A 144,179-nucleotide genomic window follows, 5' to 3' on the forward strand; every position below is an offset into this window, starting at 1 on the left:
ATTATACCTATATCGGGTCGATATAGTCGTGCTGGCTGGGTAATAAATAGATCCTATTTTTCACCCATTTTTCGCGCATTTGCGCGTAAATCAGGGGCCAAATGGGCATTATTTCACTCGTGGAATGAATTTTACATAAAATAAGACACTTTTCATGCTAACATTTGCATGTTTTCGAGTTGTTAACATGAAAACGAAAGTAGGGTGCTTTCAGAAATGCAGCAATATGAAGGTACCTGACCTGTATTTCACCGCATACTATTCAACACCCCTTTTTCTTTTCGTTAACTTGAAGCAAATGTATGGATATCTTGTTGAAAATAGGTCTATGATGGAGTGAAAATCTAGAAACTGTATCAGAATTATTCTGAAGTATGAAACAAAGAACAATTTCTTTTCTATAGCCTTTAACACACCTAAAAACCATGCGCATTGAAATGGCCCGAGGTCCACATATGCCACACAATTCATCAAATACCCGGTATCTGCTTTGAATCTATATCAAGCCTAATGCGGTATTTAATATAGCTACGAATTTCAGTCTTTTCGTCCATTTTACAATGTGACAAGTAAATTGGTCAGTGTATATCACTGCATGTATTTTAATTTGAAATAACTCGGTCATTTGAAACGCAATTTGCACGAAATAAACGGATATCATTAGCTATTGGGCACTCCATTCAAGTGCAAAGAAGCGTTTTAAAAATACATGGGGATAAAGCTACGGAAGCCCATTTGTGACAGAACGTTTTGCAGGACTTTCGTATACATGTGATACATGTATAGGAATGCATAGAGGGTACCCAACGATGAAAACCACGACGGATATAGGACAGTTCCAGATCACAGCAAAACTGTTAACAGATAAATGTGGAAAACATGACGATAAGCATAATGAAACATTATGTATTTCTGTTGGGTTTATTTTTAACTGTTTAACATCGCACCGACACAGTCATAGGTCATATGGCGACTTTCCAGCTTCGATGGTGGAGGAAGACCCCAGGTACCCCTTTATGCAGTATTTCATCACGGCACCGAGCGAGTATTCTGTGAAACTCGAACCAACATTGGTGATGGGCAAGTGATTTGAAGTCAGCGACTTAAACCACTCGACCAAGGAGGCCACTGAAACATTATGTAAAACTCATGGATGAACTATACTGCAGTGTTTGCATATCCATCAAACATAGAACATGTGATTGACAGGTATATCTCTGTGAATCTACCAAAATGCAGAAATGGAGGAAGTTCAACAAATGTAGAAGACCTAAGAACAGAATATATGCTGAAAAGTTTAATATGATGGTTAGGAGTGTACCCATAATTACTGATCTTTTGAATGCGCAATTTCAGTATTTACATTATGAGTATAATATGGTTAAGGGAGTCAGAAAATTGTTCTAGGTTTTCCAGGTTAATAATGATGTTACGCTGCCACTTCTGATTAATGTGCGAAACTACCATAAGACATGCAAAGGTCACACTAGCTTTAATAGTATTCCCTATTATATTCTACATAAAATTGAAAATTTTCAAAGAGCTACCACGCATAGTTTGACCAATTTCTGAGAACAAATCCTAACCCCATTTTGAACCATTTCGATACAACTGACATAAATGAAGAGAAAAGTAGAGGTCATGCATCTTCTAGGAGAGATTTCTCTTGTCACATTTGCTTACTGTTAAGTCACTTGAAATCACACTGCCTGTGACCTGGTAGTATTACTCATACTAAAACTGACTTTCACTTCACAAAATACAACCTTCTGTCACATTTTTTCTACCAAAATGTCAAAAACACATCCACAATGAAATGTTAACTAAACGCAGACCTCTATGGCTATGCCAAGTGAAATCGTAGTGTTGAACTAGAAGATGCTTTCGTAGAAAAGCGCATGTCTCCCCCACTGCATAGTCATATAGGTAAGAAGTCAACAGAGGACAGGACTGAAAGTCAAAGAGACACTGATGGTTGGCTGCAATAGGGATCATCTACTTGGCATGTCCAATCATCCCACTATGTTTCAACATTCTGGGCCTATTGTGGTTCACAAGTTATGAATTGGAAACGAGTTTTCCATGTTCAGGCCCCTGTGACCTTGACATTTGATCCAGTGACCCCAAAATCAATAGGGGTCGTCTACTCCCCACTAAGTTTGGTCAAGTGGTTCTCCAGTTACAGACTGGAAATGGTTTTCCATGTTGAGGCCCCTGCGACCTTGACCTTTAACAGAGTGAACCTAAAATCAATAGGGGTCATCTACTCTGCATTTCCAATCATCCTATGAAGTTTCAACGTTATGGGTCAAGTAGTTCTAAAGTCATTGACCGGAAATGGTTTTCCATGTTCAGGACCCTGTGACCTTGACCTTTAACAGAGTGACTGCTAAATCAATAGGGGTCATCTACTCTGCATGACCAATCATTCCATGAAGTTTCAACATTTTGGGTCAAGTGGTTCTCAAGTTATTGATTGGAAATGGTTTTCAATGTTCAGGCCCCTGTGACCTTGACCTTTGACCGAGTGACCCCAAAAACAATAGGGGTCATCTACTCCATAAGCCCTGCCATCCTATGAAGTTTGAAGATTCTAGGTCAAATGGGTCTCCAGTTATTGATGGGAAATGAAGTGTGACGGACAAACGGAATGACGGACAGACAGGGCAAAAACAATATGTCTCCCCAAGTATGGGGGGATGGGGGGGGGGGGACAAAATAACCAGTCAGCCATTATGCAAATAGGCCAGATGGCTCCCACGCTTGTTCCTTTGTACAGTTAGGCCAAAAGATAATTTGTATAGCGCTAATTTTAACCCTTGCCATGCTGGACACAACTGATTCTGCCTTTGCGACCTGTGTAGATCATGATCAGCCTGCACATCTGTGCAGTCTGATCATGATCTGCACTGTTCGCTATTCAGTCAGTATCTTTTTGGTAAGCACCCATTTTAACAGTTAATGGTACTGTCTAAATTGGAAGATGGACAAGTTCATTATAGAAATTCAGCAGGGTAAGGGTTAAAGCTATTAGTAGCCATTCAGTTAGCAAATCTGTCTATCTGTAACTGACTTCTTTTACTTCTCTATAGGTCAGTCCAAAGGGCTATAAAAAGAAATAGATCGGCAACTTGAAAGGCATATAGAGCAAATCTCGCCAACATCACGTGGGAACTGAATGAGATCTCGTGTTACCAGTGTATGAAACAAGACAGCAGAAGGATTAAAATTTGCGTCGTGAAAAACTTTTTATCAGATTGTTTGTTTATAACGATAATGGTGTCTTTTTAATGTAATTAGTATTTTCTACACAGGTTAGGAATGAATTTATGATTGGAAGTCTGAGAAAACGACAACTGCCATTTGAAAATTGGACCCCATTAGGTGTTATTACATGCCAGCTGTATCACCAGTGTAATACGTTAATAAGCGCCTGTTGATTTGATCACGAATGAGCAAGTCAACGAATGCTTCAATAAGATAGCGCGTTGACTCGAGCTAATGCTAGATTATCTCCTGTTGCCATTCTGTGTATTTTATACTTCTTTGGTCAGTCCATTTGGATAGCATACCTCACTATAAGAGACATTTTTACATTATACAGAGTTTGAAGCCACCAGTCAATAGAATTGAACAATACAAACAAAAATATTCCAGTATAAATTTATAAAATGCATCCGTACTATTCGTTGTAACAAAGCACAAATATTACATTGATTATTATTAAAACTATCATTTTAAAACTGTTACTAAATACACATATTCTACAAAAATACAGAAAATTTGGCAAATATTCGTTCTAATAAAAAAAGGATTAATTTGCATTTCAGAGATCAATAATAAACAAAAATTCCTAATCTCAGTTTGTTGGATTTCACTGAAGTTCGGATAATTCTGAACAAAATCCTCTTAGACATAAACTGCACTTGCTTTTAAAATAGGAATACTCCGTAGATCTGTGCTCTTCCTACTGAGCTAAGCACTCAGGCCAAAATATTATCTTAATTTAACTTACGTTTTATATTAAACTTTATAAATCATGTAAGAGAAATAAACATACATGAAACAGTAACATCAAATCTCAAAGAAAAAAAACAAAATAAATATTGGAGATTCTACAATAAAGATAAGAAAAAGTATGGGCAAATAAAATATAATTACATTTATGAGATCAAATATAAACACTAAGTTAAAATTGCACTTATAGGTTCAAGTGGTTGTGATGATTTTGGAGAATGAAAGATGGTCAGATTTGATCAAAGCGAATCTTTTGTCTAAGGCTGAAAAAAAAAATATATCAGAAATACACCTGCTTTGACATGTAATGTATTTTTTTCTAAACTTCTGATCAATCTCACTGTTTTAACAATGGTAACAAAACAAGAGGGCCAAGATGGCCCTACGTCGCTCACCTGAGAAACACACCATAACAGTGTAAACATGTATCACCTAGTGATTTCATAGAAACAAATATTGTGACCAATTTTCATTAAGATTGGACCAAAAATGTGGTCTCTTAAGTGTAAACAAGTATTTTCTTCCATTTGACCTAGTGACCTAGTTTTGAGCCAAGATGACCTACATTCGAAATTGATCTAGATTTGATCAAGGCAATCATTCTGACCAAATTTCATGAACCTCAGTTGAAAAATATAGCCTCTATCACATACAAAACATTTTTTTTATTTGTCCTAGCGAACTAGTTTTTTATCCAAAATGACCAATATTCGAATCTGAACTTAATTTCATCAAGGCTATCATTCTGACCAAATTTCATGAAGATCAATTGAAAAATACAGTCTCTATCGCATACACAATTTTTCTTTGATTTGACCTAGTGACCTAGTTTTTGACCACAGATGACCCATATTCTTACTTAACCTAGAATTCATCAAGGCAATCATTCTGACTAAATTTTATGAATATCCAGTGTAAAATGCAGCCCCTATTGCATACACAAAGTTGTTCTTTAATTTGACCAGGTGACCTAGCTTTTGATCCTAAATGACCCATATTCAAACTCAACCTAGATTTCATCAAGACAAACATTCTGATCAAATTTCATGAAGATCTGGTATAAAATGCAGCCCCTATTGCATACACAAGGTTTTTCTTTGATTTGACCTAGTGACCTTGTTTTTAATCCCAGATGACCCATATTTGAATTTGACCTAGATTTTATCAAGGCAATCATTCTGACCAAAATTCATAAAGATCTTTGAAAAATACAGCCTCTATTGCATACACATGGTTTTTCTTTGATTTGACCTAGTGACCTAGTTGTTGACCCCAGATGACCCATTTTCAAACATGGCCTAGATTTCATCAAGGCAATTATTCTGACAAAATTTCATGCAGATCAGTTGAAAAATACAGCCTCTATCGCATACACAAGCTAAATGTTGGCAGACGACAGACAGACAAGACGCCGGATGCCGGACATCGTGCGATCACAAAAACTCACCTGAGCATTGCTCAGGTGAGCTAAAAAGAAAAGGCTAATACTAAAAATAAAAAATACAATGCAATGTAAAAAAGACAGAATTTCTATGGAAGAAAAAACTGAAGACAAAATAAATATGGTTAAAATAACAAGTACTTGACTGTGAATAAAATACTGTCTGTAGGCAAGACTAAAACATTAGATATCAGTGGTTTATTGTAAAGTATATTATTGCACCTGTTGACTAATTATACTCCCTGCATTATATGAGCCGCGCCATGGGAAAACCAACATAGTGGGTATGCGACCAGCATGGATCCAGACCAGCCTGCGCATCCGCGCAGTCTGGTCAGGATCCATGCTGTTCCCTAACAGTTTCTCCAATTCCAATAGGCTTTAAAAGCGAACAGCATGGAGCCTGACCAGACTGCGCGGATGCGCAGGCTGGGCTGGATCCATGCTGGTCGCAAACCCACTATGTTGGTTTTCTCATGGCACGGCTCATATATCAAAAGGTGAACTGAATTCCATAATCACATAAATAAACAATTAAGATAAAATGTTTAAGAAAATATGTAATATCATAGATCAATGCCCTGTTTAGAACCATAATAAATGGGATAAAAAATAATTTAAAAAAATTAAAATGACTAGCATTCATCCAAACACTAATACAGCCTTGGTGTGCTTAACTTTAAGAAAACATAATTATACATACAAAACCTGATGAGTTTTAAACCATCATATAAGATTTTTACCATCATAAAAGTAAATAATTTCAGCACAAAATCAGAATCATGGTAATCATTACAGATCAACAAATGCACGAGTCTAATGAAAACAAGAGCTCGTCAAACACGAAATGCCCCCCTTGATGCATTTAGTAATTGCACAAGGAACAGAAATTATATGCACACTGTAAATAAGTATATGTAAACCATGTGACCCACAGGGCGGAGCCATATTTGACCCTTGGGGAATAATTTGAATAATCTTAGTAGAGGATCACTAGATGATGTCATATACAAAATATCAAAGCCCTAGGCCCTGTGGTTTTGGACAAGAGGTTTTTTCAAAGTTTTTTCCTATATAAGGCTATATAAACCATGTGACCCTAGGGGTGGGGCCATATTTGACCCCAGGGAAATAATCTGTACAATCTTGGTAGAGGACCACTAGATTTTGCTACATACCAAATATCAAAGCCCTAGGCCCTATGGTTTTGGACAAGAAGATCAGAAACCATTTAACTGTTCCTGGCCAATGTGACCTTGACCTTTGACCTAATGACCTCAAAAACGATAGGGGTCACCAGCTGGTCATGACCAACCTCCCTATCACCTTTCGTGATCCTAACCTAAGCGTTCTTGAGTTATCATCCGGAAACTGTTTTACTGTTCAGGGTCACTGTGACCTTGACCTTTAACATATTGACCTCAAAATCAATAGGGGTCATCTGTGGTCATGGCCAACCTAATATTAATTCCTGTCACTAGGCCCAATGCGTTCTTGGAGTATTGCTGGAAACCATTTAACTTTCCTGGTCAATGTGACCTTGACCTTTGATATATGACCTCAAAACAATAGGGGTCATCGCTGGTCATGACCAACCTAACTATCATTTCCTGTCACTAGCCAAAGCGTTCTTGAGTTATTGCCTGGAAACCATTTTACTGTTCCTGGTCACTGTGACCTTGACCTTTGAATACTGACCTCAAAATCAATAGGGGTCACTGCTGGTCATGACCAACCTACCTATTCAACTTTTCGTGTCCTAGGCCAAGCGTTCTTGAGTTATATCCGGAAACAGTTTTACTGTTCATGGTCACTGTGACCTTGACCTTTACATACTGACCTCAACATCAATAGGGGTCATCTGCTGGTCATGACCAACCTCCTATCAACTTTCATGATCCTAGGCCCAAGTGTTCTTGAGTATATCCGGAAACCGTTTTACTATTCAGGGTCACTGTGACCTTGACCTTTGACATACAGACCTCAAAATCAATAGGGGTCATCTACTGGTGATGACCAACCTCCCTATCAACTTTCATGATCCTAGGCCCAAGCGTTCTTGAGTTATCATCCGGAAACGGATAGGTCTACATTCCGACCGACCGACCGACCGACAGACCGACCGACATCTGCAAAACAATATACCCCTCCTTTTTCAAAGGGGGGCATAATAACTGGGGTCGAAATCTGTACATCAAAAATATGTAAATATATTGAAATATTTTAAATGAGTAACTCCTACACCACATGTTCATTCTGGGGGATGAATTAAATGACAATTAAAAGCATTATGACACTTTGGCCAATTCATAAAAAGGAACATCATTCTAAATATATGTAAATAAATTGGGCAAATACAAATACTAAAGACTATAAAAATGAATAGATATACAAAAAGACCTGTATAAACCACAACCCTGACTAAAAAAATAAAATAAGTATAAATAAAACAAGAGCTGTCACAGGAGACAGTCCGCTTGACTATTTTGATGAGGGATAGTGAAATCTGGCACATCTAAGGAAGCTGGAGCTGTCACTGGAGTAGTTAATGACTCCAATGTGGATGAAGATATTAGACAATAGCTTAATGCAGAGTCAAATGTATTTAGTAATAACAGAGATTGAGATAAAGTGTAAAATATTAAATAAGTATCAAAGGGACATAATTCATGGACAATTTCTGTAAGAGTAATGCATCATGATTCATATCATGTGGCTAATAATGTGGAACAACTATTTTAAGTTTGAGACAAATATGTTTAGTATTAACTGAGACGGGGCAAAAGTGCATCACAACTTGAACCTGCAATTCTAAGTAAAAAGGAGGCATAACTCGTAACATATTGGTGCCAGTGTTACAGACCTTGTGTTATATGATGTGGTTGATGATGTGGAACAACCCTTCTAAGTTAGAATCAAATCTATTTAGTAACACCGAAGAGATGGTGAAAAAGCACAAAAATTAAACTGAAATTCTAAGTAAAAAGGGGACATAATTCATGAAATATTTGCATCAGAGTTATGGATCTTGTGTCATATGATGTGGACAATGATGTGGAAGAAATATTTTAAATCTGAATCAAATTCATGAAGAAATAACAAAGATATAGTGAAATTGCACCAAAATTAATTATTATTATACCAGATTTATTCTAAGTAAAAAAGGGGGCATAATTCATGAAATGTTGTTGCAAGAGTTATGGCCCTTGTGTCAAATGATGTGGGTGATGATATGGAACAATTATTTTAAGTTTGCATCAAATCTCTTCTGCTACAACAGAGGTATAGTGAAAATGTATAAAAATTAACCTAAAACTTTAAGTATAAAGGGGGCATAATTCATATAAAACTGGTGCCAGAGTTATGGACCTTGTGTCATGTGGTGTGGGTGATGAGGTGGAACAACTACTTTAAGTTTGAGTAATAACTGAGATAGAGTGAAATTGATCCAAAACATTAACCTGAAATTCTAAGTAAAAAGGGGGGATAATTCATGAAATACTGGTTCAAGAGAGCTATGAACCTTGTGCCATATGATGTGGGTGCTGATGAGGAATAACTATTTTAAGTTTTGAACCAAATCCGTTAAGAGAAAAATAGAGAGTGCATCAAAACTTAAACCAGGGTGTGGACGCAGAAGGACACCGACGCTGGATCAAGTAGGAAAGCTCTTCGTATACTTTGTATAGCCGAGCTAAATAAGCATGTATAATAATTCCATCACACAGTATGTGATGGTACGAGTTAAGAGAAAAGTTAAAGCAATATGATATTGAAGCTATCCAACAAATATGGTAAGATACAGAATCAGTTTGGTAATAAAGGCATTTACAGTTTTAACATCAGATAAAATCTATAAACATCTCAAAAGTAGTGAACTACATTACTATGGTTACCATTGGTCATATTGCTACAACAGCTTGCTTTGTGTCCATGCTATTTCATAATTCTTGGTATTCAGTCTTGATCAGCATTTTTCTACCTACTTTTTTCCAAGCTTTAATTTGATATTTTATGAGCAAAGGCATTAACTTAATGTTTATTCAAACCATCAGTTCCTATTATGTCAGTGTCAGACTTATAGTTGGTAGTATCAGTATTGTATGTGCATAAAGGTAACATACTGGTTTGCAAGAAATCTTACAATATCATTAATTTGTGTGAAACTGAACAGAAATTTCACTTGTTTTGCTGGCCAGGGTTTCAGTAAGTTGTTATTTTTTCAGCAGTTCTGTCAGCAAATGAACACACTATTGATACTGTCAAAAAAAGCTAAGGTTATAAACAGCAGCAGTAATAACAATAGCTAATTATTATGGAAACAGACATAGATAAAGCAAAACAATATTGATGCCTGGAACACAAACTACATCTTTGGTATCTATTGTCTAAAAGCATTCAAACAGCAAATCTTTTTTCAGAAGAATGACTTCAAAATAGTATTTCTGTTTCAAATGACTTCTATGAGCATCAAGATGGTATCCGAATATTAACAGCTTGATTCACAAAGTCTGACATAGCCGTCTGTATAGAGTTGGCCGCCCGCAACATATCATCGTCACTCCCTCCCAGTCTCGACTTTGGCTGCCCTGGAAAATATCAACAGCATTGCTATAAGATGGATATATGTCAAAATATTGTTACTTTTCTATGAAATAAGGAGGAGAACAATATAATTATCAAAGAACCATTCTTCACTGCAGCTCAGCAAATTAACCATAGCATGACCGGAATATAGTTTTTACACACCTACGCAATTGATCAAAAAACAATTAAACAACAAGAGGGCCATGATGGCCCTATATCGCTGTTATCATTGCACTTGAGGACAAGAAGGTCCTCAGTAAAATATCAATGTCCAAAGGACAAGAACAAAAAAGGGAAGAAATTTAACAAAAAAGAAAAAAAAATTCTAACACGGTATAGATATGTCAAAATACACCTAAAAATTGGAGGTACCATCCATGTTGTACCACAGAAAAGTGGTCTCGGTTTTTCCCTACGGCCAATAATAAAAAAGTTACTAAAAATAAGCTATTTATAGTAACGTAAAAGGGAAGTAATTAAACAAGAGGACCATGATGGTCCTGAATCGCTCACCTCTTCCCACATAATCCAGTTTTGAGTATGACGTCATTTTTTCTATTATTTGACATAGTGACCTAGTTTTTGAGCTCATGTGACCCAGTTTTGAACTTGACCTAGATATTATGAAGATAAAAATTCTGACCACTTTTCATGAAGATCCATTGAAAAATATGGTCTCTAGAGAGGTCACAAGGTTTTTCTATTATTTGACCTATTGACCTAGTTTTTTAAGGCACGTGACCCAGTTTCAAACCTGACCTAGATATCATCAAGGTGAACATTCTGACCAATTTTCATGAAGATCCATTCAAGGGTATGGCCTCTAGAGAGGTCACAAGGTTTTTCTATTTTTAGATCTACTGACCTAGTTTTTGATCGCAGTTGACCCAGTTTCAAACGTGACCTAGATATCATCAAAATAAACACTCAGACCAACTTTCATACAGATCCCATGAAAAATATGGCCTCTAGAGAGGTCACAACGTTTTTTCATTATCTGACCTACTGACCTACTTTTTGAAGGCACGTGACCAACTTTTGAACTTGACCTAGATATCATCAAGATGAACATTCTGACCAATTTTTATGGAGATCCATTCACAAGTATGGCCTCTAGAGAGGTCACAAGGTTTTTCTATTTTTAGACCTACTGACCTAGTTTTTGACCGCACATGACCCTGTTTCGAACTTGACCTAGATATCATCAAGATGAATATTCAGACCAACTTTCATGAAGATCCATTGAAAAATATGGCCTTTAGAGAGGTCACAAGGTTTTTCTATTATTTGACCTACTGACCTAGTTTTTGATGGCACGTGACCCACTTTCAAACTTGACCTAGATATCATCAAGATAAACATTCAGACCAACTCTCATACAGATCCCATGGAAAATATGGCCTCTAGAAATGTCACAAGGTTTTTCTATTATTTGACCTACTGACCTAGTTTTTGACCGCACGTGACCCACTTTTGAACTTGACTTAGATATCATCAAGGTGAACATTCTGACCAATTTTCATGAAGATTTCATGAAATATATGGCATCTAGAGAGGTCACAAGGTTTTTCTATTTTTAGATCTACTGACCTAGTTTTTGACCACACGTGACCCAGTTTCGAACCTGACCTAGATATCATCAAGATGAACATTCTGACCAATTTTCATACAGATCCCATGAAAAATGTGGCCTTTAGAGAGGTCACAAGGTTTTTCTATTATTTGACCTACTGACCTAGTTTTTGATGGCACGTGACCCAGTTTCGAACTTGACCTAGATATCATCAAGGTGAACGTTCTGACCAATTTTCATGAAGATCTTTGAAATATATGGCCTCTAGAAAGGTCACAAGGTTTTTCTATTTTTAGATCTATTGACCTAGTTTTTGACCACACGTGACCCAGTTTTGAACTTGTCCTAGATATCATCAAGATGAACATTCAGACCAACTTTCATACAGATCCCATGAAAAATATGGCCTTTAGAGAGGTCACAAGGTTTTCCTATTATTTGACCTTCTGACCTAGTTTTTGATGGCACGTGACCCAGTTTCGAACTTGACCTAGATATCATCAAGGTGAACGTTCTGACCAACTTTCATGAAGATCTTTGAATTATATGGCCTCTAGAGGGGTCACAAGGTTTTTCTATTTTTAGACCTACTGACCTAGTTTTTGAAGGCACGTGACCCAGTTTCGAACCTGACCTAGATATCATCAAGGTGAACATTCTGACCAATTTTCATGAAGATCCATTGAAAATTATGGCCTCTAGAGAGGTCACAAGGTTTTTCTATTTTTAGACCTACTGACCTAGTTTTGGAAGGCACGTGACCCAGTTTCGAACCCAGTTTCAGATCAGTATCTTCATTAGTTATGGAGATATACCAATTTTAATTTGAAATAAAGGGAGGTAATTTGACATAAAACCAGTCCATAGTTATCTACCCTGATTGTCTCTGTCCAACTAATAACAATAATGAAATTTCAAATAAGTCCTATAAGTACTTACTGATATAAATCCATTTTGATTACAATCAGGGGAGGTAATCAGATAAAAAATAACTCTGGAACCTACAATTGGATCTGATTTGTCATGGAATCCAAGATTTATTGTTTTTGAAGATATTTTGGAAGTTTGTTTCAAACAAGAGCTGTCCATAAGACAGCCAAGCTCGACTATTCGAAATATTGTCACAGAAGCAGGAAATTATTACCCAAAATGTTAAATATCAAAAGAGTTTTAAGTTCGAAAGGGGACATAATTTGACCAAAATACATATCAGAGTTATGGGACTTGGTGCTATCAACTAGTTTTATAACCCCGAAGAAACATATTAAGTTTCAATTCAATATCTGCATTAGTTTTGGGGATAGTAACTTGCATGTAAAACTTTAACCAGAATTTTCTAAGTCCAAAAGGGGGCATAATTTGCTCAAAATACATGTTAAGAGTTATGGAACTTGACCCAGTGAGGTTGGTAATTGACCTAGAAAAAGAATAAATAAGTTTCAAAACTATATGCCTTTTGGTAATAGCTGTATGTACTTGCACGCAAAACTTTAACCAGGATTTCCAAAAAGGGGCATAATTTGCCCAAAATACATGTCAGAGTTATAGGACTTGGTGCTATCAACTAGTTTTATAACCCAGAAGACACATGTGAAGTTTCAATTTAATATCTGTAGTAGTTTTGGAGATAGTTACTTGCATGTAAAACTTTAACCAGGATTTTCTAAGTCCAAAAGGGGGCATAATTTGCTCAAAATACATGTTAGAGTTATGGAACTTGACCCAGTGAGGTTGGTAATTGACCTAGAAAAAGAATAAATAAGTTTCAAAGCTATATGCCTTTAAATGATAGCTGTATGTACTTTAATGCAAAAACTTAACCAAGGTGTGACGCCGACGCTGACGCCAGGGTGAGTAGAATAGCTAGACTATTCTTCGAATAGTCGAGCTAATAAAACCATAAATGAAGTCTCTATATGGCTGCAAAAGCCAAAATAGCCAATTTTGGACCTTTAAGGGGCCAGAACTCTGGAACCCATGATGGAATCTGGCCAGTTGAAGAAAGGAAGCAAGATCTCGTGGTGATACAAGTTGTGTGCAAGTTTGGTTAAAATCAAATCATAAATGAAGCTGCTATTGTGCAGACAAGGTCAAAATAGCTAATTTTGGCCCTTTCAGAGGCCATAACTCTGGAACCCATTGTGGGATCTGGCCGGATCAAGAAAGGAACCGGGATCTTATGGTGACACAAGTTTTGTGCAAGTTTGATTAAATTCAAATCATAAATGAAGCTGCTATTGTGCAGACAAGGTTAAAATAGCTAATTTTGGCCCTTTAAGGGGCCATAACTCTGGAACCCATAATGGGATCTGGCCGGATCAAGAAAGGAACCGGGATCTTATGGTGACACAAGTTTTGTGCAAGTTTGATTAAATTCAAATCATAAATGAAGCTGCTATTGTGCAGACAAGGTTAAAATAGCTAATTTTGGCCCTTTAAGGGGCCATCACTCTGGAACCCATAATGGAATCTCGCCAGTTCAAGAAAGGAACCAAGATTTTATGGTGATACAAGTTGTGTGCAAGTTTGGTTAAATTCAAATCATAAATGAAGCTGCTATTGTGCAGACAAGGTCAAAATAGCTAATTCTGGCCCTTTTAAGGGGCCATAACTCTGGAACCCATAAAGGAATCTGGCCAGTTCAAGAAAGGAACCAAGATCTCGTGGTGATACAAGTTGTGTGCCAGTTTGGTAAAAATCAAATCATAAATAAAGCTGCTATTGTGCAGACAAGGTCAAAATAGCTAATTTTGGCCCTTTCAGGGGCCATAACTTTGGAACCCATAATGGGATCTGGCCAGTTCAAGAAAGGAACCGTGATCTTATGGTGATACAAGTTGTGTGCAAGTTTGGTTAAAATAAAATCATAAATGAAACCACTATTGTGCAGACAAGGAATTGTTGACGCACGGATGACTGACGAAGAGTGATCACAAAAGCTCACCTTGTCACTATGTGACAGGTGAGCTAAAAAGTCAAGGTTGTAACAGGTTTGTTATCTTGCAAAAGTTAAATAAATGGACTTAGTACAACATGCTAAAGCTAAATAAACAGACTTAGTGTAACATGCTAAAGCTAAATAAACAGACTTAGTTTTACTTGCATATCAAACCTGTATTAAGCAGCTATTAGAGTGACACAATCTGTCTGCTTAAGGCAGGTGACTACTTAAAACAAGGTGAAATTAGAACAAATGAGCCATGCCATGAGAAAACCAACATAGTGGCTTTGTGACCAGCATGGATCCAGACCAGCATGCGCATCCGCCCAATCTGGTCTGGATCCATGCTGTTCACTAACAGTTTCTCTAATTGCAATAGGCTCTAAAAACAAACAGCATGGATCCTGACCAGACTGCGTGGATGCGCAGGCTGGTCTGGACCCATGCTTGTCGCAAAGCCACTATGTTGGTTTTCTCATGGTGCAGCTCAAATTGATTTGTGAAGTTGACTGAGAAGCAGTTTAATGCAAGTGGCTGCTTAAGAGAGGTGGCTGCTGAGGCAGGCTCCACAGTATGAGACATTACTGAGTATCATTTTAACACACCATATGACAAATCTTGTGGAAACATTTGGTCAGCTTCGTTGACAAGTGCACGTAACTCTGCCTCTTCACTGTTGAACTCGTCGTAACTCTTTGATGGTGAAGGAAGACTAAACCTGGCTGGGCTAGTATCTAGGACATCTAAACTATCAGCAAGAGTGAGTCCCCTTGGAGGAGAGTTTGGTGGAGTGAAGTCCCTTTGCAATTTAAGGGTTGGGTAAGGCGAGGAGCTGGAATCTGTTGGAGAAAAATCTGGCTGCTGAATTGATGGAGCTGAAAGTAGTAACACAAGAATTTAACAAAACACATGTACTTACTATTACAATGACTGTCATCATGGTCAGGGTCAGATGCAAGCTAGTAGGGAAATATATCCCAAATTTGAGAAGACATATAAAAGGCTGTCCAATGCAGAAACAACTACAGTCAAACCTGTCTATAAAGACCACCCTTGGGAGAGCCAAAATGTGGCCTTTATTGGGAGGTGGTCTTTATTCACAGGTTGAAATACACTGTAAATGTTAAAATGGGAAACAAAACATGTGGTCTTTAGAGCCAGGTGGTCTCTGTTCAGAGGTGGTCTTTAACACAGGTTTGACTGTATGTTGTTTGTCAACAATGATTGAAATGTTGGCAGCTGATATGACAACTAAAATAGAAGCATTTGTGAAAACTTAATGTATCAAGTTATAATATGACTGCTGTATATACTATTATTTGATCTATCCAATTAGTATATCCAATGCTGAAATCAATTAAGGGCAAACTCAAAAACTGACAGAGGTTGTGAGTTCATAAATGTACATGCAAGTTCAATAAACATTTGGGTGTCAAAATTCAGAATACTCTGTAATTTTAACACAATTTGCCCAAACATTCAAGATGTAATTGTAAAACCTTGATATGAAGTTTTAAATGTGTAAATTTATGTGTAGCAAACAATTTGAATAAACTCATCTGACATTATGTTAGATATTTATCATTATAAATAGAGATTTACTACAAATACATATATGTTTACAAGTATGAAATTGTACCCTCTCTAGGGATTCAAATTTTGTTATTATTCCTTAATATTTTACTACAATCTTTCTACATACTTTTGTTATTTTACTTTAATATTCTGAGCATAAAACAGGCACAAAAACACTAACCGTAGTAAATAGAAGACTTTGGACTGATGGAGAAACTGTCACTTTGGTAACCATTCACATTTATGATTGGCACACTGAGAAAAATAGGCGTGGCTTCTATGGGTAATGGTTCTCGTACTGGAAGATTCTGGGTCTCCTGAAAACAAAAGGGTTATATAGCCTTTATGACAACAGCTTACCTGCATTTTACTTTTTAGACATTGAATGCATAAAAGGTATGCAATGAGATACTGTTGAGAAAAGTGCTGTAGAATTTTAATATTCAGTGATTACCATTCTTGTAATAAATAAAACTGACATTTCTCCTCAGATTTATTTCTTTTCTTTTTTTAAAAAGAACAAAAGATGTCTAATGATAGCATGCTTGGCTATTTGAGACCCTTCCACATAACAATAGGCTACATACAAAAGCTTTACCAAAATTGTCTTCATAAAAAAAAAAGAGCATACTGGTAGTTCTGTAAACTGCAAATCAGAGATATGGTTCAGAATGATCATTTTATGATGCCAAAGAATTATGAGGAGTATGTAAGCATTCAGTTCAGCAGTTGTGTAGAAACCTGCTTACATACAGAATTTTTAAGATGCTAATGCTAATGAAAAGGTGACAACAACAGCTCCGCTTTTTTAAATATTTCAAACAGTCAAGCTAAAAAATATATACAGTTAATATAATTCCTCCAAACACTTGAGCTTTTGTAAATTTCTGGTTATCAATTTTGATAAACCATTTTTATATGTGAACTAGGTTTCGTAGATCTAAATGACTAATAAATTGCCCTTTATTCTAAAATCTGAAGTCCACATATTCTATCCTAACAAGTTGTTCTTTAGTTGAAACCATAGAATTTTATGGAGAAAAATAAATGATTTGAGTGTAGCTATGTGGTCATTTCACTTACTCTTAATATTCTATGCATGATACTGGAGGTCGGAGTTTTATGTCCAGAATGATGGCAGTTGCTGTCTGATGTAAGGCTTTCTGTATCACTGGTCTGTTGTAAGGCAGACATCTGTTCATATAACATCCTGAAAATCATATATATATCATATATGTCCTTTTACTGAGAAAAGAGAGTATCTGTTTAAAATTTTAAGACATATAACTAACTGTATTCATGGTATGGTGTTAAGTAGGCCTTTGTTTAAATGGATATTAACATAGCTACCGGTACTCTTTTGTTCTCTCTGCTGTTCTTTCTAGCTTCATAAAACTGAATTTAGAGATTTATGCTACCTGTTGTTCAAGTTTCTACCTAAGCATCCATTATTTAGGTCAATGAGATACAGGGAGGGACAGAAAGATGGAAAAAACAGATTCTCAAATAGCCATACATTGTGAAGAAGGTAACAGAACATAACTATTTGTTTTACCTCCCATAAGACACTAGCATTTTCATAGGATAAAAGGTGGTCCTGTGGTCACCCGCTATATTTATGTAGTGGGTCAATAGATTTTCATGTCGTTTTAGGTAAAAAATAAGGGGTCAATAAAACAAATCAATTATAAGGTTTGTTAGTGACCCTCCATGGAAATATGTGGAGTGTATGATAAATATGGGGACTTGGCTAACACCTCACCAACTGCCCCTGTCCCCCCTCCATTTATCATACTGACCCCACATATTTCCATGAGGGTCACTAACAAACCTAATAAATAATAGTAAACAATAGATAAGAGAATAGTATATGGGGCAGCATGTTATCCCCTTGGCTACCATTAAAGTTTCTGCTAAGTAACAATATTTTCTGTTTTACAAAAGTTAACACTTTAAGCAGGGAGACATAACCAGATTTGTTCCTTTTTAAATGAAACTGATTGTACAGATTACAGAGATGGAAACTCATATTGCCTGTTGATTACATGTGATGCCAAATAAAGCTTACCCGTATCTTTAACCTGAAAGCAACACTGACACTAGAATGCCATGCCTGACTCCAGGGTGACTTCAACAGTCCAATATTCTTCAGCTAAAAATGTTTCAATTAATTTTAACGTGATATTGTGTGTAAAGAATTTACCTGTTTTCTTCTTCAAGATGTCTAATTATTGCATTCAACTCATCTCTTTCTTTCTGTAAGCCATCATCTTTTGGTGAAAAGTTCTCCTGAAATTGTTGTCAGATTTTTTTAAAATTGTGAGTAAAACCTTATCATGAATCTGGAAAGGACATTTACACAAGATGGCCATGGTGGCCCTATTTCACACACCTGTGTTGATGTTCATGGACACTTTATAAGTCAGTTTAGAAACATTCCTTTTTTTAAATTAGACCAACATTTTTTATTTTCAGTTACTCTATTGCAGAAATGTTATTCAAATATTTTGGAAAACAAGCCCTGCCCAGAGCAGCCACATTTTATGACAACTCAATATTGTTGGCATAGTCTGAAATACTATTCCTCTGAATGACATTAAATCATTAAATATTATAGCATCTTTATCAATCAATTCTTTATCAGCAATGACTTTAATAATTACAATTTTTATCAACCTAAAACATGTAATATTATAGCACAATCAGTCAATTCTTGATTTTATCAGTCATTTCCCATTTTTCCAGCATTCAATCTGCAAAATACATATATACAATAGTTTTCATCAGTGTAAGTTTTTATTTTTATTTTTAACTTTCTGAACTAACATTAAACTCAATCAATTGTTGTTCATTTTGTATTGAAGTACACATACTTCTGATCATTTTGATTTCACTCGGTTTTTCCCATTTAGTAAACGGTAACAATTTCCTTTCCATGTTCAAATTGATATTAAAAGAGCTTCCCTATGTTTATATTAATTTTCATTGTGATTTTATTTATTGTATTACTTCCATTGATATAAGTTGCTATTTTAGTGTTATTCAATATAAAACATCTTCACACTGTCTCTGCTGCTAACTTCTATTCCATTTCAACTCTGATGAATTTATTACTACATGTATATCCAGTATGTTCACAAGCTGCCATCAAAAATGAAAAGCATAACCTGAAGATAAGGTAATGAATTACTTCATTTTATTTGTATGATAAATTAATTTTATATCTATTTTGTTAATTTCCATGGCAATGTTTTTTGACATATAGGAAGGTTTTAAACTTCCCACTATATACACCCTCTGGTGGCCTTGTTTTTTGACAAATGGCAATAATTTGAACAATCTTGGTTGAGGTCAATCAAGAAACATTTGGGTGAAATTATTTCAAAATCGAGCTAGCAGTTTGTGATCAGAGCCAGCGGTTCAACATCAGATGCTGTTTGAAGATTTTTTTTTCGTATTTTTAGCTTGCAGCCAAGTATTGAAAACAAGAGCTGTCTCCATAGGATGACACATGCCCCCGATGGCACTTTAAATGAATAGTTATGGCCGATGTTAGAGTTTAGGACCTTTGAGCTACGGACCTGGTTCTTGCACGCGACACATCATCTTACTGTGGTACACATTCATGCCAAGTTATTTGAAAATCCATCCATGGATGACAAAGATATGGACCGGACACGCCCATCAATGCACTATCCTTTAACGTCTAAGTGTGACCTTGACCTTTGAGCTACGGACCTGGGTCTTGCGCAAGACACGTCGTCTTACTGTGGTACACATTCATGCCAAGTTATTTGAAAATCCATCCATGGATGACAAAGATGTGGACCGGACACGCCCATCAATGCACTATCCTTTAACGTCTAAGTGTGACCTTGACCTTTGAGCTACGGACCTGGGTCTTGCGCGCGACACGTCGTCTTACTGTGGTACACATTCATGCCAAGTTAGTTGAAAATCCATCCATCGATGACAAAGATATGGACCGAACACGCCCATCAATGCACTATCCTTTAACGTCTATGTGTGACCTTGACCTTTGAGCTACGGACCTGGGTCTTGCGCGCGACACGTCGTCTTACTGTGGTACAAATTCATGCCAAGTTATTTGAAAATCCATCCATCGATGACAAAGATATGGACCGGACACGAAAATTGCGGACAGACTGACAGACTGACAGACCGACAGACTGACAGACCGACAGATTGACAGACGGACAGACGGTTCAAAAACTATATGCCTCCCTTCGGGGGCATAAAAAAAAAATTCTAAGAGTTACTAAAGAAACATTTGGGCAAAATTATTTCAAAATCAATTCAGCAGTTTCTGATAAGATTTTCGTAAAGTTCCCAGAAAGGGAAAAGTGAAACAGGGAAACATTTGCATGCAGTTCCCACTACAAACATATAGGAAAAAGTGGACATGCCCCCTGACCTTCATCAAATGGTTTCAGAGGATATGTCACTTGAATGAACAGACAGAAGTCAGTGAGTGATCACAACAGCTCATCCAAAGCACTTCCTGCTCAGTTAAGCTAAAAAATTAACTAAATTGAAGTCAGAATTTTATTAGAGCACCGGTAATACTTGAAAACTGATTTATTATACCTGCATAAGTGATTCTAACATTGGAAAGAAAGTAAATTCTGGTACCAGTATTTTGATGACAATAATGAAAAATTCCCTTAAAATCACTGACTTAAAGATTTTTGAAACTAATTAAGTTAATGAGGATGAAAATTACCTTATTAGTGAAGAGGCTGGCAGGATGTGGTATTCTGGGACTACTTTGTTGCTCTGGAATATTTTCAGGACTACTTTGTGGCTCAGGAATATTTTCTGTATTGTCTTCGACCTCTAACTCTGCAAGTTTCTTGGCTGTCTCTGAAATCTCTGTATGAATATCTCTGTCTCTCTCTTCCTTTCCTGGTGACCTGAAATAATACATGTTTCTTGCAAACCAGAGATATTTCACCATGTCTTCACCAGTGCTAGAAACCAGAGGATATAAGACAATTCTCGTGCTGTAAATGACATCATAACAAATTACATTTATACAGTAGATTTGTGTATTACTTTAAGTTCTTTATGTAAAACAAACAAGTCAAATACCAAATAGTTGCTCTTTGCTCCTTAAATTAAGTTATTATATGAGAAATAGATGATGTTATGCAGTGATTCATTTGCTGTGCATCCTGCGGCAAAGACGCATATACGCATATTTTTCAAGGGGGACGCGTTAATTTGAAATGTGTGCAGGCCGCGGGATGCAAACAATTTCACTGACATACAGTGTACATTTGTTTAATTCCCCCTGATCCATAGATCTGTGCTCTCCATACTGAGCAATGCTACATACCAAAATATGGCCTAGGTCTTGTGGTTTTAGACAGGAAGAGTTTTAAAGTTTTTCCTATATAAGTCTATGCAAAACTTGGGACCCCTGGGGCAGGGTCTCTTTTCACCCCAGGGGCACAAATTGAAAACTTTCATAAAGGACCATTAGATGATGTCACATGCCAAATATCAAGGCTCTAGGCCTTGCGGTTTTGGACAAGAAGATTTTTTAAAGTTTTTCCTTTCGGTTGCTATGGCAATGAGTTCTGCATGGAGTTCAATTCTTTGAACAATTTTGAAAGGGGACCACCCAAGGATCATTCCTGTGAAGTTTGGTGTAATTCTGCCCAGTGGTTTTCAAGAAGAAGATTTTTTTAGAAAATGTTGACAGATGGACGACGGACATTGACTGGTCACAAAAGCTCACTATGAGCCTTTGGCTCAGGTGAGCTAAAAATATACAAAAAATAATGAAAATACAAGCAAATTCGATGAATTGGAATCCCCCGCCGAAAGGGTCAGAGTTGAGGAACTGCATAAAAATATATCCTGCAAAAAGTTAAGAATGTTACCAAGAAGCAAATAATTTCATTAGTCAAATCAAATTAAAAGAAAATGAATGGTTTGTTTGGGTGGGGGGGGGGGGGGTGAGGATACAACAGTTTACATGTTGATTATAAATATTGGTAGAAAAAAAAAAAAAAAAAAAAAAAAAATGGGGGGGGGGGGGGGGAGGGAGGGGGGTGACCAATGTAAGGTGGTGACCAGGTGTAGGTACACAACATCACATGTTTATAATAAATGTGCATGGAAAAGAATGGAAGAAGTTTAATGAAATTCTTCCAATTGGTTGGTTTGTTATGTACAGATCTGTGGATTTTTAAACAATTAAAGGGCAATAACTAAATGGAAAATTGACCAATCGAAAAAAAACTTGAAGGGCATCGTCGCAGTATCTTGGTTCATGTCTATTTCAAGTTTGATGAAATTCTACCTGCTAGTAACTGAGAAATGGCTGCAGACGGACATTTTTCATTAAATCAAGGGCAATAACTCTGAGGGAAATTGACCTATCAAAAAAAAAACTTGACGGGCATCAGCGCAGTATCTTGGTTCATGTCTATTTCAAATTTGATGAAATTCTACCTGTTAGTTACTGAGAAATGGCTGCAGACAGACATTTTTTATTAGATCAAGGGCAATAACTCTGAGGGAAATTGACCAATCAAAAAAAAAACTTGACGGGCATCATCGCAGTATGTTGGTTCATGTTTATTGCAAGTTTCATGAAATTCTACCAAGTAGTTACTGAGAAATGGCTGCGGACGGACGGACGGACGGACGGACGGACTGACTGACGGACGGACAACGCCATTTCAATACCCCCCTCCCGATTTCATCGGCGGGGGATAATAAGAATATTCAGTTTGCAAACACTATTCATAAAAAAACTGTGAAAAACATTTGGTCTTCACAACAACTTATTTTATCTGAAATCAAAGAAGTAAGTTCTATATTTACCAAGCTAGATTTGTGTATTGGCTATCAGCTTCTATTGGCAGGTACTTGATGCGTGACTTTCTTCTGTGCTTACGACTCAAATTATTTTTCAAAGTTTTCATGAATGCAGCTGCTTCATCTTTGGCCGTAGACTGAAAATGATATTGAAGAGAATGGTAAAATTTAGTGATAAACTTAGTGCGACTTACTTCAACACTGATGTTAAAGGTACAGACCTGACTCTTGCATCTTATACAAATGCTTTAACATGTAATTTCATTGCAATCTCTTAATTCAATTAAACATATAACACAGACAAGGTACAGTAAAACCTGACTTAAGCAGCCAGCTAAGGAAGTGGGAAAAAGTGGCTGCTTACAGCAGGTGGTTGCTTAATGCAGGTAATTTATAGAATAAATGACCATTTTGGGAAATGAGACACTGGCTACTTAACAGAGGTGACTGCTAAAGCAGGTTTTACTGTATTTCATGTACTTATTAAAGGAGAGATAACTATATTCCTCCCTTAAGAAGAAAAAAAGAGCTCACTATTGTTTTAATTATTTGCCACCGTGTCTCCCTTCAGTGGCAAATAAAGCTCAATGTATGTTACACTCATCTCCCATATTTCTTATTTTCACTAGCAACAAAAAGAGCTCAGTTTTATTACACTCATTTACCATCCCCTCTCATGTCAGTGGCACTTGTCACAACAACGATAATCCCATAAACAAGAGCACCGCCTTGCGGGTGCAGATGATCATCTGATTTTTTTTGTCTCTGTATACTGTCTTACCATGATTTTCGAAGTCCAAAAAGGGCCATAATTCTTGCAAAAAAGCAATGTAGAGTTATGGTACTTCTTGTACAGTCAGCTTTTAATGGCGAATAACTGCTCCAAGTTTTAAAGCAATAGCTTTGACCGTTAAGGAGAAAAGCTGACCTAAACATAAAACTTAACCAAGAAATCCGATATTTTCTACGTCCAAAAGGGGCCATAATTCTTGCAAAAAGGAGAATGGAGTTATGTTTCTTGCTGTACAGAGTCAGATATTGATGGTGAACAAGAGGTGTCAGTGGACAGCGCGCTCGACTATTCTCAGTGCTTGATAATATAATATAAGCAATGAGTAAAACTTTAACATTACAATATAAAGCATATTCTAAGTCGAAAAGGGGCCATAATTCAGTCAAAATGCTTGATAGAGTTGCCTCCTCCTTTTTACAGACTGGGATCATGATGGTAAACAAGTATGCAAAATATGAAAGCAATATCTCAATGGACTTTGAAAATATATGGGGTGGTACACAAACTTTAACGTTTATTCTAAGTCGAAAAGGAGCCATAATTTAGTCAAAATGCTTGATAGAGTTGCCTCCTCCTTTTTACAGACTGGGGTCATGATGGAAAAAAAGTATGCAAAATATGAAAGCAATATCTCAATGGACTTTGAAAATATTTGGGGTGGTACGCAAACTTTAACATTTATTCTAAGTCGAAAAGGGGCCATAATTCAGTCAAAATGCTTGAAAGAGTTGCCTCCTCCTTTTTACAGCCTGGGGTCATGATGGTAAACAAGTATGCAAAATATGAAAGCAATGTCTCAATGGACTTTGAAAATATTTGGGGTGGTATGCAAACTTTAACATTTATTCTAAGTCGAAAAGGGGCCATAATTCAGTCAAAATGCTCGATAGAGTTGCCTCCTCCTTTTTACAGACTGGGGTCATGATGGTAAACAAGTATGCAAAATATCAAAGCAATGTCTCAATGGACTTTGAAAATATTTGGGGTGGTACGCAAACTTTAACATTTATTCTAAGTCGAAAAGGGGCCATAATTCAGTTAAAATACTTGATAGAGTTACCTCCTTCTTTTTACAGACTGGGGTCATGATGGTAAACAAGTATGCAAAATATGAAAGCAATATCTCAATGGGCTTAGAAAATATTTAGGGTGGTACGCAAACTTTAACATTTGTGTGACGCTCACGCTAACACTCACACACACGCTCACGTCGACGCCAGGGCGAGTAGGATAGCTCCCCCATTCTTTGAATAGTCGAGCTAACAAGTGTTGCAAGTTATAAAAAGCAATAGCGATAGATAGATAGAGAGATAGATAGAGAGATAGAGATAGATAGATTCAGGTATAAGATCATATATACAATTTAAAATTATAAATATCGCATTAATAAGATAAGTTTTGTAAGATATTTAAAACTAAGCGAACAATTTCTAAAACTAACATGTGACTTACATTCACATAATATTGCTTAAACATAGATAATAAATATGAATAGATAGTTTTATAAAAGTCATAAAAAAGACAATGATTTAATAAAAATAAAAAGCATAAGAGTTATTTCAAGTTTAGTCGTGCTTCCTAAATTATTCTCCACTGATCTTATACCAAGGATAACCCATGAAAGTAGCCTGAAGCGCACTTATTTCCAATGGGGTCCTCGACTCATTATGGCACCGATTTAGTTACATGTTAAGTAAAAAGAAAAAAAAACATCAATGAAAAACTAATATGCAAAAGAAGAATAAAACAAGAGGGCCATCATGGCCCTATATCGCTCACCTGTTATCATTGCACTTGAGGACACGAAGGTCCTCATAAAAAAAAAGTACAAGGAACAACAAAGGGAAGAAATTTAACCAAAAAGAAAAAAAAAATCTAACAAGGTATAGATATGTTAAAATACACCTAAAAATTGGAGGTACCATCCATGTTGTACCACAGAAAACTGGTCTCGTGTTTTCCCTACGGCCAATAATAAAAAAGTTACTTAAAATAAGCTATTTATAGTAACGTAAAAGGGAAGTAATCAAAAAAAAAATATTGTAAGTGGACAAAAGAAGGATCTACCAAATAAATCTGTTGACATAAATGAAATCTCAGATCAGTATCTTCATTAGTTATGGAGATATAACAATTTTAATTTGAAATAAAGGGAGGTAATATGACATAAAACTAATAACAATAATGAAATTTTAGGTAAGTCCTGTAAGTACTTACTGATATAAATCCATTTTGATTACAATCTGGGGAGGTAATCAGATATAAAATAACTCTGGAACCTATGACTGGATCTGATTTGTCATGGAATCCAAGATTTATTGTTGTTGAAGATATTTTGGAAGTTTGTATCAAATCAAACCATAAATGAAGTCTCTATACGGCTGCAAAAGCCAAAATAGCCAATTTTGGACCTTTAAGGGGCCATAACTCTGGAACCCATGATGGAATATGGCCAGTTGAAGAAAGGAAGCAAGATCTTGTGGTGATACAAGTTGTGTGCAAGTTTGGTTAAAATCAAATCATAAATGAAGCTGCTATTGTGCAGACAAGGTCAAAATAGCTAACTTTGGCCCTTTCAGGGGCCATAACTCTGGAACCAATTATGGGATCTGGCCGGTTCAAGAAAGGAACCGAGATCTTATGGTGACACAAGTTTTGTGCAAGTTTGATTAAATTCAAATCATAAATGAAGCTGCTATTGTGCAGACAAGGTCAAAATAGCTAATTTTGGCCCTTTCAGGGGCCATAACTCTGGAACCGATAATGGGATCTGGCCAGTTCAAGAAAGGAGTCGAGATCTTATGGTGATACAAGTTGTGTGCAAGTTTGGTTAAAATAAAGTCATAAATGAAGCTGCTATTGTGCAGACAAGGTCAAAATAGCTAAGTCTGGCCCTTTCAGGGGCCACAACTCTGGAACCCATTAAGGAATCTGGCCAGTTCAAGAAAGGAACCGTGATCTTATGGTGATACAAGTTGTGTGCAAGTTTGGTAAAAATCAAATCAAAAATAAAGCTGCTATTGTGCAGACAAGGTCAAAATAGCTAATTTTGGCCCTTTCAGGGGCCATAACTCTGGAACCCATAATGGGATCTGGCCAGTTCAAGAAAGGAACCGTGATCTTACGGTGATACAAGTTGTGTGCAAGTTTGGTTAAAATAAAATTATAAATGAAACCACTATCGTGCAGACAAGAAATTGTTGATGCACGGACGGACGGACTGACGATGGACGACGGACGAAGGGTGATCACAAAAGCTCACCTTGTCACTATGTGACAGGTGAGCTAATAAAAAGGAAGTACTAAAGAGAATGTATTTTAGTGAGTACCTCAGTAGCAACAACTAAAGTTTAAATAACAACTGAATTTAAAAACTAAATAATTATATCTTATAGCTTTGCTTTCCTCAAGTAATTTACCTTCTTTAAACAGATGTGCTTTTAAAGCAGATTTAAAACTTGACTTATTTTTTATATCTTTCAGGCTGCTTGGCAGAGCATTCCAATCAGAAATTGCCTGACAAAGAATGTCCTTGACTCAAAGGATGAAATTTTAGGAACTACAAAATTGTTTTTACTAAATCTTGTCTTTGTATATATCTCAGACACTTTAGTAAAGTTTTGTTTCAAATAGTTTGGGCATTTATCGTGAAAAATATTGAATGCATGATTCAGACCGAGTTGCTTCGCTCTGTCACATGCTTTGAGGATACTGATATTTTCTAAAACATCATAATTAATACTGGTTCTAGTACTGAAAGATGAAGTATCCATAGCCAGTTTACAAAAAACAATGAAAATGTAAAGTCACTGTGGTACTAGCAATTTATTTTCTTGTTTTCTTCTTAGCATTATGTTAACTCAGGTGTTTTCTTCTTTCAGGTGAACTTACTTTCCTTTTCTAACTTGTAAGTGCATCACCAAAAACACTGTCTTCTACTTAAAACATTTTTTGCTTTTTTGAAAATTATCCTTTTCTTTTAAGAAAACTATGTGTGCCTTGCTATGTCCTCAATTTCAGAAGTCTGAAAGAGAACAACTGTCTCACAGTATTCATCACTGGCACTTAAGGATTTAGTATTTTCTTTCACACTTACCTTATATGTATTGAGTTTGTGTTGCTGCAAAATTACACAATTCCAGTCAGATGATTCATTTAAGGATGGTTGCACTTATCCAAGAAAGCAACACATTGTGGTAACATTAGCAAACATCAACTGCAAAAAATACTTATCTAAGGGCATTATCTTATTGTCAGCAAATGGTACATGACTTGCATAGCAACACATAAAATAATGCTGCAAACCATTTTTCAAACAATATTGGAAAAATATAGGAATACTGGAGGTTTCAAAACACAGAAAATTACCTCAAAATATAGGAAAAATATAGGAATACAGGAATAGCTGACAACCTGCATATGCCTTGCAGAACATAACAACTCTTTTATTCAAATAATAATAGTAACAGAAATTTAACTTACATTTGTACAGTATTCTTGTGTCGGGTGTTTCACTGTGTGCCTCTTGCTTGTTTTACCAGTGAAGAAACAGTTCTGACATATGTTAAAGTTAAAACACTTCAGGCACTTGTATCTGTAACAAGAGATGTTTGTGATACATACATGCCTCCATGATTGCCTACAAGAGGCAACCAGGTATGTAATTTTGTATGCTATAACTTTTGAACTCAAAATCACCAGAAATCATCTAGTAACTATGAAGTTTGAAAGCAATAAGCCTTAGCATTCTCAAGTAACTGATCAGAAAAAATTTTCAATCTCAAGGTCACTGTGACCTTGACCCTTGAGGTTCTCACAAAAAAAGTAAAACTGATCATTCCTGTTCACTGGCAATCATCCAATGAAATTTTACAGCCTTATAAGTCCAAAAGTTCTCAAGATATTGATCAGAAACTGCTGTCAGTTTCAAGGTCACTGTTTTCACTTGACCTTAACCTTTTGGCCTAAAATCATTGCGGGTCATCTGTTGACCACAGGCAATAATCCTATGAAGTTGAAAAGCAGTAGGCACAAGTGCCCTATATTTATTAAGCAAAAGCTGTTTCATCTGGACAGACAATGCCAAATCTATATCCGTCCACCTTCAGCAGGGGATAATATACAAAACAACATACAAGCAACATGTTATCAACAAATAAAGAAAATATAAACAACATACAAACAGGAACTGGTAAAAGATGAGCAATCTCAAATGTTCTGGAATTTTCTACCATAAAACATTATACACAGGTAATCTTTTTCAAACCTCTTTTCTTTTTGACATTCTATTCAGAGATTCTAACTGCAATATTCTACTGCATACAGAATACATCCATGACAGTTACAGACCAGATACAATATCTTGAATGGATGAGCAGTTACTGCCATTTCCTTCTAAAGCATAAAACGTTTCATTTTTGTGATTAAAGACTGAACTGTTCCATATCTAATCTGAAATGTTCCATATTTAATCTGAAATGTTCCATATTTAATTTGAAATGTTCCATATTTAACAAGAGCACCGCCTTGCGGGTGCTGACGCTAGTCTGATTTTTGTTTTTATAATAGAAAAATTGTCCTACCCATGATTTTCTAAGTCCAAAAAGGGCCATAATTCTTGCAAAAAGCAGGGTGGAGTTATGTTTCTTGGTATACATAGTCAGCTTATGATGGTGAACAACTGTTGCAAGTTTCAAAGCAATAGCTTGAATAGTTTAGGAGAAAAGCTGACCTAAACATGAAACTTAACCAATAAATCTGATATTTTCTAAGTCCAAAAGGGGCCATAAGTCTTGCAAAAAGCAGGACAAAGTTATGTTTCTTGCAGTACAGGGTCAGCTTATGATGGTGAACAAGTGCTGCAAGTTTCAAAACAATAGCTTTGATAGTTTAAGAGAAAAAGTTGACCTAAACATAAAACTTAACCAAGAAATCTGATATTTTCTAAGTCCAAAAGGGGCCATAAATCTTGCAAAAAGCAGGATGGAGTTATGTTTCTTGCTGTACAGGGTCAACTTATGATGGTGAACAAGTGTTGCAAGTTTTAAAGCAATAGCTTTGATAGTTTAGGAGAAAAGCTGACCTAAACATAAAACTTAACCAGGCAACGCGGACGCCGACACCGATCAAGTGATGACAATAGCTCATCATTTTTTTTCTCAAAAAATCAGATGAGCTAAAAATCACTCTTACCTCAGTCCTGTAATAGGATATACTTTACAAATATTGCACTTTGCGTCATGGCTCACTGAAATATAGGAAACAATACAGAATGAATTTATATATATAATTCCATACATCTAACTGTCTGACAATGGGGGTAGATCATAATTTGACTCCTAGATTATAAAACTGGGTTTTAATATCAGCATCAGCATACAACCTTGCCATTGGTCAGTTTCAAAATTGAGCTTAAAAAGTACATAGTATAAACTCACATCTGCAAATTAATATAATTTGAATTAAAAAAAAATGCTGACAGTACAATATAAGGCCTGTTACAATCATTTATCTGAAATACAGCTTTTCAAAAGTCTTTGCACATTGTTCATAGTTTGAAATGTGTCTGTGGTTCTCTAACCTGTTTCACATGAGATGAGTCTATGTAGTGTAGGTAACCAGATTATTGTCTGAGGTCCTTTCTGTAACCATTTATAGAACACATCTTCTGTTATACCACAACTTGTCTTGCCCTACATAACAACAACATACAGAGTAAGTTTTATAGTGAAATATTTACAATACACTACATCATCAGATTGCTCCCTTAACCTTTAGCCTGCTGGCGGCGAGTGAATTTGGCTTTGCTACCAGTGCAGACCAAGATCAGCCTGCACATCTGTGCAGTCTGATCATGGTCTGCACTGTTTGCTATTCAGTCAGTAAATTTTCAGAGAACACACCTCTGAGTAATAAGTGGTACTGCCCAAACTGAATGATGGACCAGTCCATTTTAGAAATATGGCAGGGTAATGGTTAACAGGTAAGTTAAAGCATACTGACAACATATTTGTTCATGCTATATACAACTGTTGCATTCTAATTCCAATGAAATCTACTGACATTCTGAAGATTATAATGCTTGACAGGCTAGGATTGTGTATACATGTCACAAAGTCATATGAGAACTTTTGCTATTCCAACATTCATTATTAGTCATTGATTTTGTCAACATTAAATCAGTTACATAAATGTGATGGAAAGAGAAAACATATTAACTGCCAATATAAGATATGGTATAAATTGTTACATAACTTCTATCTGGGTATGAAGTGCCATACACTTTTAACACAGAAGTGTATTTCACACCCAAATAGAAACTACATATCAGCAATACAGTATAACCTCACAAAACAGCACCTCCTCATAGCAACAGCTTTATTCCCCCCCTGTTCATTTTTAGTTCCTTTTAACCTCTGATAAGCAGTTACTCTCCACAATGGTAAACAGCAGTCAAAAAGTGTTACCTCTGAGAAGCGACAATCGAAATCCAGCCGGCTTTATTTAGAACAGCTAAACTGACTTATGCCACGTCAAAAAATAACATTTACATGCATAGGACTGTTTCTCGACAGGACACGGGGACTTGATTTCATGTACATACAATAATTACATTAGGATGGAGGATAAAAGATTAGCGAGAGATAATTATATCGAAAACATTACACTTTCAAGAGAAATTTAAGCAAACAGAGGATTAATTTGTTTGTTAACATCGGTGATTGTTTTTTCTTTTGATTTATTCCAATGATTTCATAATTATGCAAGTTGTTGAAAATTCAGCTCAATTGAAAGATTACAGAAATAAAGCTTATATTTGCTAACATATTGTTTTTTTCTATTTGTTACACATGTATTAGAATAAAATTACTGTCTAAGTACCTCTGGCCGACAACCTTCTAACAACAACACCTCTCCAGAGCAACCAAACTAGCCGTCTCCGTCTGATGTTGCTCTGCAGAGGTAATATTGTATATTATTGGCACTGCAACACACAATACTTCAGGATATAGACAATGCATGGGCAAACCTATATGTAACCATATTCCTAATTAAACAGGTATAAAATCTTAAAATAAATACCATTTGCTGGCAGCTTGCTACAGCAGGCTCACTGGTTCTTCCAAATGCTAAACTCTCATGTAGAAAATCTGGTAACTAAAAGATAAATGACAAATTAGAATTTTTATTCGACATTGAACTTACACATTTTCGCTGTATTTAAACAGATAAATGCAATACAGTGGAAACTCTCTAAAACTGAACCTCTAAAAGGTAGAAACCTCTCTTAACTGAATGACTGCCTTGGTCCTTAAAAAAAATTTCTCTTGAAAAAAAAACAAAACCCTCTGTATCAGAAACTCTTAAGCTGTTGTTGCTTTCCATGCAGAGACTATGAATTCTGTAAACAGTATATTTTGTATTGCAGTTATAAACTGTGGTCAGTTAATCTGTGTTCCCTGGAATTTTAATAAGCTCTACCTTGCCCCCTCCCTCCTTACAACTCCTCAACATAAACCAGAGAAGGAGGACAATTGACTTGAGATGTACAGTATTTAATGAAATGAGAGGGGAAGAAATGTATTCAAGCATATACATATGTAATATGAACTTACTTTCATAACTGCCTGTAGAAATGCTGTAAGTGCATGTGTACCTATGTAAGTACTTGGGTCATGCAGTTCTTGGTAGAAATCTGTAAATCAACAGAAATTAATAATAAGCTGAGTAAGAGAACAACAGTTTTGTTTCTTTTCCACTTTTAAACTACTTTCCACCTTCATATTCATGGTTTCTGCATATGTAAGATCAAAAATGTAAGGAATAGGAAGTAAGTAAGCACATAGTTGTTGGACAAGCTTTTTTACAATCATCGCCAAACTGAGTTTGATCAAGATTTCAGACTTACACATATATATTAGGTACAAAAAGATTATTTTTAATTTCAACAAGGCAGTCTGAAAGACAGCTATATCCCCCGCCGCTATTTTGGATAGTGAAAAGGTTGATGGTATTGGGTGGAAGCATTAAATATTTGAGTTATGACCTTGATCTTGAGCTGGCATGGATGAATTTTAAGTTCTGCACATCGTCTTGATAAGTGGAATATTACAGCCAAGACATATTAAAATCCTTCAAGGGGTTTAGGAGATAAAGAGCGGACACAAAATGGAAGGCTCAAACCTTTGACCTTGAGCCGACATGGCTGACTCATGAGTTCTGCACATCATCTTGATGAAGTGATCATTTGACCCAAGTTTCATGAAAATCCTTCAAGGGGTTTAGGAGATACAGAGCAGACACAAAATGGAAGGCTCAAAGCTTTGACCTTGAGTTGTGACCTTTACCTTGAGCCAACAAGGCAGACTCATAAGTTCTGCACATTGTCGTGATGAGGTGATCATTTGACCCAAGTTTCATGAAAGTCCTTCAATGGGTTTAAGAGATACAGAGTGGACACAAAATGGAAGGCTCAAACCTTTGACCTCGAGTTGTGACCTTGACATTGAGCCGACATGGCTGATTCATGAGTTCTGCACATCATCTTGATGAGGTGATCATTTGACCCATGTTTCATGAAAATCCTTCAAGGGGTTTAGGAGATACAGAGCAGACACAAAATGGAAGGCTCAAACCATTACCTTGAGTTGTGACCTTGACCTTGAGCTGACATGGCTGACTCACGAGTTCTGCACATCGTCTTGATGAGGTGATCATTTGACCCAAGTTTCATGAAAATCCTTCAAGGGGTTTAAGAGATACAGAGCAGACGCAAATTGTTACGGATGGACGGAAGGACAGAGATCATTCCTATAACCTCCCACCACTCATGGCAAGGGATGGAGTCAACAATCAAAATGTTAGCATTCAACAGAGTCATGAACCAGTATTAAATATAATGCTTCATAGATACATTAACCTTGTTCAGGGACTGAACACTTTGTTTTACAGTATCTCTGAGTTCAGCAGGTATAAAAGATTTGATTCCAAAAAGTACAATGTAAATGAAATGTGAAACCAAAATCTTTAGTCCTATTTTGTGCCATATTACCTGTACTTTTTGGTGTGACGTAGCACTCAAATTAAATCAAAACCAGATCTCTGTACAAATAAAATCATTATAATCTTCATGTATGCAAACTGTTGTAAAATACTTATGCACCAAAAATGTTACTGAAAGGTCTCTAAAACAAGGTAAATACTTACATCTGTATTTTTCTGTGAGATTTGCAGAGGACAGAATGACTAGAACAAGTTTGACAGCCATGACCGACAGACCTCCTGACTTGTCCCTGAAATAAGTTGTCTGTACTAAAAAGCCTGCTTATTAGATGCAATAAAGAAGTAACAAGAGAACTCCTGACTTGTCTTTGAAATAAGTTGCCCGTATTGAAGTGCCTGCTTGTTAGATGTAATACAGTAGTTACGACAGCACTCCTGACTTGTCCCTGAAATAAGTTGTCTGTACTAAAAAGCCTACTTGTTAGAAGTACAGAAGACACAACAGAATTCCAGACTCGTCCCTGAAATAAGTAGTCAGACTTAAAAAGCTTCTTTGTTAGATGTATAGCAGATACCACAGAATTCCAGACTTGTCCCTGAAATAAGTAGTCAGACTTAAAAAGCTTCTTTATTAGATGTACAGCAGATACCACAGAATTCCAGACTTCAATGTCCCTGAAATAAATAGTCAGTATTAAAAATACTTGCTTGTTAGATGTATAGCAGATACCACAGAATTCCAGACTTGTCCCTGAAATAAGTAGTCAGACTTTAAAAGCTTCTTTGTTAGATGTACAGCAGATACCACAGAATTCTAGACTTGTCCCTGAAATATGTAGTCAGACTTAAAAAGCTTCTTTGTTAGATGTACAGCAGATACCACAGAATTCCAGACTTGTCCCTGAAATATGTAGTCAGTATTAAAGACCCTATTTGTTAGATGTACAGAAGATACAACAGAATTCCACATTTGTCTCTGAAATACTAGTATGCAGTCAGTATTAACATGCCTGCTTGTTAGATGTAGAGTACATATGACAGAACTCCACACCTGTCCCTGAAATAAGTAGTCAGTTTTAAAGTCCCTGCTTGTTAAATGTACGGTAGATACAAAAGAAAGTGGGGTAAAGCAAGAATCAGTGTGTCCCCTATCTGTTTGAACACCATAAATTCAAGAACCAAAAATGATAATTAACTATTCAGCTTTTGATTTTCTAGCGACTGTTTTGAAATTTTACTATACTTAACAGATATATCAAAAAGACAAAGGAAATGGACTGTTTTGCTTTGACCTCAATGCGTTACCTTGACATCACAGCTAGTTTTATAGCTACAAGACAAAGGAAAGGGATTATATCGCTTTGACCTCAATGTGTTACCTTGACATCACAGCTAGTTTTATAGCTACAAGACAAAGGAAAGGGATTATATCGCTTTGACCTCAATGCATTACCTTGACATCACAGCTAAAGTTTTAAAGCTGTAAAATAAAGAACGAGGACTGTATTGCTTTGATCTTAATGCATTACCATGGCAACACAGCTTAAACTTAAAAGCAGTCTCAAAAGGCTGATCTGACATTAATCAATTTTGAGCTTAGAATCAACCAATCAGTTGCTAGAGATTTGAGACTGGTCTCCAAACTCAAATCTTTGGTCTGCTCTTGTCTGCCAAATACCATTTTTAACACTTATCCAGTGATCTCAAAAAATCTAATTAATTCAATGAATGTCACATCTGTACCTTGATCTTACAGTTTTAGCTTTGGAATTAGCTTACACCTACATACTGTGAAATCATTATTTGTGGTTCAGCAGGAGACTAAGTTTTGTTGCTTTTATGGTTCTACCAATTCACAAAATTACACCAAACTGACCAGATACCAGGGGTTTTAGGGGGTATTTTTGTAAGTGGAGGGTGGTGGTGGTGGTGGTGGTGTGTGTGTGGGGGGGGGTGGGGGGGGGGGGGCAAGGAGACAAGCTAGCCACCTGTATTTTCTAAAATACCCATGGGTAGATCCCTGACACCCGCCTAACTTTCCATACATATCCCCAGAGGTTGAACAGCACTGTGTGTTCTACCAAGATAATATCTGCAATGATGTTGTTTTATGCCTTGGTCACTTCCTGCATTCAGACTAATGATTTTTAGATCAAAAAATGCAACAGAAGCCACCATTCCATATCTATATATCTAAAATATCAAATGGGAGACCCCCCTGACACCCCTACAAGTGGGGATATCACCCTCCCCTACGTACCTAATCCCCACTTGACACTTAGCCAGTGAGACTTGTGGCTCCCTGTCATAAAATTCTGGATCCTGACCTGTTTAATATGCAATTTACATTAAAAAATGTAATATTATATCTTTAAAATTAAAATACAACAAATTAAGTCCAACTAAATAATAGTTTTTGTCAAAACCACAAAATTTCATGCCAACAAACTCAAATGATTTCACAGTATAATTTTGTTGTAGTGTTTGTTTGTGCAAAGTTACAAACTTATCTGACAATCTTTTCATGCACAGAGTTATAGACAAGACATCACAAAGCATTTGCATTACATTTACTCTTGAGCTTGACCTATATGCTTCTGGCTCGGGGCTTGGTACATCACAGTATTAACTTGGTGCATCACCATACTTATCATTTAAACAAAGTAATTACAATATACTGATTATAAGATTGTAAATATCTCAAATTATGGAGAAAGTAATTTTAAATTCAAAGCTACACACCAAATGGGAGAAGTAACCAATATCTCTACTTACACTGATTACTTTTACAAAGCAAAAAGTAATCAGATTTTGAAGATATGGTATTTTGTTCATGATTTTTCAACTACATATTTTCACAACATTTTATTTTCTATACTTTTAAACTTTGCAAAATCTTACAAACATATCAATGACATTGACCTATTTCATGAAAACTTATCAGTATATACTGATAATACTAAAGTAAAATTTGGAAAGTTACCAAAGTTTATTTAATTGCTTACTCATTGTTAAGTATCATACCATCAATCTGTTAATGGAATAAAACACAGATAGGAGTATAGTGGACGCAACTTGACCCCGATGGTTGACCTTTGTATTATAATACATAATGAGACACAACCTATTATTGAAAAGGAGTGTACGTAAAACACGAGCTGCACGAGAAAAAGGAAATATTAATTTATGTAAATAAAAATTAGTGTATTTGAAAGTTTTAATTGATCAAATGTAAGTATATTTACTTTGATACTGCAATGTATACAAACTTATTCAATATAAATATACATGGCTGCCCTAAGCACCCTTGATTACTATAATGAAATAATCGATATGAATAATCAGCCTAAGGTCAACCATCGCGGTCAAGTTGCGTCTACTATAAAAGAGTTGTAACTAATTATAACAAAAATCAGGTGGGTCAATAACTATTAAATTAAATATTATTACTGACAGTTATATTAAGCTTAACTTGATGAAACATGCTGTTGTGTAAAAACATTGTTTACAAAAACTGTATCCATTGAAAAGACTGTGTTTCATACTTCACACTTACAGACATGAAAATGACTTTTGAAGTTGTTAATCAGATTTTGGTCAACTAATGGATTTGTTCAAAACTTGAACAACTAATCATCTAACACTGTGTGTTCATTGAGTTCTTAATACATGTTGGATTTTCATTGGAAGTATTTTTAAAATCTGATTTTCCTATCCATGTTACCCAACCAGGATAGTGTTATTTTGGCATTAGTATAAATCTAACAAACATATTTTGCCTAAGGAATGAAGAATAATTGTAATGAATATTTCAAAGATTTACATTGACATATACATGTACATAAAATTATCATTACCCCCCTTTGTCTGTCTCGGTTGAGCAACAATCAAAAAAGATTGAAAATAGATGAATTCTGAAGCTACACACAGTTTTAAAACTTGACTTTTATTTCTGGTAGTTGAAATATCCCATTACTTATCAAATTCAAATGTAAAACAAGAGCTCATAGAACATGAAATGCTCCCCTTGATGCATTCAGTAACTGCACAAGGAACAGAAATTTTTTGGTCACTGTGCAATGGATGTTGATGTACCAACCTCAAAATCAATAGGGGTCACCTGCTGGTCATGATCAACCTCCCTATTAAGTTTCATGATCCTTGGCTCAAGCATTCTCAAGTTATCGTCCCGTAACGGTTTAACTGTTCTGGGTCACTATGAATTTAACCTTTGACCTACTAATTTCAAAATCAATAAGTGTCATCTGCTGGTCATGATCAACCTCCAGTTTCGTGATTCTAGGCCCAAGCATTCTTAAGTTATCATCTGTAAACAAGTTAACTGTAGCGGGTCACTGTGACCTTGACCTTTGACTTACTAATCTCAATAGGGGTCATCCGCTGGTCATGACCAACCTCTCTATAAAGTTTTATGATCCTAGGACCAAGTGTTCTCAAGTTATTGTCTGGAAACTGGTTAACTGTTCCCGGTCACTGTGACCTTGACCTTTGACCTACTGATTTGAAAATCAATAGGGGTTATCTGCTGGTCATGACCAACCTTCCTGTAAACTTTCATGACTCTAGGCCCAAGCGTTCTCGAGTAATCATCCGGAAACCGATTGGTCTACATACCAACCGATCGACATCTGCAAAACAATATACCCCTCCTTCTTCAAATGGGGGCATAACAAGAAATAATATCGAATTTTAAAGAAATTACTTTTATATTAAAGGGGATACCATGGTAGTTACAAAATTTCACAAAAAGTAATAAAATATATATAGTTTAGTGGTTACAGTGTCTGCCGCTCAACCCAAGAGTCCTGGGTTCAAAAACCCACTGGGATCATGTCCACGCCCAGTACTAGTTTTTCCATTGCCCCGATGAGTGAAAGCATAATTGCCTTTGTTCATGGTCACCTTAGCCAGGGTCACCAGACTGCTTAGCATAGCAGCTATGATGAACCAGACAAGATTCCTCCCTTTTGCCGCTTGAAGGAACTTTATCAAAGCATTTTGGTAGCTGTCTTTATTCCCTAATATAAAAAGTGACAGAGGGTTAAACCCCTCTAACCAAGCAAAAACAGTCTAACAAATTGAACAACTTTTTTCTAACAAGAGGGTCATTGACCCTAAAGCACTCACCTGTGTACAAGGCTTCAAGTGTGTTTATATAAGTACAGAGTTAGGTTTCTTATGTGTTAGCCTATATTATATACAAGTAACACACATTTTTAAACCTAGGGCAATAATTTGAATAATTATGGTAGACATTACAAATCTGATATCACATGCCAAATATCAAGGCTCTAGCTATTATTGATTCAGAGAAGAAGATGTTCAAAGTTTCTTATATATAAGCCTATAGAAAGTACATTTCAGACACAGGGCCATTTTATTGAACTTAGGGCAATAATTTGGACAATTATAGTAGAGAATCAAACCCTTATATCATATGCCAAATATCAAAGCTCTAGAGAAAAGGATTTTTGAAGTCTGATAGCTGAAAACCTATTTTTACCAAAAAAGACCTGTATGTTCAATGAACTGGAACCATTTAACAACTTTGAAAGAGGGCTACCCAGAAATTATTTGTGTAAAGTTTCCTCAAAATACATTCGGTACTTTTGGAGGAGATGTTGTTTAGGCCACACCAAATTGAAAAGTTGTTCATCGGATTTTTTTCTGAAAAAATTGAGGCGGTGAGCGAAAAAATAATTTAAATATTTGTTTTTGTTTTTGAGAAAATCAGGAGCGAGTGAAGAGCGAAGAAATACATTTGTCTTGTTTTGGCTCTCGATTAACTAATAAAAACCTTAAAATAGAATGTATAGCCCTTTTACATTAGAAATAATTCACCTGGGATTTGATAAAACATGGGTACATTTTCATTTGGGTACATTTTCATTTGGGTACATTTTGACCTGCAGACGCACAACAAAGCGAACTCATGGAAAAAGGTAATAACATTGGCATACAGTACAATGTAATCAAATAATGTATGCGTTTGAAAATGCTGTTAGAAAATATGTAATATACAACAATGCATAAGTCTACACCAGGAGAAACAATCCCGATAACTGTGATTTGAATTAAGACAGAGTTATGCCACATTTTAACTTAGATTTTTTTGGTTAAAGTTTCATATAACATCCAATATCTCTGTTACTTTCAAAGCTATTGACTGTTATGCCCCTTTTACTGGCAAATCTCTAATTCAGAGTCTAGCACTGAGAAAGTCGAGCATGCTGTCTTACGGCCAGCTCCCTATTGTTCTAACTTTAAAATTTCTTTACAGATTAAATTTGTTGAAACAAAGTTTCAATTAAGGTCTGAAATGGTGATTAACGTGCATTAACATTATTCTACTCGAGGACTGAAAAATTTGAAGCTTTAAACTTGTCTGAACACAACTCGTAATGTAAATTCCATACCCCACCCACTTTCGTATAAAAATGCTGATCATTTTGACAGGAAAAACAGAAAACAAAAAAGTGACATGCATCAACATGTATTTACACTTACCAAAATAATGTACATTGATGTTTTCAAACGAATTAGTATGTGTTGTCATCGAATTTTCAATGAAATAAGTCTGATTTTAGTATCAATTTGGTAAACATTAGAAGAAAATGACGCAACTTTGAAGTTTCATTGAAATATTATATTGATTTAGTACCTTTATTTTAGTTAAAAGTTTTAGATTTTACACAGGGAGTCTATGATAATGTCCGAGTAAAATGTAATCATTACCCAAGTGAAATTAGTATCATTCCGCAATGTTTTGGACTTGTTAAAATTATGAATAAGGGGAAATAACTTTAATGCAACTAAATAGAAGTGTCCTGATATATTATAGACAAAATGTATTAATTGTGAATAAATTACATTTTAGAACAATCTGGGACTGGAATTATAAGCATTTGTACACTGTTACGTCCGTAAAAAGAAGCGCACCAAAAAATTTTGCCTTGAATTTTATCAATGGCCCCACAAGTGCAAGTCAAAAACAAAACAGAAATTTTGATGAACAACTTTTTAATTTGGTGTGGCCTTAAAGAAATTGTTGATGAAAAGTGACCACGCCCTCTGGCGGCCATGTTTTTTGATGAATCAGAAAAATTTGAACAGTACTTGTAAAAGGTCACACAAGGACAATTTGTGTGAAATTATTCTAAAATCAGACTAACGTTTTATACAAGAAGATTTTCTAAATTTCTACTATATACAGAAAGGGAAAAGTGACCACGCCCCCTGGCAGCCATGTTTTTTGACGAATCAAAATATTTTGAACAATGTTGGTAGACAGTCACACAAGAACCATTTGTGTGAAATTATTTTAAAATCAGGCTAGCAGTTTCACACAAGAAGATTTTTAAAGTTTCCACTATATACATATAAGGAAAAGTGACCACGCCCTCTGGCGGCCATGCTTTTTGACAAATCGTAGTAATCTGAACAATCTTGGTAGAGGGTCACACAAGGACCATTTGGGTAAAATTATTCTAAAATCAGGCCAGCAGTTTCACACAAGATTTTCAAAGTTTCCACTATATACATACAGGGAAAAGCGACCACGCTCCCTGGCAGTCATGTTTTTTGATGAATCAAAATAATTTGAACAATCTTGGTAGAGGGTGACATAAGGACCATTTGTGTGAAATTATTTCAAAATCGGACAATCTGTTGACGACGGACGGACACACGACGGACTCCGGACACAGCGTGATCACAAAAGCTCACCATGAACATTGCTCAGGTGAGCTAAAAATATGTGAGCAAGACAATATACCTTCTTGTCTTCACATGTTTTACTTCTTTGAATTTCATTACTGCTTTCTGGGAAAAACTGCAATATATACACTGTGAAATAATTTAATTTCATCGTCACTAAATTTCATGGTTTTAACCAAAATAGCTATTTCTTGGGCATATTAATCTATGGATTTAAATTTTTGAAGATAATATGAACTGGAATTTTAAATGCTGATTAATGCTACCATGAAATCCACAATGATTAGTCCCCCAAGAGTAATACTGATTTCACTGTATCCATTTAGCATTTCCTTTCCTGGCTGACAGTTAGTTTCTCTTTCAGAATGTTCAAGATTCCTGATTACTACGACAATGTCTCATTACGACTGTCAGAAGTATTTGATGATATTGGTGTCAATGAGAAAACAGTGCTTATGAGAAGACATGATGCAATGCTAAAAGAGTCATTGATGACCATCTCTTCCGAATTAACAAACAGTGCTATGTCTTCATATATATTTGGAAGTCAAATAGAAGGCACTACAACACGAGCTTTAAACTCTGATGAAGATATTCTTAACTGTTTTTCCCGATTCAATGTCATAGATGACTTAACTCGATGGATACCTGGTCTTCAAAATATGCTTGCAGTAAAATTTGATAATACTTGTCCAGGATATTGCCTTCTACAACCTTTGAGAGTTGATGCTCCTCTACCATTGAGATCTTTATCAGATGAACCATTGTTGTACAAACACCTTTCTATGGATAATTTTCAAAGAGTAATTTTCAAAAACACATGGTTGAATGATTTAATTCCTGAAGGTGAGGAACGAAATGGCCCCTCAATCACCAGCAAACTGGATTCAGACTTTCATACTCAGGATATAGTTGCAGCATATCCATATCATCCTTCCCCTGCTGAAGCTGGCAGCTGGTTCAAAAGTAAAAGATCGAAAAGATGGCCTATTATAGATATGGAAGAAGCTGTTAAAACTAATGGATGTTTTGTTGTTCCAGTTGGGAAAAAGGGAAGTGAGAATGAGGAGTCTGAATGGAGAATTTCTACTTCATTTGTAGAAAGATCTCTAATGTTCAGCTGGAATATTCACAAATGAGGTGCTATATTTTGATGAAAATGATTTTAAAAATCATAAATACCACTGAGGAATGTCACATTACCAGTTATATGTGTAAAACTATTCTGTTTTACATCGTACAAAATTCGCACCCTGATTTCTGGCACAAGTGTACTTTGTTATCAAATTTTGCATACTGTATTTCAATTTTAAATGAATGTATACAGTGCGAGAACTGCCCGCATTTCCTTATCCGTGGAAACAATCTGATGGCAGGTAAATTCTCATCTGAAGTCAAGGTACAATTACTTGAAAAAATTAAAAACTTACGCCAAAACAAAGGACTCATATTGCTTGGTATTCAAACAGATGACTTGAGTCAAAGACTTCAACTTAAATTAAGCATGATACCGCAGCTTGCAGAAGGTACCATTTCCTCAAAGGAAATATGTCTTGTTGTTTCTTCATTGTTAAAAAGACAAAAAGCCCAGACTATCAGTCAAAGCTATAACGTATGTCTACCAAAACTGCCAGTAAACAATGAAGAAATGGTGGCAGGGATTTTATTACAATACCTTTACCGTTTGGCAAGGTACTTCTTGGTGGGAACTACAGTGGAGCAGACCACATGCAAACTGCTAGCACCCCTCTCTTTTCATCATTTGCATCTGTTCTAGCATCTCTGGACATTGCAAACGACAACTCTGTATCACCAGAAGCTTTTGAATTGCTTTGTATAGGTTTTAACTCAGATAATTCATCTGGTAAATTGAAGATAGCATCTGCTTTATATTGTTCAGGACAGGCTCAAATAAGTATTGCAATTCTAAGGTTTATAGCTGAACACTATAACAGGGATGTTATTGAGCCTGTTTGTGGATGCTATCAAAACCATAAAAGACTATTACGAGAAAAGTTCTGCAAAAGTCCAGATACAAAATGTGAGCAGTTACTGAAACAAAATATTGCAATGTGTGTTGTATTTTTGCCTCAAGAAAGGAACTGTGTACCAAAAGAATTGCAATATGAAATATATCGAAATACTGCAGATGAAGAATTTAATAAAAAAGATATTGATGATAACTGGATGAATAGGGCTGTTGTTGATTCTCTACCATATCTTACTTCCTGCAATACAAAGCATACTGCTGCCTTTCGAGATATGAAGATCAAGAATTGGCGTTGAAAAAACTTCTCTGGTCAATCTGCATAGAAGAAAACCTTTCTCACAAAGAAACAGCTTTAAACCTGTTAGGCCAGTGCATGGAACAGGAAAACAGAACAAATGATGCCTTGATTTGCTATATAAAATCATATAACTTAAGGCCAAGCAATAACGCAGCAAGATTTCATATCTGCAAGTTATTGGCCAAACATGTCAGTTAAAATGGTAACAGAAATACATGAAAATTACCTTACATTTGTGCAAATTTGTGTCATCAACTGATATGACATGACAACAATGTGTTAGTTCCTAGAAGTTGCTTTAAAAAATAATTCCATTGCAGATACTTTCAAAATGACAATTATTTAATAAATGACTTTTTCTTACTAAAGTTTTTTGTTACATTTTTTTATCTTCTCAAAAAAGATTCTTATATATACAAAACACGTATGCCCCATTGACAGTCTGTCAGAGGCAACTTTTTATGTGATTTTGTATGAAGTGACCTTGACTTTGACCTAATGACCTAAAGACTATCTACTGACTGAAGTTTGAAAGCTATAAGCCCAAGCATTCTCAATTAATAAATCAGAAACCATTTTCAATGTCAAGGTCACTTGGCCTTGAGGTAATGATCAAAACAAAGTCAGTGGTTATTGCTCAACCACAAACAATCATCCTATGAAATTTGATGGTTGTAAACTGGAAAGTACTTTAGATATGGATCAGAAACTGTTCTAAGTTTCAATGTCACTGTGATATTTGACCTACTGACCTCTAAAATAATAGGATCATCTACTGACTGCTGGCTATCATCCTATGAAGTTGATAACTGTAGGCCAAAATTTGTTTTATCTTTTGAGCGGAAACCGTTTTCAGTATCAAGGTCATTTTTACCTTGAAATTTATCATACTGACCCCCAAAACCATAGAGGTCATCTACTCACCACAGGCAATCATCCTATGACCACTGACCACTGTATGCTCAAGTGTTCTCTAGGTATTGGTCAGTAACAAAATAGTACTGACTGACTGACCAACCAATTGAAAATGAACAAAATCTTCTTTGAAAAGGGCATAATAAAAACACATAAAAGACCCCAAAAATATCAATCAAAGGAATCTGCACGTGTATCCAAAACACTTCTAAACCATAAAGCTGATGTGCTTAGAAAGAAGGGTATATTTATAAAACATTTAGTTTGCAACTTACTTGTCAAAGATATTCAGCAGTAAGTTCAGCGTAAGATCAGCCAACATTCCTGCTACTTCTGCTGTCTGATTTCTACCTTGTGAACTATGGTATATGTTAATGAGCAAGGTCAACAGGTCATCACATCGAATGACCCCCTCTGACCCTGACATATATCCCAGGTCTTCAAACTCTTGCTGTATAGTGTACAAGTCGACCTGGTTCACTGAAAATTGAAATTTTTTGTTCATCCGACTCTTCTACAAGTACATGAAAAGTGTCTTTTTTTATTTGAAGTAGAAGATACTCTGTAAATAAATTTTGTCAAAGAAAAACAAACTCATACCAAATGTGAAATACTAAAAATTGGTAACTTGTGGAAATGAGGAGCCTTTATGTATGAAATATGCCTATGTGGCTGAACATTTATGACAAAAAGAGTCAAAAACTTATGACAAACCTCATTTAATTTGGACTTAAACACAACCACAGACAAATTAAAGTGATCACATCCATGCGGGCAAAACTATATGGTATGTAAATACATTAACAGCAAAACAACTTACTGTAGTCACTCAATAAACAAAGAAATAAAAATTTCAGGTTAACTGTGCAACCATAAGTATATACCTCTTCATTTGCCGAAAATGCAGAATTCAATATATAGGTCAAACAGGAAATATAATGAGAGAATGACTTCACTGACACACGGCGGACAAACCAATTTCCTGGCATTACACCTTGATCAACCATAACGTTAACTATATCAACATCACAGTACTAAGGGAGATCAGCAAAGATATCAACATAAGATTAAGAATGGAAGAAGCTTACATTTCAAAACTAAACATAAAGAATCCACAAACTCTGAACATCATCCAATAGCGACAAACATTAAAATGACAAAATATAATGTAACTAGAATGGGACCAATTTTTACCTACAAGAACCAACAAAGAAACCAAAAAGAAATAACACAGGTGTAACGTGCAACAAAATTGTCAAAGGAAGCCTCAGCAATCTCAACAGACATAAAGAAAAAAACCAACAAAATTTGAATCAAATTCCTCCTCAAGATATGTAACAAAACCTTCTGCCAAAAAAAACAACTCTGAAAGCCTAGAATTCATCAAACTTAAAAGCACTGACTTCCAGATCGTATGACAACAAAAAATAATTTATTTAGATATCAGAAAATTGCAATATTTCTTAAGATGGCCTTGAAACTCAGTTAATGACAGATTATAATTATGGAAACACATAAGGATTATTGTCCATTCAAAATTGAAAAGCGCTTGTAACTGGATACTGGCGGTAAACTGTGTTAATAGATTGAAACAATAGAAACTAGAGCTATCACTAAAGGTGATGAATGTACCCCCCACATGCACTGACACAGTACATTGCAATTTGACGCACACAAGATTGCATAATTATGTGGACTGTATGTATATAGACTGTATGTATACAGTATAGTAACAAAAAACAAAGTCCCATAACTATGCAGAATATTTATCTAAAAGAATGTAACATGCACCATGCACAACTAGGGTTGGTACTGATCACTTGTGTGAAGTTTCATTAAATTGTGTGTAAGGGTTTGGTAGATTAGGCATGCACAAGATTGCATATGCAGACTGCATGTACATAGTATGTTAACAAGAAACAAAGTCCCATAACTCTGCAATTTTTGTCGCTGAAAGAACCTAACATGCCCCATACACAACTACTGTTGTTACTGATCACTTGTGTGAAGTTTCATTAAATTGTGTCAAGGGGATGAGGAGAGATGGTGCGCACAAGATTGTGTCTATGTATATAGTATAGTAACAAAAAAAACAAAGTCCCATAACTCTGCAAATTTTTTTTCTGAAAGAACCTTATATGCCCCATGCACAACTACTGTTGTTACTGATCACTTGTGTGAAGTTTCATTAAATTGTGTCAAGGGGATGAGGAGAGATGGTGCGCACAAGATTGTGTCTATGTATATAGTATAGTAACAAAAAAACAAAGTCCCATAACTCTGCAAATTTTTTTTCTAAAAGAACCTAACATGCCCCATGCACAACTACTGTTGGTACTGATCACTTGTGTGATGTTTCATTAAATTGTGTCAAGGGGATGAGGAGAGATGGTGCGCACAAGATTGTGTCGTGTGTATGTATATAGTATAGTAACAAAAAAAACAAAGTCCCATAACTCTGCAAATTTTTTTTTTCTAAAAGAACCTAACATGCCCCATGTACAACTACTGTTGGTACTGATCACTTGTGTGATGTTTCATTAAATTGTGTCAAGGGGATGAGGAGAGATGGTGCGCACAAGATTGTGTCTATGTATATAGTATAGCAACAAAAAAACAAAGTCCCATAACTCTGCAATTTTTTTTTCTAAAAGAACCTAACATGCCCCATGCACAACTACTGTTGGTACTGATCACTTGTGTGAAGTTTCATTAAATTCTGTCAAGGGGATAAGGAGAGATGGTGCGCACAAGATTGCGTCTACGGACAGACGGACAGACAGACAGACAGACAGACAGACAACCTAAAACCAGTATACCCCCCCTTACAACTTTGTTGTCGGGGGTACAACTAGGAGGATAACACATACACAACTTGAAATAACACCAGTAAAACCACGGGTGCCCCTGTTTGACGGCATCCCTAACATACATAGTGCCAGGACAATCCAAATACACACCAGCCACTGACACGAAAACAACAAAGAAACCAATATCAACAGAAACCATGCTTGATGGCACTGATCTCCAGATTGGATAACAACAATAAAAGAGGTTTTTTAGATATCAGGATTTTTTTTCTATTTTTCTTAAGAATGCTTTGAAACTTAGTTACTGACAGATTATATGTTATTGAAACACATAAGAATGAGTTGGTTTTACTTTTTATTCTATTCAAATTTGAACAGTGCTTGTAACGGAACACCCTAGGTAAACACTGCCTTAATTATAACGTTTTATACTTATCTGTTGTTAAGTTTAAATTCCCCCATGGTGTATTATTAAGACACTAGGAAAGTTTTATTGCCGAGGCGGACCTGGGTGCAATTCCCAATTCGAACATAATTTTTTTCTTTATTTTGCATTTTTTAACATAGTTTTGAAAACAAAACTAATTAATGTTCATTATATTGCCAAACTTCAATCTTAAAGAATAATCAATTTGTGCCAAAATCTGGAGCCAAGTCCCTTTAAAAGGGTGATAATTAGACCAGCAATAAGCCCCCTTCACAACACATCAACAGCATCATGCAGCAGCACCTACGACACACTATCTGTAAGTTCCAGTAAGGAAACTATTTTAGAAGTCGAAAAAGAACACTACATAAGTAAGAGGGTATTTATACAATTTACCGGTATATTTATACCTACAATGACAATAGAATAAGAACTGAAATCTAATAACTAGTAACAGTAATACGTACTTTACCCTGGAAATTCTGGACTTCCTTTTAGTTTTCATGACAAATTTTAGAAGTATGTACAGAATATGACACTTGCTCTGTTTTATTATGTACTTCAGTCAAATAATTTGCTGTATTTTACACTCCTGATGAAGTTCTTTTGAAGATCGAAACTAGCAGAGTCTAGTGGTAATAAAATCTATAAAACATCTGGTGTTGGCAATGTGCATCCACTCTTCAAACCTCCATTTATTACACAAGTTTAAATGACATTTTAAACTATTCAATAAATGTGCCTTTTTATATATATCAGTAACAGGATTATCAGCTTCAATGTTTAAATCTAACCATGTATGTGAACACATACCAGGTACACTAAAACAGTGAAGCATATAGCTAATTCTAGCCTTTTTTACTAGGGATGGGAACGAATATTCGAATATTCGAATATTCGGAAATCGGACGAATATTCGAATATGAAAATCAAATTCGAATATTCGTAAATTATTGTTGTTTTTTTTTTGTTTTTATCAAAATAAGTATCATTGATTTTGGGCAATATGAACATGCTAATTCTACAGAATAAAACCATGTCATGTTTGTTTATCGCGTATCAATAGATGTCCAATTAACAAGAAAATAGCAATGCATAATTGGCAGGGGCCATCGCTACGGATTAACAGTTTGCAACAGGCGTCAATGTGTCAGATACATGTCAAAAGATGTCCAATTAACAAGAAAATTGCAATGCATAATTACCTGGGGTCATCGCTACGGATTAACAGTTTGTATTAGGCGTAAATGTGATATCTTTTTATCTTTTGTTCATTTTTATTGGCGCCTGTTTTATGTAACAAGTTGTAGAATTTTTTTTTTTCGAAAACAATACCAAACTTGTAGATATTGTCGATCTTTTCACAATATTTTGTACGACGTTTTAGACCATCCGCAGAATCGGTTTTCATCCGCAATCGGCCGTATTTGAATTAAATTTTGAAGTACTTTATATTAAAATCAAGAAATAACATATGATTGGTGCATAAGTTCATGTTGAAGGAGGTTTAAATCTGCCTTATTTGCTTTTTACACGACGATTTTTACACGCCGATTGAAAATTTTCAGAATGGCGGCGGTAATACAACAGCGCGTCACGTTAACTGGGACGACATGCTATCTTTAGATAAAATTGCGACTGTCTAAATTATAATCGTTTTGATTTTTTGTATCATTTTGAAGCTAAAACACTGAATTAGTTTAATATGTTCATGATTATACTGACAGAATCGTGAAATAAAATGCTAGGATCGGCGGGTTTTGCTAGCCTAAGGTAGGATCGGGTTACCTGAATCAAACATTTTTTGGCCATTTTACGTACGATGATCCACACTTTAAACAAATGAATACGTTGTGTATATGCCAATCACTTAATAAGTATGTAAAGCTTCCATTAAAATAAACCGAATATTCGAATATATTCGAATATGGCAAACCGAATATTCGAATATTGATTTCAGTATTCGTTCCCATCCCTATTTTTTACCTTTAGTCTGCTGGCAGCAAATGATTATGCCTTTGCGACCACTGATCTTAGTCTGCACTGTTCGCTATTCAGTCAGCAAATTTTCATTGAATACCCCTCGCATAATAAATGGTACTGCCCAAATTGATAGACAAGTCCATTTTAGAAGTTTAGCATGGTAAATGTCAACTACATCAATCATACAATTTTGTGATAAATCACTTACACTGAAGTTGTGTCTGGATGTGTCGTATCTTTAGAGCAGTTCTGTAGGCCGCATACTTCACACTGTTGTAGTCCTCTAAAAGTAAACAGCACAGAATTTGATTGTTACAACTGATTAAAGAAGTACAGCTTCTGAGAGGAGAGGTGAATGTACAAAAGTTCCATAATTTCTAATGACCAAGGGGTATTGAAAACATTTTTATTTGTCAGAAGTCCCGAGACAAACTTCTGATTTGTTCACTTATTTTTTTGGTGATTATGCACACAATCCATTACTGCCAGACCGGGTTTCTTATGAAAAAAGGCCAAAATGGTCCACAATATTGAAATACTGAAACCAAATAAAGGCTGTGAACAGAGTGCTAATATTTTAAAAAGACATATTCATTACATTATTACAAAAAATTGGCACTTTATCACAGAATTACAAAATATTGGCACTTTTTCTTACTTTTCTGCCTTAGCAGCACTGTTGACATGCACATAAATTTAGTATTTTTTTCTGTACTGTATTTCTGTACCAATATTTCTTTTACTGACAAGGTTCAATTACACACTGCTATGAATGCATACAAGAGGGAACTGATCTAGATGTTACTATATAATACAATGTTTTTACAATGACCTATTAAGGAGGTAGGTTACCTTGGTACAAGGGTAAATTCAAATTAGTTGAACTGCAGCATTTTTTTGTATTTCGTGTACTATGAAGTTTTAACTGCTACAATCTCAATTTCGTTTGTCTCTGTCCCTTCAAGTTCAATTTTTATCCAGGTTTGAAGAAACTGACCCTCCAAACGTATTTCATATTGAAAGAAGAAGGAAAATACGGAAATTTAACACTTTTCAGAGTATTTTAGTTTCATTGATATCTGTAGAAGTCTGCATAATTGATAATTTTACTAATATGCACGTTAGCTTTCTAATATAAGCTTAAAATGTATATGTCGCGGGGCTCGTGTTTCCATGGTAACGCATTTTCTCTCATTTTTAAACAACTATGTATAAAAATAGGGGTTTTCGACGGCTTCAGTGCCATTCTGTTAATGACCATCATGGAATATTTGGGTAATATTATTAGCAAAATACCATGCACTTTACATGGTACCCTATTTTTCTTAAAGTTTAAAGTAACCATGGCAACAGAGATGTTTAAAGTAGCTTTTATCATGCTTTTTGTCGCAATATCTTATAAAAAAATATTGAATAAGATTATCTTTTTAGTTAATGTGGCTTTAAAACATAATTTCTAAAGTAAGTTACATTTTCATGTTATCTGCATTTATTCAAACACATTTCACAGGTTAGAATACTTACAACAGTACCCCTCGTATGGTATTTTTCATGGAAAAATCGTTCAACTTGCTGCTACTATTCTTATGGATATTGTTGAAATGAAAATAAAAAGCCGAAGCTGTGTTTCTTAAATAGATCAGTGTCGACGCTTTTGAATTTTACATTTAGATACATAGGTCACGGGCTTCGTTTCCATGGTAACATCAATTCAATTTAAGAAACCACTATTTTCTACTGAAATTTGAACAATTTTAGATCTTAGTTTTAGTATATAAGCAACAAATTATCAACGGACCCTGAAAAAAAGGTATTACAAATCAAACTGCTAGATTTTTTATTTGAAAGAAGCCGTAAAAAGTAACCTTTCACCCAACTATATTCCAAATAACATTGGTTACCATCATCCATTTTCTTACATTCCGCATAACATTTCAATATAACTACATAAAAGAAGCAAAATATTGATTATTATTCTGAGCAAAAGAGTCATAAGAAATATTTTAGCAAATAATGGTTATTTGAAAATAGTTAAAATAAAGGAAATGCACAGAATTACGAACTTTCAAGATAAAAGCTATTAATTTTACGCGGTAACTGACACGTAACGTCATGACGTCAATGACGTCATTTAAAGGCAACATTGTTTTGAAGCGTTTCTGCGGCAATTTATTCATTATTTCTACATTATTAAACCATAAAGCATCAGCTCGAAGACAGGTTCATGATTTGTTTTCAGAAAAATGAATATACAAACACATTTAGTTTGTCGTAAACGTCGTCGTAAATCGTCACGTTAGCTTCCGGTTGGACATGCGCGCTTATAAATATGAAGGTAACCTACCTCCTTAAAAAAAAGAAATGCGAAGTTCAACATAAACAAGAGCTGTCACAGGAGACAGCGCACTCGACTATTTCTATGCTGGATAGTGAAAATGGGCACATCTGAGGAAGTTGGAGCAGTCACTGGAGTGTTTAATGACTCCAATGCGGATAAAGGTATTGGACAATAGCTTATGTTTGTGTCAAAAGAATTAAGTAATAAGAGAGATAAAGATAAAGTTATCAAAACATTAAACAATTATAATTCTAAGCAAAAAGGGGGCATAATTCATGAAATATTGGTGCAAGAGTGATTCCCCTTAAGTCATATGATGTGGGTGATGATGTGGAACAATTATTTTAAGTTTGAATCAAATCCATTTAGTAATAACGGAGATAAAGTGAAAGTGCACCAAAACTTTAACCTGAAATTCTTAGTAAAAAGGGTGAATAAGTCATGAAATACTGGTGCTAGAGTTATGGTCCTTATGTTATATGATGTGAATGATGATGCCAAATAACTATTTAAAGTTTGAATAAAATCCTCTCTGTAATAACAGAGATACAGTGAAAATGCATCAAAATTAACCTTGAATTCTAAGTAAAAGTGGGCATTATTCATGAAAAATTGGTGCCAGAGTTATGGACCTTGTGTCATATGATGTGGGTGATAAGGTGGAACAACTATTTTAAGTTTGAATCAAATCCATTTAGCAATAACTGAGATAGCAGGAAACTGCACCAATTCTAAGTACAAGAGGGCCATGATGGCCCTATATCACTCACCTGAGTACAGTTGCTTGCTTGAACAAATTTCTTAGCTAAAGCTTTAAGATCTAGGCCTTCTAGTTTATTTTCAGCAAATTTATGAAGATTTCCCTATGCACAATCAAGTAACCCTGGGGCTGGGTCAATTTGACCCTGGAGGGTCAAGATTTGAACAAATTTTGTAGAGGTCCACTAGGCAATGCTACATGTCAAATATCTAAGCTCTAGGCCTTCTGGGTATTTTTTTTTTAGAAAATTTTGAAGATTTTTCTATGTACAATCAAGTAACCCCATGGGACGGGGTCAATTTGACCCCGGGGGTCATGATTTGAACACGTTTTGTAGAAGTCTACTAGGCAATGCTACATGTCAAATATCTAAGATCTAGGCCTTCTGGTTTATTTTTAGAAATTTTTTGAAGATTTTCATATGTAAATCAAGTGACCCCTGGGGTGGGGTCATGATTTGAACAAATGTTGTAGAGGTCCACTAGGCCATGCTACAAGTGAAATATCTAAGCTCTAGGCCCTCTGGTTTATTTTTAGAAAATTTTTGAAGATATATTAAAACATATGTAAAATCAAGTGGGCACCCCACCTGGGTGCAGGGAGTCATATGTTTGACCCCAGGGTCATGATTTGAACAACTTTAGTAGAGGTCCACTAGGCAATGCTTCACACCATATATCTAAGCTCCAGGGCTTATGCTTTTTGAGAAGAAGATTTTTTAAGATTTTCCTATGTAAAATCAAGTGAACCCTGGGGCGGGGTCAATTTTGACCCCGGGGTCATGATTTGAACAACTTTAGTAGAGGTCCACTAGGCAATGCTACATGTCAAATATCTAAGCTCCAGGGCTTATGCTTTTTGAGAAGAAGATTTTTTAAGATTTTCCTACGTACAATCAAGTAACCCCTGGGGCGGGGTCAATTTTGACCCCGGGGTCATGATTTGAACAAACTTGTAGAGGTCCACTAGGCAATGCTACAGCAAAATCTAAGCTCTAGGCTTCTGGTTTTTGAGAAGAAGAAATTTTAAGATTTTCCTATGTAAATTCAAGTGACCCCTGGGGCGGGGTCAATTTTGACCCTGGAGGTCATGATTTAAACAAATTTTGTAGAGGTCCACTAGGCAATGCTACATGTCAAATATCTAAGCTCTAGGCCTTCTGGTTTATTTTTAGAAATTTTTTGAAGATTTTCATATGTAAAATCAAGTGACCCCCCGGGTCAATTTGAGGTCATGATTTGAACAACTTTAATAGAGGTCCACTAGGCAATGCTACATGTCAAATATCTAAGCTCTAGGCCTTCTGCTTTTTGAGAAGAAGATTTTTTAAGATTTTCCTATGTAAAATCAATTTTGACCCCGGGGTCATGATTTGAACAAACTTGGTAGAGGTCCACTAGGCAATGCTTCACACCAAATATCTAAGCTCTAGGGCTTCTGGTTTTTGAGAAGAAGATTTTTAAAGTTTTTCCTTTCGGTTGCCATGGCAACCAGAGTTCTCTATGGAATTCAATTCTTGGAACAATTTTGAAAGGGGGCCACCCAAGGATCATTCCTGTGAAGTTTGGTGTAATTCTGCCCAGTGGTTTTCAAGAAGAAGATTTTTTTACAAATTGTTGACGCACGACGGACATCAAGCGGTCACAATAGCTCACCTTGTCACTTAGTGACAGGTGAGCTAAAAAAGGGGGATAATTTATGAAATAGTTTTGCAAGAGTTATGGCCCTTGTGCCATATGATGTGAGTGATGATGTGGAACAATTATTTTAAGTTTGAATAAAATCCATTAAGTAATAACAGAGATAGAGTGAAAGTGCACCAAAACTTTAACCTGAAATTCTAAGTAAAAAGGGAGCATAATGTAGGGATAATACACGTTTTTTTGTGTATTAATGTCTGCAGAAGCCCGCGGGATTGTATCCCAAGGGCTTCTGCAGATGTTTATACACAAAACAAACGTGTATTGTAGCTATTCTTGCATAAAAAACATTACACGACGACTAAATGCTTTGTTTTCATATGTGATGACTTAACGATTCCAGTACATTTTTTAATTACCATTCTGTTGTTCTTGGAAATGGTAAACATGTTTTAAATATCCATAACCAGGGCCCAGAAATCAACAACACTTCCAAAAGCATGTAATGAAGGTTTTTAACCAATTTTTTTAATCTGTCATTATTACAAACATAAAATTACCCGTATTTTTACACATCACTTAAAAATTTGGTAAACTGGAACACAATTTCAAAAGTAATAACTTTACATTTGAATTATTTTGAGTACGAACACATTTAGTGTACGGATGAATACGAACGTAGTGACAAGCTTTCAAATGTTTTATCTGAATTCTTTAAGAAATTAGACAAGAGGGTCATGATGACCCTGGATCGCTCACCAGAGTAATATGAGCTACATGTTTCAAATGTCAAACTGATGATTTTTATAAATTATTTGGAAGATTTTCCAATGTACAATCAAGTAACCCCTGGGGCGGGGCCAATTTTACCCCAGGGGTCATGATTTGAACAAAGTTTGTAGAAGTCTACTAGGCAATGTTACATATCAAATATCTAAGATCTAGGCCTTCTGGTTTATTTTTAGCAAATTTATGAAGATTTCCTTATGTACAATCAAGTAACCCCTGGGCCTGGGTCAATTTGACCATTGTGGGGGGGGGGGGGGGGGGGAAGATTTGAACAAATTTTGTAGAGGTCCACTAGGCAATGCTACATTTGACATATCTAAGCTCTAGGCCTTCTGGTTTATTTTTAGAAAATTTTGAAGATTTTTCTATGTACAATCAAGTAACCCTATTGGGCGGAGTCAATTTGACCCCAGGGGTCATGATTTGAACCAATTTTGTATAAGTCTACTAGGCAATGCTACATGTCAAATATCTAAGATCTAGGCCTTCTGGTTTATTTTTAGAAAAATTTTGAAGATTTTCCTATGTAAAAAACAAGTGACCCCAGAGGCGGGGCCAATTTTGACCCCGGGGGTCATGAATTTAACAAATTTTGTAGAGGTCCACTAGGCAATGCTACATGTCAAATATCTAAGCTCTAGGCCTTCTGGTTTATTTTTAGAAAATTTTGAAGATTTTCCTATGTAAAATCAAGTGACCCCTGAGGCGGGGCCAATTTTGACCCCGGGGGTCATGAATTTAACACATTTTGTAGAGGTCTACTAGGCAATGCTACATGTCATATATCTAAGCTCTAGGCCTTCTGGTTTATTTTTTAAAAAATTTTGAAGATTTTCCTATAGAAATCTATGTAAAATCAAGTGACCCCTGGGGCGGGGTCAATTTTGACCCCAGGGTCATGATTTGAACAACTTTAGTAGAGGTCCACTAGGCAATGCTACATGTCAAATATCTAAGCTCTAGGGCTTCTGGTTTTTGAGAAGAAGATTTTTAAAGATTTTCCTATGTAAAATCAAGTGACCCCTGGGGCGGGGTCAATTTTGACCCTGGGGTCATGATTTGAACAAATTTGGTAGAGGTCCACTAGGCAATGCTTCACACCAAATATCTAAGCTCTAGGGCTTCTGGTTTTTGAGAAGAAGATTTTTAAAGTTTTTCGTTTCGGTTGCCATGGCAACCAGAGTTCTGCATGGAATTCAATTCTTTGAATAATTTTTGTAGAGCTTCACCCAAGGAACATTCCTGTGAAGTTTGGATGAAATTGGCCTAGCGGTTTATGAGGAGATGTCGTTTAAAGTAAAAGTTTACGGACGACGGACGCCGGACAGTGAGTGATCCTAATAGCTCACCCTGAGCCTTTGGCTCTGGTGAGCTAATAAAAACAATCCAATCCTTACAAAAACCATTAAAATGATTCCTAAAAACAAACAATTGCGCAAGTTACACGCAGTTCTTATACATTCACGGTTTAATATCAACAAAAAATGAATTGACTCCGACTTCCAAAAGGGGTGTAAACAAGGGTGGAGCGAGTACGTACATTTTTGGGGGTAGTGTGTTTGGTTTTGGTAACTGATACAGCAAAACGTCCTATGGATTAGATTGCATTGAACAGAATATTATGGAAGAATCAAGACGCAGATACCAGATGTCAATCTGCGCAGAAATACATATATACATCCATGACAAAGCATTTCAAAAATTAAAATCATGTATTAACAGCACATGAATTGCCTTGTTTGCACACGATTTTTCTCCCTTTAATACATGGGCGGATCAAGTAAAAAAAGTAGTTTTTATGCAAGAATTCATGGAAAATTGGTTTCAGAGTTATGGACCTTGTGTCATATGATGTTGGAACTTGGTGATGATGTGAAACTAATTTAAATCTGAATCAAATCCATTTAGTAATAACTGAGATAGAGTGAAAGAGCACCAAAACTTTAACCTGAACTTCTAAGTCAAAAGGGGCGATAATTCATGAAATATTGGTGCAAGAGTTATGGCCCTTGTGCCATTTGATGTGGGTGATGATGAGGAGTAACTATTTTAAGTTTGAAACAAATCCATCAAGTAATTACAGAGATAAAGAGAAAGTGCATCAAAACTTTAACCAAAGTGCAGACGCGGAAGGACGCCGACACCAGGTTGAGTAGGACAGCTCTCCATACTTTGTATAGTCAAGCTAAAAATTAAGAGCTGCATTTTATGAATTTATTTGTGGGAAAATAGTTAAAGATAAAGTAATATGAAATAGAAGAACAAAATAAAGGCTGTAGTATGAACTACATACAACTATAAACTTACTAAGTCCCTCTAGAATCTTCAACGAGTATGAACTACATCCAACTAAAAACTTACTCAGTCCCTCTAGAATCTTCAACCAGTATGGACTACATTCAACTATAAACTTACTCAGTCTCTCTAGAATCTTCAACCAGTATGGACTACGTCCAACTATAAACTTACTCAGTCCCTCTAGAATCTTCAACCAGTATGAACTACGTCCAACTATAAACTTACTCAGTCCCTCTAGAATCTTCAACCAGTATGAACTACGTCCAACTAAAAACTTACTCAGTCCCTCTAGAATCTTCAACCAGTATGAACTACGTCCAACTATAAACTTACTAAGTCCCTCCAGAACCTTCAACCAGTACGAACTACATTCAACTATAAACTTACTCAGTCCCTCTAGAATCTTCAACCAGTATGGGTGATCCCATGATGTACTTTCTGTGATATGACTGAAAATTGAAAGTGAAATACAATGACAATAGAACAATTCAATTTAATACATGTTTTGCAATGAATTATTGGGAATATCAGAGTGAAATATATATTTTCCGTGAAAATGGGTAAAATTAAGCTGAAATATGAAATAACAGGGGCTGTCCATAAGACAGCACACTCGACTTTTCTCAGTGCTTGACTCTGAATTAGAACTTTAACCAAAAAATTCTAATTTAAAAAGGGGCATAACTCTGTCAAAATTCAAACCAGAGTTATGGGGATTGTTTCTCCTGGTGTAGATTTTGATAGTAAAGAAGTATTTTAAGTTTCAAATCAAAAGCTTTGATAGTAACAGAAATATTTGAATTTATAGAAAACTTTAACCAAAAATTCTAAGTTAAAAAGGGGAATACCTCTGTAAAAATTCAAATCAGAGTTATGGGACTTGTTTCTCCTGGTGTAGACTTTGATAGCAAAAAACTATTTTAAGTTTCAAGTCAATAGCTTTGATAGTAACAGTAAACAGAGATATCTGACTTTATCAAAACTTTAACCAACGGCAACGGGGACGCCGGGGCAAGTGCAATAGCTCTACTTTTTATTCAAAAAGTCAAGTTAAAAAGAAATTCTGTTTGTTTTTACATGTTAAGATCTAACTATCTTTCATTTGTGAACACCTTATCTTATACCTTTACTCATGGTTATGCTACTCATGAAAATACTGCATCGTGAACTCACAGTGAAAAGTATTTTGATCTTACACTAAAACCAGAGCTGTCCGTAAGACAGCCAATGCTCGACTATTCAAATTGGTGTCCCAGAAGCAAAAATATTACCCTAAATATTTTAAAAATATCTTAAGAGTTTCAGTCCAGTATCCGCATTAGTTTTGGAGAAACTTTAACCAGAAGTTTTAAGTTAAAAGGGGCCACAGTTTGGCCAAAATTCATGTCAAGAGTTATGAGACTTGATGCTATCTCCTAGTTTCATATCCCCAAAGACACAATCATGTGTATTGTGAAATTTAATTCAATATCTGCATTAGTTTTAGAGATAGTAACTTGCATGTAAAACTTTAACCAGGATTTTGACGTAGATAAAGAAAAAATAAGTTTCAAAGCTATATGCCTTTAAATGATAGCCATATGTCCTTGCAGGCAAAACTTTAAGCAAGGTGTAACACCGACACCGATGCCAGGGTGAGTAGAATACTTCGAATAGTCAAGCTAATAAACAAATATCCTGTATGTCTTTTTTAAAAATTAGTAAGTCTAACTTGTATCAAGTATGGATGAAGGGATAAACGAACAGTACAGTGAGTATGTGCACTGATCTAGATCCTTGCTGGCAGTCACGACCTAATGTTGGTTTTCCCTCACATGCAAATGTGGCAATTGAAAAATGACAGCACTAGTAGCAAGTCTCAGTACCATAGCCTACATTTTATAATGACATTTCTAGCCAATTGTATACCAATTCAAAATATTTATGTAGTATGCATTCCAAACATATTTGTAACCATTCATTTCCTCCATGATGAAACAAGCTTGCAGAACAATCTTTTATAATTTAACATGTCTGAATTACTTTTTGACATACTTACAAGTAATCCATTGAATTTGGGTCGCAGTTAACTTACATAAATGTATTTGACATAGTTAGGAACACAGATAACTTACTTCACATAGTAAGGCACACAGTTTTCTGTTTCTGTCCTTTCCCAGCCATCAACTATCTTCTCTAAAATATAAATCATAGTAGCCTGTTGAGAAAACTGAGTAACTTTTCATATACAGTGAAACACCCCTCGCTCGAGCATCGATGGCTCGAGCACCCGGGCTCGCTCGAGCAATTCATGTGGTCCCAACCGATTTCCTACTATTTTCTATGTGAAATTACCATGGCTGGGTCGAGCATCGATAACTCGATCGCTCGAGCATGACACCTGGTCCCTGTCTATTAATTTACACTTTGTTGCTTATGGCAAACTCGAGCAGAGGTGTCAAAATGTTTCACACCTTCGGCGGTCAGATTGTTTCGGTTAATTTAAAATTTTCGCACGCCGTGAGAAGTGCATGGTCTATTCCCCGACTATCTTAAATGTTAGTTTGTCGGTATATTTGATCTGATAATGAGATTAATTATTGATGAAAGGTGGAAGAAAAATTTTATTGATCAAAATTGTTATTAATTATTACTTTTTTCTGCGGGATCGAGAAGATAATTATGAGATCTTAATATTTTAATCAACAGTTGTTTGCATGCAAATAAAAGAAATAAGATAGCCTTTTCATAAAATTGAGACGATAATTATGAGATCTTAATTTGGAGAAGAAAATTGCAAATTCGATAACAATATTTCAAATAAAAAATATAAAAAATATAAAATGTGTTAGCTGTTTTTTTCACTTGTGCCATTTACGATCTATCATAAATAACGTTTGTAATATTATTAAGTTTTTTTTTTTAAATGTCACGAGTGTGTTATTATTACGCATCACCGTTTCCTCTGCAAATGGTTTCGATGACAATTTGTAAAACAAACTTCAATTTTCTTCGTATGTTGGTCAATGTTTGGATCGCTCGAAACCATGGATAACTCGAGCATTTTGCTCATCCCCTTGCGACCTCGAGCGAGTGGTGTTTTACTGTAACGTAAAACCCCTCTACAGTGACTTTTTGTGGATTTTTAAAACCTGTGTCTTTCTGTAGGGGAAAATATAGCACTATAAATGCCATATTACAGAAATCCAAATTTGAAATCTAAGACATTAGAATTCATGGTAACAAGCGCAGTACCAATTGGCTAGAACTGAGGCTAACGCACTTTCAAACTTTGGCACCTGATGAGAAGTTTACACAGTTAGAGACTGAGTGATTTATTAATCAGCTGATAACAGCTGCGCCAGTCGTGCATTTGAAACATGGGGGTAATTGTGGTTGAAAAATAATTAAACACTGACTTAAGTAATATTATTTACTATCATATTATGTAACATTTTCTTTGAATTCCAAGAGGAAAATATGACCTTCATTAGAGGAATTAAAATATAACAATTCTATGGGGAAATAGCTATACCGGTATATACTTTTAGCTATGGGAAACAGCCTATATTCAACTAAAAATAGCAAAACTAGATGTGTGTCCATAGGACACAGGTACCCCCACTCCTGCCACTGTAACATGGTTTTATGACTCAGGTTAAATAATTTTTAAGATGTTTGCAACACAAACTTTTAAGAACCTTATGTGTATATTTCACTTAGTTAGCCATAACTCTGGCCTAGCTGAGTAAAATCCTAAAGAGAACACTTCACAGGCTATAAAACAATCCTCTAATGTTTTATGATTCTAGGTCAAGTACATTTTAACATACAGTCATGTTTCACAAACTTTTTTTTTTGAGTAAGTCGGGACAAGAAGTCTGGTCTTGTGTAATGAAAAAACTTAAAAAACAAAATAAGTCAGGGGCCATAACTCCTACACGACTGAATGAATCTGGACGCGAAACCCCAGGTGCACAACTGCACATGCTGACCAACATTCCTGTAAACTTTGGTGACTCTATGTCAAATACTTTTGGAGCTAGGCGCGACACAACATTAAAATGACAAATTTTTTTACTAAGTCAGGGGCCATAACTCCTACACAACTGAATGAATCCGGACGTGAAACCCCAGGTGCACAACTACACATGCTGACCAACATTCCTGTAAAGATTTGTGACTCTACGTCAAATATTTTTGGAGCTAGGCGCGACACAACATTAAAATGACCAATTTTTACAAGTCAGGGGCCATAACTCCTACAAGACTGAATGAATCTGGACGTGAAACCCCAGGTGCACAACTACACATGCTGACCAACATTCCTGTAAAGTTTTGTGACTCTATGTCAAATACTTTTGGAGCTAGGCGCGACAAAACATTTTCGGAAGGACGGAAGGACAGACGGACAAGAGCAAATCTATACGCCCCCACCACTCATGGAGGGGCACAAAAATCACTGCTCTAAACTGTACAGCCATCGGACAGAATTCAAGTTTAGTTTGGGGTGGTTTTCACTGAATTTCAGTTTAGAGGTATTTTGTCTATCAAATGTATGATACGAAAGATAAAATAGTAATATAATGAGCTGGAATCCTAACTGCATGGGATCCTATTAAATCCTGATATTCGTGACAATTTGAAATACTGATATTATTTACTTTATGAAGTTATCTCATAAATTTATATACCTATAACCAGCATCAAACTGCAACATCCATAGTGTCTCTCATTCATGACAGAACTGATGAAGTAACACAAACTTCATATACGTATATATAGTACATTTTGAATTTTAAATATCAAGACAAACATTTTTAGTAATTATGTAATGTGATAATTTAAAATCAGCACTTTCAACAAAGTTCATATAACAATACCAAGAAAGTTTAATTCACACACACAAAAAAACCAACCCAAAAAGTATTAATTCTTAGTGAGTCTATCCAAAGAGCTATAAAAATAAATAGATCGGCAACTTGAAAGGCATATAGAGCAAATCTCATTACAGCCAGTTGCCATTCTGTGTATTTTATACTTCTTTGGTCCAGCTACACTGCCCATTTGTTTACAACCTTCAAGAGTATAGATGTCAAATTGACAATCATGTGACAATTTGTAATGACGGGCAAAATACTGCAAAGAAAAGTAAGAATCTGAAATTTGTATGTGGAACTTTTATTATAGGTCAGAGCTATAAATTTTAGACTATCCGAAATTTGGAAGAAGCGATATATACTACACTTATGGAGTATCTTCTAGAGAAATATTTGCTTACCATAAAAGCTAAAATCAGTTTCCATTTCGTGCAAAAATATTTATAAAAGGAAAAACAATGTACAATTGATAAAATAATGCGGAAAATTACTAAAATTGTCCAAAAACCCTCGTTAAACTTAAACTTTCTTCATAGTTCGCAGGCGCTTGCAAATTAATTGGCACGAAGGGAAGCAACTCGAATAAAAATCCTACAGTGGCAAATTGATAAAAAGCACTAAGTTTATAGAGCCGCCGGATTGCATGAATAGTATCCAGTACACCATAAGATAGACATCCTTGTATTGCTTTAGATATTTATCATTTTGATCGGAGGGAACTTCATATTCTCTTTGTGTGTAAGTTTTCATTTTTCGGGTGCATAAATATTCGGATACAATGATGATAATTAACTGTTTACACTAAACAGTGTTGAATAAAATATGTTGATGGTTGCAAATATATATCCCTCTCAGTCATGTATCTTTTGATATTTGGTATCTGTACAGGATATGATTATATATAGGTGTTCTATGTACAAGTACCGAGATACCCATCTTGAGGTTTGGAGTTCAACGGAAGAAGAAGAAGACCCAGCGGGCACAACAACGTTGAAACAACGTCAGACTTCAACGTTGAAACATAGTTGGATTTGAAAGGTGAAATGACGTTGAAATTTCAACGTTGAAACAACGTCAGGATTTCAACCAAATTTCAACGTTGAAATATGGTTGAAATCCTGACGGTCGGTGGTTGAAATATGGTTGAAATCCCGACGGTTTTTCAAATTTGAAATATGACGTATCTTAAAAGACATTTTTGTGATGCATTATAATGATGTCTTTACGACAAGAAAAAATAAGGCATTAATGTCTGTTTTAGATTTGAATTCCAACCATAATCCAACAAATATAAAAGAACTGGTATTTTAGGCATTGTTTTTTTTTAAATTTTTTTAGCACTTGTAATCAGCATGTATATTTTCTGATCTTTATTTCATAGATCTGTTATCGTCTTTTATCTAAATAACATAGTAAGTCCATTAATAGCTTAGTTCTCAAAATCTTCATCACGGCAAAACAACTGGACCTGGTATCACCTGAAAATTTGTATAAAAGGATTTGAGTGTTTTACAATTATCATTTAAAATTTTCATGTAAATTAAATAAAAATGCAAAAACAGTGATGATAAATAACGTGCTGATAAAACAATTAATGGATGCATTTAAAATATTATCAATATTTTCTGATTAAGCTATATCACCTCCAAGTTTTTAAGTATGAGTCGATTTTAAAGAAAATGCAGATTAAAAAAAACTAATGAAATTAAAGTAAATACACGTCAGTCTTTTAAACATAATATTATTGATGAATATAATTACTAAGTTATAATAATGTTTAAAGTATTGTACTCACTTCCTCTGCACCATTCTTTTATACATGATGTATAAACAGCTAGCTTAAACCTCTATCAGACTAACTGAATTAATGTGTAAACTAATACCAGGATACAGGCGTGACTAATAGATAACATGTGTAGAGAGAGATGGACCTTTGGTTACCATGGTTACAAACGTGTTATAAATTTTCCCAACAAATCCCAGTATAATCATCCCGAATATTTTAAAATGTATGAATATTATTATTAAAAGTAATTAAACCATTTCGAAAAGAGCTAGACAACACACAAATTACACAATGAGGAACATTTTTCGGGAAGTGCAAAAATATCATCTACAAGTTTTTAGTCCATTTTCATGAATTTTGGAACGCTAATAAATACATTGTATTTTGAAAATACAATAAAAAAATTTACCTGTCAGTTCTATAATGAATTAAGGAAATTATCAAACTTTTGAACCAGCATATCTATCTAATATCATATTTCCCCAACAGTTTAGATACATGTTCATTTTTTCGCGGAAAATTAAGGTAGATTTCTTATACTACATAGTTATTTGTAGATGCTATTTGAATTGTTTTGTTTCAACTAAAAGAATCGGCAAGACAATGCATATATATATATAGTTTATATCTCTGACACTGGTCATGCAGATATCAACGATTTTTCAACGTTGAAACAACGTCGTAATTTCGACCATTATTTCAACGTTGAAAGATCAACCTTATTTCAACGTTGAAACAACGTTGATTTTCGACAGCATCTCTTCGTTGAGAGTCCGACGTTGAATCAACGTTGGATCAACGTTGTTTTATGACCTGACCATATTTCAACCATATTTCAACGTTGAAATGACGTCGTGTGCCCGCTGGGGAGGTAGATCATCACAAACTAGTCCATAAGTTACAAAGATAAGGTGTCCACCCATGGGTCACTTTTTTGGGTCAAGTCCTTCCTTCAGGGTCGCACCCAGCAGGTTGTCGTCTAAGGTCACAATTCAGACAATCTCCCAGTCCTCTCTGGTGTCCCTCAAGGCTCGGTGGTCGGCCCTTGCCTTTTCCTTTCCTACATAAATGTTCTGCCTGAAAGTGTTAAGGGCAAAGTGAGGCTGTTCGCAGATGATACGATAGTCTATGTTACGGTCAAATCCAACAGTGGTGCCCAAGCTCTACAGGAAGACCTTTTAAGCCTCGAAACCTGGGAGTCTTGATTGGTCCATGGAATTCAATCCAGACAAGTGCGAAGTCCTAAGAATCAGTTGCAAAAGAAACCCTGTAGTCTTCCCTTATAAGTTGCATGACATCGGGTTAAAATCGGCTGATTCTGCCAAATATCTAGGTGTATAACCATCAGCAAAGACCTATCATGGACCGATCATATCAACAACATAACATCCAAAGCAAAAAATTCCCAAAGATTCCTCAAATGAAATGTCAAAACCCCAAATAAAAGAGTCAAAGTGGTTGCATATAAAACTTATGTTAGACCCCAAATAGAGTACTGTTTCACCATACGGCATCCATGGCAAAAATACCTAAGGCCAAAATTAAAGATATTGTTTGTTTGCTGTCTCCCTACCTACCCACTTAAAATGCTGCGCCCCAAAAGTTTTTATTGGATAATGCTGGTCAATTTTTTTTTAAGTTGCGATATGACAAGTGCCGCATATATTTCAAGTAAGCAAAATTATATTTATAAGTAGAAACGTTTAAATTGTATTATTTAATTTTATCCTTTTGTACAACATATATACAGTTTGTCTTATTTTTACAGAAGAAATACAGAGCTCCAGATAAGCTTTTGGTGCAAATGGGTATTTACCCATCACTTTTTGTCTGAATTGGGTATTCGAAATTTGAATTTGGTAAAAATAATATCATTACCCAGCCTTTTCAGAAGTAATTGGGTATTTGCTAAAACCAGTTGGGTATTTTACCAATCTCGCACTAACAATTGAATATTTTTTGCTTACAGTATACATGGTATATATCTTTGAACAGGATTGACTAAGTAGCTTAGAAGTACTTTAATGGCGCTCTTCAATGTTTAATACAAAAATGTATTTAAAATTGTAATGAATGTTCCATACTGTTGTTTTCTTTTTCACTTTTAATGAAGTCAGATATCAGTTCATCCACAATATCCCGAACGATGTGGTCACCACAATGTGCATTCTCCCAAAAGATATCATCCAGTATTGGTGACACTACATCGTCACAAACAGATAACTGTCATTGTTGAACAGCAAAATATCCCACTAATTAGTTTGTGCTGCAACAATGTTTATTCTTCAACTTTTTTACATTTTATCGGCGTAAAATTGTTTACAAAGTATCCAAATAACACCGATCAGTCGACTGAATGGTCCTGTGATTTTTCCGATAAATTGCAACCTGTTCTGCGTTAACGTATAACCAGTCCGTCAAATCTAGCGTTAAAGTCTCGTACCCATTCTAGTAATAAGGAAAATGCGATACGCAAGCTATTTTTTATGAATTGGGTATTAGGAATTTTACTTGCGTTTCATTACGCACACTGTATGCATTCAATTGGGTTTTCTGCAATATTAATTGCGTAAATACGCAAATACGCAGCTTATCTGGAGCTCTGGAAATATCATATATCTAATGGTAAAAGTAAAATCTCCCCACCAAAAAAAAAAAATTGCCTGCCTACCTACCCAACTTTAAAAAGTAGGGTCGGGAGACAGCAAACAAAGGCTTTTTTAAATGTGGCCTTATTCCCCTAACCCTCAAAATAGAGCAAGTTCAAAGATCTGCAGCAAGATATGTTTTATAATAATGTTTATAATGACTACAGTTACACCAGTAGTGTTTCCAAAATATTAAATGAACTAAACTGGCAAACCCTAAAACAACGCTGTAAGATCAGTGCAGTTACTATGTTGTACAAGATCCAACAACACCTTGTTTTTGTTGACCACAGTCACCTTAGAAGAACTAGAAACCTGAACTATTTGATACCGTATTCAAAGACACACTATCATGCAAACTCCTTTTTTCCCAGAAGTATTTGTCTGTGGAACAGTCTCCCTTTGTCTTTGCAAGCTAGTCCCAGCTCAGAAATATTTGCTGGGCAGATACCACCCTTCTATCAGTTCTAATTCAACTTCCTGCTTTTACTTTTAACCTGGCCTGTAAAATAGTTCTTTTACTTTATCTTTGTCATGCACATAATTTCTGTTTTTGAGTCGGCTAAACGATGAAATCGTTTTGACGAGTCCTTGCTGTCCAGCGATTCTCTAAGTCTAAATTGACCAAATAACACAGTGAAGGGATGTAGTTCCATTAGATTTCTCAAACTTCAAACAGTTCACTGCATGAATGAAGTTAAGTTGTGTGAATTCCCTTTGCTATGACCAATATACGATGTAATCTGTCATATTTATGACTTGTAATTGTGCAATACTCGAATGTAACTCATTAAGCATAAATGTGCATTTTATGAATTGCGCAGGCTTACAAAGCTTGCGTAACATCCAGCGAAAGACAAAAAATAGTTCCACAGGGCTCCAGATAAGATGCGTATTAGCGTAAATTACGTATAGAAATAATGCAAATACGCATGTCTAATAATTTCTATAAACTTTGCGTGGGTTTCTACACACACACATGAATTTTGCAGTCAGTAAACGGATAAATTATCGGAAGAAGAAGCTCTTACTGGTTTGTTTAGTTACTACAGATATTAAAAATGATTTTAATTCTTATTTTTCGAGAAATAAACAAATCGGCGAAACATAAATTGTATTTTCTTGTAGTTTTTGAAATCGAAAGTAGATCGTCTATGTTTGGCTGCTTTCACGAAATGAAACAACTTTTTTATGAAAAGATTTAAATAAGAGGTAATTTAACCGTAAACTTCAATGTCAGATACTGCCAATTGCTGCTAAATGTCTTCGTATCATCACAATTTGTAAAATATATTGTTGAAAATGGAGAAAAGTGTAATCGTATCCGGATATAATATTTTGGGTAAATATCGAGCTGTGTTATGAAATTTTAACATTCATGTAACATACATGATAGATATTATTGTAACAGAAATGATTCTAGAATTTATTTTTATTACACCTACATATAATCTATGTCAGACTGGTATTCTAGTCCTGAGGCATGATCTGAAAGTAAAAAGATGAAGTGACAGTCATACTTCGGATATTGTAATACTAGAAAGAATCTAGATCGTAACCTTTCTGGAATTTTGACTGGTTTGGATAATTTGCTTACGATTCAGGTTCACAAAAAAATGAAACCGTCACCCATTCTGCTTTTCATGATGACACATGGCTTGATTTTTGCAGTCAGTAAGCGGATAAATTATCCCGAGAAAGAGCTCTTACTGATTTGTTTAATTACTACTGATTTTAAAAATGATTTTATTTCTTATTTTTCGAGAAATAAACAAATCGGCGAAACATTAAATTGTATTTTCTTGTAGTTTTTGAAATCGAAAGTAGATCGTCTATTTTAGAGTGCTTTGACGAAACGAAACAATTTTTTTTATGAAATGATTTAAATAATTTCACCGTAAACTTCAATGTCAGATACTGCCAATTGCTGCTAAACTGTCTTCATATCATCACAATTTGTAAAACATATTGTTGAAACTGGAGATTTTGGCGGTATAAAAGAAAGTGTAATCATATCCGGATATAATATTTTGGGTAAATATCGAGCTGTGTTATGAAATTTAAACATTAAAGTAACAGACATGATAGATATTATTGTAACAGAAATGATTCTAGAATTTATTTTTGTAATACATACATAGAATCAATATCAGACTTATATTCTAGTGCTGAGGCATGACCTGAAAGTAAAAATACGTAGTGACAGTCATTCATACTTTGAATATTGTAATACTAAAAAGAATCTAGAGGTAATATTTAGAAATTGAAACATAAAATTTTCAGTTAGAAATCGCACCAAAGGCTGTATCAAGGGTCTACATTTTCAAAATTTCCTTGTGGTGATACCCCAAACCCTAATTGCAGGAGGGGGTATCCTCAGGGGTGTAAAAAAAAAATTCACACCACTCGCCCTGCAGGACTAGTAGCCAGTAATATCTACTCGCCCTTAGTGAACAGCCACTTGCCCTAATAATTGACACTTTTAATACTGTCACTTTTATGAAAGGAGTATTATGTACAATAGTATTATTTCCCGAAAAATATTTGTTTTGAAAAGTGTCTAAAAAATTTGGACACAACAATCATCGTCCCTCCACCTGTGTTGAAAGAGATGAAAAAAAAAACGTTAAAGATTATCGGTAATTATTCAGTTGATAAACCAAGTAATTGACCTTGTTTTCATGATCAATTTACACCCCTACAAAGAGCTAAAAGAAGTGTGTCAGTATCTTGACATGGATTCTTGAAGTGGAGATCAAAGCGGTATTTTTGCCTGAGGTTGTCATGGCATTACGTCATGTTTTCGCGCCACGTGACACATCACTGTGTGATCGTACCGCATCGGTTCTTAAAATTGCTGAGAAATAGAAATCAATAAAAGTTTCTTCTTTAATTTGTTATCAAAAGCGAATGTGCTATATCCCGTATATAAGGTAAATGTCTCAAACGATAGTTACTACAGTGGATATCCTACCTCTGTGACCTATTTGCCCTCAAGAACTTACATTATTGTTTGACAAAAAAAAAACTTTTAAATTGTTGGTTGATGTACAAAGATTCATTTAAAACCTATTAAAAACCGCAATGACATCACATTGCTTTATTTTAAAATCGCATTTCTATTTACGGTCACGTAACCTATTCTGCCGCACTAACAGCAGTCTGTTTGCAAAAAATCGTTTTACTCCTTGTATTGTAATTGCTGCTGCTTTTCATTATATAAGATTTTTTTATTCTGTTTTTTTTTGTTCTTTCTGGTCAAAAGTCTGAATTTTATGCCCAGAGTATTCATCATTTATTTACTTTTAGAAAGAAATAAGTAACTAAGATCGCGCTGTTTGAATTTTTACAAATGATTATATGAAAATTCGGCCGTTTTTATAGAATTTTGTCTACATTTCTGTCCATAACTTATTAAAATCATTATAGAATTCAAATAGTATTATTTCTCAAGAGGTGTTGAAAACTTGAAGCGAAAATGTTAAAAAAATGAATGCACTACGCACGGTTTTTGTGTACGGTGTCGATGAAAATTAGATATTAAATACGATAGGTCGCACGTGTTTGTGGAATGGAAAATTACCGGCATGACGTTTTGATATCTTTACGATTCGCGGGTAAATTCCAGTCAATCCAGGTAGCGACTAAACCATCTCAAAGTTGACGTTTTGGAGTTGTAATTTCTGAATTTTGGTAAAGTAAGGACGTAAAATAACACTCGCCCAATCGGTCGAGTATACAGCGAGGTCCACTCGTCCTACTCAGACTTTAACTCGCCAATGCGAGCGGGCGAGTGGAATTTTACACCCCTGTATCCTCCCACACCCTCCCCCCATATTGCCACTTTACAGTTTGATACATTTGCCCTTTTACCACCTGCCACAATGCCCATTTCAAAATCTGACTGCAGTTCAAAGCGGGAAGGAACACCCCTCCCCAAACCCACCCTGCTACCGACCACGTAAAAATGGCTCAAACATTTTTTCAGCCCAGTCTGGGCCTGTCTGTCTACATGAATCAAAACGGATAATTGAAAGTACATAGACTTGGGGACTACTGACATGGTTTTGAAGGGGTTAACAGGTCTGAAATAGAATAAATGATGGTTTTAACTAAAAAAGAACTGAATTTATTAATATTGGTTATCTTTTCCGAAATTGGTAGCTAGTCCGAGTAACTTCTCTTAGTTTTGAATGCGCAATTTTCCTGTCAGTGTAAACATTCATGACACTATATATTGACACTCAGCAACATTTACGTATCTTTAAATGCAAAAGTAAGTATACTTTAAATTCACATCCCTTATAATATGATTGAACAATACCTAGCGTGTGACACGGTTATTGCCAGGCCCCTTATCTGTAAAATATCTGAACAGTTCTTTCGTCCATCCGTTACAAATTGTATGTGGCAATCCGCGCTATAAAATTTCAATATATAAATTTTCATATTCAAATTTTATCATGTGCGAATATATACCAGCCGATAATTGCCTGTTTTGGTAATGCCGGAGGCAAATGTTTACTGGAAAAATATTTATAGTCATGGGCAGTATCTTAGTGTCACCTGTCAAATTGTAGTTTGTACTTTCAACATTTTTATTTTTGCGAACCACTCTTCAATTTTAGAGAAATATATTGGGTTTAAATACTTGTATAATGTCAATCAAAGTTTTACTAGGCATCAATTGAATGTCCATTTCATCTATTGTAACAAAATCTCTGTTCAGTTGGGGAAAAAAACTAAAACCAAACTGAAACTGGTAGACTATACTACCAGTACATCAATCATTAGCCGACTCTCAGGCCCTTCAGACCTTTGATTACTATTTTTAACAGCTATCCCTGACAACACGCCTGCTAGTCATAATCTTTAACGATTGCTAAACAGTAAAACATAGACATAGACTGCATCAACAGGTCCCAGAAAAGTCACAAAGTAGCTATATAGCAAAATCTACCTATATATAGCTAGAATTAGCTATAAAACCAATAACATTACAATAATGCAAAATATGTCAAAATCAAATGCAAAATGGTCATAATCACGACCCAATGGTTTATAAGATGAATAACAATAACAGAAAACCAAGATCTTTTCACATTTTCAATATATGCAGTAATATTTTGCAATAAATCATTGAAGAATGGGTCGCCTGTGAGAATCATTGTTGCATAAGGCAAACTTTGTAATGACTTACCGCTGAAATTCACAACATGTACTTAAACTGAAACTGCATAGGTTTCAGTTCTGTGTGATTGTCTTTTGTCTCATAAACCATTTTAATGGGATAGTAACTGTTTAATAATTATTTGATATTGACATATATTGAACAACTGTTACTGGTTTTATAGCTGTTTATAGGGACTTTTCTGTATTGTTGATTTTAATGTATGGAGGATAGCAGTGTCTTTTTTTCAGTACCAGGGGAAATTGTATCATAGTGACTAAAGTCAGGGAAAACAGTTTTTGTTACAAATTTGTTACAAGTTTGTTGTACTTTCAAAGCAAATTACTTAAAAACTCAAATGACATGGTTTAAATACATACTAAGAGTTTTGATTTGAAAATTAAAAGAAAAAACCCTGTCCAAAAATGGTGGAGTGGGTGGGGGGGGGGGGGGGGGGGGGGGGGGGACTTTTTGGAAAGGGGAATCTGGCTAAATTACAGCCTGAAAAATGACCCTACAAACACTACATACTTTTTGCATTAAGATTATTTTTTCAGTTATTGTATTTATATATCTCATTCATTTACTGGATGGTAGACTAACATACATTTTAAAAGTCAGGTAGATCAAATTTGAGCAACATTTTATGGCATTTTTCACTTTTCTTTCATTAGAGAATTTTATAGTTTTCTACCTAATATAAAAGTGTTTTAAAAGAATAGTTTTAAATCATCTGTTTTGGAATTCATTTATTTCCAATCTACTGTTGAAAAACGTAAGTTCGGGTGTGGGGGTTTATACTCCATTGATAAAATACACTTTAATTCCAATTTTCAATGTTAGTTTATTATGAGATTTTGTCTAGTGATGGAAATAAGTCATCAAAATTATAATTTCTCTCATTCCTCTGGTCTAAAGTCACTTATAATTATAACTGTAAAGTATTTCATTTCTTGTTTCTATGATCTGTCATTTTCAAAGTCCGAGCCAAAAGTAAAGAATTCCTCCCTAGTTCTGACCTAGGTTTATATACAAAAGCAGGTACCCTCCCATATTTGGAGTGTATCATAGTGATGAAAGACAAAGATTACCCCTAATATTTATGAGGATAACCGTTGACTGATGGTACCATCCCAAATATGGAACCACCTCTAACTCTAACAAACCAGACATGTTTACGATGGTACATGATGACAACATACCCAGATAAAATGATACAAAATGAAACACACTCCAGTCCCAAGCAATTTATGAGGGTAACTGGTGAATGACATCTCAAGTAGCAGAGGCAAAAGTTTCACATCAGTAGAATCAATTAATAAATCAGCTTTAATAAGACTGCTAAATTTACAACACTACATTGTGTGTATCTTGGTTGAGGGATGAAGATATGCAACGGAGGTATTAATCTGAACAAAATCTGTAATGCAATTAAAGTAAAAATCATGAAAGTTTAAAGCTGATCAGTCACATTTGAGCAACATTTTATGACATTTTTCACATTTCATATATTCTGTTAGAGATTTGACAAAAAGACTGATTACATAGGGTGAGATCCCTATTGGAAATGTTTATTACTTTTTATGAAATTTTGTAATTAACTCCCTTTGAAATAAATTTAAAATTTCTTTTGATTTCAAAATAATTTCAAGCTATACATTTTCATTTGATAAACATTTGGATATTTCAACTTCCTGAAACAAAAGACAAGTTTTAAAATAGTGTGTAGCTTCAGAATTCATCTATTTTCAATCTATTTTGGTTGCCCAACTGAGACAGACAAAGGGAGGTAATAAATTTATAAACTTACTTTTCTAACTAGTATTCGCAAAATATGTGTTTGTCAATGCAAATCTTTGACAACTTTAATACAACAGTGGTTATATACATATTATTCCTGTGGCAAAATATGTTTATTTAATTTATACTTATTCTAAAATAATGCTCTCTTGGTTGGGTAACCAGGATATGAAAATCAAATTTCAAAAATACTTTCAGTGAAAAATTGGTGTGTATTAAGAAATAAGTGTTAAAGATCTGGGCCTTAACTAGCACCAATATCTTATCCCCCCCCCTTTTTACTTAAAATTTCAGGTAAGTTTTGATGCTATATCTTTGTTTAATATTACTAATAATTTGATTCAAACTTAAAATAGTTTTTCCACATAATCGTCTGCATTAATGACACAAGGTCCATAACTCTTGTTCAGATATTTCATAAATTTTGTCCTCTTTTTACTTAGAATTTCAGTTTTATCTTGATGCTTTTTCACCATCTCTGTTGTTTATAATACCATATGGATTTAATTCAAGCTTAAAACTTTCTTCCACGTCATCGCCCGCATCATATTACACAAGATCCATAACTCTTCCACCAACATGCTTAGAAATCATGTTCAGATTTTGATGCACTTTTGCTCTTTCTCAGATAATACTTAATAGATTTGATTCAGTTCTAAAAAAGTTGTTCCAAATTATCCACATGATATGACACATGATGCTTTAGTCTTTCAGAATTATTTTTTTTATAAATTATGTCCCTTTAATGTTTTGATTCACTTTAACTCTAATTCTGTTATCAATAAATAAATATTTGATGGAGACTTCAGCTACTGTTCAATATCTTCATCCACACTGGAGCCATTAAACACTCCAATGACAGGTGGATGTGCCCAGTTTCACTATCCAACATCGAAATAGCTGAGCGCACTGTCTCCTGTGACAGCTCCTGTTTTTTTCCCCCTGATAATTGAAAAACGACCAATGCTACCCTGTGCTGACAAAATCTCTGTGTATGTAAACAATGGCAGATAGTGAAAAAGCACTTGAATTTTTGTTAAAAGCTGAATGTTTTGAAAAGAATAGTCATTTTCCTTCTGGTATACAGTAAAAAATAAAGATTTATTTCTTTGAATTGGAATGCAGGAAAAATTTGTTGGCTATTCTCTATATCCTTAAGGCTTAAAGCACCGTAGATTTGTCTGACTCCAGTTTTATGTGGTAAAATTCTAAAGTTCTGTGTAATTGTCTCCAAGGTAATGCATTTTCAAGGAATCTGATACTTTTAGAATATCAATAACTTTAGCAGGCTTCTCCGAAGTGCTTAATTTTTTGTAAAAGGATACTGATCATTTTCACAAGTCCAGTAGTAACAAATCAAAGCAAACTCCTAATTTTAGAATTCAAAAATATATCAGAAATCTGTAGGCATAACCCTTAAAGGTTTTACATCACGCCAGGTTTGACTCTGAAGATGTAATACAGTATTAAATATAAAATCGTTATACAAGTATGCATCAGTTTTCACTTATTAGTAATGTTATATTTTAGGAGCAAACATGAGTGGTGTAGATGTTAAAGACATCTTGGAGTTGGACAGAGGTCCTGAGAAGGAATTTATTACTAAAGGTGCTCTTATGAACAGTGATAAAAAGGTAAATACTGTTTTTCTGAAACCACAGAAGTTCATACCAGTGATATTAAGTGAAATTGTAGAACAGTTAAACATTGATCTCCCAATGTTGCAAAGGGATGAACAGAATGCTGGAATTATCCTGGCCTTCGAGCGATTTAACTTAGCAAGTGATTCTGCCTTGGCGACGTGCAGGCTGATCATGGTCTGCACAGTTTGCTATTGAGTCAGTAAATTTTTAGTGATTTAGTGAACACCCCTTCGAGTAATAAATGGTACTGCCCAAATTGAATGATGGATCAGTCCATTTTAGAAATTTAGCAGGCTATTAAAAGGTACAACATGAATTGTTCAAGATAGCCCGAGTGCTTGAGCCATCGATGTTCGAGTGAGAGGGGTTACAATATGTATAAATACACCCCTGCTCAAAACAATAAACAAGATAACAAAAAATGAATGTATGTTCAACATTATGACTTTAAGCTTATTCATCGACTTACATACACTGACCACCAAACTGGAAGGACATGTTTTTTTCTGCTCTTAAAATAGTGGAATTTATATTGGATTTACTAAGATTATACTGGATATTTTTACATCGCTGTGTTCTTTGGAATATTCTTCATCTAACTATGGATATATTTTAGTGATTTATAAATTAGTATTTAGATTAAAAAGTGAAAACTATTCAACAAATTGTTAAATATTGGAAATTTTCAAGCATTCAAGTCCACACCTATTACATCTAGCATACCAGAGCCATCAGTTAAATAAACACCTATGTTTTGACAACTGCTTTCTTTTGGAGTAAGGGAAAAAACCTTTAAAGTGATAATGGATCAAACAATAGCTGCTAAAAATTCCTGTGATATGACAGACTTTGAGGGATTTTCTTATGATGAAGTATCAATGGACTGTATGGACCTTAATCAAAGTAATCAATACCACATTTATGTCAGTGATGCTAGTGACAACATATCCATCAAGTTTCTAAACAATGAAACATGTGCAAATATGCTTGAAATGCTACAGGAAATGTACTCTTTTGTGCCAAACAAGGATCAAACAGGCTTAATTGCAACAACAGAGATAACCTCCAGAAAGGTTGTGATTACAATGTATCACACTAGGACACTATTAATTCAAGGGCCAGGCTGTAGGGCATGGATGCATACAATTTTTCGACGCCTTGTTGCAGACCTTACATGCACCTCAAAATCAAATCCTGCAGAAAATGAACAAAAACAACAGCCAACCCACTACACATCAACGCCGAAACCTATTCTTGTTGAAAATTGTGAAAAAGAAAACCAAAACATTGTTCTGAATTATTTGAAAGATACAGATATTCCAGCAGCATCCAGTAATAATCAGCCATCCCCTATACCAAGTGATAATAACAGCCAGACTGCAATAAAGAGAGGGTTTTACTTTTCACCAAAGCCTAAAATAAAAAAATCAAGGGGTTTGTTCAGCTCACTTTGGGGTAAAAAGTCATCAAGGCCCTCAAATCCAGTGAATACAAAGTACAACCAGAAGCATCATAGAGTACCAGTAGATTCTGCTTCATCCGATGACACACTATCGATAACTGACAGGTCAGAGAAAAGTAATGTCTCTATATCAGGTGATGTTTCTTCCTATGATGCCTCAGAGCATCATCAAATTGAAAGAAAAGAAATTGCAACACAAACAACTGGAACAGCACCTTTTGATACACATGATGCAATTACACAATGTAGAATCAGTGAAAATATGACACAAAAGTGTACAAAATGCCTCGAACTGAATAGTGCTTACACATCAGAAAATGAAAAACTTAGAAAATTAAATACAGACTTAAGTAAACAACTCCAAGAGAAAAATAGGATAGCCAACAGTGAGTTAACTGGGCAGATACTTATTCTTGAAGAGGAAATGAAAAAAGTCAAACAAACTAACCAATCATTAAAACAGGAAAATAAAAGCTTAAAAGAAAGGCTGTCAGCAAAACAGGCAGACAAGGAATGTCATGATGAGCTACAGACTGAAGTCTTTGATATCAAACAACAGATGTCAGTGTTTGCGGAGACGCTTCAGCTAATACAGAAGAGAACAGAGAACCTGCCCTCCAACACAGACTTCTTTCTTCTACAACATGAGGTACGAAATGCTAAAAAAGAGATGTTAGATGGAATTAACCAAAAAAGTGCCCAATGTCAACAAAATCATGTCAAGAAACAATTTACACCAGTTTGTGTGTCAAAACAAACTGACCAACAACAATCAGCAACAGAAGACAATAATTCCACATCAGTCATTGTGATTCCAGCTGAGGGATCTACACAAAATGATGGGCAGCAAGGATCAGTATCAGAAGGCAAAAAGTCTACAGCAAACACAAGCACAGAACCAAAGAAAAATCAGGTACTTATTCTGGGAGACTCTGTAACTCAAGGACTAATCAGAGATAAAATGAATACACAACAGACAACAGTAACAATTAAAACTCATCGTGGTGCAACTGTCCAACACATACATGACAAAATTATAGATCAAAGGACACAACCAAAAACTACAACAGAAGCCGATGTCATCATTATTCATGCTGGCATCAACAACATATCAAATGCAGACAGACCTGAGGACATCTGCAAGCATTTTCAGCATCTTACTGAAACACTAACAAGAATCAACCCAAAAGTAAAGGTCATGATCTCATCCATACTGCTGAAAAGAAAGGATCGCCTTTCATCTAAAAACATTACTGAAACAAATGATCTTCTGAAAAGCATGTGTGAGGCCAAAGGATTTAGGTTTATAGACAACAACAAAGTAATGATGCACAAAAACAAAGTTGATGAAGAACTTTACTATGATGAAGTCCATTTAAACTTTCAAGGATCAGCTATCCTTGGAAAACACCTGAATGCAGCCATTCGTGACATACTAGGTCTGCAAAATACCACAAATCTATCTGTAAATTTTCAGAGGGCCAAGCACCGACGGAATCAGAACTATCCATATGCCCAATGGCAGAGACATCCAAATCCACGACAGTGGCAAAGATATCAGAGATTTCCGATGTGGTAACTTGCATTTCAGACCAAAATAACAAAGACAAAATGAAATTGAACTCTCACAGTGATAATTTGTCAAATTCAAATGTTTCTGTTCCAAACAATATTAGTAATTCTTTATTTACAAGGAAAGGTCTTAACTTTATGCATCTGAATATCCACTATCTGTATCCCAAACTGAATGAGCTGAAATACTTTCTGGATGAAAATATTGAATTAGATGTACTTTGCTTGTGTGAAACATTTTTGAATGATCATTTTTCTGACAACGAATTAATTTTAAAAAATTATCAGATGTTTAGAAAAGACAGACACACGCATGGTGGTGGAATTATTACATATGTAAAATCAAACTACCCATGTTGGCAAAGAAAAGATCTTGAAAATGAAAATTTAGAAACATTATGGTTAGAAATCAAGCCAACTACTAACCAAAAATCTCTTCTTTTCTGCTACGTATATAGACCACCTTCCTCAAACCAGTCATGGAATAAAGAATTTGAAAAATCCTTAGAGATAGTATATTCAGAAAATAAAGAAACAATTCTTCTTGGAGATTTTAACTATAACTGTTTTGAAAACAGAACAATAAATAGTGAATGGAACAACATAGTAAATGCACACAATCTCACTCAACTAGTAGATAAACCAACAAGAGTCACAAATGCATCTTCAACAATTATTGACCATCTTTATACAAATTACCCATCAAACATACAAATACCATCACTTGCATTTAGCGACCACTTTCCTGTCTGTTTTACTCGCAAGCTTTCAAACAAATCAAGAAATGGCCCATTACATTCAACAATTAAATACAGGTCTTATAAAAACTTCAAAGAACAAGAATTTTTACATGACCTAGAAAGGCAACCATGGTCCGTGATAGACATTTATGATGACGCAGATGATGCCCTAGACACATTTCTTAAAATCTTTCTTGAAGTTATGAATCAGCATCTGCCCAAGAAAGAGCGTCGGGTTAAGTATAAACAACATCCGGACTGGTTTAGCCCAGAAATCAAGAATGCAATAAACTCAAAAACTCAAGCTAAGAGATAAAAAAACCAAGATGAATTCAAGTTCTGGAGAAAAAAAGTAAAATCTCTTACCAAAGAGGCAAAAAAGTCATTTTACTCACAAAATATCAACAACAGTAAGAAAGACACTAAGAAGTTATGGAAACATCTCCAAGACTTATCTGGTAAAAGTAAAAATTATCAAACCAATTACATTAATGACGATAATGGAAACCCAATAATAGATCCAAAGGCAACTGCTGAAGTATTTAACACTTTTTTTGCAAATGTTTTTAAAACAGTACCAAATCCACCAGAACATCTTACACCTGAAAGTGAAAAAATCATTAAAGAATTTGTTGAAAGTAAAGTTGAAAATAACTCATTTCAAATACAACCCATTACTGAAGAATTCATACTAAAGGAATTAAAATCACTAGATGAATCGAAGGCAACTGGGTTAGATGACATAGGCTCCAGAATATTAAAGATAAGTCATCAAATAATAGCTCAGCCTCTCACAAAGATAATTAACCTAAGTTTAACACAATGCAAATTTCCAGGAAAGTTTAAAACAGCCAAAATAACACCAATTTATAAAAAGCATTCAAAATCTGACAAATCTAACTATAGACCAATATCAATACTTCCAATATTATCTAAGCTTATTGAAAGGCATGTTTCAAATCAAATAAAGGATTTCTTGGAAACTTATCATCTTCTGCATTCCAAACAGTCAGGCTTTCGAGCAAATCACTCCTGTGAGACTGCACTTACAAATATAATTGATGACTGGATTAATGCCATTAATAAAAACTCTTTTGTTGGCACTATATTTCTAGATCTAACAAAAGCGTTTGACCTTGTAAACCACTCCTTGTTAATAGAAAAATTATACCTGTATAAGTTCAGTGAAACCTCTGTTAAATGGTTATCATCGTATTTAGAGAACCGCTCTCAACAAGTATGTGTATCTGGACAGCTTTCTTCTCCCAAAGAAATTTCTGCGGGAGTTCCACAAGGCTCTGTTCTTGGACCTATACTTTTTATACTATATATAAATGACCTTCCTTTACACACACATAATTCATCCATTGACATGTTTGCTGATGATGCAACAATGTCTGCATTTGGTAAAACTGTGACTGAAGTACACAACACCCTGCAATCTGACATTAACAAAGTAGATGAATGGTGCAAAGAAAACTCAATGCTTCCAAACATATCTAAAACTAAAACTATGTATATCACAGCCTCTTATAACAACAATAAAATTAAAAATCACATCAGTTCTAATAGCATACAAATGCAGGGTCAGCCCCTATCATATTCATCACATGAAAAGCTGTTAGGAGTACATGTTGATGAACATCTGAACTGGAAGATCCAAGTTGAACAAACTATGAAAAAATGCAATTCCAATTTATATCTTCTTTTACGAATAAAATCTTACCTGAACCTACATTCAAGAAAACTATTTTTCAATTCTTACATTTTACCGCACCTTGATTATTGTTGTACTATATGGGGGAACTGTACTGATGAGCTTCTAGAATCTGTCTTAAAATTTCAAAAACGTGCCGCAAGAATCATACTTGACAAAGAATATAATGCTCCATCAGCTGAATTGTTTAAAGAATTAAAATGGATGACTTTTTCTGAAAGAATAAAGTATAAAAAGGCAATCCTTGTTTATAAATCCATTAAAGATCACTCTACTGAACACCTTGGTTCAAAATTTATTGAAAAACAAACAGGTGATCGCCAACTTAGATCAAATGAAAACAATGAAATTAAAGTACCAAAGCCAAGAATTGAATTCTTTCGTAAATCATTACAGTACTCTGGAGCTGTAATTTGGAACAACATTCCTATACATATACGCTCCTTAGATACGTTAGAAAAATTCAAAAGATCATATCTTCAGTGGCACTTCTCTGTTATATATAATTAGAATACAAAACAATATTAATAGTCACATATTGTCATATTTTAAGTTTTTCTTGATTTGGTATATTTTATATGTTTAGGTTGTACATTTTTACATAAAATTGATTCATTGTCATTGCCTTTTACTTCTTTCCATATTATAATGTTCTCCTTTCAGGTTTGTTATATCTGTATATAGTTTATTACATGTATGTTTGATGTTCTGTACATAGTTATACATTGTATACAGTGGACCATATTGTTAATCGGTTTTGAAAAATGTATCCAATGCCGTATATGTTATCCACTTTAAATAAAGTCGTTACTTACTTACTTACTTACTTACATCATTTTCAGAGGTTCCTTGACTAATGAGACCAAAGGATGAAGTAGGAGTGGGTTAGCTTTATTTGGATCTCTCTCTTTCTCTCTTTGTACATGTTCAGATGGCAGACAGTATCATTCTTTTTTATTCTTTTCATATTTTGTGTCTTTTTTTCGTTACAGAAAAAGCCGGCAAGAAAATCAGATGTGACATTTAAAAGGCCAGAGGGTATGCACAGAGAGTTATGGGGTTTACTGTGGACTGACAATAGGTAACTTGATTTTAGTGTTTGCTTATTGTTATCTTTAGGATAATGTTGAAAATAACTACAACTGTTGCTGAATAATTTTTTCTTGTTAAACCAGTATCAAAGTTTATATTTGTCTTTATTTTCTATCTGCTCTGTGTTTCTTTAACATCGATTGTGTAACCATAGCAATAAAAATGATAGTGCCATTTTTATATGCCCATTTTGAAAAACATATTATGTGATGACATGTCCATCTGGCCTTCTATCTGTCCATCTCATTTAATGTCTGGAACATAACTCAGTAACCATTCAAGGTATTGAATTTAAATTTGGCACAAAGGAAGATGGTGATGACATCATGTGCAGAGCACATGAATAAGGTCAATAAGTCAAAGGTCAAATTCATTTATAAAGCTCAAAGGTCAAATTTGTCTTTGATATTTCCTGTTGGGAGTGTAACTATTCAAGATACTGGCTTAAGACTTGGCATATAGGTAGGTGGCAATAAGACATGTGCTGAGTGCATGAATTTTTTCATTGAGTCAGAGGTCGGGCAGGATGCACTTAAGCGGTCCCCGGAAATTTACAATGCGCATGCGCAGCAAGTTAGGGGTGTGGGGCAAAGTGGGACCAGCAGCCACCAAACATATTCATCTAAAACTAAAGTTACGCCTTTTAACTTTTAATTTTAAAACAACTATTGTTATAGGGACCACTAAAGTGTTAGTGCTCCCAAAGGTCAGGGTCTGAAATTGAGTTCAAATATCAAACTGCTGACCTAATTTTAAAATAATTTCGCACAAATAGTCATTGTATGACATTCTACCAAGATCGTTCAGATTATTCCGATTTGTCAACAACAAAAAATGGCGGCAAGAGGGCATGGTCACTTTTACCTATATCTATATAGTGGAAACTTTGATAATCTACTTGTATGAAACTGCTGGCCTGATTTTGAATTAATTTCACACAAATAGTACTTGTGTGACCCCCTACAAAGATTATTCAAATATTCAGATCTGTTGAAAAACATGGCTGCCAGAGGGCATGGACACTTGTCCCTAATGTATATAGATCTTGAATGAAACTGCTGGCCCGATTTTATTATTTATCAGTACTAAACTATACCTTGTCTATAGTATTCCTCAGCAACCCCTGGCTGATATTCAGGGAAACTTCATAGAAAACTTAATTTCCAAGCAGAGATTCTCATATCTTGTGCATACTTTTTCTCAACAACTGCTTGTTCGGAGTTCTAAACTTCTTTGTAATCTTCACCACTAAGACGAGGTATGTGCCCAGTCGATAAATTCTGCTTTTATGCTTTTAATATGCAATAATCATATTTTAGGAAGCATCCATCGGTTTTAATGATAATTTCTTGTTCAAGTTTGTAAAACACCATGGCTACTAGTTTGAATGGTCACAAACAAATTGTTTTGACTTGTAAGGAAACGTGGCCACCAGAGGGCATGGTCACTTTTCCCTATAGGGATTTAGCGGAAAGTTTAAAAATCATGTTTAATTTCAAAATAATTTCTAAGAATGTTTCTTGATTAACCCCCTATTAACCCCCTATTCAGTTTATTAATCAATCTTCCTTTGTGAAAAAAACATTGCCACTAAGGGCTGGTTCTCCCTAAATGGCTATAAATTTTTAAAATATTTGCACTGTCTTTGCCTTGGTGACCCTCTACCAAAATTGTTTATGCCATGTTGATTTGTTGAAAACATGGTAGCCATGATACCTGTTTGAACTGTGGAACCTGGGTGAGCAGTCTAGGACCATCATGGCCCTTAAAACTGACCAATGACAGGGCTGCATTTTGAGACTGGACTTCATACTCACTTTTATAACCATGGAACCAGATCTTAACTGTGTTTTATCTAATTTATATTTGAACAATTTTAATTAATCATTTATTTTGTCACAATGAAATATCTATTCATTTAAGGTTCCCATGTAACAAGTAAGTAAGACCATGAGTGCATTCTCATAGTTCCATGTTATATTTTTTCGTTCGCCGTTGCAACCACCTGTTCATGTTTATTGCTTTCTGACAAATATATTTCGAAAACCGCACATATTTTAGCTTATGAACCATTGAAATAATAATGTGTGTTGGTCCTGTATATAGAAAAGGTTTCAGGATTTTGCTTTCGGTGTTGTGAAGAATGATATTTGAAAATTTATATAATTAACCTTCACCCTGCTAAATTTCTAAAATGGACTGGTCCATCTTTCAATTTGAGCAATATCATTTATCAAGTGAAGTGGTGTTCACTGAAAATTTACTGACTGAATAGCGAACAGTGCAGACCATCATCAGCTTTCATATACGTGCAGGCTGATCTTGGTCTGCACTGGTTGCAAAGGCAAAATCACTTGCCTCCAGCAGGCTAAAGGTTAAAAGCGGTAAAAGTATTTATATAAATAATACTATAGATTATTCCCTAAACTAATAGCATGCTCCCAAATTTGTCCCCCTTGTTGTTTGTTGACAATATTCTGTTTTGCAACGAAAATTGTTGTAGTAGCATAGCATGATCGTGTACTGTCTGGTTATTATGAAAGCTGTATTTTAACATTCATTAGCCGTGGAAAGAGCTTGTAGTAACAAAATATTCAGGTGTATAGGATATATAATAAAATATAAGTCATAAAAGTAAAAGCTTGCTAAAACTGATTAAGTAGGTTTTGTCTGTGACCTTTATTTTGCTTCCAAAACCAGCAAAGTTAACTCTACAGGTAGAACTGAAAACCTTCTTTCTGGAGGTTGTAGGTTTGAAACCTGGGTGAGACATATGTTCTCTGATTGACTGAAGACAGTTCATCTAAGACCATTCATCCTATTTTACTTGTAGAGAAGTGGTTAATATTGGTAAGGAATCTACCAATGGGACTGAGAGTTTAATTATAATTATGTAGTTTACCATTCTCTTATTAATGTGAAGTACAATTAATGTTACTTAGATATAATATTGTTTATAGTCCTTCATCCTCCATATACCTTTTGTCAGAAAGTTCTAGTTTTCACTAGTCAGAAATCCAGACAGTTCATTAATTTTAACTGAATGTTTTACAAATTTTGTCAGTGAATTAAAGACACTGTGAATGACTTGAGTGTTAGCTGTAAAACTATTTTTAAACCTGGAAAATACTTTACAGTTGGAAAAAGTGTGATTGTTTTAAAGCATTTTTATGTAGCACATGGTATATTACATTTGTCATAAGGTTTAAATGAAGAAACCAACCACAGTTCATTCATTTGTATTTAGTCTTTATGGTAAAAATGAAATGCTTTTGTCAGTATTTTTAAAGTTCTTTGTTTTACAGAGATGCCCCTCCCCTGATCCCAACAGACACAAATCAGGGCTACAAACAAATGAAGGCCAAGATAGGGAGCAGCAGGGTCAGGCCCTGGAAGTGGATGCCATTTACAAACCCTGCCAGGAAGGATGGGGCCATCTTTCATCATTGGAGAAGAGTTGCTGACGAAGGGAAAGATTATCCCTTTGCCAGATTTAATAAGGTAAATCTGGTTAAAATGAAATTTTACAAGGTTGGAACACTAACCATTGCAAGTTGAGCAGATTTTTACTGCCATTTGCAATGTTGTTCTCAACACGATTATGCGAATTTATGTAAGCAAAATGTTAGTATTAACATATTTTCGCCCTTCACTGACGTGAGGTTCGAGCCTTACTTGTGGTGCTGAATTCTTCTTGTTAGGAAGCCATCCAGCTGGCTTACGTAAGGCCGGTGGTTCTACACAGGTCCCCGCTTGTGATGAAATAATGCATGGAGGGGCACCTGGAGTCTTCCTCCACCATCAAAGCTGGAAAATCACCATATGACCTATAATTGTGCCAGTGCGACGTTAATTCCATCAAATCATATTTTCACATATGTTTCTTTGAAATAAAGATTACAATTAGTAATTATAAATCAAATGAAAAGGATAACAATGCAAGACAAATGTCATAAAGATGTTCTCTTTGATAACAGTATTTGAACCCTTTCTTATAATGTTCAAATTATGAATTAATATACAGTATCTGTCAACTGATAATACATTTAGAATGATGTAGCATGAATTATCTGTTTATATCTGGTTGAAATACAGAAACTAGTGATCAGAGGTAGGTAATGTAGACTGGGCAATTTTTATGTAGGTGTTATGTAGTGATTTCCTGGTTAGCAGCTTTACTTGCTCTGTTAAGAATTTGTGAAAGGTGAGTAATCGTGTTTAAGCACATGATGAAAATAAATTTTCCCGGATGTTTTGAAGTTATCTGTAGCTTTATTCTAGAAATTAGTCAAAAACGGACTACCCTGAATATTACCAAAACTGCAGGAACTTAGTAAAGTAAGTACGTTTGAACTTCATTGACTTGAACACGATGAGACCAGCAAAATTTGTTCAAGTTCCTGGTCATTCCATCTATGGAAAACTATACATTACGTAGGGATTTTGTCTGGACCTTAAAATGAGTTCAAGCAAAGGGTCATCTGTGTGTTTATGCTTTGACAGTGATAAATGTTTGATTACAGCAACCAGAAGTTCCCGTATACTCTGATTTAGAATACCAACAGCATCTCCATGACGACAACTGGACTCGGCAGGAGACCGATCACTTGTTTGATTTGTGTAAAAGGTTCGCACTGAGGTTTGTGGTAATGAACGACCGCTGGGACAGAGAGAAGTATGCTGATAGGAGTGTAGAAGATCTGAAAGAAAGATATTACAATATATGTAACAAACTAGTCAAGGTATGCACATGCGAAAACTTGCTATGAAATTTATGAATTTAAAGAATAAGCAGATTTAGAATAAAATGAGAAATATCTATTGCATTATTTACTAAATTCATAACAAAGTTTTTCACAAGTTTCTACTTGATTTTGCAATATCCAGATATCCATAAGGTATTTTTATGCCCCTGAAGGGAGGCATATAGTTTTTGAACTGTCTGTCAGTCTGTCAGTCTGTCAGTCTGTCCGCAGTTTTCGTGTCCGGTCCATATCTTTGTCATTGATGGATGGATTTTCAAATAACTTGGCATGAATGTGTACCACAGTAAGACGACGTGTCGCGCGCAAGACCCAGGTCCATAGCTCAAAGGTCAAGGTGACACTTAGACGTTAAAGGTCATATTTCATGATAGTGCATTGATGGGCGTGTCCGGTCCATATCTTTGTCATTCATGCATGGATTTTAAAATTATTGGGCATGAATGTGTACCACAGTAAGACGACGTGTCGCGCGCAAGACCCAGGTCCGTAGGTCAAAGGACAGCTCTTGTTTTTAAGTTCTCCATTGGTGTTAGCAAGGACTTTTTTAACTTCAAGTCTAATAGTGTCAGTTTTAAGGGCCAAAAGGAGATTTTTCCTGTGTGAAATTCCAGCTCTTGAAAATTTTACTAAATTTTGGAGGGAAATGTTGTTTTGTACTAAATTAGACAGCCTGGAAGAGTTATAACAATCGAATGAACTTTAGAACTATCATCTCTAAAGTGGCTGAAATTCTTAATGGTAATACCATATCAGAATATGGTTTCTTGATTACGAGTTGAAACTATCAAAATGTTTTAGAAATTTAAAAGCCCTTATAACCATACTTGTAGTTCTTTAAGTGATGTTGATATGAATTTTAAGAAATTTAATGGAAAACATTCGTTACAGAAAAAGTAACTATAAGTAGATGGATAAGCCTTTTTATTATATACCTATATAAATTCTGTAAAAAATAGGCTTGTATTTCACAATTAAATATGAACAGACAGACAAAACTTCCGTATTGTACCTTTTAAATTCCGTATTGTACCTTCCCTATTGTATGCTGCTGGACTATTTTCATTAATATGCATGACCAGACACATTTCTATAAATAGCCCACATAAAAACTTCACTAAGTTCCATTTAATATTGATAAACATTGAAGATTTCGTTCAAGAATCAAAATGGTAAAGGTATATAATAAAAGGGCCATTATAAGAGTAGCTGGATCTGGGACTTTGTATTCGGCTCTCGTGGATTTTGCAAGGTTGGATCACACTCGGCGCTTGCGCGCCTCGTGAGATCCGATGTGGCAAGATCCACTCGAGCCGAATACTGCATCCCAGATCAAGCTACTGTTATAATAACCCTATTTTATTGTGTCTCTTAGATATTAAAAGTGTAAATATCTTTTTGTCATATGAACTACTTTCAGGGTGTTCTTTGAGCTGTCTTAGCAAATTCTGCTCGAGTCATTTTGATGAAAATTTTCTTGTAATTTCCACAGAAAAGGTTTACATACATGATTTTGATATTAGCCATAGGATATTGGAAGTTGGAAAGATATTTTCTTATGACTCAAAATATGTCAGTAAACTTTATAAAAGACTGGCTTAATATCCTGTACAACTGTGATACTCCATTAAATATACATTTATACAGAGGTTTGTAAGAATTGTGGTCGATTTTTTTTTACAAAAATTACGTAGGGCCTGAAAGCTAATTAAAGTTGACAGTAAGAAATATCTTTGAAGAAAACCACAAAAGAGGAAATTGAATCATGCATTATATGAGTCAACATTTCAGGTTCGAGCTCCTCAAGGTACAGAACCAAAGATCCGAGCATTTGATGCTGACCATGAGAGGAAAAGGAAATCTCAACTTATAAAGCTTTTCAACAGGACCACAGAACAGGTAGGCAGTCATGACACAGTCTGTGATACACTTTACTATACTAGATCTTTTAAAGCTTTTCAACAGGACCACAGAACAGGTAGGCAGTCATGACACAGTCTGTGATACACTTTACAATACTAGATCTTTTAAAGCTTTTCAACAGGACCACAGAACAGGTAGGCAGTCATGACACAGTCTGTGATACACTTTACAATACTAGATCTTTTAAAGCTTTTCAACAGGACCACAGAACAGGTAGGCAGTCATGACACAGTCTTTAATACACTTTACAATACTAGATCTTAATTGAAAGTAAAAAACAGTGAAACTTGAATATGACTATGAGCTTCGAGCAAATTATGAACCTGGAAGATCAAAGTATTAAATGAAAAATAAGTTGAACTTTTCTATATTTTGATTAATTTGTATTTTAGAAGATGATTTTCAAATTAAAAAGCTGTTGTACCTTAGCCCTTACTCCGCTATCTTTATGTAATGAACTTGTCCATTTTTAGCTCATCTGATTTTTTGAAAAAAAATGATGAGTTATTGTCATCACTTGAGCGGTTGTCGGCGTCGGCGTCTGCGTCGGCGTTGCCTGGTTAAGTTTTATGTTTAGGTCAGCTTTTCTCCTAAACTATCAAAGCTATTGCTTTGAAACTTGGAATACTTGTTCACCATCATAAGCTGACCCTGTATAGCAAGAAACATAACTCCATCTTGCTTTTTGCAAGATTTTTGGCCCCTTTTGTACTTAGAAAATATCAGATTTCTTGGTTAAGTTTTATGTTTAGGTCAACTTTTCTCCTAAACTATCAAAGCTATTGCTTTGAAACTTGGAATACTTGTTCACCATCATAAGCAGACCCTGTACATCAAGAAACATAACTCCATCTTGCTTTTTGCAAGAATTATTGCCCCTTTTGGACTTAGAAAATCAGTTTTCTTGGTTAAGTTTTATGTTTAGGTCAGCTTTTATCCTAAACTATCAAAGCTATTGCTTTAAAACTTGCAACACTTGTTCACCATCATAAGCTGACCCTGTACAGCAAGAAACATAACTCCATCCTGCTTTTTGCAAGATTTATGGCCCCTTTTGGACTTAGAAAATATCAGATTTCTTGGTTAAGTTTTATGTTTAGGTCAACTTTTTCTCTTAAACTATCAAAGCTATTGCTTTGAAACTTGCAACACTTGTTCACCATCATAAGCTGACCCTGTATAGCAAGCAACATAACTCCATCCTGCTTTTTGCAATAATTATTGCCCCTTTTGGACTTAGAAAATCATTTTCTTGGTTGAGTATTATGTTTAAGTTGACTTTTCTCATAAACTATCAAAGCTATTGCTTTAAAACTTGCAACAGTTTTTCACCATCATAAGTGGACACTGTACATCAAGAAACATAACTATCCTGCTTTTTGCAAGAATGATGGCCCATTTTGTACTTAGAAAATCGTGGGTAGGACAATATTTCTATTACACAAAAAAAATCAGATGAGCGTCAGCACCCACAAGGCGGTGCTCTTGTTCAATTTGGAAAGAACCATTAACTGATAAAAGGGGTGCATACCGAAAAGATACTGACTGAATGACGAACAGTACAGATCATGATCAGACTGCACAGATGTGCAGGCTGATCATGATCTGCACTGGTCGCAAAGGCAGTATCAATCGTGTCCGGCATGATAAGGGTAAGTTAGCATTTCTGCCGTTCCATATATATGGTTTGAGGATATTGATTTCTGATATACTGTAAATTTGTAAGACCAGTGGCAAACATGCCCTCTGGTTATATGATACTATAACTTCAAGGTACAATAGGATCCTAAAAGATGTGACATCATCATTATACCTAATTAAGACTACATGCAAAGCACTTACTGTTTTTGTGTCAAAAGCGGTGTTTTGAGGTATTAATCAGATTCAGTGGTAGCTCTAGTTGTTATCGTCATCATTTTATTAATCCCCCGCCGTGGCGGAGGGATTATAGGAATGGTCTGCGTCCGTCCTTCTGTCCTTCCGTCCGTCCTTCCGTCTTTCCGTCCGTAACAAAATCGTGTCCAGTCCATATCTCCTAAACCCCTTGAAGGATTTTCATGAAACTTGGGTCAAATGATCACCTCATCAAGACGATGTGCAGAACCCATGAGTCAGCCTTGTCGGTTCAAGGTCAAGGTCACAACTCAAGGTCAAAGATTTGAGCCTGCCATTTTGTGTCCGCTCTATATCTCCTAAACCCCATGAAGGAATTTTATAAAACTTGGGTCAAATGATCACCTCATCAAGACGATGTGCAGAACCCATGAGTCAGCCATGCCGGCTCAAGGTCAAGGTCACAACTCAAGGTCAAAGGTTTGAGCCTTCCATTTTGTGTCCGCTCTATATCTCTTAAACCCCTTGAAGGAATTTTATTAAACTTGGGTCAAATGATCACCTCATCAAGGCGATGTGCAGAACCCATGAGTCAGTCATGCCGGCTCAAGGTCAAGGTTTCAACTTAGGGTCAAAGGTTTGAGCCTTCCATTTTGTGTCCGCTCTATATCTCCTAAACCCCTTGAAGGATTTTCATCAAACTTGGGTCAAACGATCACCTCATCAAGGCGATATGCAGAACTTATGAGTTAGCCATGTCGGCTCAAGGTCAAGGTCACAACTGAAGGTCAAAGGTTTGAGCCTTCCATTTCATGTCCGCTCTATATCTCCTAAACCCCTTGAAGGAATTTTATAAAATTTGGGTCAAATGATTACCTCATCAGAACGATGTGCAGAAATTATGAGTCAACCATGCCAGCTCAAGGTCAAGGTCACAACTAAGGGTCGAAGGTTTGAGCCTTCCATTTGGTGTCCACTCTGTATCTCCTTAACCCCTTGAAGGATTTTCATCAAACTTGGGTCAAATGATCACCTCATCAAGAACTCATGAGTCAGCCATGTCAACTCAAGGTCAAGGTCACAACTGAAGGTCAAAGGTTTCAGCTCTGTATCTCCTAAACCCCTTGAAGGATTTTCATGAAACTTTGGTCAAATGATCACCTCATCAAGACGTTGTGCAGAATTCATGAGTCAGCCATGTCAGTTCAAGGTCAAGGTCACAGCTAAAATCAAAGGTTTTACCCTTTCACTATCCATAGCAGTGGTGGGGGATTTAGCTGTCATTCAGACTGCCTTGTTATCATCTGTATCTGTGTTATTATTGCCATTACCAAATGAAATAGATGCATTGAAACTTACACTGAACTCTTTTTCATTGATTTTCAATGTTTCTGTTTCACAGATTGAAGAAGAAGAAAAGTTAATTGAAGAGTTGAAGAAGATAGAGTTAAGGAAGAAAGAGAGAGAAAAGAAAACACAAGATCTGCAGAAGTTGATAACTGCAGCTGACAGTAATATAGACAGCCGTAAAGCTGACAAGAAGAAAACGAACAAAAAATTCCAGCAGCAACAAAAGATTAAAGATACCACAGCAGTATGTATAGAAACTGATTCTCTTTTGTAGTAATTACTAAAAAAATAATTATGATTTGTGATAAATCATGTGTTTAGGTTTTATTCATGTAAAATTTTCTTTTTAAAAGTTTTAAGAATAACTATTTATTATTTGTGACAGACATTCTTTGTATTATTAGATCAATACATTAGCTCTGGCCTGCTTAGCTACATCAAAAGCTATTCAATCAGGACTTGAAAGTTTAATTTGAGAAAAAAAAGGTATTCATATTATATTTAAATCTATTCAATAGAGAACATGTAGTAAATGAGTAACCCAAATTCAAACATGTTACTGCTTATTAAGTTGATGTCAATTTGCAAATTTTTCACCATGACACAAGGCATATTACCTTAAGGAGTTTTATCTTGCTTTTTTCAAAGAGATGTTTTAGGGGCTTACATTGCCAAGTGGTTATGGTTTCTGACTGAATGACTTACCCATCAGCTGTATGGGTTTAAAACTGGCCTGGGGTGTCATGTGAGATAGCCATCAGGCTGACTTGTAGATGGTTGCTGGTTCTAGCCAGGTGCTGGTTAATGCTTGAAATGATGTCTGGAGCTGCACCTGTTGTCTGTCTCCTCCATTAAAAACAAGAAAGTCACCATATGACTTAAATTATGATATGAGCACCGCCATGAGAAAGCCAACATAGTGGCTTTGCGACCAGCATGGATCCAGACCAGCCTGCGCATCCGCGCAGTCTGGTCAGGATCCATGCTGTTCGCTTTTAAAGCCTATTGGAATTGGAGAAACTGTTAGCGAACAGCATGGATCCTGACCAGACTGCGCAGATGCGCAGGCTGGTCTGGATCCATGCTGGTCGCAAAGCCACTATGTTGGTTTTCTCATGGCACGGCTCATATTTTTCCAATGTGTTTTCTTTCCAGCAAACACCAGAAACAACAGGTATCAAGTTCCCCGATTTTAAGCAGCCTGGAGTATATGTTAGGAGTCAGAAGGTACATTTTGCGCTAATTTGTATTTATATAAGGTGCATTTATTTGCTTATCTTCAGAAGAGATTTTGATGTATAAAACACTTTTTTGAACATCCAATATGCTCATATTGTTTGCAAGCTTGCTATTTCTAGTACATGTACCAAGGTTTTAAAATGAGTTCAGAGATCTCTCTGTGAATACATCTTCGCCATTGGTCAATTTCAAATCTGTGTTCAAAAACAGCCATTGGGATGCTGAAGATTTCATATAGGTCTCAAAACTCAGTTGTATAACTGCTTCCTTCATTTCATTCTGATGTCACCAGTTAACATTCAGATTATAATATTTTAATATTAAATGGCAAGTTTTGATTTGATATTCAAAAGCAGGTACTTTGGGGACATGCCCTCCATTGATGATGTTCTCTTAGGTTTACTTTCTAATACTTTTTGTTTCAGATGAAATTGCCAGCATCATTAGGTCAGAAGAAAACAAAAGCCATTGAACAAGTTTTGGAAGAGCTTGGAATAGGTATGTTTATATTTAGTTTTTATAGTCTAAATACACATGTAAAGAATTTAAGGTTGCGTTAGTGCGACGTTAAACCCAACAAAACAAAAGAAAACAAAGAATTTAAAATTTCTTAAAGTTACAGTATTGTGTAAAATGGTTTAAGGTAGTTCTGTATGTTTGATAAGCCAGAAGTGATGGTGTAACATCATTTATCTGTAATATAGAGTATAAAGTCAGGATCTGTAACACAGAAGTGTAAATCAAGCCACCAAATATGGAAACCTCTTTTTTTTTATCGATAAAACTGGCAACATTTGTATCTTCCTGAAGATTAAACATATGAACACAAATGTTGTGTGGAAAAAATTCAAATTAGGTCTTTAAAATTGCAGAACGCTTAAATCAAAGGCAAATATCTGAAAAATAAGCACATGGACTCGTGCATTGTAGAATTTTTATGCCCCCGAAGGGAGGCATATAGTTTTTGAACTGTCTGTCGGTCTGTCCGCATTTTTCGTGTCCGGTCCATATCTTTGTCATCAATGGATGGATTTTCAAATAACTTGGCATGAATGTGTACCACAGTAAGACGACATTTCGCGCGCAAGACCCAGGTCCGTAGCTCAAAGGTCAAGGTCACACTTAGACATTAAGGGATACTGCATTGATGGGCGTGTCCGGTCCATATCTTTGTCATCGATGGATGGATTTTCAAATAACTTGGCATGAATGTGTACCACAGTAAGACGACATTTCGCGTGCAAGACCCAGGTCCGTAGCTCAAAGGTCAAGGTCACACTTAGACATTAAGGGATACTGCATTGATGGGCATGTCCAGTCCGTATCTTTGTCATCGATGGATGGATTTTCAAATAACTTGGCATGAATGTGTACCACAGTAAGACGACGTGTCGCGCGCAAGACCCAGGTCCGTAGCTCAAAGGTCAAGGTCACACTTAGACATTAAGGGATAGTGCATTGATGGGCGTGTCCGGTCTATATCTTTGTCATCGATGGATGGATTTTCAAATAACTAGGCATGAATTTGTACCACAGTAAGACGACGTGTCGCGCGCAAGACCCAGGTCCGTAGCTCAAAGGTCAAGGTCACACTCGGACATTAAGGGATAGTGCATTGATGGACGTGTCCGGTCCATATCTTTGTCATTCATGCATGGATTTTAAAATAACTACGCATGAATGTGTGACACAGTAAGACGACGTGTCGTGCGCAAGACCCAGGTCCGTAGGTCAAAGGTCCTAAACTCTAACATCGGCCATAACTATTCATTTAAAGTGCCATCGGGGGCATGTGTCATCCTATGGAGACAGCTCTTGTTTCTACATGCAAAAACATATAAAAATCATGATTTAGCTTTATACTCCAGTTATGAGAACTTCATTGAGGTCCATGTTTTTCAAATCAGCCTAGCAACAAATCATGCAGTGCAGCACAAAACCCTATGTTTTGTTGGCCAAATGTTCCTAGTATTTCTTGATATAACATCATTTTTAGCTCATCTGATTTTTTGAAAAAAAATGATGAGTTATTGTCATCACTTTATCGGTGTTGCCATTGCCTGGTTAAGTTTTATGTTTAGGTCAGTTTTTCTCCTAAACTATCAATGCTATTGCTTTGAAACTTGCAACACTTGTTCACCATCAATAGCTGACCTTGTACAGCAAGAAACATAACTCCATACTGCTGTTTGCAAGAATCATGGCCCCTTTTGGACTTAGAAAATATCAGATATCTTGGTGAAGTTTTATGTTTAGGTAAACTTTTCTCCTAAACTATCAAAGCTACTGCTTTGAAACTTGCAACACATGTTCACCATCATCATAAGCTGACTCTGTACAGCAAGAAACATTACTCCATCCTGCTTTTTGCAAGAATTATGGCCCGTTTTGGACTTAGAAAATCAGATTTCTTGGATAAGTTTTGTGTTTAGGTCAGGTTTTTTTCCGAAACTGTCAAAGCTATTGCTTTAAAAGTTGCAACACTTGTTCACCATCATAAGCTGACCTTGTACAGCAAGCAACATAACACCATCCTGCTTTTTGCAAGAATTATGGCCCCTTTTGGACTTAGAAAATATCAGATTTCTTGGTTACGTTTTATGTTTAGGTAACTTTTCTCCTAAACTATCAAAGCTATTGCTTTGAAACTTGCAACACTTGTTCACCATCATGAGCTGACTCTGTACAGCAAGAAACATAACTATCCTGCTTTTTGCAAGAATTATGGCCCCGTTTGGACTTAGAAAACCAGATTTCTTGGTTAAGTTTTTGCGTTTTAAAACTCAGCAGTTATTCGCCATCAAAAGCTGACTCTGCACAAGTACGATAACTCTACATTGCTTTTTGCAAGAATTATGGCCCTTTTTGCACTTAGAAAATCATGGGTAGGACAATATTAAATCAGATAAACATCTGCACCCACAAGGCGGTGCTCTGGTTTAATGATATTCTACATTGCAGGAAAAATATTTGATTTGAACATGCATAACTGCCAAAAAAAGTCAAACTTGGCACTTTTTATAACAAATGATATAAGTGACTGCAGTTTAGGAGCTTAGAATTTTACTTTTGATGTCAGTATTAAAACCAATAGCAAATTGATTGTAGTCTGACAAAAAGGAGAGATTTTAAAGGTGTGTGTTTTAATTTATCTTGATCTTTAGTGTTTACAAAACTAGAATCTTGTTTTATTCCATAGCAGTAAAGTCCAGATTTGCTATAAATGAAAATTGGCATTTTCTTTAGAAATTGTTTACTGTGTTTCAGAATACAACCCAATGCCTACGGATGATATCACTACACATTTCAACGAGCTACGCCAGGATATTGTATTGTTATATGAACTCAAACTTGCCCTTGCTACATGCGACTATGAGCTAGAAACCTTGAAACATCAGTATGAAACTATCAATCCTGGAAAGGTGAAAAAAATACAGATTTACAATGTGAAGCAAAAAATGTTTGAAAAGACATAAGTGATTTGATGAAACAGGAGATGAAGAATTTGTTAGTTTTGAATACCATTTTGAATATCATTTTTAATACCATTCTGAATATCATTTTCGAATAGCATTCTTAATATGTTGAATATCATTCTGAATATGCATAGGTATACATGTATCTATAAAATAAACTCTGCAATTACAGACCCCAGATGTACCTCTACCAGAGAATCCAGATCCCCTGTTAGAGATAGGACAGAGTGAAGATGACCAAAGTAAAGATGCCATTGATGTTGTAGGAAGTTTAACACCAAATGTAAGTTTCCCAGATTTCTGTACATTAAACATAATCAACCGGTTGGTCTGTAGAAATACCCTATGTTAATAGCACCTTTGTTAATGCAGTTGAGAAATACAAGGAAACCTTTCATTTCTACTGACAACAGCTTTAAAGAACTTTCATATCTTGGCAAATGTGAAAGGAAACTAACCTCTGTGACTAAGAGACATGCCATTATTATATGTAAAATAAAAAGGTGATAAATTTGGGTTAGATCAAGTAATGGGTTCTTTTTAACACCAAGTTTGTTAAATTGTTTTTTCCCTTCTGCTAGTGTTGGTTTTGAAATAATGAATTTTGAAGCTTCTCTCATTTTAAAAACTTTTGATTCAGATTACTGAAATTTTTATACAAAACGAAGTTTGTGGGGTATATAGGAGTGAGCTTGTCTGTCGGTCGGTCTGTTGGTTTTCATGGTTTCCAGACAATAACTCATGAAAGGCTCGACAGATTTAAATAATTTTTGGTACACAGGTGTAACATTATAAGATACAGGTCAGGTTTGGCTTTGAGGTCAGTAGGTCAAAGGTCAAGGTCACAATGACCCTGAACAGTTAAACGGTTTCCGGATTATAACTTGAGAATGCTTAACCAAAGATCATAAACTTTGGTACACGGGTGTAACATCTTAAAATACAGGTCAAGTTTGACTTTGAGGTCAGTAGGTCAAAGGTCAAGGTCACAATAACCCAGAACAGTTAAACAGTTTCCAGGTGATAACTTAAGAATGCTTTGGTCTAGGATCATACATTTTGGTATACAGGTGTAACATCATAAAATGCAGGTCAAGTTCGACTTGAGTTAAACGGTTTCCGGATGATAACTTGAGTACACTTGGGCCTAGGATCATGAAATTTGATAGGGAGGTTGGTCATGACTAGCAGATGACCCCTATTAATTTATTAGGTCAGTAGTTCAAAGGTCACAGTGACCCAGAACAGTTAAACCCTTTCCGGATGATAACTTGAGAATGCTTGGACCTAGGGTCATGAAAGTTGATAGGAAGGTTGGTCATGACCAGCAGATGACACCTATTGATTTTGAGTTCAATCGGTCAAGGTAAGGTCACAGTGTTACTGAACAGTTAAATCGTTTCTGGACGATAACTTGGGAACGCTTGGGCCTAGGATCATGAAACTTCATAGGGAGGTTGATCATGACCAGCAGTTGACCCCTATTGATTTTGAGATAAGTGGGTCAAAGGTCAAGCAAATTCAGCTTTGACGTTGGCTTAGTTCTGTGACAAGGCCGTATTGTGGAGGTATAATTCGTCACTCCTGTGACAATTCTAGTCACAATTTGAAAACAAAAACAAAACACAATGAAACATGTTTCTTGTAGGGATCTATAAATGTTTTTGTTTCTAAAATATATCTGTAAAAGTGAAATATGTCAGAAAAATTTAATGTTACTACATTTGTAAATTTGAAGAGACCACATCTACAGTAAGTGTACAGTCATTAGCTTCGTGCAAAATGTTTTGTTTCGAAGGGTATTTAATGCCTTGCTTCAGTTACACTGCTCATGAATTATCAACATTTTTTCAGAGAAAAAGAAAAGCTGCACTAGAATCCACGACTGCACATTTATTAAAGAAGATGAAAAACAAATTATGAAATGTGTACACAGACAAAAAAACTGAACATCATTAAATGATCTCTGAAATCTGGCTTCATTGATTCCCCTGAACGGGATAGCAGTGCAATAAAAACCTTGATAACCATTCTCACATGTTTGATGAAAGGATAAGAAGAAAGAGGTCAAAATGTTTTATTGTTGAAATTAATATATGTTATATGAAGCTTAGGAGATTTTCTTTGGTTTATTGTGATTTTTGTATCCTGCGTCACTTCAGCAGTACGTCTTGCTTTGGTTTGCTGAATTCTTTCTTTGGAGCAAATCATGCAGCTGTCATGTGACAGGTTTGTTGTTCTATCCATGTAGCTACATGTGCTTGAAATCATGTAAGGAGGGGTCTCAGTAATATGCCTTCTGACACTGATAAAACTGGAAAGTGGCTGACTGTATGAATTGAATTGTGTTTTTGACTTAAAACCAAAAAAATGAAACAGTCTTTGCAAATCTCTTTATTTTGGTGTTATTAACAATTGAATGGTACATCTTTGTGCAGAAGTCTCGGGACAGTAGTTGCTTTATTAAGTGAAATAGCAATTTGTTTTGTTTATTAACTAAGTGGTCTTGTTTTGTTTTATTTCATATGTGTTAAATAACAGAAGTGTAACAGTACCTGAAAAAGAACTTATTACAAATAAAAAACTAAGAATACTGATTAGCTACATGGTCTCACATTTCAATATGAAATGTGTGTTTTATGTTTAAAAATAAGAGGAGTGAAAAAAATTAAATATATAAACTTATGCAAAATGTTGACTTGTTCATCTTTTCAAAAGAGCAGCAGGTGTTCTTACGTTTGCAAAAAGGCAACCTGTAACAATAGCATTGCAGGAATACATTGTAGTACCAATTAAGAATTAGTAAAGAGCAGCTAGCAATTGGCAAGTAGCAATTTGGAATAAGCAATAATTATTAGTAAAAACCAAATAGCAAAACGATTCAAACACTCCCCTCCCCCCATTACTTTGCCCTAACCCCATCTATCATCAAACAAGGGCGTAGGGGCAGGGGTCCCAATATTTCGAAATATATTTCACTTTGTTTGAAATATGGTCAACTTTACACATGCCATATTTCAAGACGATACTCGAAAGTTCGCAAAGTGTCGCGTTCTACCTTAATTAAATAAAAAGCGTCGAAGACAGATAAATGTTACGTGGGTTGACTGCCCTGTATTTGCAGTAATGATATTATGACCAGTGATTTCAGAGGAAAAGATTAAACCTTCAGTGGGATATACATATGAGATGAAGCACGAGATACGGGGAGGGGGATTACTAAGCATAAATTTACGGTTCAGCAGGTGTATATTTCGATTATTGTGCAAGAACCCAGCTCTATCTTACTTTTTGTACTTTTATGAAGAATTATTTTGACAAAAGATTACAGGAATGTGGGATCTAATACCGATCGTTATGTACGACAACAAAGTCGGCAAACTATTGCCACAATTTTTCTGAAATTGTCGTAAATACTTGCTTAAGTATTCCTTTCTGGTCTAAAACCTTGAACTGTTTCACACAACAAGAGGGCCAAGATGGCCCTAGGTCGCTCACCCGAGAATCACACCATAACAGTGTAAACACGTTTGACCTAGTGATTTCATGGAAACAAATATTCTGACAAATTTTCATTAAGATTGGATCAAAAATGTGGTGTCAAGTGCAAACAAGTATTTTCGTCAATTTGACCTGGTTTTTGAGCCAAGATGACCTACATTCGAACTTGACCTAGATTTGATCAAGGCAATAATTCTGACCAAATTTCATGAACCTCTATTGAAAAATACAGCCTCTATCACATACAAAACGTTTTTATTTTACTTGTCCTAGCGACCTAGTTTTTGACCCCAGATGACACATATTCAAACTTTACCTTAATTTCATCAAGGCTATCATTCTGACCGAATTTCATGAAGATCAATTGAAAAATACAGTCTCTATTGCATACACGAGGTTTTTCTTTGATTTGATTTGGTTTAACGTCTTTTTCAACAATTCTTCAGTCATACAAACGACGGTGTCTACTTGTAGCAGTGAGCACAATGCCCAACTTTATAGTGCTGCCTCACTGGAATATCGCGCCATTGACACGTGGCATGATACCCCACCCAGTCACATTATACTGACACTGGGCTGACCAGACCTAACAGTAAACACTATCCTCTTAATGCTGAGCGCCAAGCAAGGAAGCTACTAGTACCATTTTTTACGTCTGGTATGACGCGGCCGGGGATCGAACCCACGACTTCCCGCACTCGAAGCGCACGCTCTACCACTAGGCTACCGAGGCGGTTGATTTGACCTTGTGACCTAGTTTTTGACCACATGACCCATATTCTAACCTGACCTAGATATCATCAAGTCAATCATTCTGTCTAAATTTTATGAATATCCAGTGTAAAATGCAGCACCTATTGCATACACAAGGTTTTTCTTTAATTTGAATGGGTGACCTAATTTTTGACCCCACATGACCCATATTCAAACTCGACCTAGATTTCATCCAGACAAACATTCTGATCAAATTTCATGAAGATCCGGTATAAAATGCAGCCCCTATTGCATACACAAGGTTTTTCACCCCAGATGACCCATATTCGAATCTGACCTAGATATCATCCAGACAAACATTTTGATCAAATTTCATGAAGATCCTGTGTAAAATGCAGCCCCTATCGCATACCAAAGGTTTTTCTTTGATTTGACCTAGTGACCTAGTTTTTGGCCCCAGATGACCCATTTTACAATTTGGCCTAGATTTCATCAATGTCAATCTGACAAAATTTCATGAAGATCAGTTGAAAAATACAGCTTCTATCGCATACACAAGGGTTTTCTTTGATTTGACCTAATGACCTAGTTTTTGACCCTATATGACCCGTTTTCAAACAACTTTGCCTAGATTCCATCAAGGTAATCATTCTGACAAAATTCATGAAGATCAATTGAAAAATACAGCCTCTATTGCATACACAAGGTTTTTCTTTGATAAGGCCTAGTGACCTAGTTTTTTTTACCCCAGATGATCCATTTTCGAACATGGCCTAGATTTCATCAAGGTTATCAGTCTGATAAAATTTCACGAAGATCAGTTGAAAAATACAGCCTCTATCGCATACACAAGCTAAATGTTGACAGACAGGCAGACAGACGCCGGACATCGAGCGATCACAAAAACTCACCTGAGCAGTGCTCACCTGCTCAGGTGAGCTAAAAATGGCAATATTAATAATGCCAAAATGATTTAAACGAGTGATATTTAAAATGCAAAGCTCAAGTGAAAATGGCATTTCATTTTTTTTTAATATCCCATTTCGCAGGCTATGCAAAGTTAAAGCGGAAGTATATGTATATGTTATAGATCATTTATTGAACTTCTAATGCAATTAAGTTTGCCGAAACGGAGCGTAGCGTGGTGAAGGCAAAACTTAATGCATTTGAAGTCCAATAAGTATATCTATAACATACTTAAAGTTTAAACGCCCCATTTCATTTTACTGACAGGTTAAAGAAACAAAAAGCGCTCTCTGAAGTAAACTAAACCACGTCTTCTTCAGTCTCTTGGAATTCATTGGCTAGTCTTATCTTCACTCGTGATGGAGAAGTACATGGTCTGGATCCATGCTGGTCGCAAACCCACTATGTTGGTTTTCTCATGGCACGGCTCAATTATTAAATCTCATAATCAAATTCAGCTAAGACTGAAAAACTTTTGTGAACATGGGACCTGGTTACTCTGCCTACTCTGGCTGACCAGAGTAACCAGAACATGTTAAAATCATAGAAACTCTGGCTACTCTGGCTGGCCACAGTAACCAGAACTTGAAAATAGTTATTAACTTGAAATTCAGTTTTAAACATGCTATTTAGATAAAAATGACATATTAAGTTTCATAATCAAACTCTGCTCAGACGGAAAATGTTTTGTGAACATGGGACCTGGTTACTCTGGCTACTCTGGCTGACCAGAGTAGTAAAAACATGTTAAAATCCTAGAAACTCTGGCCACTCTGGCCAGCCAGAGTAACCAGAGCAAATGAAATCCTGGTGACTCTGGCTACTCCGGATACTCTGGCTGACCAAAGCAGTCGGACATGTTAAAATCCTAGAAACTCTTGCTACTATGGCTGAACTTTGGCTACTCTGGCTGAACACTGGCTACTCTGGCCAGCCAGAATAACCGGAGTTCTGGCTACTCTGGCTACTCAGTAACCAGAGTTCTGGCTACTCTAAATAGCCACTTGAAAATAGTAATTAACTGGAAATTCAGTTTAAACATGCTATTTAGATAAAAATGACATATTAAGTTTCATAATCATACTCAGAGAGGGAACATGTTTTGTGAACCAGGTTACTCTGGCTACTCTCAAAATCCTAGAAACTGGCTACTCTGGCGAGCCAGACTAACCAGAGCAAATGAAATCCTGGTGACTCGGGCTTCTCTGGCTGACCAGAGTAGCCAGAACATTTTAACATCCTAGAAACTCTGGCTTTTCTGGCTGAACTCTGGCTACTCTGGCCAGCCAGAGTAACCAGAGTTCTGATTTCTCTGGCTACTCCGGCTAAACTCTGGCTACTCTGGCTAATTTCACGCACATACTGCTGTACTACCAACTTCACGCCGATTGAAATTACTTAAAGATTTGTAACATTACCTAAATAACAGACCGTTCAATTATTAAAACAACAACAACAAAACACGTATATTTTACTTTTTCGTCTGCAATCCATCCGTTCTAAGTAGGCAATATGAGTCAGAGTATACCTATAAGAATCAAATTAATTATTCACCTGTCAAAGACCAACTTATGAGGGCGTAGCTTATACATATACCGCCTGCATCATTTTCATTACTAGTTTCTATTCTACTTTCGTTTTCCGGGAAATACTCATTTTTCATTTTCCAGGGTGCAGTTACTTTTAATTTGAATCAACGTGAAACCAGGTAAGTCTGAAATCAATTACTTTTAAACAACGTTTGGAGACCACTCTTCAGGTGAATTTTAATTTTGGAAATTTATACCTCATAGACCATTACTTTTTAAAATAAATACAATTTATTGTTAAAAGGAAGTGGGAAATATGTTATACAAAGGTAAGCATCTTTTGGAATATGTGTTTTGTCTATCATTACATGTACTTCGACTGCCAACGTTCTATTTTGTAGAAAATATCAAACTTCTTTTTCGGCGGTATTTTTTCTTAACCTTTAGTTTGATTGTATGTGTAACATATTTATCTAAGTACTCCCAGTAATGAAATATGGTTAATTAACTTGTATATTTTATTAAACATAGCAGTATTTTGTCCTTTTGACAGCTCTACTTTCACTTTCATTTTGCAATTTTCGTAACGTTTTGAAATATTAATGATTTGTAACAATTTCAACACTCGGAGTACCTGGAGAAATGTGTTAAGCGCACAATAAGTATACTGTAGATATAATGTCTAAATATTTTTGAAAAAGGAAGTTTGATATTTTCCACAAAACAGAATGTAGACAAACAGCGTACATGCGAAGTAAGAGGAAATTTATTATTCCAAACAGAACAGCATCTCTTGGAGGATACTTCTACTTATTCTGAACAGTTTGGCCTATATGAGGCCTAAAAACATAAAATAAAAATTCACACGAGTGGCAGTTTCAAAACACTTTACATGAACCTTCTTTTTTTCGATATTTCTAAGCTAGAATGTTACATGTTACTTGAAATAGACGATTGCGATGCATTTTCAAACCCTGGTAAATTTCATCGATTTGAGTCTGTTTTGGGTAGTGTTAGCATTACCAACATGAGTACTTCCTTTCTGTCTTGGCTCACCGTTATTGAAACCAGTATTATAAGATTCTTTCACTGGTTATAGGTGCAGATGGGAATTTCCGGCCTCGAGGGTAACTGTTTAGGCGGTAACGAGGTTCCTACCGAGTTACCGCCTAAACAGTTACCCGACAGCCGGATATTCCCATCTCCACCTATAACCAGTGACAGAATCTTTTTCTTGCATACCGAAATCAAGATAAAATAATAAAAATAAAATCAGTCGAACGGCTTTCTTTTTTTTTGAACTATTTCTTATAGCAGCATATTTAAACAAAGCGCGGGAAAGCAACGTCCGTAAACAGGAAAGACGTCATGACGTTTCAAAGACAAATAACATCAAATTTATATCATCCAATTTAAAATGCTTAGTATCTGATTACCGTAATATAATTTTAATTTCTTCTATAATAGTTCAATTGCCATTTTTTATTGAACATTATATAAATGTTTTTATGTAAAGCACTTTTGAACGTATTTTTATATGAAAAGGGTGCTATATAAATGTGGTATATAATAATAATAATAATAACAAAATAACAATGTTTAGTTCCGGTTTTGTTTTATCAGTTGCAGCGTAACGTTATGGATTTTTGATAAAATAACTTGTTTTGAATCGAGAAATATACTATCAGGAACAAAGAGGAACTGTCAAGGTAGAGCTACTGGATTTTTATTCCGTTTTTCGAAACAAAATATAAATAACTGCATAAATCTTCTACATATATGTAGTTCGCAATACGTCATTTAAAGCACGAGAGTCATCTTACACCCCGGGGTGTAAGATGGATTTTTCCAGCACCGGTAAAAATACCGGAAATCACCCTCTGGTATGCAAGAAATGCATGGTAGTTATAAATATGTAAATAAGTAAAAACCGAGGATTACCAGACATGCATTTTATTCCATGCGAATGAGACATTTCGATTTTTTTAAATATTTTTCTCATTCGTTCTATTTAGTTGATGTAGTAATATTTTTGTATTATATAAACTCTGCCTATATAACACAGACAGACATATAAAATAAGTATTACTTGAATATTCATTTCATGTATTTCAAATAAATTTGCATCTGTTGTTCTTTTGGTCCTTGCACTTTGGGGAGGTAACTGGAGTCACGGATTGGGACTACCGTTTTCCATGCGACCGAGCTTATGATGTAGTTTTTTTCGGTGAACACTGTTCCTCATCCTAGATTCTATTTAAACAACACCATTCCATCTCACTCACTGAGTTTAATAGCATTAAGGTATGCAATGTCCTCAAAGCAAACTGGACTCGGTCTATGTGATTTTCACTACTTGAACATTTTCAATGCTTTAATAAAGAATACCACACGTCTGCTAAACACAATCTGAGATTTATAAATTACCCAAAAAGTTGAATTTGTTGTGCCGGTGTTCATTTCGCACGCTTTGATTTTGTAGGTTGTTCTAAAACATAAATAGAATGTTATGAATTTGAGTGGAAAATGTAAGTTGTTTACAAGATTATCTCAATTTACCAGGCATGACAAAATATGATTGACTTTTCAGGCAAAGTAAAACAAACATGGCCAGCCAGACCGTTGATGACAAAGGTTTGTGCCACATACATTTCTGGAAGTCGTCTGCTAAAACAAGCTATGGTCATATTTCGTTTGAAGTGCACGATGGAGTTTACATTAGTCACTGGCCGTCCGTCTGTAAGAATGACATTTTAAGTGCGATCGTTGGCTGCCCTGCAATGTGGTACGACACGTTTCAAGACGAGATTGATGAAATAGGGTATCCAAGTTTAACCCATCATATAGAAGGCTTGGACGTACAAGCGATAACTGATTGGTGGACGGGATTCAAGTCTGAAAAACGAGACTGGAGTCTTTTGCGAAACAGCTGTTCTAACATCGTACATAAAGCATTGAGTGTAGGCCGGTCAGACTGGTTCAGTGGCACTATCGAAGGGTTTGCTACATCGCCGGAAGCGGTTGTAAAACTTGTCGAGAATTACAATAATAACCGCAAGGTAAAGATTGTGTGTGTGGACTTTGTGCGCAGCAAGAAAAAGTAACCAATGAAGTGAGTGTTTGTACGCCCTAATAAGAAAAAAAATACAGGATTGAACCTCACTATTTTCGGTAGATAAGAACTTGAATATATTAATTAAAATGACATTCTGCCTGATTCCTAACAGTATCAAAACTTTTTTAATTTAAGTTGCATAAAAAACCTTATAAGTCAACGCATACAGTAAAACCTTTCTAAAGTGACCTGCACTGAAAATACAAAATAATTTTTACTTAATATATTTACAATAATTTACAAATGAAATAAGTGTACAACTTTCAAACTTCTCTTAAAGTAACAACACCATTGACCCACTCTTAAGATGTATGGCATAGCCGTTGAAATTGTTGGTAATCATGATTAAATAAAAAGGTTTCTTGATATTTTACCCAGTTGAGCTGATTTGGTAAACATATTGTTAAATGCACTTAAATATATATATATATTGCAACGGTAATATTTCTACCAAATGAGTGGTGTATTTATTGTAGGAAAGCCGATAGAAAACCAAGTCGGTGGATAAGTTTCTGGCCAAGTTTGTAGGAATCTGAAATGGTAGCCCAGTCTCACATTTAATCAACCAATCAAATGTCAGTCTTTTGAGACTATATAGTCTAAAATATATTGGACAAGTGTATCAGTTATGATCATACTCTTTTAGGCCATACAACTTGGTTTTCACTGTAAGCAATTTATAATTTGGTGCTTAACCTATAAAGTTAAGCACTGAAATAAACATGTACATTTGTATTCTTTTGTTTTTGATACCTGTATACATTTTACATTTTTTACTATTGTCGTTGATTTAATTCTGCAGTTCATATCAGAATGATATATATCATGCAAACATCTGTAAGTTTATATGACATAGATAACGGCATAGTACAATTAGATTCAATTCGAAACATATTACATGGACTCATTTTATGGCAGATAATTATATGACATGATAATTGAAACGGAACATAAATATTAAACTTGATTAGAATAATCACGGTTGCCTGCCGTATATGGACATTAGAAAGAGCTGCCAGATGCTAGAAAAAGAAATTGCACTTTCTAATACATCATGTTACAATTGTAAATCTGTAACAAATCAGTAGATTCCACTGAAACTTTATACACTTATAAATTAAGCTCGATAGTCAGGTTTGTACCTCAAAGATAAATGTCATAGGCGTCCGGGTTCGATTCCCGACGCGGTCATCCTTTTTTTTTCTTGATTTTTAAAAATAGTTTAGAAAAAAACTTGCATATTCAATTGTTCATAATATGACCAAACTTCAATTTGAAAGAAAGATCTTTTTTTTTATCCAAAATTTGAGGGTCAGTGCATTTAACCTAACATTAACCGATAGACAAGGACCCTCCACTTCGGGACTAGGCGTAAATGTCTATGTCGTGTTTCTATATAATTCACATGTAATAATATCATTCCATTCTTACAAAAGTAAAGTTTGAGCTAACGGTTTTTATACGGTGTCCCGTTAGCACCATCATTGTTTCCACCCGCGCACCTTACCCCCTTTGCCCTGTAGATTAGTATTGCGATGCGACAGTACTATAAGATGCGAAGATACGGTGTAATGGCGCGATAATACTATCACGATGCGAAAGTACGACATGGATATCGCGTTTTCGCACCGTATTATCGTATCGGCCTTACCAGTCTATATGGAAAAGGGCGTGGGGTATTAAACTACGGTGGTTCTAACGGAATACGGCACATTCATATATATGTACGAGTTACGCAGGAGAAACGCATATGAGACGTTTGTGAAATAATGAAAAAATCAACGTTCCAACTGTATTTTTTTCGGCGACGCCGTCTAAATTCGTTTTCGTTACCAATGCCACGTGACTTCAGTTTGCAAATCAAACTACTTGATAACACATTATAGATAATTTATCAAAATGGAAGATTTATATGCTATATAATGACTGAATCTCATTACACTGAAATGAAGGTACGCTGCATACAGTTTATCTATGTGATATGACTACGGTCAAACACTGCTTATGAAACAGAAATATTGAAATAATTACAATTGTATGTTTTGCTTGACCTTCACTTTTTTTATAGATGTGACGTCATTGTCCAAAGATTCATGAATAGCGAATATGCATTTGTTAAAGCGGGATCAGTTGGCCTATTTTAGAAATAAATAAAAAATAATAAATAAAAAAATCCTTTAATTGATTTTTTTCTCATGTATTCTAATCAAACTTAATTTGTAGCATCTTTATTATGCCCGCAGCCAACTTTGTTCAGCTGGGACATTTAACGCCTTTTAGGGGCTGCTAGAGCTAAAACTAGAAATGCCTTTATACAGCGTCTCATGAACAGCTTGGTGGATCTTTGTCATACTTGGTCTGGAGCATCATCATAAGGTCCTCTTCCAAATTTATTTATACAGGAACTTGGGCCCTATTAGGGACCACTATAGCTAAAAGTAGATATGCCTTTCTTCGCAATAACCACTAAAATGTAATGGATTTTTATCAAACTCGATGTGTAACAATATCGTAAGGTCTCCTGCTATTTTGTTACAAATGGGGATAGGGACCAATTTAGCTAAAACTATAAACACGTTTAATGACCACTTCTCATGAACCGCTTCATGAATCTTCATCAAACTAGCTGTAATTATTCGTCTAAGGATAAACGAAACAAAATTGCAACCCTACGAAACCTTTGCGAAAAATTAAAAGAGAACCATTTAAATTATTTAAGTGCGGTGTTTAGTTTTGCAGTTTGAAAAATGTTAGATGAAAGATGAATGTTAGATGAAAAATTCATAAACTTCTTTCCTTATTACAATTCGCCGACCATCATTTTTAAAGATATTTCTTGTTTACAAATATCTAATATAGACAGTTGGCGAAAGCCCCGAGAAAAAAAATCCGTAGGCATTTTTTAGTACAATATGGTATCATACATCAAAATGTTCGTTGGGGTATATGGAATTCAGCCAGGGTGGATTTCAGGCTCAAATATACCTATTCAAGTTTTCGTGAGGCCCCAAAAGGGGTGCACGTGATAAGAAATAATAATGAAAGTAAAATGTTGTTTAAATTACAGGTTAAGGTAAATCTGACTTAAATATATAATAGAGTGGAAAGATTCAATTATATAATATAATTTGAGGTATAAATGTATTTTCAAGTGAAATTAAAGACTAAGAGGCCCTAAATTGGGCGTTCTCCGTCAGACGGCATTAACATGATGATGTGACGTATCCAATATGTTAAAATTTGCGGTACATTGGTATTAACATGTAATTAAGAAATGAATGTTTATCCTCTATAGTATCCAGTGCATATAAAAAACTTAGACATATTACATTTTCTTTGAAATTTCGTATATAATTCAAGAGGCCCCAAAAGGAGTTACACTAAAAATGAACAATTTTAACAGGACATGCTGCATATCATATTTGCCATCAACGTAACATTCAGTTAAGTGTGTGGATATACTCACGCAGTCTTAAAACATTAACTGTACTTAAACTTATTGTGTAAAGTAATTTTATTGTTTCTATTATTGCAGCATCACTTTCTATTGAGGTCTGAGAACAGTAAAAACGAGACTTTCGCAAAACACTTTGATACATATATAAAAAAAAAACACTGAGAATTTCAAGAAATTGTAGAGCCAATATATTACATATACATGTTACTTCGCTGCATTTCATTTCCTTATTTTCATTTAATTGTTACTAAAATAAGAGTGCGTAAAATATCGGTTTATTGGTACTATCTTTTGAGAAACATATAGTCAAATTGCCCAAATATGGAATACTGAACCGATATATTCACTCAAAAATGTAAACACGCAATATCACTTTCTGGCAAATATTTCTTTTTGTTTTTCAAAACATTGTGTGTAAATATTTGATGTACATTGATATCCACATATAAGTTGCCAAACTTTTCAAAATTCCAGTGCATTTAAAAAATAGTGAGAACTATTCTGTTCACTCTGGTGTTGGTGTCGCCTTTGTTGACATCCTCACCTTGCATAAGTTTTGCATGTAAGTTCATATCTTAGCAACCAATATATGTGTTGGATTAAATCTTAAAATAAGGATTTTGTGTCAGCTAACATTTTGAAATATAAGTAATCTTGACTGAGTTTATAAATACAAAATATGATTCGTTTTCAACCTAGAATATTTGGTAAATGTTTAGCATGTACCTAAAAAACAAGATGTATTTCAGAAACTACATACATTTGATTAAAATTTCACATTGTGCTTCCGGTCATCAAACGTCGGGAAGTAACCAATATATGGTTTTGTAAGTCTTGCCCAGTCATGGTCCTTGTTAAACTTAAAAGTTGTTGAATAGTCGAGCGCAACGCTTTTGGGCAGCTATTGTTATTAAAATCGTTATCAGACTTTATCCATGGCCAGAACAGGCATTTTTCGGCGACGCCGTCTAAATTCGTTTTCGTTACCTATGCCACGTGACTTCAGTTTGCAAATCAAACTACTTGATAACGCATTATAGATAATTTATCAAAATGGAAGATTTATGCAACACTCTGCCTGATTGGACGAGAGTGTCAATTTCTTTCACTCTGTTGATTGTGCTACGCTGAGTGAAATGTAGACAAAGCGTTTATCCTAAACGACGCTGTTCAAAGTTTTAAAGCTAACTTTGGCTCAGTATATTTAGCAAGAATATTGATATATCTCAAAATGATAAGTAAGTTTAATAAATATGATAAAAACCTGTTCAAATACCAACATATATCAAATTAAAGAAAGAGCTGAATTCGGTCTGTGTATCACATGAATAAGGGTGTGATAAGAGTCTTTTATGTAGAGAAGTGCTTTTTAAAATATTTTCCTTGTTACAATTGTCGTCTGTATATGAAAAGATTTCTTGCTTTTGTGACTTATTCAGATTGCATATTAAAATGAGTACTTGTTTGCTTTGATATATTTGTTATAAATTATTTAACTGATTTATTATATATGAATATCTTTCTTTAGTATGGTATGCAAATATTGAACTCAGTTGAAATCTGTTTTATTATATATATGCTATATAATGACTGAATCTCATTATACTGAAATGAAGGTACGCTGCATACAGTTTATCTATGTGACATAACTACGGTCAAACTTTTTTATAGGTGTGACGTCATTGTCAAAAGATTCATGAATAGCGAATATGCATTTGTTAAAGTGGGATCAGTTGGCCTATTTTAGAAATAAATAAAAGTAATAAATAAAAACATCCTTTAACTGATTTTTTCTCATGTATTCTAATCAGACGTGATTTGTAGCATCTTTATTAGGCCCGCAGCCAACTTTGTTCAGCTGGGACATTGAACCCCTTTTAGGGGCTGCTAGAGCTAAAACTAGAAATGCCTTTATACAGCGTCTCATGAACAGCTTGGTGGATCTTTGTCATACTTGGTCTGGAGCATCATTATAAGGTCCTCTTCCAAATTTATTTATATAGGAACTTGGGCCCTATTAGGGACCACTATAACTAAAAGTAGGTATGCCTTTCTTCGCATTAACCACTAAAATGTAATGGATTTTTATCAAACTCGATGTGTAACAGTCCCTTGCTATTTTGTTACAAATGGGGATAGGGACCAACTTAGCTAAAAATATAAACACGTTTAATGACCTCTTCTCATGAACTGCTTCATGAATCTTCATCAAACTACTGCTGTAATTATTCGTCTAAGGATAAACGAAACAAAATTGCAACCCTACGAAACCTTTGCGAAAAATTAAAAGAGAACCATTTAAATTGTTAAAGTGCGGTGTTTAGTTTTGCAAAATGTTAGATGAAAGATGAATGTTAGATGAAATATTCATAAACTTCTTTCCTTATTACAATTCGCCGACCATCATTTTTAAAGATATTTCTTGTTCGAAAATATTTTGTTGAAGCAGTGGTATGCCATGAGACCAATTGACATTCAGTTGTTGAAATGGTGGAGTCACCAGATGTAATAATACTACTACAATATAGAAAACGTCGTGTGACATTACACGTAAATGTTTGCAGTCGCGTCTGCATCACACAAAAGGGTTTTGCAAGGTAAAAACTTCAAACTTATCAAACTTCAACTCTTGGTCAATTTATTGAACATTTAACAGTATCAAGACTTTTACGGATATTTGGTATGTCATTCCTTACTGATGATCGAATTTCTGTATATCGAAATGTAATTAATATGAGTTTCTAAGGTGGTAGTGAAATGAATTACAGCACAGGCGCCATATGCTAATGTAATACAAGTCATGCTTTGATTGTCCTAAAGAATGGATGTTGCATTTTTACTTTTTGAGAGTATTTTCAAAGCACAAGGGTAGACAAAAAAATCGCAAGGACAAATATTCATTAAGAAAAACTACGTTCGAAGAAAGAACCTCCCCCATCAAACAAAACCCCATATCAGTGATTGTATGTATGTGTACATGATTAACTTTACACGTAATATACATGAATAAAGTAAAATATATAGACAACAAGAAAGATACGGACACAAAGAAACAAAGAGGAGCACAGATTTGGAACTGTCAGTTGCAAAAACACAACTTGGAAATTAAACCAGTAAAAAGTGAAGTAAAATAGAAAAAGTGGAAACTCCACAGATCGTTCAACACGACAAAAACGAAAATGCTGCAGGCTCGATTTGACTGAGCCTGTTCATGGACGGTAGTGGAAATGCATGCTACCGTCCACGCCCTCTAGCCCCGGGTTGAGCAGAACTCTCAAGCCTAACAACTATTAAGACATGTACTCAGTTCTTTTAACCAGAGCAAAGTAGGCTTCTATAGCATAATAAGCCTAGAAGTGAAAAAATGACCATTAACAATTTTTTAATGTTAAGCTAAAACTACATGGAGGCCCTCAGGTTGGAATCTAGCCCTGACCATCACTAAGGTGCCAGGGAAATCGTTTCATGCAGTCATTTGTACATAAAAATGCTTACTCTCAGGAATCCTTACAAGTATAACTATCGTTAATAACGAACAGCAAAATATACATACTTAATCTATTATCAAAATTGTAAACAAACAGATTTCACAGGTCCTGGACATTCTTGTTCCTATAGCATGAATAGAGGCGAGTATATGAGGACAAAGAAGAGCCGATATCTACAATCTGCAAGGCGCAAAATTACACAAAATACTAATGATTACATCATTTTTACATGAACACACACCAGTACACACACCAGTACTGGTGTCATGTGGTACATGAAATGCTGACCTCCAGATTGAGCAGCGGAAACCTAAATACTTTACAACTGCTCCGCTGATACCAAATTGGTTAAAAATGTCTTTGACTTGTCTCTCTGGCTAGCTGAATCAAGTGATCTGATTGTTGTTTGGGGTATATTCCAATGTTACAAGAGATCAGATGAATAAAGAAACATTTATAGGTGGCATTTCCAATGAATATAATTGTAGGCTTGCTACTAGTTTATCAAGAGGGCACACATTTAAGAATAATCTGGTCTTTGAGCTATATTTATACTATGGCATATTAGTTAAAGTTCCACTTACATTCTATTAAAGAGATGTGAATACCACCATACATATAAAATGCTGAATCATAAATCGTTATATGCTAAATATATTTCAGCAGTGATTCTGTTAACTAATAACTACTTATTAATCTAAATTATCATGAAATGTGAGTAATTTAAACCCCTTTGGAGCCTCATTTTTTTTTGTGGGGGGGGGGGGTGTAAAATAACTACGTAAGAACAAATATTAAATTGCTGTGAAGAAAATATTCTGGTAAATTTTATGGTTTACAACATATGAAAGAAGAGGGCAAATTACCAAATTTTTTCAACAAACTTTAAAATTTGCTTATTAATTATTCTACAATAACATGACCCCATAGTGGTGCCTTATTTATTATTTTGTGTATCAGAATGCCTGTTACACACTTGAACCTTAAATACTCAACCTTACTATCGTAGAGATTTCACAAATAGAGTAAAAGCAATATACTTCTAAATTATGCGTTACCTATCAAAAATTTCAAAATCAGTATTTTTTTAAAAACCCTGTAATGGACCTCCATCCTAAAATAATTAGTGTGATGAACATATTTAGTCATATTACAATACATTTAATCTAAAACAGATACACATTTCATCAAATAATGATAAAAATGAAAATTTTCTATAATTTCCCTTTAAATTGAGAACAAGAGCGCCGCCAAGCGGGGCAATATACGCCCGAAGGGTTACATCAGAGGATGGGAGCAAAATTTAAAGAACTTGACTGTTAAAGCCCAAAGGTGAGGAACAACAAAAAAGAAGGAATTCCCAAAAAAATTCTTACCAGGTAAAGTTATGTCAAAAGACATCTAAAATTTGGATGTACCATCCATATTGTACCACAGAAAAGTGGTCTCGGTTTTTCCCTACGGCCAATAATAAAAAAAAGTTTCAAAATAAGCTATTTATAGTAACAAAAAAGGGAAGTAATTAAAAAAAAATCTTGTAAGAGAACAAAAAAGGGATCTGCCAAATAAAAACAAGAGCACTGCAATGCAGAGCAATATACACAAAGCAAAGTCATATATGACCTTTGACCCCTAAGTGTGACCTTGACCTTGAAGCGAGTCATCCAAAATATGCGCTCTGCACGTCACCTCAGTGTGGTGAACATTTGTGCCAAGTTTCTTTGAAATCATTTAAGCAGTCCAAGAGTTACAGAGCGGACACGAAAAACACTCATATGACCTTTGACCCCTAAGTGTGACCTTGACCTTGAAATGACACATCCAAAACATGCGCTCTGCACGTCGTCTTGGTGTAGTGAACATTTGTGTCAAGTTTCTTTGAAATACTTCAAGGGGTTCAAGAGTTACAGAGCGGACACGAAGTTGCTAACGGACGGACGAACGGACGGACGGACGTTCTCACGAAACGGTATTTATGTGACACCCCCATTGTTCTCTCTATTGTTCTATCAGTCACATAAAAAGAAAAAGGTCACATAAACAGAACGGAATGAATGACATCAAAGAGAAAGTACCGTTATGAAGTCACTTAACCATCATTTCGCGGGCACGGACAGACGGACGAACAGACGGACACCGGGACCATAACATAATACGTCCCTTCGGGCGTATAAAAAAACCTAATTGTCCCCTTTTATGGCCTCAGAAAAAATAAAAAAGGATTTTTGAGCCTGGTATCCACCCTGGTTGAATAGAAGAAAGAATAACGAACGTTTTAAGGTATGATACCATATTGTACTAAAAATGCCTACGGATTTGTTAACCAGGCCTCTTTTCCCAGTTAGCCAACTGTCTAATACTGGTTTTCATTTCATACGTTATTTTCAATGTCAGATATATTATTAAAAAAAAAAACGTTATGATATGTTTTCCACGAAAGAGTTACTGTATGGCTATGATCACGATGGATTAACTGTTTTCTGCGGAGAGCACCACATGTACACGAGGACAAATATAACTAATCCGAGAAATATCATTCCTGGTACTGTTAACACATAAGCGGACCAGCCTATTCGGTCATACTTGATTGCAATGGTGATCAGTACACCTATCGTCAGCAACTCTGAAAATACATATTCAAATGGAAAAATGTCCATTTTCTGTTGCCATGAAAAGGCTAAAATATTTATATGAAATTGAGGTAAAAATAGTTTGTTTTTTTTTCGTTTTTGATTTTTAATAAAGTCTCATTGATTCTAGCTCATCCCTCGTATGTTAAAAATTTGTTTGGTTTACTTCGTACCAGTCTATTGAACCTGTGCCAGAAAATATCGTTTACCTTGTATGAGACCAGCCTCCAATAAAGATTGCGATTGTATGTGATATCGTTTACCTTGTATGAGGAACCAGCCTCCAATAAAGATTGCGATTGTATGTGATATCGTTTACCTTGTATGAGGAACCAGTCTCCAATAAAGACAGTGACTGTTGGTGATATCGTATAACTACCTCCAATAATGACTGTAGGTGATACAGTTTACCTTGTACGATCAACCAGCCTCGAATAAAGATGAGGAACCAGCAGACAGCTTCCAATAAAGAGAGCGACTGTATGAGATATCGTTTACATTGTATGAAGAACCGGCCTCCAATTAAGACAGCGACTGTAGGTGATATCATTTATCTTGTATAAGGAACCAGCCTCCAATAAAGAGAGCAACTGTAGGTGATACTGTTTACTATGTATGTGGAACCAGCCTTCAATAAACTTAGCGACTGTACATAGGTGATATCGTTTACCTTGTATGAGGAAACAGCCTCCAAGAAAGAGAGCGACTATAGGTAATAGGGGATGAAAATCCCCGAGACGGTAACGTCCGTATATAGTTATTCGTCTTTGTTGTCTGCATATAGAGGCAATTTTTTCGATGTTTTCCGGTTCCGGTTTATGTACGCAGACTGGTTGTCTGCATGAACATCCGAGCACCCTGAATCAGTCACAGAAATTCATAAACCGCGCCAACATGATTCTTTTACTTCTTTTCGTAATGAAAACTGTACATGCAACTGAAAATACACTTTTAAAACATTAAGGATGTGTGGAGGCCGTCAAGTGTCTGCGTGGAGTGCAAACATACAAACAAATTCAAAGCCAGTGCGGGAACGCGGTGAATGACGTCACCGTCACGGTTTCTGCAAAGTATGATATTCGCTGTAAGTGGTATGATGACACTAAATGTAAACTTCACTGTTTGGAGCGAAGTTTCACTTTCTTTTGAGTGTTGAATATTTCTTTGTAAGTGGATATATAAAAGATAAATCCCCATGCTAGGCGGTGCCTTAATTCATAATATGAATTAAGGCACCGCCTAGCATGGGGATTTATCTTTTATAGCGAGCTCGAAGAGCAGGCCCGAAGGGCCTGTTCGAGAATCGAGCTTTACGGTAACGCAAGTGTACTTGCACACTTGGTGATGGATTTGAAAAGTTTCGTCGGAAGTTTTTAAAAAGCGCACCCTAGCGGATAGGTGCTCACAGGAAGTACGTCTTTCCGGAGTGAATACAGAACTTCATTCAATTGCTAAAAATATTCATCACTCAACAATAATGAAAGAATGATTTCCAGTTGTTTGAAAAAAAAATATTGTTTTCATTTAAAAGATCAAGCATCGGCCAGAAAATGGAAAAAATGTCATTAATAAGCAGAAAGAAACGGGAAAGCGGTAATGACATCACCGTGACACCGGCTTCCCATAAATTTTGCAACGTATGATATTCACTGTTACATGTATGGTGACACTAAATGTAGTCTTTTTCAAGTGAATAGGTTCTCCTGAATTCTTGTGACTAGTGAATAGTTTCTTTGTGACAAATAAATGATGCATAATATTTTTAGCTAAATCCGATTTCTTTGAGCTCGCTTTGAGGCTTTGCCTTATTTCATATTATAACTACTTACAAAGAAATATTCAACACCCAAAAGAAATTAACAGTGAAGTTTACATTTAGTGTCATCATACCTCTTACAGCGAATATCATACTTTGCAAAATTTACGGGAAGCCGTGACGGTGACGTCATTCAGCGTTCTCGCACTGGCTTTAGGATTTTTTTGTTTGTTTGTTTGCACTCCACGCAGAAACTTGACGGCCTTTACACTTCCTGACTGTTTTAAAAGTGTTTTTCATTTGCATGTACAGTTTTCATTACGAAAAAGAAGTAAAAGAATCATGTTGGCCCGGTTTACGAATGTGTGTGACTGATTCGGGGTGCTCGGATGTTCATGCAGACAATCAGTCTGCAGTGTGTATATAAACCGGAACCGGAAAACATCGAAAAAATTGCCTCCGTATATGCAGAGAACACAGACGAATAACTATATACGGACGTTACCGTCTCGGGGATTTTCATCCCCTATTATCGCATACCGTGTATGAGAAATCAGCCTCCAATAAAGAGAGCGACTGTATGTGATGTCGTTACCTTGTACGAGAAACCAGTTTCCAATAATAAAAGAGAGCGACTGTAGATGATATCGTTTACCTTGTACGAGGAACCAGCCTCTAATAAAGAGAGCGACTGTATGTGATATCGTTTACCTTGTACGAGGAACCAGCCTCAAATAAAAAGAGCGACTGTAGGAGACATTGTCTTCCATTTATAGTTTGTACAGTGTAGAATACAACATAACATTAAGGTGAGGGTCAGGCTGGAGAGGAGTACTATCACCACTAAAGTAAAAAGTGGTTTATCAACAACTGAAATAAGAAGAATAATTCTAAAAGATAATAGCTGTATGTTGTAAACTAAGAAACTGCAACTAGAATAAATCTGTAAGAAGATCCTTAAGAAGCATAGAACGTAACCAAACAAAATAATAGCAGACTCTGTTAGATTGTGTCTGTTCACTAGAGGTAACGAAATGTAGCACCTTTCGCGCCCCCTGGCATCGTAGTAAGATCGAGTCTTCGCCATTTTACTAAAGGACCAGAAAATATAACACCATCGAGTCCAAAACAAAGTTGCTCAAAAAGACACATATCCTTTGCTCACCTGGCCAATTTTTACAGCGATTGCCTGTAGCGTATTGAAACGGGTAAAAATTTCCTTGCCTCAAAACCGGGCCAATCTTTACAGCGACTGCCTGCAGCGTTATGAGACGGGTGCCTTTTTTGCAGGTTTAAAACCGGACACGAGATTTGACGTATTTTCAGAAAAGGGTACGTTTAACAACGTTGAAATGAACCCAAGTACGTTTTTGTCGAGCCCGCTTGCGGAAGCGAAGACATAGTTGTCCAAATGGCTGTTCGGTGTATGTGCGTGCGTGCGCCCGTGCGTGCGTGCTTGCGTCCGTCCGGATTTGTTTGTCCGGACCATAACTTTGACATGCATGGAGCAATCTTGTTTATATTTGGCATGAATGTTAACCTCAGTGAGGCGGAGTGTCGTGCGCAAACCGCAGGTTCCTATCTCAAAGGTCAAGGTCAAACTTAGAGGTCAAAGATTTAATTCAATAATGACTTTGTCCGGAGCATTTCTTCTTCATGCATAGAGGGATTTTGATGTAACTTGGCACAATTGTTCACCATCATGAGACAAAGTGTCATGCGCAAGAATCAGGTCCGTATGTCTAAGGTCAAGGTCACACTTAGAGGTCAAACTATACAAGAATGACAACTTTGTCCGGAGCATTTCTTCTTCATGCATGGAGGGATTTTGATGTAACTTGGCACAAATGTTCACCACCATGAGACGGAGTGTCATGCGCAAGAACCAGGTCCTTAGGTTTAAGGTCAAGGTCACACTTAGAGGTCAAAGGTCAGATACAAGAATGACTTTGTCCGGAGCATTTCTTTTTCATGCATAGAGGGATTTTGATGTAACTTGGCACAATTGTTCACCATCATGAGGCGGAGTGTCATGAGCAAGAACCTAGAATTACTTCCCTTTGTTGTTACTATAAATAGCTTATATTGTAACTTTTTTATTACTGGTCGTAGGGAAAAATCAAGACTACTTTTCTGTAGTACAACATACATGTTACATCCAATTTTGAGGTGTATTTTGACCTATCTCTAGTGGTAAGGAATTTTGTGTGGACTTAGAATTTTTTTAAATATTTTTTAAGATTTGTGTCCCTTTGTTGTTACTTTAAATAACTTATATTGTAACTTTTTGCAATCTTTTTTTTTATTTGGCATAAATGTTTGCCTCAATGAGACAGAGTGTCGTGTGCAACTCCCAGTCCTTTTGACAGCTGATGGGCTCGACATGTTGAATGTGGGCATCTAGTTTTCTGTTGTCGCTGTTTATCAACTCAAGAGCAGATTTACATTATAATGACTTCATTAACCGTTTAAAAGCATATAAAATAACCAAATATACGTTCTTCAACGATACAGTGCTCTTTCGGGTAAGAACCAAATATACGTTCTTCAACGATACAGTGCTCTTTCATAAGAAAAATAAAGAATATACAATTCTTTGAAGTCCGTTTGATGAATCACTTGATACATGAAACACTAAAAAAAACCTGAGGGTACAAAAAAGGGTCATTTCGCAACATGTTAAAGCCCTAGAAACTCTGGCTACTCTGGCAGAAGTCCGTTTTATGAACCACTTGATACATAAAACACAAAACATATCAACCTTGAGAGAACCAAAATAGTCAAAATCTTCTCACACCTTTCCAATATAGCTTCCGTTCCAAACATAGCTGTGAGGCTCAGCTATTATCCCTTACACAAGAAACTTTTGACAATCAGGTCTCACTGTAATGGATTTCTCGAAAACTTTCGACAAGGTCGATCATCAACAGAATCTCTCTATCCTGGATTATCTTTCCTTAGTAACCGTTCTCAATCTGTAGTAGTTGAAGGTTCACACTCGCTACCAGTTCTATCAGGGGGTTCCTCAAGGTTCAGTGTTGGGTCCTTGTCTCTTCCTTTGTTTTATCAATGACCTTCCTGACTCTGTTAAAGGTAGAATACGCTTATTTGCTGATGACACTATCATATACCTCAACATAGACTCGTTAATAGACCCTTACAAAGTTCAAGATGATTTGACAAAATTAGAAGAATGGGAACGTAATTGGTCTATGGAATTCAATCCTGATAAATGCGAAGTAATAGGAATCTCAAAAAAAAAAAGAGAGAAAAATATCATCTTTCCATATAAATTACTTAACCAAAAACTAAAAACTACAGAAAATGCTAAATATCTTGGGATTACTATTAGTGATGTCTTAACTTGGAAACACATATTGAAATAACATCTTCAAAAGCTATTAACACTCTCAGATTTATAAAAAAAAGTCCGTACAATGTAATAACAGTAATATTAAAGAAACTGCCTAAGAACATACGTTCGCCCACAGTTAGAATACTGTAACACCATATTGCATCCATTGCAGAAAAAACTTAGTACATGAGATTATTATCATTATTATATTATTATCATCATCATCATCATCATCATCATCATCATCATTATTATTATTATTATTATTATTATTATTATTATTATTATTAATCTAGATTTGTTGAGCGCCAATTTAATATAAAATATACGTTCAAGGGCGCTTAACAATTAAACATGTGACATATCGCAGATATGTAGGAAAATCACAAAAACATGGCATATGCAATATTAAAACTGAAACTGAATGATTTGATTAATGGTTATTTGTACAACATTATTCGGGATGCATGTATACATCTATGTTCTAGTGTCTGACATTTAAGTTTCAAGCATTGATGTTACGCTGCTTTGGTATGAGTAGCCAGAACATGTTAAAATCCTAATAAAGTGTTGTTACTCTGGCTGAACTCTGCATACTCTGGCCAGCGAACACGGGACCTGGTTACTCTGGCTACTCTTTCTGGCTGACCAGAGTAGCCAAAACATGTTAAAACCCTGGAAACTCTGGCTACTCTGGCCAGCCAGAGTAACCAGAGCTACTTTAATTAACCACATGAAAATAGTTATTAACTTGAAATTCAGTTTTAAATATGCTATTTACATAGAAATGACATATTAAGTTTCATAATCAAACTCAGCTAAGACTGAAAATATTTTGCGAACACGGGACCTGGTTACTCTGGCTACTCTGGCTGACCAGAGTAGCCAGAACATGTTAAAATTCTAGGAACTCTGGCTGAACTTTGGCTACTCTGTTAAAAACAGCCAGAGTAACCAGAGCAAATGATATCCTGGTAGCCAGAGTAGCCAGAGTTCATCCAGTATCCAGAACTCTGGCTACTTTGGCTGACCAGAGTAGCCAGAACATGTTAAAAATCTAGGAACTCTGCCTACTCTGGTTGAATTCTGGCTACTCTGGCCAGCCAGAGTAACCAGAGTTCTGGATACTGGATGAACTCTGGCTACTCTGGCTACTCTGGCCAGCCAGAGTAACCAGAGTTATGACTTCTCTGGCTGAACTCTGGCTACTCTGGCTGAACTCTGGCTACTCTGGCTAAACTCTGGCTGAACTCTGGCTGCTCTGGCTAATTTCACGCACATCTGTCACCGATAGTTGTATCAACTCCTGTTGCTATTGTTTTACCGGCTTCAACCAGTGATGCATTTTCTATCGCTTGAATGTTTCACAGATTGATAGTGGACATTGATGCTCACAATTTTAAATATATCTAGAATATCAAGCCAACGGTTGACAGATTCTGTGACCCCCTCCCCCCTGCGCCCTGTCAGTCCATGCATGCCCCACTATTTTCCCCTACTAGCTGTCTGAAAAATATCGCATTATTATAGTTAATACCTAATCATAAATTTGATCCCATTTAAACAATATTCACGGTATTTCAAAACATTTCACTACGTATCGAACAGCAGTGTTCAATTATTTCCTCTACACTGTCAAAAGATGTATCATAATACTGTATGCGAACTTAAACTTTGGCCGATTAGAAATATTCGCACTATAGGGTCGCTTTGAATGCTTTTAGATTTTAAAGGGGTCTTCACATTTCCTGTTCCACATTCACTATTTTGAACTATGTCTACATCGTCTTTGACAACAGTTGATTTCTTTTGTCTTTGTAAATCGTTTGGCACTATTTTTTGATACACTCTTGAGCGATACCCATATTTCTCACTGTTTTCATCCAGCACAAACTAACAATATTTTAAACACCAGTCTTCGGGTAAAGTGTGCAGTGAGTAACTATCTCTTGTCATTGACGGGCATGCCTCCTCACATCGATAACACTTGAAGTGGACCATAGTTTCTACCCTTAAAAAATACACGCTGTCATAGCTGCTGCAAGATGCAGCAAAAGGAAACTTCGCTCCAAACAAAGCAGCCGATAGTTATTTTTAGTAAATTACTGCGCCATTCGTATATATTCAAAGTCTGTCGAACTATTCTGTACTGGGTACAAGACAAATTTTTTATGCATGGCATCAAAGAAGCCGCACTTTCTTTGTTCCTTAGAATGTCATAGACATAGAAATAAGGAAGGTGTCTATGAAGTACAGTGTTAAGTAGAATAAATGATTATAAAATTGGACCATGCAAAATTATGATTGGTGTACGGGTTACTCGTCAAAAGTCACAGTAAGATATGACTTACAAAGGTACTGGAATTGCATCTTCTTTACCCATTGAATATGTTGTATTTCTGTATGTTTTCTGGGCTTAAAATCAACAGTTGTTTCAGTGCTAAAATCATATTCAAGATAATAGCTGCTTATGAACGCATTTGGTTGTTATATCAATCTATTCATTTTAATTATTTGAGCCTGGAGTTTCTTTAATTTCTTAAATAAAGTATCCTCTAGCTGGATCGCCAATGATACCTTCACCTTTTAATTTATATGCTCTTCGTCCGGAAAATCATCTGTTGCGAGGACACAAAATATACAAAAAATACTAATATTGGAATAGAAGCTTATACAATTTGAAAAGTACAGTGTTCCGTAAACAACCAGCTGGGATTATTATTCTTCATTAGAAATTAATGGAATTGATAAACTATTAACAGTTTTGGCTTATGACTCTGTTTTACAAATTTAATGCATTATCAGACAGGTATTTTCATGTTAAATTGTGAAAATGTTCAGTTTTCTTTCATCCCCAGCTTTTATTATATTTGACTGGCATATCCTAGTAGGTTGCCCCCCTTGAAAATTAACCGATAATCAATATTGGTTTACCTAGTGATGTCACTTTGAGCAATAGATTATACAGGAAATTTATTTTCAATGATTAATTTCAAATATATATTTAAGTTGGTGAATATTTTAACACATATGACAGTATACATCAATTTCTCCTCTTCAATTTCATGTGAAAATATATATTCTAACTGAACATCTTCTTGCTTCCAATTTTGTTTAAAAAGTATCACCATCGCTTATATTGAACATACAGTGAAAATCACTAAACTTTTCAATTTCATTTACTTTAGAGGCAAATTAACTATATTTTCCAAAACATGACAACTTATGAACACATATGTAGGTGTTCTTGACTTTATAAAGAATACAATGGTATATTTTGTTGTAATTGTAATTGGGTAAAAGCTTCTTGGTTCCATTTAACGTCAATTTAAAGTGTATCAAAAAATAAAAAAAAACTTCCGGATTTCTTAAAGTTCTGATGTAACTTAAACCGTGTTAATCTATAGAACTGCATATACTAACAACTGACGCACGATTCAATATAGTCTTTTGAAATAATAACTTCATAATTGTCTCATTTGTCAAAAAAAAAAGTGAATAGAACAGAGCTTTGATTTTTCACCAAACTGTTTATGAGAACAATGCGAATTAACATAAATTACGTTATTTCCGACTGAAAGCTAAATATCTTTGGAATATTGAAACATTCGACGAAAGGAGAAAAAATTTCCTGTGAAATAGTACTAGTGTAATTTGCAAGTTAGGCGCTCATTGAAAGCTGGTGAGAGGGGGAGAGAATGTGTACATTTATTCAAACAAAAGACATAACACAGCATGGTTTCTACGCTGTGCAAAGAAAGGATGAAATTAACAGAGGTGCAGGCATGTTCTAATCTCTGGCCTGGCCTGGCCCGATGAGCCCAATTTTCGACTGGGCCGGGCCAGGCCAGGCCAGGCCAGGCCAGGCCATAGATTTCAATTTTGTTAAAGATGAAAGTGATTTCTACAGCATCTTTAAAATCTGACTTTTGAATTTGTTAATTGAAGAATATGTTTGGATATTTCAGACATTATATAAATACATTTTGAATTCCTACTCAGCAAAATTATACACCTGGAAATAAGCCTGTAGCTAACAAAACTATTAAGTCTAATTTAAAGGTGATGCCTGGATTAAATGTTATGACTATTATCAGGGGATCTCCATCTTAATTCACTCTTGACTGGTGTCTTGGTTTTACCCCAATTGAATATTTAACCTGCATGTAATTTTTTATCTATTGGGGATTACTTAGTATTGTCCGAAACTATTAAACTGTCACTCAAGAAAATTCCGTATGCTTCCGTAAATAAATTTTTGGTGCCCGGCAAAACTTAGATAAAAATATAAATATTGAAAACCAAATAAAATATAAACATTTCTTTATCATCAGGTCATATATGCAGATTATAGTTGTGCTGACAAAAAGTTCAGCTACCAATCTCGGGTATGTGAGTTCGAGACACCTGTTTGACCATTTTCATTTTTTTTTTAATTTCATCTGTAAACTTAGAATGCAGGAAAACTGTCACACTTATCGTGATTTATTGTCCATTTATTGAAAGAAATACACAAGTTTCTGACATTCTTCTACGTACAATTTATTACCAGGAGTGTTAGATATATTCAACAAAATGTTATAAGAATACAAAAAGGAATCAATAAAATAACATTATATCGAATAAATGAAAGCAGTCTGAATTGAAATCAAACCCACGGTAAGTGCGTGCAAGTCGGAGAACTTATCACTACGCCACTGTGCCATTGGTAAACTATGCAGGTTATTTTGGTCAATTTAGATATTTTCAGTTTACAAATATGGTGTAAAACAAAGAAATCGCCCGAAAATATTTGCGAAAATTAATGAGTGCCACCTGTCAATACTTACGGACAACAACAGTTTACTGTTATCCCCGTTCCGGGATCTGGGATAATATGATGTGGGGAAATGATAAATAAATTTTGTAGTCTAGGTTATGTACATACAGAATATTTTTTGTAAGACTGTTTTTATATTGTTCTAAGCATGTGAAAAAAAATCCTACAAAGTTTTATGAAACAGGCTCAAGAGCACATGTTAGCGTTTATATATATATATCAATAAGAAATAACATAAACACAATGATAAATATTTTTGTAAAATATAACATAACAACATATTACATACTAAAAATCATTTACATGCATATATTAATCAAGAATAAAGATTAAGTTGCTTCACATATCAACCACTAGTTCTCCACTGGCAATGAAGATGGGTCACAAAGATGAAAGGACTCTGAATGGCAGTTATTGGGGATGTGTTGTGGATGAAGTCTTGATGAGTAAGAACACAGTCAAGTAAAAGTAAAAGCTGTCAAAGTAAAAATATAAAACAGGACTCATCTCAAAACAAATTTAAGAACTGCAACAAAGATGGGAGGGAGTTGTGATAGGGCATTTAGAGACTAAGTGAAAACCATTACTTCCTTCCAGATAGACAGATGAACAGACAAATGCCAGTGCCAGTAGTGGGGTGGGGGAGGGTTTCAGCTCTGTAATAGCTCTCGTGACATTATCACAGGAAGTGAAAAGAAAACTTAGATGCTAATTAATTTTTGTGTTAGAAAACTATCAAATAATCTAAAATGCCAACACCCTGACCACTTATACAAAAGGCTCCACAGTGAATATTATTTTTATTACTCATCCATAAATTGAACATCAGCTTGAATAAACCAAACACACATTAAAAGTTCAACTGAACAGTTAAGAGGTCAGCTAAGGATAGTAGGGACACAACCTGTAATTACAATTCCCAAAGAGATGCATTCACTGCATGCAAATATTCAGCTATATTGCAGCAGGTAAACTTATTAATGAAATTATCCATTAGTTTTAAAACTAAATGTTACAGTTGACTTTAAATAATCTGATTACAGAAAAAAACGGGTAGTTATCATTTAGTTACACCATTTTCTTCAATGCAAATCCCTGTTTCAAATAAGATGAATGATGGCTAATTAATGATTCTCAAGAGGACTGGTTTCTCATTCTGTTTGACCTGCAGCAAGTAAACAATACAGGTTAATACTGCCTGCTACTGTATTTGTATATTTAGATTTTATGTCATTCATTTCTATATGCACAATAAAATCTAGCCTGGCCTGGCCTGGCCTGGCCCGGCCCAGTCGAAAATTTGGCTCATCGGGCCAGGCCAGGCCAGGCCAGGCCGGGCCAGGCCAGGCCAGAGATTAGAACATGCCAGAGGTGCAATATATCATGTCTATTTTAGAAATGAAATCCAATCTTGAAAACGAAACGAAACAAAACAAAAAAAAAATATAGCATGCTTTCTATGAGTTTGCACGGTAGAATTATCTCTTTAGTACGACCTACATTTCTTGTCACGGTGTTGTTCGTGGAAAGCATGCAAAATAGCCACTTTTACAGCCAAAGACTTTAGTTTACACGATAAATTTGATTTCATGATTGAATTGTACAAAGATATATCTGAATGGCATATTTGATGTGTATGTTACTAACCGAGTAGAGAGAGTGAATCAGAGATATTTTTAACAAGAATGAGTTTGGATCTCAATGATACACATACACCAATTCTGATAAGAAAAATCAGAAACTTGATTCATAACTAAATAGATTCTTAGATTCTTTGGAAAACCTAGGATGAAGGCCAGTAAATAAACCATGTGAGTGCGTGTTTTAGTGACATGGATGTTTTTAGCTCACATAGTGACAAGGTGAGCTTTTGTGATCACCCTTCGTCCGTCGTCCGTCGTCAGTCCGTGCGTCCGTGCGTCAACAATTTCTTGTCTGCACGATAGTAGTTTCATTTATGATTTTATTTTAACCAAACTTGGCACACAACTTGTATCACGATAAGATCTCGGCTCCTTTCTTGAACTGGTCAGATCCCATTATGGGTTTCTAGAGTTATTGTCCATGAAAGGGCCAAAATTAGCTATTTTGACCTTGTCTGCACAATAGCAGCTTTATTTATGATTTGATTTTTACCAAACTTGCACACAACTTGTATCACCATAAGATCTCGGTTCCTTTCTTGAATCGGCCAGATCTCGTAATGGATTCCAGAGTTTTTGGCCTCTGAAAGAGCCAAAATTAGCTATTTAGACCATGTCTGCACAATAGCAGCTTCATTTATGATTTGATTTTAACCAAACTTGGCACACAACTTGTATCACGATAAGATCTCGGCTCCTTTCTTGAACTGGTCAGATCCCATTATGGGTTTCAGAGTTATTGTCCATGAAAGGGCCAAAATTAGCTATTTTGACCTTGTCTGCACAATAGCAGCTTTATTTATGATTTGATTTTTACCAAACTCGCACACAACTTGCATCACCATAAGATCTCGATTCCTTTCTTGAATCGGCCAGATCCCATAATGGATTCCAGAGTTTTGGCCTCTGAAAGAGTCAAAATTAGCTATTTTGACCTTGTCTGCACAATAGCAGCTTCATTTATGATTTGATTTTAACCAAACTGGCACACAACTTGTATCACCACACGATCTTGGTTCCTTTCCTTAACTGGCCAGATCCCTTTATGGATTCCAGAGTTATGGCCCCTGAAAGGCCCAAAATTAGCTATTTTGACCTTGTCTGCACAATAGCAGCTTTATTTATGATTTGACTTTTACCAAACATGCACACAACTTGTATTACCATAAGATCTCGGTTCCTTTCTTGAATTGGCCAGATCCCATAATGGATTCCAGAGTTATGGCCCCTGAAAGGGTCAAAATTAGCTATTTTGACCTTGTCTGCACAATAGCAGCTTCATTTTTGATTTGATTTTACCCAAACTTGCACACAACTTGTATCACCACAAGATTTTGGTTTCCATTTTAACTGGCTAGATGCCATCATGGGTTCCAGAGTTATGGCCCCTGATAGGGCCAGAATTAGCTATTTTGACTTTGTCTGCACAATAGCAGCTTCATTTATGATTTGAATTTAATCAAACTTGCACAAAACTTGTGTCACCATAAGACCTTGTTTTCTTTCATGTACCCGCCAGATCTCATAATGGATTCCAGAGTTATGGCCCCTGAAAGGGCCAAAATTACCTATTTTGACCTTGCCTGCATAATAGCAGCTTCATTTATGATTTGATCTTAACCAAACTTGCACACAACTTGTATCACCATAAGATCTTGATTCCTTTTTATATACGCCCGAAGGGACGTATTATGTTATCGTCTCGGTGTCCGTCTGTCTTTCTGTCTGTTGGCTACCAATTTCCCTACTGCTCTGTAACTCTTGAACTCCTTGAAGGTTTTTAAAGGAACCTGACACAAATGTTCATCTCATCTAAACGAGGTGCAGAGTGCATGTTTCGGATGGCTCACTTCAAGGTCAAGGTCACACTTAGGGGTCAAAGGTTATATGACTTTGTTTTGTGTGTATATTGTTTTGCGTTGCATTGGTTTTATTTGGCAGATTCTTCTTTTGTTCACTTAAAATATTTTTTTTAATTACTTCCCCTTTATGTTACTATAGTTAGCTTATTAAGTAACTTTTTTATTAATGGCCATAGGGAAAAACCGAAACCACTTTTCTGTAGTACAACATGGATGGTACCTCCAATTTTTAGGTGTATTTTGACATATCTGTGCCTTTTAAGAATTTATTTTTTTCTTTTTGGTTAAAGCAATGGTACTCAGGTGAGCGATATAGGACCATCATGGCCCTCTTGTTTAAGTTTGTTAAGTTGCTCGGGGATTTTTTTTTGCCATTGCCTGTCAAATACAGTATTGCTTAGTATATACCTTTATTTTATCATGTTTTAAAGAGTAAACTTCTGGGCATGAAAGTTAAACAGAAGTTCGGTTATATGGAAAAGAACAATGAAACAAAATGGGAATACATGTATCTTCACACAAGTTTCGTTTTTCTCAAGGAAAGCTATTATACATGCTATTGTGGGAAAGCTCGTTTATGAAATAATTCTCGGATTTCAAAGTTTAGCGGGATTCAAAGTTTCAAAAGAAAAAAAAAAGAAATTTATTTAAAGACCCACCACGACCTAGGGACCTACTTTTTTCACTCACAAAAACTGCATGAAAATCATTCTTGAAATACAGGTAATATTAAGTTATACTACACGTTTTCAGGTGGACAATTTAGGCCATTCCTGAATAAATGTGTTTTGACTACTTCATCCGCAAAGTTATTCAGTCACTCTCTTTTCAGCATAGTTTCAAAAACATAGATGAATAACTATCTTACACTGTAGAAACAAACAGTGATTGAAATTTCACTATATACACTGATTTCTGTTCATATTGCTACAGTTATTCAATAAAATGTTAAGACATAACACTCATTGTCTTGGCCTAATATATGTCACTGTCAATTTGTAACTAGATACTTGTTATTTCTCATTTTCTTCATGCAAAACATATATAATTACCATCATGGAAAGTTATTTTGTGGTGCCTCTTTAAAGACCCACAACGACTTAGTGACCTACTTTTTTAACCCACAAAAACTTCATGAAAATCATTCTTATAATACAGGTAATATACAGCTATACTTTCAGGTGGACCATTTAGGCCCTTCCTGAATAAATGTGTTTTCAAAACTTCATCTGCAAACTTATTCAGTCAATATCTTTTCAGCATAGTTTTAACAATATAGAAGAATAACTATCTTACACTGTAGAAACAAAATGTGATTGAAATTTTAACTAAATACACTGATTTATGTACATATTACTATATTAATTCAATAACATGTTAAGACATTTAACACATTGTCTTGGCCTTATATATGTCACTGTCAATTTGTAACTAGATACTTGTTATTTCTCATTTTCTTCATGCAAAGCATGTCTAATTACCATCATGGAAATACAAAAGAATACAGTTATTTTGTGGTGCCTCTTTAAATGTTTTCATTTTCTGTTACATGACAACACGAATTTCGCAATATCATAAGCTAACATTATGTTTTTTTCTACAGAAATGTTTTATATCTTTACAAGAATAACATTTCTATATGAAACTATAAAACAACATAATTTATATCAAAAACTGGCTACATGTTTTGTTGCTTTCTATGGAGTAACATGCGAGCTTAATTTCCGTATATTACTTTTCTTTAAACAACATCTCCACTGAAACTCTAGTGTGGAAGTTGATGAATCTTGGCCTGGATGTTCATTGGATGGTCCTCTTCCAAAGATGATCAAATGATTCCGCTTGGTTGCACATAGGGGCAACCAGAACTAAAAATAAAAAGTCTTTAAAAAATCAAAAATCAAAATAATATATCTCATTTAGTGATTTGTCGCTGAATAAATCATTGTTTGGAGTTGATGCGAAGGAATTAGATCTATATCACAATAGCGCAGCACGAGTGATATGATATAATATAATAATAGATCTACGCATCTGAACGACAAACAATTGGTTTTATTCAAGAGCTAATCACTAAATGAGATATATTATTTCGATTCTAACGCGTTACCAAGGATTTTAAAGTCCGTCCTTGACGACATTCATTAAATTTGAATGTCCGTCTGTCTGACTGTCTGTTGGTAAGCAATTTCCCTTCCGCTCTGTAAGTCTTGAACCCCTTGAAGGATTTCAAAGAAACCTGACACAAATGTTCACCTCATCTAAATGATGTGCAGAGCGCATGTTTCAGATGGCTCACTTCAAGGTCAAGGTCACACTTAGGGGTCAAAGGTCATTATGACTTTGTTTTGTGTGTATATTGCTCTGCATTTGCGTTGCATTGCAGTGCTCTTGTTTTTTTGGCAGGTCCTTCTTTTGTTCACTTACAATAATTTTTTAATTACTTCCCTTTTATGTTACTATAAATAGCTTCTTAAGTGCAATGATAACAGGTGAGCGATATAGGGCCATTATGGTCCTCTTGTTTGACGAATTCAATTTCATAGAGACAAAAGCCATTCTATTTTAGAGATTTTCACAGAGTAATGATGTTGTAATATGATATTGGACATAGGATATAGACTGGCTCAGTTCACTACATTCAATCATAAAAATTGTAAAAAGATATATCATAGTCTAGGAGCTAGTCTAATATTATTGTAGTGACAATAATCATTTCTCTTCTTTTCAATAATTTGTAGTAATTGCCAGGCATTGTTTTATCGTATAGATCGTATTTTATGTTGTTGTAATTATGCCCCCCCCCCCCTCCCTTCGAAGGAGAGGGGTCGGGGGTTGGGGTATTTTGTTTTGCAGATGTCTGTCGGTCGGTCGGTCGGTCTGTATGTAGACCAATTCGTTTCCGGATGATAACTCAAGAACGATTGGGCCTAGGATCATGAAAGTTGATAGGAAGGTTGGTCATCACCAGCCAATGACCCCTTTTGAATTTGAGATCTGTATGTCAAAGGTCAAGGTCACAGTGATCCAGAACAGTTAAACGGTTTCCGGATGATAACTCAAGAATGCTTGGGCTTAGGATCATGAAAATTGATAGGGGGTTGGTCTTGACCAGCAGATGACCCCTATTGATTTTGTGATCTGTATGTCAAAGGTCAAGGTCACAGTTACCCGACACAATTAAACGGTTTCCGGATGATAACTCAAGAATGCTTGGGCCTAGGATCATGAAAGTTGATAGGGAGGTTGGTCATCCTCAGCAGATGTCCCCTATAGATTTTTAGGTCAGTAGGTCAAAGGTCAAGGTAACATTGACCCGGAACAGTTAAACCCTTTCCGTACGGTACCTTGAGAACGCTTAGGCCTAGGATCACGAAACTTAATATGGAGGTTGATCATGACCAGCAGATGACCCCTGTTTTTTAGGTCAATTAGTCAAAGGTCAAGGTCAGATTGAACTAGAACAGTAGAACTTTTGTTTATTGTGAGCAAATAATTTCTGTTCCTTGTGCAGTTACTGAATGCATCAAGGGGGCCATTTCGTGTTCTACGAGCTCTTGTTAATGTTGTACAGTTGATGTAGTTACACTGAAGATCTTAATGAAATGATATTTGTATTATTTTATTCTCAAAATTAAGCACGCAATTTTTGTTTTGCCTTGTATTATTTTAAACCTTGTTTATACACCTTTAGGACACCCGTTTTAATGGAATAGGAAATTTCTCATCGGATGCAACTCTTAGATAGATTGACCTTGAAAGCATTTTGACAACAAAGTATCTTGACACTGAAAATCAGTCATTTAAATGTTTTACAACCAGAAACCATAAAAATAGAAATATATAAACGTGCGTACATCCAAAAATATTGCGGCTGTAAAAAGTCTCAGCGTACTTTAACACCGTTGTTATTTTTTCTGTTACTTTGAGATCATGGAGTTAATCCAATTTCATTATTATAGAATTTCGCTTAAGTCGGTCAAGGGGACATGAGGGGTGTTGCACAGTTCATTACCCCTCATGCATAGCCTCAGTCAAACCAAGCTTTCTGGTTTTTGCTTGGTTGCGTTCTAAGCTTCCAAAAGAACTTCTTACGATATTATTAATTAAGTAAAATGTACTTTATAGCAAACAGAATTAGACACATTCAATGAAATAATGATGAAGTAATTTTAAATAGACCTTCAATATTGTCATGATTAATGACAAAGACTTTTAACCAACCAAACTTTTGAAACACGGTGTTTGGATAGCATCTAAGGGACATCTCCTACGTGAACATAAGTTCAGGAAGGGATGAGCAGAAACAAGAAGTTTGAATTTTAAAACAATAGATAAATAGAACAAATATATATTGTAAGTGAAGATGTCAAACTAACCTGACTTGTATATTGGGGCTGCTATAGGTTGATTTTCATTTGTAATACATACCGCATAGAGGTCATGCTCCTCCAAAGTGAAACAGATTATGCAAATAAAATATGACATACTATGAAATTCACAGCTACTTTTACTATTGTCAAAAGTAGCGTGTGTTGAAACGCGACAAGATCAAACACAATCAGGTTCAAACACAATCAGGGTATTTGAACACTAAATACTTGACGAGCGGGATTTATATGTTTTATACCATTTATAATAAAAGCCAGAGTACATGCAAAGTTATGAATAGCATCATTTTCAACCTAATGGAATGTAAAAGACCATAAACTTCACATTCCACTAATACTTATTTTCCAACATGACGTCGATTGAATCTTTTTTGTACATAGTTATAACAGCATATTTAACACCCACGTTAGTGCGGAAATTACCACAACACATGTCAAAACTCCAAGACTACTGTTGGAGTTGTCATGAACCACAGTATTTTCAAAGGCCGTTACAGACAATATTGAGAGAATTTGCACAAATTAAATTATCTAAAAAATAATTAACGTTTCTGTTGTAGCAGACTGGCAGTTTGTTGTGGTGGAACAAAATTAACTTTTTTTGCAAGTAAAACTTTTACCCCAAAAAATTACAGCTTAATTACACGGCTAATACTTCAGATTTAGAAGCGTCATTTTTGTACTTAAATTTAACAGTTCTGAATAATAATCTAGAAAAGAAAATAAATGATAAAACAGACGAGTTTATTTTTGAATTTGTCATCTTCCCCCACCTTGATGGAGATGTCCCTTGAACAACATCATATAGTGTCTACTAGATTTCACAACTCATTCGTTCTGCAAGAGCTTGCTCAAAGATAGAGGATTTTAATGATACAAATTTTCATATCACCTAAAAAACATATTACAAAAGGGTTACCGTTATCATAAGCTATGGAAAGCTTTCAGTAAATTTTACTACAGATCGTTCGAACTGTTAGAGACATATAATACTAACACTTTTAAAACTTGGACTTACACACCAGGAATACTATGGATATGTAGTTTATAAAATTCGGAAAATTAAACATAGTCCTTATTTTAATCAGATATTTGTAAAATATGTTAAAAAGTTTATCAAGAGAGGGCACGATGCCCTAAACGCGTTTAAACCCCCAGTTTCCTTTATATAGGTTACTGACCATTCCAAGGCGGTGCCCCTATTTTCAACTAGTTTTCTGTCTGTCTTGTATTTTGTGTTGCGTATGTTGTCTTGTTTGTTGTTAGCGTTTCTTTCCTCTTTTTTCTCACTCCGTCTATCGCCCCCGTCATTTCCCCTTGCAATTGCTCTCCCTTGTTTTGGCATTTGTCATTTACTATGAGTAAGTTATCGTTATTTTTTCCTACTATCCATCGTTGTTTCACTTTCCCCTTCAAACCCCCATCCCCACTTTCTATCCCTTACCCATTCCTCCCCTTCTATCTATCTTTTGTATAAAATTAAAATGTACTTGGATTTTTGAAGCAACCCGTCTATAATAATCTTCCGTTACAGTTTCTTTTTGTTTTGGGCCTACTTTGCAAATGCGTGGCTCTGAGGCTGTGTTTGTGGTGCTCTGTGCTTCCGAGAAATCTACCCTTACCTATCATCTTTTGTGTGAAGTGATGTAAAAACTAGGACTTATTGGAAGTGTTATTCTTTAGGATGATGTTGACCAGGCCAGCTTTTTCTACTTTCACATTTACTTATGTTGCTTTCATTGCATACTTTATTTGGTCTATTATAAATGAATCTTGTTCGGATTACAAATCCGATGTACATGTACATTACCACACAAAATAAAGCCTTTTTATTTTATTTGGCATTCCGGCTGTCCGCATATCTTCTGTGAAATCTATCCATTCTTTTTTAAGAATTGAAACGATACATTTACTTACTTGTACTATAATAGATAGAATAATTTAACATTACTATGTTGATATATAACCTTGATGTATGTATATGTAAACCTTGATGTATATCTACAGCAAATCCTAGAGATAACATTCTGTTCTGTTCTATTCTGTTCTGCATCAAACATATCGAACTTTCTGTACTATGCGCGACAGCTTAAGCCTAGCTGGTGAAAAAATTGATAATGCCCGTAACTTTTACGTAAACTTCCGAGATTAAGCGGGGGGTCATAAGTCACTTTATCTACAAAATCGATATTTATTGCCTTCAGGTAATAAGTCATTACCCTACATAGCATTTATGTTATAAGCGGATTAAAGACACTTGTATAAGGATTATGTGACATCAGCGAAGTAAGAGTGAAGTTTGAGATATAATAAAATTCAAAGTCAAATAATAAAGAAAATAAGTACTTGAAGTGCATATCATATCTTTCCCTTGCGTCTTTATTTACATATTTAGTTGGTAGTACCAGAAAAGTATGTAGTCGTTCCAGGTAGTACTTAAAGGTCTTTTATCCGTGAAAACATTTTATCATATAAGTGTGTAAGGCAACATTGTAATATTTCAAAATTTATTTAGCAATATACATTTTTACATCAACACAAACTATAACAATGTACGTATATAATAACTATAAAAATAACTTCAGTTTCATTTATCATCATAGCATACTGAAAACATACTATGTTAATATGCAATAAACTTATAAAGAAAATACAACTGTATACGCATGTTAACAACTTTTCTCTTTTTTATGTATTGACCAGTATGAAAATAGAATGGCTTAATTCACAGTCAAGTCAAATGTTTGTTTTAATTTATAACTTTGTTAAGTATAATAAACTCGGGAATTTACTGAGAATATTTAACTAAAAAGGAAATGCAACATTGTGTATTTTGTCCATTTCTTTCTGGGCCTAATAAAGCGGAACGAGACATCTGTTTAAAATAATTCAAATTATCATTGCTATGTATAAGAAATAAATACAGTTTTATTTTGAAAATAGAAATGAAAAACCCACGTGAAGTTGCAATACGTCTTGTTTATTGGATATACACATCAATAGCTTACAAACGTGTAGTATGTTTTCAGAGTAGAAAGTACGACATATATAAACACATTGTAAAGATATAAAGAATTGACAATCATTTCCACTTAAACGTAGAACACGGCGAAATTTGCAGTTTCCTTTGCGCCTTACACCCAAGTTACACGTGCGAAATATGTACTTGAAAGAGGGGGACAAAGTTATTCAGAGATCGATGCCCACGGAGCGATGTACCCTGTTTTCATGTACGGAAGCCTGCACACTTAAGAAATTGTAACATTTAATTTAATAATCAAAAGTGTCTCTTGAATAAGCAATAAACAGAACAGATAATGATCTTGAATATGGGATACAAGCGAAAGCGTAAACTTACAACATTTAAAAGTATATCATCATTTAGATGAAAGATTAAATCAGCGAATGCCACCGAAGCAAATTCGTTATTTTAAACCATTTAAAAGATATAGCGAAAAAACCGAAATTATCCTTCTTTATCTAATATGTCAAAAAACAGATAATACCGATTATTGGAAAAATTGAAAGTTCAATATGACTAAGTAGCCATTTGAAGATAGTTATTAACTTAAAGTTTAGTTTTGATAATGCTATTTAGATATAAATGACAAATAAAGTTTCATTATCAAACTCAGCTGAGACTGAAAATGTTTTGTGAACACCGAGGTGTGGGTGTGGGGGGGGGGGGGGGGGGTTCCCCATACACCTACTACGCACTTGATGTACTAACATCAACTTCATTCTATCCCAGGTATAAAGTTCAAAAGTGATTATTTATCTAATTTTTATCATATTGTTTGTATCTGGTGATAAAAAGGGGTAGTATGTGAGGATATAACCGTTCCCTTAAACTAGGATCTGGCAAGTCATTTACTCTTTTTCATATATTTATTTCTACCCTCATTAATAACGTCATAGTGCCTGTGAAACAGAAATTTTGATGGGACATTTCCAATGAACTTTGATTACAAGTCTCCTCCCAAGCACCAAATTTTTAATTAGCATTTGTGTAATCAATTAGAAAGGACATATAATGTATTTAGTTTATATTAATTTTTTTAGCTCGACTGTGATGAAAGTTTGACACTTATTTAAATTGTTCTCGAGCTCGTTCCCTTGAAAACAATCCAAGTACTAATATCATATGATAAGACGTGGTCATGATCCAAGTGGGGCCCGAACACTTGTTCTCCTGACTGAGCGGCCGATAACCTTACCACTAGATCACCGTCAAATATAATTTGTATTTGATTCTGGCATTTCCGAGTTTTGTATCTGAAAACGAAAGTTATGTCTTTTTCCAAAGAGTCTCTTTTTGAACTGTCTCATATGTAGGTCACTGACCGTAGTTGACTTGCATTTCACTGCATAATATTCTATTCCCCGGTTCTAAGATATTTTTTCGGGGGAAAAAGGTATAAGAAGGAGTGAGTCTTTAAAATAATAAAAAGCTGGCTGAGGAAAGACTTAAAATTTACCGTAACTGGAAACTACCTGTATACCGAGTCGTCTGCTCGCATTCGGAAAAATCCGGAAAATTCCGAGTCGGTCGAGTCTTCGTTTCAAAAGTAATAGTGATGTCATAAAACACTCAAAGGGTAAGTTAAATCAAATATTTTTTTTTAAATAATTTTTACACAGTTGAGTCGAGCGATAATTTTTCTGTAGAACATCACCGAAGCAAAAACGATTATTTTCTCCGTTTTTCGTACAATATATAAACAAAACTTACCCTAAATTTTGGCAAAAAATAGACATTCACAATTGACATCAACGGAAAATAAGGGTGGTACGACTAAATGTCCAAAGGGTAAGCGAAAGCGCAAACTTAGATTAAATCAGCGAATGCCACCAAAGCAAAGTCGTTATTTTAATCCATTTTGACCTATGTCAACTTGACCGTAAACACCCCGCACATGGGGTTTCCACTAGAATAGTCGATAAATTCAAGGTCAGTATCATCCTTGTGAATATGTACCGCGTTAACTGTATTGTCCACCACATAGAAACTAGAATTACTACCTATTTAAAAACTACAAACTGTCCCCATATATGTATTTATATATAAAACTATGTAAATGTTTGTTTCAGTATTGCTATGTACATACACCCACATTTGTTTATATAATTAATCATGTTGTTCTCATGTATACATGCTGTAGAACCTGATTGTAAATAAAAGTATTTGTCTGTCTGTCTGTCTGTCTGTCAAAGCTGTCAGTAGTTTTTAATTCTTTAAACAATATCATTGAACTTCTTAATGCAATATCATTTCTCCAGTTACCAATATATATATCAACAAGTCTTTTTCTGAATAAAGGAATAAACATATTAACATTTACAGATTCTGGGAATAACCATACATCAGGAAAGCCGGCGTTTTGTAACATATGTTTTACTTGTGTGGCCCAGTTATTACAGATAACGTTTCTGTCTATATCTTGTCTCATTGTCATAATCATTGTTTTTAAAATACCATTGTTGTTTTTCTCTGAGTGCAATTTCAAGTGAAATATGTCAATATCCTAACACACGGCTACTAAACGCTAGCGCCACCACCAAATTGCGGTGATAAGGAAAAGAGCTATTGACATTTCCGTGGTGCAGCTATCGCCCGTTTCTACTTGTAAACAATTGAGTAAAATTTATATTATATTTTATATTTTTATTGATAAAACTTTTTTCAAAAATCAAAGAATGTAGTTCCGTGTAACAACACTTTAACTAGCGGTTGGCTGTGATTTCATTAAAATAATATGCAAATTGTGGTGTCAGGAGCTTTTCTCCCGAATTTGACAGTGGCATATTTTCATATCGGCTAGTATTCGAACACCATGCATTCCGATGATAAGACACACTGTAAAAACATACCTGCGCATGCAAATCGTGTAGAACTGAATAACACGTATTCCTACTAAAGAATTACGAAAAACACAGTAAAAGTTACAACACGACTATTTTTGAAAATGGTGGCGCTATCACCCAAGTGGTGGCGATATACAGTAGTGGTGGCGCTGTTGTATATGATTAGTGGCTGATATATTCAATTTTAAAATATGAAAATGTCTGACTGCAAGCCACGGAAATTTCTACAAAAATTGATGTTATCAACCTGTCCCACACTACACCCAAATTACGTTACTCAACAAAATACATGTAGTAACCTGTACATGATCGCAGAATAATCTACATGTATATGGATTCAGATTGTGCATCTAAGCTGTATTGATTAATCATATTTAATCGATTTGAATTGAAAATGTACTGTACTTTTCAGAAACAATTGTGAAAGTAGGGTCTTTTGTTTACAAAGCATGCAAACGACGTAAAAATACAAAGGCAAGTAACTTTCAGAAGCTTAATATAACAAATAAATTCTACACAAATCTTTGTTTGAAATAAAAGTATTGCTACTATTTTCCATGACCTGAATTTAAAGTACACTTACGTTTGTATTTAGGTAGAATATTTAAAGGTTAGAAATAATTCTACATTAACATTTTAAACAAAGGAAATTTACTTTGACTACAAGAGTCCCAAGGGTCTGTGAGTATTTTTTTCTTTTTTTTGTTCTTAGATAGAGAATGTTTCATAAAGGTAAATAAATTATGATCGTGTTGTTCTTTCTTTAATAACATGATTCCTTGCAGGAATATTATCAGTTAGAGAATGTTGGTGTTTGTTTTGTTCCGGATGCGTCAGCAATTCGTATTACTGAATGCCGTAACAGCGCCACCACTACTGTATAGCGCCATCACTAGAGTTATAGCGCCACCACTTTTAAAAATCCTGGAATATTTCTTCTAACCCGAGATTCTATTATCCATGGTGTGTGCCTATATCGTTATTTATCATTTCTACACCATTCGCATGCGCAGGTATGTTCTTACAATGTGTCCATTAATCGGAATGGTGTTCGAATACTGGCCGATATGAAAATGTGCCACTGTCAGATTCGGGAGAAAAGCTCCTGACACCACAATTTGCATATTATTTTAATGAAATCACAGCCAACCGCTAGTTAAAGTGTTGTTACACGGAACTACATTCTTTGATTTTTGAAAAAAGTTCTATCAATAAAAATATTAGATAAAATATAAATTTTACTCACGTGTTTACATTTTCAAACTGGCGATAGCTGCACCACGGAAATGTCGATAGCTCTTTTCCTTATCACCGCAATTTGGTGGTGGCGCTAGCGTTTAGTAGCCGTGTAACATTTCTAACTTCCTAATTCACCGTATAAAGCGGAATTACATGTCGACACCTTTACTCCTAATAATCTTTTCAAAAATTTTCTATGTACTTTTTCTATATTTTCAGCCCTAGTAAAACCCCAGACCTCACATGAATATATACATATATAGATAAATATAACTTTTGATAATAGATAAATTGATAAAAAATAACACTTAGTATTATGTTATGTCGCACGAACTATGTTAAGGTAGTTCTGCACGTTTGGATCGAAATTTTTTCTACAATGTAGAATTTAATTAAACTCTGATTTTTCAAAACTTCAGACTATACCTAGAAAATTCAGCAAGTAAAAAGGATAGGGTCGTGTGCTTGGTTTTTTACAAGACTGATTTGAAAAATCTGGACATCACGCAATTTTTTATAATGGGAGTCCATGGGAAAATCATCACTTTCTAAACATTTTCGCGAATAGAAAATTTTCTACAATGTAGATTTTGATGAAACTTCTCACAGTTATAGCTAAATGTATGGCCTATAATGCAGTGAAATAAAATGTATAGGTCCGTGTGCTTATTTTTGAGTAATTTGACCATGATTAAAGTGAACGGACTATTTTACGCTAATTTTAAGACATTAGTTTGAATTATTTAACGTGACAGATGTTTTATTATCATATTTTGACTTTAAAAATATAGTAATAGTACAATTTTAGTAAATTACTCACAGGTTGCCGTTAATTCATAAAATGATTTTCATTTCCGTACGCCGAATCCAGGCTTTATTCTACGTTTTCCGGATAAATGACGTTACGCCATCACTTCCGGTTCATCAAACGTGCAGAACTACCTTAAATATCAAATATACTGATACGTCACACTTTCCTTTGTTCGAACAATAGACACATAACGTGTTAGCAATTTACCCTAATGTCATGATGCGAAATTATGCTAAATTGTATATTGGTACTGCCCTACATTTAAATCAATTTCAATGAATTTTGTAAAATTCTGGAAAAGTTAAACATGTTAAAAAGAATAACAATAATAACTAAACAAGGGTACAAGCTGGAAATTTATTTGTAAAGCCACTGTTTCTCTCGAATTTCAGGGATATTTCTTGCACCAAACTCCTGTAATATTTCATAGACAACTGGTGTCCAAAACCACTTAAACGATCTAACCGTGATCCAAAATTTGTCAGTTTGAATCTCGACCAAGAGAGGTTCTGCGGGTTCCCGCAAATCAAAACATATTCCACTTAAGCATTTTCTTTCATAATTTATTAAAGACTGACTGAAAGTTTCAACGAAAAAATAAATTCATATAGAATAAAGATAAAATTTGCTATATACAAGCATTTTCCTTTGAGAAAGAAAGTATGAACCCCGTTGTTCGTTTTTATTGAGTAACTAAAATTATAGATCATTTCGGAAAATAAAAAAGAGAAGAAGTAACTTTATGATAAACGGGATCCGGTCATTTTGTTTTTTTTTGTTTTTGTTTTGTTTTTTTGTTTTTTTTGCGGACAAGCTGGCAATGTAGCTTTAGTCGTACTGAATCGTCTAATTATATCATCTACAAGAGATTTTATTTATTTTGTGTTGCTATAACTAAGCTGAAAAAAAGTGTTAAAAAATGATCAAGGACAGAGTGACTACATGTACACCTTTTCAGTCCTAAAAAGAAAATCGGGAGCCTCCGTTGCCGTTGTTGACTGAATGGCTTACATCCAGGGAATGTTTAGATAATTTTCTTCTTGAATCTTGAATCAGACATAACCTGTCGTTCACCTGTAACGTACACATAAACTAAAGATCAATTATTGGATATTGGATATACGGTATCGTACAATAGGGGTGTGGGAAAACTAGACTCTGCGGCACTGAAACAAGTCTAGACTTACAAAGTCTGTTGAGATCAAATAATTTGTAACAATATTAAGGTTAAAGCAGTTTTCAGCAATTGTTTATCTTTATTTCTTTACAAATGGCATTCATTTTCAAAGGGAGACAACTTTTTCTCGACGATTACTTAAAATAATCGGAAAAAGTTGTCTCCCTTTGAAAATGAATGCCATTTGTACTTATTATATTCGGAAAAAGTTGTCTCCTACCATTTGTAAAGAAATAAAGATAAACAATTGCTGAAAACTGTGTTCCACCTTGTTATGCGAAATTTCAGCACTCGCACGCTATTGCAAATGCATCAAAACGAACATGTGTAACTGTTCTTTTAAAATGGTGAGTTTTTAAAGGCGTTTAACTGTCCGGAAGTGGAGCCCCTTTAGGCAGTCCTTTTCCGGAATTCAATGTTTATATCAGTATACTGACACTTGTTTCGTAAAGTAATATACATGTTTTACATGCTGTTCAATTTTCATGTCAAACAACTCTTTCTTTCTATGATTTGGTGTTGTTTAATTTTTGTTTCTCAAGGCCTACTTCTTAACCTTAATTTCTAGGCTAAATACAATAAAAGAAATTGTTCTTTGTTTCATATAAAATTCAGCTACTTCAGAACAATTTGTTCAGTTTCTAGAATTTCACTCCGTCGTAGACCTATTTTCCACAAGATATCCATACATTTGCTTCAAGGAAACGAAAAGAAAAAGGGGTGGTGAATAGTATGCAGTGAAATGCGAGTCAACTGAAGTCAGGTACCCTCATATATCCGCATTTCAGAAAGCGGTCCGCAGAATAAACACCCTACTTTCGTTTTCAAGTAAACAACTCGAAAACATGCGAATGTTAGCATGAAAATTGTCCTATTTTATGTAAAATGCATTCAACGAGTGAAATAATGCCCATTTATCCCCCAATTTACGCGCAGTTGCGCGAAAAATGGAAAAAAAATAGGATCTGTTTATTTAGGGCTTCTTTCGACTACACCAGGGAAGCACATTTTCGACTGAATTA

The 144,179-nt window shown here is 35.3% G+C and overlaps 3 protein-coding genes and 1 long non-coding RNA gene across 5 annotated transcripts; 3 read left to right on the top strand and 1 right to left on the bottom strand.

Annotated features, from left to right (window-relative positions):
• Positions 1–7,388: 7,388 nt before the first annotated feature.
• LOC123525527 (dystrophin-like) lies at positions 7,389–63,184 on the bottom strand. Its single transcript, XM_053537799.1, has 18 exons — positions 63,027–63,184; positions 59,881–59,941; positions 58,154–58,215; positions 50,150–50,224; positions 44,997–45,201; positions 33,986–34,071; positions 32,395–32,474; positions 31,862–31,936; positions 30,360–30,471; positions 29,972–30,026; positions 28,262–28,373; positions 22,993–23,123; positions 20,879–21,068; positions 18,338–18,423; positions 17,218–17,344; positions 16,316–16,451; positions 15,165–15,434; positions 7,389–10,047 (listed from the first exon to the last, which is right to left on the bottom strand). Exons 1-18 carry the CDS (start codon positions 63,049–63,051, stop codon positions 9,929–9,931), a joined length of 2,007 nt encoding a protein of 668 aa, XP_053393774.1. The 5' UTR covers positions 63,052–63,184; the 3' UTR covers positions 7,389–9,928.
• LOC123525529 (uncharacterized) lies at positions 36,808–44,923 on the top strand. Its single transcript, XM_045304641.2, has 2 exons — positions 36,808–37,197; positions 41,883–44,923. The coding sequence occupies exon 2, from the start codon at positions 41,884–41,886 to the stop codon at positions 42,655–42,657; it is 774 nt and encodes a 257-aa protein (XP_045160576.2). The 5' UTR covers positions 36,808–37,197; position 41,883; the 3' UTR covers positions 42,658–44,923.
• A 3-nt stretch (positions 63,185–63,187) lies between the features above and the next one.
• LOC123525528 (DNA methyltransferase 1-associated protein 1-like) lies at positions 63,188–99,535 on the top strand. Of its 2 annotated transcripts, XM_045304637.2 has the most exons (13): positions 63,188–63,363; positions 75,560–75,663; positions 82,156–82,244; positions 84,179–84,193; positions 85,561–85,756; positions 86,779–86,997; positions 88,810–88,917; positions 92,177–92,368; positions 93,280–93,351; positions 93,789–93,861; positions 96,631–96,785; positions 97,012–97,122; positions 98,694–99,535. In XM_045304637.2, exons 2-13 carry the CDS (start codon positions 75,568–75,570, stop codon positions 98,760–98,762), a joined length of 1,395 nt encoding a protein of 464 aa, XP_045160572.2. In that variant the 5' UTR covers positions 63,188–63,363; positions 75,560–75,567; the 3' UTR covers positions 98,763–99,535. The 2 variants fall into 2 exon arrangements, with proteins under 2 accessions (XP_045160572.2, XP_045160573.2); XM_045304638.2 differs by lacking the exon at positions 84,179–84,193 and having other exon boundaries at positions 63,189–63,363.
• Positions 99,536–103,450: 3,915 nt separating this feature from the next.
• LOC123525525 (uncharacterized) lies at positions 103,451–107,397 on the top strand. The gene is made up of 2 exons (XR_006681468.2): positions 103,451–103,728; positions 106,140–107,397. It is a non-coding gene; the product is annotated as an uncharacterized LOC123525525 (long non-coding RNA).
• The last annotated feature ends 36,782 nt before the right edge of the window (positions 107,398–144,179 follow it).

The sequence above is a fragment of the Mercenaria mercenaria genome, chromosome 3 (assembly GCF_021730395.1).
Source record: "Mercenaria mercenaria strain notata chromosome 3, MADL_Memer_1, whole genome shotgun sequence".
In the NCBI taxonomy this organism is placed as follows: Eukaryota; Metazoa; Mollusca; class Bivalvia; order Venerida; family Veneridae; genus Mercenaria; species Mercenaria mercenaria.

Bases quoted from the DNA above. Each gene is read 5' to 3' on its own strand.
- LOC123525529 (XM_045304641.2), top strand. From the start codon at position 41,884: ATGTTCAAGATTCCTGATTACTACGACAATGTCTCATTACGACTGTCA.
- LOC123525528 (XM_045304637.2), top strand. From the start codon at position 75,568: ATGAGTGGTGTAGATGTTAAAGACATCTTGGAGTTGGACAGAGGTCCT. The intron at 93,862-96,630 runs GTATGTTTATAT...ACTGTGTTTCAG, and splicing joins TTTGGAAGAGCTTGGAATAG to AATACAACCCAATGCCTACG. The intron at 97,123-98,693 runs GTAAGTTTCCCA...ACATTTTTTCAG, and splicing joins TAGGAAGTTTAACACCAAAT to AGAAAAAGAAAAGCTGCACT.
- LOC123525527 (XM_053537799.1), bottom strand. From the start codon at position 63,051: ATGGAAACTGATTTTAGCTTTTATG. The intron at 58,216-59,880 runs GTAAGTTATCTG...TTCAATTTTCAG, and splicing joins TGTGTGCCTTACTATGTGAA to TCATATCACAGAAAGTACAT. The intron at 30,472-31,861 runs GTATTTATTTTA...GTTGTTATGTAG, and splicing joins TAGCAAGCTGCCAGCAAATG to GGCAAGACAAGTTGTGGTAT.